This window comes from Tenrec ecaudatus, chromosome 7, assembly GCF_050624435.1.
Source record: "Tenrec ecaudatus isolate mTenEca1 chromosome 7, mTenEca1.hap1, whole genome shotgun sequence".
Taxonomy (NCBI): Eukaryota; Metazoa; Chordata; class Mammalia; order Afrosoricida; family Tenrecidae; genus Tenrec; species Tenrec ecaudatus.
Window position 1 is genome coordinate 124,783,615 of NC_134536.1, and position 125,559 is coordinate 124,909,173.

At 46.0% G+C, this 125,559-nt stretch overlaps 1 protein-coding gene across 2 annotated transcripts; it reads left to right on the forward strand.

The window, feature by feature from the left end:
- The first annotated feature begins 49,100 nt into the window (after positions 1 to 49,100).
- Positions 49,101 to 105,370, forward strand: ADGRF5 (adhesion G protein-coupled receptor F5). Of its 2 annotated transcripts, XM_075554999.1 has the most exons (21): positions 49,101 to 49,355; positions 49,507 to 49,567; positions 61,128 to 61,298; positions 66,940 to 67,116; positions 67,251 to 67,360; positions 69,207 to 69,265; positions 72,714 to 72,856; positions 75,829 to 76,050; positions 77,851 to 78,054; positions 82,008 to 82,178; positions 84,854 to 85,063; positions 88,342 to 88,554; positions 90,183 to 90,338; positions 92,342 to 92,550; positions 95,208 to 95,387; positions 96,789 to 98,183; positions 99,019 to 99,060; positions 99,147 to 99,206; positions 100,652 to 100,736; positions 102,613 to 102,677; positions 103,302 to 105,370. In XM_075554999.1, the coding sequence occupies exons 1-20, from the start codon at positions 49,350 to 49,352 to the stop codon at positions 102,636 to 102,638; spliced, it is 3,900 nt and encodes a 1,299-aa protein (XP_075411114.1). In that variant the 5' UTR covers positions 49,101 to 49,349; the 3' UTR covers positions 102,639 to 102,677; positions 103,302 to 105,370. The 2 variants fall into 2 exon arrangements, with proteins under 2 accessions (XP_075411114.1, XP_075411113.1); XM_075554998.1 differs by lacking the exon at positions 102,613 to 102,677.
- Positions 105,371 to 125,559: the final 20,189 nt, after the last annotated feature.

A 125,559-nucleotide genomic window follows, 5' to 3' on the forward strand; every position in this document is an offset into this window, starting at 1 on the left:
GGGTGAGGGAGCCCATCAACCGGAGGCCTTCATGCTGTCCCAAGGTTTCACAGCCATGTGGCTAAATTATTCAGCATGGAAATCCAGAGAAATTGGTCAAAAAATAAGGATTGGCAATAGAGCCATTGACCATTGGTGGGACTGTGGAAGCAGGGACGGGGCCATGAGGAGGCTCTGTCCAGGCAGAAAAGCTCACAGGATTCGTTTGGGGGCTTCTGACCATCTTGCTCAGGCAATGACCCTTGGCCATTACAACTCTAATGCCCCAATTGGCATCACGAGCCTTTCCAGGCAAGGTTCTGATGGCAAGTCATGGAAACCCAAAGGAAATATGCTGCTCTGTCCCATGGGGTCACCATGAGTCAGAATCGACTCAATGGCTATCAGTTTGGTTGTTGTTATACCCTCTCTCCTTATAAAACCAAAGTCCCCTGTGTGCAGTGGGCTGATGTGCGTATGTGTGCATGCGTGTGTATATGGCACAGATGCCCACATGCCTGTGCATGTATATGCATGAGTGGGTTCAGGGACCCAGTTTTCTCCTTAAATCATAGCTTCATTTCTAGAAAGAATGTATTTTCTCAAGCATACAAGTATATTTAAGTATTGCTTTTGTCAGTATAATCTCAGAAACCATATGTAGGGTTCCCATGAGTCAGCACTGCCCCCAAAGCAGTGGGTTTGGTTTGGTGGGTTTGCTGGTACACGTGAAAAGTACACAATGCTTCCCTTGTGCCTAGCAGTCACTTGATGTCTAAGGTTGTGTCCGTCTGGGTAGACTAGAGAAACAAATCCAGGGACACACATAGGTGTATAAGAAAGAGATTTCTATACAAGAGCAACTGAACATTGAGAAAACATACCAACCCAGTCCAGTCTAAGTCCATAAGTCAGATATTAGCCCATATGTCCGATACCAATCTAGAAAGTCCTCTTCAGACTCACGAAACACATGCAATGGAGACAAAGGCAGGATGATTCCAAGTCAGTGGGTAGAAAGTCTTTGGGTCCAGTGGCATTGTAAGCAACTCAGTGCTGGCAGGGGTCTCTCTGTGGCTTCTCCTGCTTCCAAGGAGCTTGTCTTCTGCAATGTCTTCCAGGGAGTAGCAGAGAGAGAGAGAGATATCTTCTGCCTCCAAGGAAGAAGTAGCAGATTTCTCAGGAGAAGGCCATACCCACACAGAAGTCTCCTTGGCTATCTCCAGATATAGACTCCACCCCTACACTCTTAATCCTTAAACTGACACCAGATTAGGTGACTAATACAAAGGTGTATGTGGAATTTAAGAAAGGGCAATATGGGAGCATTTCTAGTTCACAAAAGTAACTGAGTGCTCATATTTAGAAGAATATGAAATCTTCAAAAATACCAACCCTTGCTATTGAGTTGATTGTAATTCCATTGGGGAGAGCAGAGATACCCCCATAGGGTTTCTAAGATGGTAAATCTCTACAGATGCACATCGCCACATATTTCTCCCCCAGAGGAGCTGGTGGGTTTGAACCACCAATTTTCGGGTTAGCAACTGAACAGTTAACCACTGTGCTACCTGGGTCCCCTCCAGGAGAGTGCAGTAGGTTCAAATTGAGGGCTCCAAATAAATGTATCTCCTAAGTGTGAACACACACTGCAGTGAAAACACAAATGCTAGATCTTAACTGCCCTGAATAAAATGCAAACAGGAATAGCATTTAAGGAATTCAGGAAAAAGACTAAAAATATATGTGGTTTCCCCTCTCTTAATGTTCCAGGTCAGATGAGGCAACATGCAGAGGCGTGGGCCTGGAATTGCCATGTAATTGCTATGATACATAGCTATTCTTTGTGTGCTGTTATTAGGTCCCAAAATAACTGAGTGGTCCCGAGAGACAGACTCTGGTGAATGAGAAGCAATGTCACTAGGAGAGCTTTTGAACTTTGAGATTGGACCCTTGGCTGTATCGATAGGTGATTAGCTCTGTGGAGGGTCTGAACCACTTCCACAAGACAAGGTGACAGCTTGCTCAGGCCTTGGGCATTTTGAGGGAGACTGGCAACCATCGTGAACATCTTTCTCCTTCATATTTTTTCTTTTTTTTTTACATTTTATTAGGGGCTCATACAACTCTTATCACAACCCATACATATACATACATCAATTGTATAAAGCACATCCATACATTCTTTGCCCTCATCATTTTCAAAGCATTTGCTCTCCACTTAAGCCCTTTGCATCAGGTCCTCCTTTTTTCCCCCTCCCTCCCCGCTCCCCCCTCCCTCATGAGCCCTTGATAATCCACAGATTGTTATTTTATCATATCTAGCCCTATCCGGAGTCTCCCTTGCCCCCCTTCTCTGCAGTCTGTCTCCCAGGGAGGAGGTCACATGTGGGTCCTTGTAATCAGTTCCCCCTTTCCAACCCACTTACCCTCTTCTCTCCCAGTATCACCCCTCACACTCCTGGTCCTGAAGGTATCATCCACCCTGGATTCCCTGTGCCTCCAGCTCCTATCTGTACCCGTGTACAACCTCTGCTCTATCCAGTCTTGCAAGGTAGAATTCGGATCATGGTAGTTGGGGGGAGGAAGCGTCCAGGATCAGGGGGAAGGCTGTGTTCTTCATCGGTGCTACATCGCACCCTGACTGACTCATCTCCACCCCTAGACCCCTCTGTGAGGGGATCTCCAGTGGCCGACAAATGGTCTTTGGGTCTCCACTCTGCACTTCCCCTTTCATTCACTATGGTATATATATATATTTTTTTGGGGGGGGGTGACGCCTTATACCTGGTCCCTTTGGCACCTCATGTGCTTCTTCCATGTGGGCTCTCCTTCATATTTTACCACATCATCTTAGTTATCCAGTGCTTCTGTAACAGAAATGTCAACAGGGAATGCCTTTAACAAATCAACGTATTCTTTCATAGTTTCCATCAACCCACTGACATCATGTTGATTCTAACCCATGGCTATCCTAGAGACTGCAAATCTTTCTGTAAGCAGACAGCCTCATCTTTCTCCCACAGATCAGCTGCTGAGTTTGAACCTGTGACTTTGCAGTTAGTAGTCCAATGTTTACCACAAGGCAATTAGGGTTCCTTCTCTCACAGTTCAACAGGCTAGCCATTTGAATTTGGGGTTCCATCTCTAGAGGAAGACTTTCCTTTCTGTGTCAGTTTTGGGGGAAGGTGCTTGTCTCCTGTGAACCCACCCTTCCTGGGAGATCTCGATGGGTGGAGGAGATTCTTGGGGCACAGACTCTAAGTAAAAGGATGCGCTCCACTCTTGCCTCTTCATTCATGGTGGTAATAGCCCCATATCCTTTGCCTGCTTCTCTCTAGAATGTGATGTGTTTTATAACAAGATCTTCCGAATGATGGACTATGACTTTTCCCCAGCTCTCGGCTGCACACTGTAATTTTTATTCATTCATGGGTTGGTTTGTTTTTTTTGGCTTTCCACATCTCTACGCTTTTAAAAGACATATCCTTCCTTCTCCCTGAGGAGTTGAACTTTTTAGAGATTCTTAGGAATTTTCATCTATGCTTCATTTTCCATTCTCACTACTCCAGCCTCCAGATCTGTGCTTCTGCTCAAGCAGCTTATCTGAGATGTCTTTTCCTAGGGGAGTTTCAGAGCCATTGTTTTTCTGCATAGACACAGGCATCAGCCAGGTGTTTTCCAATTTCTTCCTGGAGCAAATAGTGTCATGGTGCCTGAAATATTCTATATTATTGAAAGGATAGCTTTGAAAGAATACATCATTCTTTCCAGGACTCAGGAGTAGTGTTGGGCAAATAAAGTGGAGGTGGGGGTGGGTGGGAGGGGAGGGCAGCATGACAGATGTCTCTGAAGGTGGGTGGGACACTGATTTGGGGAGAGCAGCCTTCTTTGGTGGTCCAGAAAGTCTTCTTGACCTTGTCATATCATCAACAGATTGTGAGTCCTGGGAAATGTACTGAGCATCTCTTCTGTGCTCACAATCCCCAGCCCTTACTCAGAAATTGCTTCCATGCTCCGATGAGGAACCACCAAAGCATCTATCCATTTGCAGGACTGTGAAGGCATGTGGCTTGCTATGTTGCTGGCTGTCACGTCACCAGGATTGTAAATGCACCGGGGGGATATGCTACTGTGGAGCTTCTGGACTGAGATGGACTAGGCAGAAAGGCTAGGCGATCTCCGACTAGAAACACGATGCCACAGCAGAATGCTGTTTGAGAGTGCTGGCAGCTGAGTCCTTTCGGTTGGGTTGAAAGTCACTCAAATATACAGTGGCTGCAACAACGTGCTTAGGGAGCGTGTACCAAGCATGGTCAAGACAGTGTCGGCATGAACAGCATGTGCTATGTTGGGCAGGAGCCCTCCATAATTCAAAGCCAAGTTGAAAGCAACAAACCAATTCATTAGCTGCCTAAGATGGGCAGCCGCTCCCTTTTTAAAAATGAACAAACCAAACTCCCAACCACAGAGTTGATGCCGACTCATAGCAACCTTTTAGGGTGGGCAGAATTGCCCCTGTGAGTTTCTCAGACTGTGATGTGCATGGGAGTAACAGTCCCATCTGCTGAGGAAGGGCGCTGGTTTAGAACTGCAGACCTTGTGGGCTGCAGGCCAACTGGCGACCACGACACCACCAGGGTTCATCTGCACCTCTGCGCACTGTTAACAAACATAAGGGCTCTTGGAAATAGTGCACAGGACAGCTCGGGCTTGAGCAAGGTGTATCAGCAGCCCAAACCCTTGCTGGGGTGTCTTTTGGAAGTACTGACTCCACTGGTGTTATGTTGCCAGGGAGCTGGCACAGAGATGAGAGGCATGACAAAGACTCTCCTTGAGTTATTCAGTCCCTCAAAAAGAACACCCCTCCCCCCTTTCACGGTTACATACTATTTTAGTTCATATTTTCTTTTAGAAGCCCACCTCAGAACGAGTCACGGTATATGAGCCATCAATTCCTGAAGGTTGAAATCCATCCTTCTTAAGTATATATTTAACCTACAGTTCATGGACCCCGCTTAGACAAAATGCAGGCGAGACATGAACCTGCTTGGGGAGAAAAAACTCAACTTGTATTTTCACTGGCTTGTGACTGAAAATGAGCATTTCTTTGCTTTAGAAACCTAGGTAACCAACCACAACACAGTCACAGTACCTATCCTTTGTCGTGCATATACATCACAGATATTTATAACTCATACTACTTCATTGAAAATCTTTTAAAATCTTTCTGGTTTATGCTCATCATCACTCAAAAATGTGACTGTAACCAAGCCTGCCTCCCTAAATTGTCTAATTGAATAGATGAATAATGAAATAGACTACTGAATTACATTTTAATATTTCGATAACTGCCTTTCAGTATACTGACATCCCCACTTTTTGAGCTTGCTTTTATGAAAGACCAATACCAGTTAATGCCTGTTTTGTTAACCAAAGGAACCAGGAACATGATTTTCACTTTACCAAAAAAAAAAGGCAAAAAGCAACATTAGCATATTCCACGTTTATTTGGCAGGGAGCTGATGAAGGGGCAGTGGGCACCCTCAGGGACTGTGGGGTCCCCAGCTCCTTCTATGGGAAGTGCACTCAGCCTGTCAGCAGCCAGCCGCCATGGCTTTGAACTGTTAATGAGCCCTCTGTGTCTGCACTCTCTTAGGTTCTGTGTGTTACTTGGTATGATTTGGTAGGTTATTTTGGGGGTCTAGGAACGCTCGTTTTTTTCTCATGTAAATTAACAGTGTCTGCTTCTTCATTGTACACCATGACAGCTTACGAAGGAGTTCATAGGACTAATCTACTTGCAAGTAGTAGGGGAATCCTGCAATTGTTTCTTCTTTCATAATCCTATAAATTTAATGCATTTAAAAACATTTTGCGATAGAATACAGGTTTCACCACACATCTGAAGAGGTCATGGCAGATTTTTTTTTAACCCTCAAAACCCCAAACTCTTTGATAGATTTCTTTTCATCCAGATTCAGTGAGATACAAATCCTTTGGTCTTTAAATATTTTAAAAGTTCTCTATTTTTCCCTTATCCATAAATGTTATTTCAAGTATGGAATCCTGTGAGGTCACACCAGAAAAAACAAACAAACAAAAATTCCACATGTGTGATTCCTAGGACCTAGCCTGGGCACACCAACCTTTGGAGGTCAGGCAGAGGAAGAATGGCTCGCAAGGAGACTGAGGAGGAGGGATTGGTGGAGAGAAGGGACATCAGGGAAGTAGATGTGACAGAAGCCACAGAAAGTGGGTGTTTAAGTGGCCAGGTTTGCCAAAAGGTACGTCAGGCTCAAGAAAGACAACAGCAAATGAACCATTGACACGGCCGTACACAGATCTCTGTAGCCATAACAAGAAGAGTTTTGCTGGCGTATGATGGTCTCAACAGACTTTGGGGCCAGTGAATCATGGTAGAGTAGTTAAGAAGTAAAGACAAAACTCTACTACTTCATCTTTTGGGTGCTGTACAAGGGAGCAAGAATATGCCATAGTCAATGAGGGGAGAGAGACATAAGGCAAAGCAAGGTTTTTAAAGAGAGACTTTGGAGTGTGTGTGTGTGTGCTGACAGGCTGATTCGGTGCTGGCAAAGAGAGCGGGTGGAACCCAGAGCCAAGTTGGGGAAGGGGCAGTATCAGGAGGGCCGGCAGCATGTCATCCTTGCCAACTGGAGGAAAGGCCCAGGAAAGGTGTTGCACAGGTACAAGAGCTTCAGGACCTTGGATGTAGGGAGATGGGCATTCCCATGAACCCATTTCTTTTTGTCAATGCAGGGGGAGAGAAAACCGCTTCTTAGAGTGAAGAGGGCAGAGAAAGTGTGGAATGGTTATTTTGAAGAGTGAGCCATGAATTTCAGGATCGTCAGGCTATGTGGCTGGACCAATTCCGCCAACAATTGCCAGGCTCGTTCCATGTAGGAGAAGCATGCCTGGACTCGTTCGACGTGCTCCATGAACGACCTCCTCCCAGTGCGTCTCATCCTTCTCTCTTGCTCTCTTCCACATTAGAGCTTCTTTACCAACCAACTTAGACAACCACAGTCACACCAATACATGCACAACTCACTGCCAGCAGACAAACATCAATCTTTCAAGAATACTTGAATCAAATTCGAGGACTTCTCATCACATAAGGCAATGTACCTTTGAAAGTGTGATTTGGGGAATTCAGGGTAGGTGAAGGTAGTTTTACTAGTGGCTCTCAACACCTGTCACGAGAGTGATGGCATAGAACACCCCCACCCCCCCGATAACTCCCAGCATATTTCAGACCATCATGAGTGCATCCCAGTATGTATCCACAAAAGAATTTATGTGTTGAGAAAATGGTGTTAATTTATTAGAACTTCATTTCCGGAAAGGTCATCTATGGATGAGGGCAAAACTCTAAAGTTTGAATCAAGCATCATCAACAAAAGATGATAGTTTTGTATTGTTTCTTTCTTTACTCAGAAATCACTATTCCATCTTACATGTTATGTAAAAAGATGGCCACTCTACCTATTTCTGTGGAAATGTCCCAAATTAGAGGTTAAAGGGAAGGATACCCTAACAGTCTTCCTCGGAAAAATACCTGGGTAAGTACCAAAATAGCAAAGGAGGCCCAGAGGCCCCTGGGAAGAAAGTCGAGTCTCTAGTGCATGTGGCCATGAACAGCATGTGTTCTCTGCCCTCATCGAGGGAGCTGGAGAATCCAGAAATTAGCATGGACTTCCAGAAGAATAAACAAGTCTTTTAAGGAAGAATTATGGCCAGAATGTCCCTTAGAAGCAAGGAGGACAAAACTTTGTCTCGCCTACTTTGGACATGTTATCAAGAAGAACCTGTCCCCGGCACAGGACACCGACCGTGCTTGCAGGTTAGGGAGTCACCCGCAAAGAGGAAGCGCCTTGATGAGATGGGTTGGCACAGCAGCTGGAGCCATGGGCTCTAACGTAACCATTGTGAAGACTGGGAAGTGTTTCTTTCCATCGTACTTAGGGTCCCAAGGAGCCCGGACCCACTTGATGGTTGATGGTCTCTAACAGCAACAAGGACATCAAAGCAGACACTGATGAGAGCAGAATGGAGATGAAGGGCAGAAGGGGATAAAGAAGCCAACAGGATAGAGAAAGCCGGGTGCCAGAGAGCATGGGTGTGTTAGGCTGGTTTCCTAGAGAAACAAATCCAGTGAAATGCATCTATGAATGTGCTTTCTATCAAGAAGGAATTGTGCATCAAGAAAGCATCTCAGTTCAGCCCTACTCAAGCCCCTAAGTCTCTCTTCAGGCTCTCACAGCCACAGCAGTGATGCAAAAGGCAGGAAGATCATAGGCTGGTAGGTGCAGAGTCATGTGGATCCAACATCGCTGGAGGCACGGCAAGGCTCAAGCAGGTCTCAGAGTGGCCAGCAAGCAGGAAAGGGGAAGGGGAGGAAAGAGGAAGAGGGCCCTTCTTTCTTCCAGGTGCCTCTTTATGAGAAGGCCACACCCCCAAGGAAGTCCCTGATTGACAGCTCTGACTTCACCCCTAGCCAGGAGTGTCTATTTGACATAAAATCAGATAGCTACCACGTGGGGCTCTGTGGAAAACCAACAGTGGTGGCGTGGCCAAAGCCCCTTCAGGGGGTGGCACCTGCTGTTTTACTTTACCTGAGTGTGAAACATGTCTTCGGTCACCATCTGTAACCCCAAATCTTCTATAAATTCTATTCTCTTCACAAGTGTATCAGATAAAGGGCTTTCAGTCCATACTCATGAGCTACTGCCCCCATAGGGCTTGTACTGCCCACAGTGTGTAGTATCTTCATGTTCTTCCAGTAGGGGGAAAGTAGGCGCCCTGTGCGTGGAGAAGTCATGAGAATGAAAGCATCCTTAGGGATTTATAGGCAGTTCTGAAAGGGCTCTGACTTTTCCGTGCTGGGGTGATTTAATTGTATTTCCGTCTCTAAGATACAGGGCTGCACAGCCAGCGTTCAGACCCCACGTGATCCTGGAACCCAATCTAGCTTGCCTCCGGTCTTCTCTACCCTTGCTTGTTTCAGTAGCAGTCCCCCGTTTTCAACATCTCCACAGTTAGTCTTCTTGAACTGTTTTAGGCAAAGTGTGGCCTCCGCCTTTATCCAGGTAGATTAAACAAAATCAACAATAAAAACAAAAGCAAGCAAAACACCAAAAATGAACTGCTATGTGTTCTGAGGAGAGCGTACCCCTCTCCAAGGTAGCTGCCGTGTGAAAGAACTTCAGGAATGAAACCTGCTTGTTGACCAGATGATGAACATTGATTTCTAGGCATGTCTGAGAAGGACATTCTAGGGTTTTATCACCCATTAGGGTGCTGCTCCAAGGATTCGATTAAACCTGGGACAAGAGCAGGCAGGTGGGAGTGCAGGGTTGTAACTGGAAGTGAGGCTGGTGCTGGCCTGCCTCGGGGACTAGGATGTTCACATAGGCATTCTGCTACTTGCATGTATAGAAAGCGTTCTCTGTATTTAATGAAGAGCGGTTACGTGTTGGCAGGTATCTCTTTAGCACACAGACCTGTAACTGGACTCAGTTTCTGAGGGCCATGACACTACTTAGATCAGCGGTTTCTTCTGCCATGGAAAGTGAGGTTTGGAGTAGGGAGACTCACCAGGGCCTACAATTAAGTGCATGTCTGCAAGGACAAGAGATCTGATGTTTAAATGGTGGTCTGTTATATTAGGTGTTGCGACCTTGGCTGGCTTTCCTCTAATAAGTGTTAGTTGAAAGGAATGATCACCAGCACTCTCCTACACTCCCCATTAGCTAATTAAAAAATTTTTGGTTTTTGACATGCATGACTCAGCTCAAATGAGTCCAATGCTTTTGTCCTCAGTGCTTGATGTCCTCACACATCCTGCTCATCTGCATGGTACTGGAGGGTGCGGCCGGGGACAAGTGAGGGGAAGTAACAGCAAGCAGAGTCTATCTAAATGCCATCAACACTGTGAAATCATGGCTGAAGCATGCGGCAGGCATCCAGGAAGCACATTTTACCACATAGATGGCATGCTCTGTGTATGAACTGAAGGTGGAGTCTGAAGGCCGGGACTCGGCTTCAAGGCCAACGGTGGTTGAATTTCCCTATTAAGAGGTCAATAAGGGCCAGAAAAGGGGTGTTGGTGACCTCTGTGAAGCTGTGCTTCAAATCTACCTCCATTTCCTCTCTCTGCAGTCTCTCCCTCTCCCAGGGCTGGAACTAGAATCCAAAGCAAGACTTCATTGGCATGTGCTTTGCATTTCTGGGAGTCACACTAGGGGCCTAAGAAGGGAGATGGAATGGGACTGCCACCTGTATCCACTTGCTTCAAAAGACAGAACCTCTGGCTTCTTCCATGGGGAGATCATGGACGTGTCTGAAAGAGATGCACACAGAGAAGTGTATCGCAGAGGAATGGCCTCATTAACAGCAAGTGCAAATAAAACCTGAGAGGTTGAACCCGAGCACAAGTAGGGCCAATGGCAATTAGCGGAGACTCTGCCAAGATATACACAACACCGATAAGAATAAGACCGTTTGTATACTATAAAACTGCTGAATTATTTTCTGGTTCCTTCCTTGCATAAGGACAGGTCAGGGTCAGAGGAGAATGTTCCTGGCCTCAATATATAAATGCCAGAAAGGCATGGACTCTGGGTCACATTGGATCAAAGGAGTTATCAACATCTAGTTGTGGATTTTAAAAAGCAGAGCTTCCTTTACCAACTCATGTTAGTGGGACTCCTCTGCACGTTGAATTGTTACATGTCTCTTTGCCCCAACTTTAGAGCCGTTGCATCAATAGTTTGGTGTGCGTGTTATAATTTCCAATATTCTTCTCTGGTAGATGACTGTGGAAATAATTCTAGAACATTCTATCCATGAAGGCTTTTCCTGGTTAGCCTCAAATCCACTATTCATGTTTGCAAGAGATTGTTTTTCATTGCATAGCTACTAAATGTTGGGGTTACAATGGAGACCCACACAAGCATAAATCTCTCCCTCGAGGGAGCATATATTATAGTGGGGTGGGGGATGACAATCAATAAACAAAGTAAATAGTTCGAGTGTATTAAAAGTGATAAATGATGGGGGAAAAACACAGCAGCTCAGGGGACTTGGGGGCGCTGAAATGTTACCTCTGGTGATCAGTGAAGGCCTCCCCAAGAAACCAAGGTTAAGGTAAAGGCATGGACGGGATGAGCACATGAGTCATGGGTTATCAGGCAGAGAACACTCCAGGCAGAGGGAACAGGGAGTGGAAAGACTCTCTGATTGGCACGTGCCTGATGTGCAAGGAGCCCGATGTGTCTGGAGCAGCATGAGGGAGGGGGAGGGAAATCGGAGAATCCAGGGAGAAGAGTGTGAGGAAGCTCGGATGCAGATGGCGTGGGGCTGCGAGACCACTGCTCGTGCCTGAGCTTTGACTGTGTGAGATGGGAGCCACTGGGTGGTTTTAGCAAAAATGGACATTACTTAATGTCTGCTTTATGAGGATTCCTCTGCAGCTTTGAGAATAGACTATAAGGGGGAAATAGAACGAAGCACAAAACCCAATTAAAAACAAGTCTAAGAAGTTGAATTAAGCTCCTGGAGAATCCCCTCTGATCATGGACCAGGGATGGGCATAGCCTTGCTAACGAGCAGGAGGCATTGGAAAGTGGATTGTTGCAGATTCAGTTAGGTTAAAATGTAACACGGAATCATTTGAACCGCTTATGGTCCATTTAAATTTGTTCTAGTTGTAATATTTCCTGCTTTCTTTCCAATTGAGGTTTTATAGCTTTTCAATTTTGTTTTTCTTATTTAATGTGTTAGTCTGGGTAGACTAGGGGAAAATTCATAAACATGCATATGTGTATAAGAAAGAACTTTATATGTAAGAGCAATTGAATATTGAGAAAATGTCCCAGTTCAGATCAAGTCCTTATGTCTGATAGTAGCCTATATGTCCAATACCAATTTATAAAGTCCTCTTCGGTCTCATGAAACACATGCAATGATGCAGAATGCAGGAAGATCACAGGTCAGTGGGTCGAAGGTCTTGTGGATCCAGTGGAATTGTAAGCATCTCAGCACTGGCAGGGTCTCCACGTGGCTCCTCAGGCTCCATCAGGCTCATTGTCCATAATGTCTCACAAGGAGTCTGCCTTGTCAGTAGAGTCTCCAAGGGAGTAAACTGAGAGAGAGTCTGTTTCCTGCCTCCAGGAAGGAATTAACAGAGTTCCCAGAATCCTCAGGAGAAGGCCATGCCCACACAGAGGCCTCATTGGCTATGTAATGATTGACAGGCTGGATTCCACCCCTAAACTCTTAATCCTCAAACTGACACCAGATTATATAACTACCACAAGTTTTTGTTGTGTGTGTGTTTTTAATGCTTTTCTGTGTATGAAATCCAAGTTAGGCAAATCTATAGAGACAGCAAGTGGATTATGGTTGCTTGGAGGTATGGCAGGGGAGGTGAGGGGCAAACGGGGAGCTAATAACCAGTGTACAAATGAAAAAACAGTTCCAAAACTGATTGTGGTGATGACTGTATAACCTTCCTTAATGTGGTTGAACTATTGCATTCTATCTATGTGAATTCCATGGCAATAAACTGTCGGCGGATGGGGGGGGGGGGGATCCCAGCTCTAATCATTCAATCCAGAGATAAAGATAACTTGGATGAGAATGGTAGTGGAAAGGGATAAGAATTGACAATATCATGCCTAATTTGAAGATAAGGCTAACAGGGTTTGGTGGATTATGAAACTTGTCCTCTAATTGGTCTTTTTGCTTCTACCTATGCCCCCATGAAGCCTGTTCTCGGGACTGCTGGGTAGGCCTTATAAAGAGAAGATGAGGCCCCTTCTTAGAGTGCCGACTCGGGTGACATGGGCAGCTGGTGTCAGTGTTTACTAGAATAGGGAAGACTATTAGAATAGCAAATTTGGGAGAAAAACTCAAAATGTCATTTTGGACACGCTAAGTTTGAGATACCAGCAAGCACCCAAGTAGAGTTGTCAAGTTGTCCATTGGCTAAATGGGACAGAAGCTCAGGTGACAGATCTGCAATGAAGATCTAAATGGGGAAGCCGTCCACACAAATATTCAAATCATACGATGACTTGGAGAACAGAGGTTACCTAGAGAGTAGGTGCGGATAGACAAAAGTTGGTAGGTCTCACCTGTGGGGCCCCAGTTGGTATCAGCTGTGGAAATTGAGAGGAACTGGTTTAGGCTGATTGATTTTTATTGACCCCTACTATTGTAGGCTGGTTGATTTTTATTGACCCCTACTATTGTAGGCTGGTTGATTTTTATTGATGCCCTACTTCGTGCCAGGAATTGGACCTACACTAAATCAGACTCACTCCTGTCCCCAAAGTGCTGTCAGGCTGGAGGAGAAGGCAGGGCATTGAGCTGGTCATTTGAAGGCAGCATGAGACATGTAAGAGGATAGCTATTGGGCAGGGGCTCAGAAGAAAGAACTCCTGTGACTTTAAGAGGACTGCAAGGGAGTTAGGTGAGAAAAAAGGAGGGGCAGAGGGGTGACACAGCAGGGGTCAGGACAGGAAGCACTGTGGATTGCGCTGACACTCCAGGAGAAAGGCGCTCTGCCTTTAGAGAAGCAGTCCCCGAAATGGAGAGACTCCTGAACGGAACAGGACATGGGTCGCACATCGGAGGAATACTGACTCCAGCCACACATCTGAAGCTGGGTTAAGGAAGTTTAGGGTCCTATGTTGCCACCACCCCACCTTGGGAGGGCCTCCCTGGAAGCGTGTTACAACCATAGTTGCGGCCAAACAAGTTCACTCCAGCAGGAGGGGATTCTGTGCTTAGCCGGGTCCATTTCTAAAGGTGCCTTTGTTTTCGTACTTAGTCAAGAGTGCAGCAGGCACAGAGTGTTCCTAGCAACCGACAGGGGACTGGGTGAGAGAGGAATTGTTCCTCAGGGAAGCAGACGGACAGACATCTTGACAACGCCCACCCCAGTTCAGCCTAAGAAGCCAACTGCGCTGAGCAGCCCAAACCTGAGCAGGAGAAATTCCGGAGGAAGCATTTACGCATGAGTTTCCTGCGATGATGGGATGCTTCTTCTGTGCATTGAGCAGAACTAAGTTCAGACTCCTGTTTTAAAGCACACTGGGGAAGAGGATCCCAGGGAGATTCTCAAAAGAGCCTCCTCCAAGCAGCCTAGGAGCGGAGAGTAAGCAATTTAGTCTCTTTGCTTAAGCAGCAAGGCAAACTTAGTTGAGCCCAATGCACAATTTAAAAAGAAAGTACAAAGCCGCGTGGAGACACCTGCCAGCAGTGAGATGCTTACATGCCCATTGAATGGGCTTTCCTCCTGTATTTGGCGTCATTGCATGTGTTTTGTGAAACTGAAGAGGACTTTATAGATTGATGTTGGCTATAAAGGCTAATGTTGGACTTAGGGGCTTGGACTGGACTGGGTTGGGATGCTTAATGTATCCCTTTATATAAAATTCTCTCTTATAAAATATGCATGTTTATGAATTTTGTTTCTCTAGTCTACTTAGACTAACACAGGTGTCAAGGACTGTGGGAAGCTTCTCGGAGTGGTGGCAAAGTTTCCCTTGACCTGGAGTGAGCTAACCCTGCCCCTGAGCATTTAGGTCTACCTTGTGATTACTCTCCGAAGCCATTTGTCCCCAAAGTCCTTCACCAGCAGTTGCAGTGAGGTGCAGTCTGAGTCATGGCAACCCCCTGTGGGCTAGAGTAGCACTGTTTCCAAGGATGTTTGCAATGGCTGAAGTATTGGAAATAGATTGCCAGACCTTTATTCCAAGGTACCTCAGGGTAGACTTGAACCATCAACCTTTCAGATAATAGCAAAGCATATTTATTGTTTCTCACACCCATCCTTTAAATCATTCTTAATGTGCATTTTTCTCCTATCAATTTTCATTTCTTCCCAACAAAATTAGCATCCTTTACCCACCTTTACACTACCCAATCAAGCTATCCCCAAAGGGACCAAATCTCATGGCAGAGATCAAGATATCTTTGGGGGACATCCCCAATGTACTAATCTATGCTGAGCCCAAGGCAAAGCTGGCAGAAAGACAAATCCATGCATGTAGCTATTATTCCACCAAAAATCTCTCACTGCAAAAAAACAATCAAACCCTGTGTGCCAAGCACTTTTCTAAGTATTGTATGAGTTCAGTTAATACTCAAAACAACTCTGTTATTGAGGTTGTGAAATGCCCTTGAGTTGGTTATGACTCATAGTACCCTCTGCACAATAGAACCAAACACCGCCCATGCCTGCACCATCCTCACAATTGTTCCTATGTTTGATCCCATTGCTGCAGCCAAGGTGTCAATCCATCTTGTCCAGGGTCTCCCTCTTTTCCACCGGCCCTCTATCAATTACGATGTCCTTTTCCAGGGGCTAGTCTTTCCTAACAACATGCCCAAAGTGCATGAGCTATATTATCCTGACTTTGTAGATGAGGAAACTGAGGCACAGGAAGGTTAAATAACCTGTCAAGGACCACAGAATTAATTTTTGGCAGATCTGGAGTACCTACTCTTAACCCCCAAACTCTTTTGGATTTTTAGACCCCATTCCTTATATTTAATATAATCTTTAGTTTAAAAAAATAAAAAATTAATCTTGATCATTTATAACCATTTCCTAGATAAATCATCACCACAAATGCTGGTATTAGAAGGTAATTTGGAATATTTAGCTCAACCTAAGATTTGAGACCTGGTGTTGGAGTGGCAAGGAGTTGCAATATCAGCAGTTTGAAACCACCAACTTCTCCTTGGGAGAAAGACAAGGCTTTGTACTCTTGTAAAGAGTTATAATCCCCGAAACCCACAGGGGCAGTTCTATCCTGTCCTACAGCGTTGCTATGAGTTGGAATGGGTGGCAGTGGGTTTTTTTTTAATGGGTTTTAATATTCTTCATAAATTTTTGAGGCCAGGGGTAGTAAATAATAATTATTATTGTGGTAAATAGGCACTCAACAAAACATCTGCCAATGTAACAATTTTTACGTTTATTATTCAGTGGCATTGATTACATTTATCATGCTGTCATAGCATTTACTCTTAAGTAGAATGCAAAGATGATTACTCATCAAATAACTTATCCTTTTACTAGAGTAGCTTTTAGCTATAATGAACAGAGAATCCAATCAAGAAGCGGATGAAACAATAAGGTCCTTTACTGTGCCCTGGACAGTAACTCCAGAGGTACAGTGCCTCCAAAATTAGTCATATGTTTAAGCACGAGTCTATTTCCAGCAAGGGAAATGAGATCACCAATCATGATCCACCCTCCGGGACCACAGAGTTCCTGGCCATCCCTGAGCCCACGGCCTTGCTGCAGGTGAGCTCGCCAACCAGACTTGTGCTGCTGCCCACAAAGGCACGGGAAGGATCAGCTGATGTGGCAACCAGGCCTGTGGCCCAGTCACCACCTGGATTGGGCTGCAGACTGCCCTTGAGATACCTGAACCTACAAGATGAAAAGGAGGCAGTGTAGAAGGGGTGGGGGGGTGGGAGGTGGGCTGTAGTCTGAGCCCGGGATGTCCAGATAGCAACTGTTAGTAACATCACTAGAGTTGGGGTCACCCAGTGTGGAAACTCATGGTGTCACTCCCCTCCCCAACTTCCTTTGACCTCCTCACCCACCAGGTCAGGAATCCTTAGTAATGTTTATTATAAATTTTAATCATAAAGTAGTAGGTGGTAAATATAGTTGTAAATTGCTTGAACATAAGACTTCTTAGCTTATACAATACAATACCATTGTTTTGTAAAAATCTTTTTACGTTGAATTTCAACATCATTAATTACAACGGTCTCAGTAACTGAGTGGAAGATCTTTAAAACATTGTTTGTCTTTAGTTTCCTTTAATTCTCAGGAGCCCTGGTGGTGGCATCATGGGTTATTCTTTGGGTTGTTAATCACAAGGTCAGCAACTCAAAACCATCAACTTCTCCTTGGGGAAAGATGAGGCTTACCTCTCCTGTAAAGAGTTATAATCTCAGAAACCCACAGGGGGAATTCTGCCCTCTCCTACAGGGTTGCTATGAGTTGGAATAGGTGGCAGTGAGTTTGTTTTTCCCCTTAATGACAATTTTATTCTCAAAAGACTTATTCCTCTGGGTTCACAAATGCTACTTACCTCCATACTGTAGCTAAAACCCTGGACAATTTGACAAAACCAGCAGCTATAAAAACACCAAAACATCCAAAATAATAGAGAGTGCTAATAGAGTGCTTATTGCTGTGCAGAGGTGAAACCTCATGACTGGAAAGGTCATTATAATTGGGTGATAATAACATCTCCGACTAGAGCACATTAAAAGTTTCATAAAGTAAACTTAGCATAGTTTTCGCCTTGATGCATTTAAGCTGGGCTTGCAAGAAAATGTTTTCATTGCTATTACTAACTACAGATGGCTTTCTAAGACATCACCAAATTCTTCGGAAACACACACTGCCCAGACATTTCTCTTGGAGAGCCACTGGGGTGTCACCCATTTGGCAGTGTCACCTGTGCGGTCTGGAGTCTCCCAGGGAAGTCACTGCTAACACCGTGGAGCCTTCTCACTATATCCAATGATCAATCGCTCAACTGCTAACTGAAAGGTTGGCAATTCGAACCCACTCCATGACTCTTGCAATTATTCGAGCCTGGAGTACATAATGGAGGTGTTGCTATGCCATCACATGGGGTCACTATGAAGTGACATAGCAGCAACACTTAAATTCCAGGCTTTTCACCTGAACCTGGGATCACAGCCATGCTATGACTGCATCTTCACAGTGTTAAAACTGAGTCTCCATGGGGTTAAGAAATATGTATCAACCCAATCCCCAAACCTACTCTTTTAGCGCTGATACCAACTCATGGCCACACCGTTTGGTTTCTGAGATGGTAAATCTTCACAGAAACAGATAGCCTCAACGTTCTCCCACAGAGCAGCTGGTGGGTTTGAACCCTGGCTTTTTAGTTGGCAGTCCAGCCCTTACCAGACCGTCTCACCAGGACTCCTAAGAAATAGGTACAAGGCTCAATGAATAGCAACTGGTGGGACACTCACTCTGGAGCACCTGCTCCGCCTTTGACTGGTTTTCTCTGGGCATAGTCCTGGCATGGGTTACCTGTGTCAGGTTCACGTGGGCAAGTCACTGTTTCCCCGTCTACTCTGTTTCCTCACTTGTAAAGTAAGGATCCCTTCCAAGCCCAAGAAGCCGATGATGCTAATTCAACACAGTGGACTGGCTGTAACCAGTGCTGCCCTTTGCTCATATACTTTCTTCTCTTGATATATCAGTGTCATAGAGATGGCCATTTAAGGACCACAGTTTATAATTTGATGGACAATTATTTATCGTTTGCCTGAAACCCAGGGACGCCATCCCTACCCTCAGTGTGGTGTGCCTGAAGTACAGCCATCTTTAACGAGTTGCTGGGTGACACAAAGTGTCCCCTACTGAACTTCTGGCCCCAAAGTTGACCGGTTCCATGTTCAGATCCTAACCAACAGATTGATGGTCAGTACCACGCACAGGCTCAGGACAAGTGTGTGGAAACAGCGTGTGGGAACAGCGTGTGAAAGCTCACAGCCTGAACAATACCGTGAGCCGTTCGATTCCATGTACACAGAATCGCCCAGCGTCAGATAGACTAAGCCGGGAACTAAAGGCCACAGGCCCAACTTACAGATGTCTTCAGGAGCCCTTGGGCCCTTCTTCGATATGTCACTCAGTGGATTTCTTACAGAGGTTTAAACCATGTCTCCTACCTGCTAGCAGGGGTTCTCAACCGTCCTCACGCTGGTACCCTTTAATAAACTTCCTCATGTGGTGAGCCCCCCCCCCAACCATAAAATGATTTTCATGGCTACTTCTTCACTGTCATTTTGCTCCCGTTATAAATCAGGCCATCCCCATGAAAGGGTCATTCGACAGACCCCCCAAGGGGTCGCGACCCATAGGTTGAGAACCGCTTAGCGTCTAAGCCACTTGGGTTTGTTTGCCCTGGTATATGTTGCCACCCCCATCTTCCCCCCACCCCCCGAATTTATTCGTAATAAAAAGGAAAGCAAGAACCAGGGGCATTGGCCAAACGAGTCCGTCCACTTGGTGGAGAAGTTTCCAGATAACACGGATCTGAAGGACTTCCCATGGGCGGAGGGAAGTTGCACACACCATCCGGGGAAGGGGACCAGGAAATCGCTTCTTGTTTTTCAAAGGGCAGCCGGGCTCTCCTCCGGGATAGCTCGATGCGAGCAGGGAGCAGAGCTGCCAGTGGGCCGCGCCTCTCAATGTGTCCTGCGCGGGGACAAATGGCCCCGTAGTGGGAACTGGGGAGCCTCCGGAGGTTGGATCAGAGCCGGAGCTGGCCTGGGGACGGTGCTGGGCAGGTAATGGACATTTCTCCTTCCATGGTCTGTCCCCCCTTGTATCAAGAATTCGTCATTTTGACACACCCTTTAAATGGCATCTTTGGTTATGCCCCTCCGACAGAGCTTTGCTTGGTTGTCTTTGTTGAGTGCTTTTGTGTTAAGAACCTGCTACAGGTCTTTTTGCCCCGAAATGTCCAGCCCGTGGGTCAGGTTGAGGGGATCGAGTGTCCAAAACTACAACCCAGCTGCTGTCAAGTTAATTCCACCTCTTGGGGAACCCCATAGTTGGGTCGAACTGCCCCCATAGTGTTTCCGTGGCTGTGAGTATACAGAAGCAGGCTGCCTCGTGTTCCTCCCGCTGAGAGGCTGGTGGTTCAAACCGGTAGCCAAGCGTCTAGCACTGTGCCAACAAGACCAACGTGGGGAGGCTGAATATCACACAATTAGCTGGGCGACTTTTAAGGGTTTTCTCTATAATAAAGATAACTGCTATGTAAATGAAGTTTCTTGTATGTGAACTAGCAAAGACTATGACAGTGGAAGCAGCCGTGCGCTGGCATGGCTGCACCGGTGAGAGCCTTTCCAGGGCCGGATCGCTGGGTTGCCGTTCTGCAGAGCAAGGAAGCAGGGGCCAGGTCCTTAGTCTGGGCTGGGAGGTGCTTCTCAGACACTGTGGCACGGGTGACCTCTGAAATGCTTCACCCCTCTCCGAAGATTACAGAGAACCAGGCTTGTAATTAGCCCCAGGACTGAGGTCAAGCTAAGCTCTGGGCAGACTTGCCCTGAGCTTTCTGCTGTGGCTGTTGGCTGTCTCTGAGATTCCCCTTCAGAGGGCCCCGGTGACAGAAGACTGCCCCATTGTTACCCTTAGGGAAGCAAGTGTCATGATCTTTTTCCCTAAGAGGGCCGGCTTAGATTAGTTACTAACTTTCAGTTACTAGCATTCTCAGAGGGAGGGAAAGGTCCCACAGGCATGCCTTGCTTAAACCGTAGTTTCTGATGCCTGATAGAAACCCCTGACAGACATCATTCCACACCGCTTCACTCCCTCTCCGATTTTCTCTTGCCTATAATAACCATTTTGGTCTTTTATTTTTGAATTAAAAAAACAAACAAACAAAAACCCACTGCACAAATATGTCCTTGATGTCAGAAACTTTCTCTAACAGTTTGCCAAATACCCCAGGCCCCTATCAGTTTGAACTCATTAGCCCCTTCTTGGGAATAGGACTTGTCTTTCTCTACTCGACTCCTATAGAGTGACAGTCTCAGAAACCCACAGGTGCGGTTCCACCCTGTCCCATAAGGTTGCTCTGAATCAGAATTGACTCCGTGATGGCTAGTTTAGTTGGGTTTTTTTTTATCATTGTTGTTCTGGTTGTTCATTTGTTTTTGATAGTATAATTACCTTGCCCCATAGGGTTGCCATGAGTCAGAATTGACTTGATGACAGTGAGTTTGCTTTTTTCAAAAAACAGTAATACAATAATATAATTACTATTGCACTACTATAATACCTTTTCACCGGAACTAAAGATAAGCATTCAACAGATAAGCACACTTTCAGTCTCAACCTTTTAGCCTTTTGCATAAAGGCAACTTTCCCCAACATATCATCAGAAGGCAAGTGAATTAGGGGAGAAATCACTATGAAGAAACATCAACCTCCACACTAATTACAGAACACTTTCAGTTTCTATTTGATATTTTCTTGCGGTTTTTCTCAGGATTTTCCACCTCTAACTAGAGGGCCACTTGGCCCTGCTGACTGTGGACATTCTATAGTGCTTCCTGAAAGACCAACTGCATTTGCTAACTATGTCTCCCTTGGTCCCACTCCCCTGCCCAGGATGAATTTGATTAACCATCTCACACTACTGTATGGATATCACTGGCCTCACAACAAAGATTTCCACTGATGCCCTTATAGATTATAGCAACACTTAACACTTCCCTAGTTGTGCAGTGGGCCACGCGTGGCTGTTCAAACCCACCAACTGCTCTGTGGGAGAAAGATGAGTCTGTCTGCTCTGTAAAATTTAGTTTCAGAAACTCTAAGATTTATTTTAAACCACCCGACAGGTCGCTATGAGCTGGAATCGATTCCATCTTGATAGCCGTGTGTTAGATGACTCCAGGTAGCTGGTGGAGCCCATCAGCTTCCTCTAAGCATTAGAAACTCCATCTCTTAAATGCATCTCTTTGGTTTTCAAAAGACTGTTGTACCTCTTCTTTTACCATGGCACAGACCAGGCAGGTACTTTATTCCCATTTTATGGAATATGAAAAGGAGAGGCCCTGAGCGTTCTTTGCCCAGGATGCCATCGAGAATCCTTTGGGGGCCATGGGACGAGAATAAACCCAGATCAACAGCTTTCCATCCCAGTGCCTTTTAGTCTAGCAGGGATGAAACACCAAGTGGAGCACAAGATGGATGTGCTTGCCTAGATTCTGTCCACGTTGTAGCAACATCATAGACCCTTTGCTGGGCAGCTGTAGCTACACCAAGTATCGCCTGCTTTGGAGTTTTAGACAATTGCTCTCAACTCGATGCCAACCCATGGCAAGCCCACAGAGCCAAACTGTGCTCCGCAGGGATCTCAGTGGCCAATTCTTCCAATGTAAATGGCCAGGCCTTTCTTTGGAGACTCTTCAGGGTAGACCCTTAACTTTTGACCTGTTGGTGAGCAACAAGAAAGCATTAACCGTTTGTCCCAGTCAGTGGGGAAATTATGCAGTTGTTGTTGTTGTTAGGTGCTGTCAACTTGCTTCCAACCAACTCAGAGCAACCAACCCTAAAGACACTGCCAAGTCTAGATCTCAGTCTAGGCAAACATCTTCTGTTAGGATCACCGTAGGAGCTTCATTAAAAACAAACAACCCACAAACAAACAAAAACAGTTCTCAGACCTCACCCCAGATGAATTCGATGAGAATGCCAGGGGAAGGGACCTGAACATGGTGATTTCAATTTCTCTGTAAACGCCGAAGTGATACCATTATGCAGTTGGAGTTGAGAAACACTGTGCCCTGCCTGTGATGGATGCACACAGGAGCAGAAGCAGTATTGACGGATGAAGGGAGGCGGTGGGGCCAGCAGGGGCGGCTGCCATGAGTGCCTTGACTGGAGACGGCTTGGCTGCATGTGAGGATGCAGAGTTTTCCAGCCTCGTGGTCCTGCCTGTTGGATTTAAATTAGAATAACCCATTAACTTTGCTGTGGATTTGTTTGGCTCCGTGCTACTTGTGGGTCTGACAAAATCAGATCCAATGTTCTAGGTAAACAGGATGTGCTCTCCTAGTGCCAAAGGATTCTGGAGGTCCTAAATGTAACTCGGGTCACCTTTAACATGCTTGCCCCACTCCCAAGGAAATTGAAGATAGAAAAAGCAGAATCAGTTGTAATGTGCATGATCTGACACTTTCTATGTTGGTCTCATTGTGGATCAGCAATCAGTCAGGGTTTTCCTTTGATCTGTCATGAAATGTGCTTTGAGAGCCTTCTGCTTTATCTATATTGTTCCAGTTCATTGTCGGTCAGCTGTGCTGCCCATCTCCTTTATGGAGGGGGGGGAGCTCAGGAGGCAGGGACTTTGGTAGTTGTCTGTTCCCATAGTTGCCTCCACATTCTGCAGGTAGTGGGGTCTCCTGTAAAGGTTTTTGAGTTAAGTATCTGCATTGGCTGTGAGCACATTGCGTGACCTCACAAGTTTATTACTAGCTTAGCATGGGCAGTTCATAACATATGACTTTGGTCTTGATCAGTAGAATGACTGGAATCTTCCCTTTTACCTGTTTCCAAAAAGATAACCAGGAACTTGAAGCCTTGAAACCTCGGCTGAGTGGGAGCACCTACAGTGGAGTGGCTTGGGATTGCTAAGGGCTATGGAATAGCAACTGCACAGCGTCCTTCCCTAAGCCAGGACCGGGGAACCTGGTGTCTGCCAAGATCCATTGGGATATTTATAACATCATTCTTGGGCCATTCTGGTCAAACATTTAATTAACTGGCCCCTAATGTGATTGCTGGGGCTGCTTCTGTTCAGCGAGGTGTGCAATATTAGCTGGTATTGATGATATCACGGGCCTCAGAAGTGGTTCCTTGTTAGTATAGTGGTGAGGAACCCTGCCTTTCACTATGGAGGACAGAGTTCGAGTCTCTGTATAGGGAGCCAAGGAGCACTGATGGTGTAGTGGTTATGTATTTGGCTGGGATCCTCATGGTTGGTAGTTCATAAACCAACAGCAGTTCCTTGGGAGAAAGATTGGGCTTCCTACTCAGCGGAAATAGTCTCGGAAACCCACAGGGAGTCAGCATGGAGTTATGGCAGTGAGTTTTCAATTATTTTTTTTTAATTTTTTTTAACAATTTATTGGGGCTCATACAATTCTTATCACAGTTCATACATATACATACATCAATTGTATAAAGCACATCTGTACAGTCTTTGCCCTAATCATTTTTTTCTCCTCTTTTCTTTTTTTACATTTTATTAGGGACTCATACAACTCTTATCACCATCCATACATATACATACATCAATTGTATAAAGCACATCCATACATTCCCTGCCCCAATCATTCTCAAGGCATTTGCTCTCCACTTAAGCCCCTTGCATCAGGTCCTCTTTTTTTTTTTCCCTCCCTCCCCTTTCCCCCCTCCCTCATGTGCCCTTGGTAATTTATACATCGTTATTTTGTCATATCTTGCCCTATCCGGAGTCTCCCTTCCCCCCTTCTCTGCTGTCCCTCTCCCAGGGAAGAGGTCACATGTGGATCCTTGTAATCAGTTCCCCCTTTCCAACCCACTCACCCTCCACTCTCCCAGCACCGTCCCTCACACCCTTGGTCCCTCCACCCTGGATTCCCTGTACCTCCAGCCCTCATATGTACCAGTGTACAGCCTCTGTCCTATCCAGCCCTGCAAGGTAGAATTCGGATCATGGTAGTTGGGGGGAGGAAGCATCCAGGATCTGGGGGAAAGCTGTGTTCTTCATCGGTACTGCATTGCACCCTAATAAACCCATCTCCTCTCCTAAACCCCTCTATGAGGGGATCTCCATTGGCCGACACTTGGGCCTTGGGTCTCCACGCTGCACTTCCCCCTTCATTTAATATGGTATATATGTACATATACATATGCACATATATACACATACCTGGTCCCTTGGCACCTCGTGATTGCACTGACCGGTGTGCTTCTTCCATGTGGGCTTTTTTGCTTCTGAGCTAGATGGCCGCTTGTTCACCTTCAAGCCTTTAAGACCCCAGACACTATCTCTTTTGATAGCTGGGCACCATCAATTTTCTTCACCACATTTACTTTTTCACCCACTTTGGCTTCAGCCGTTGTGTCGGGAGAGTGAGCATTAAACTACGTGTTTGCATAGACTTTACATCTTGGGCTGCTAACCTCACAGTCCGCAGTTTGAAAATGCAGTTACTCCACATGAAAAAGATGAGGCTTTCTTTTCCTATAAATAGTTCACTCTTGGTCCACGGGGGCAGCCCTACCCTGTAATATAACATTCTACCTCCAGGGTCGCATTGAGTCAGAACCAACTCAAAGGCAGTGAGTGAGTGAGTGAGTGAGTGAGTGAGTGAGTGAGTGAGTGAGTGAGTTCCATGGCCCAAGAGCTAGGCACTCCCTACACAATACACAATGTGTATTCTTTATGGGAGGCAATATATCCACATTAAAAAAAATCTTAATTATAAGAAGTCTGGGTGTTTATGATGTGTCAGGCGCAATATTCAGTGCTACCCCAAGATTATCCATCTATTTAAGAAGAAAGCGATAATTAAAAAAAAAAATTGCTGTCACGTCTTTTCCAACCCATGGCAATGCCCATGTGTGCCGAGTAGAGCTGCATCCACACGGCTTTCCATCAGGCTGTGGTCTTTAGGATGGACACCACCAGACCTTGTCTCCCAAGGCACCTCTGGGTGGAGCTGAACCCTCAGCCTTTTGGCTACTGGTCTATCTCTTCACTGACTACACCGTCCAGGGATGCCACTCAGTCATTGCCACAGCCTAGTGCTGCAGCTGCTGTTGCAGTGCCTGTGGCATGGATGAGGGAACAAACAAAGTACCCGGGCACAGAACTAGCAAGTAGTGAAGTTGGGGTTCCCGCTGCAGCAGTGGCGCTGGGACTCGAGTCGAAGCAGTACGACTGCCAGGGTTCGTTTCCCTAGGTTCCCTTGCTGCGCTCGAAAGCCACAACGGCATTGCAGAATGCTCGGCTGGACAGTGCCACGGAGGCTTTGGGAAGGGAGATGCGATGCATTAGGAGGAAAAGATAGAACTCTGAAGAAGAAAAGCATTCAGACTTTGGGAGCCAACTTGGCTACTTATCTGTAGTGTGACGTGCAGGAACTGACTTAACTTACTCAGACTCTGTTTCTTCAGCTGTAAAATGGAGCTAAGGATGGCGGGGACAGTACAGGATTGGACTGATTAAATGAACCCGTGCAGATGCTCAGCCTGAAGCTCTGCATATAGAAAGGGTGTGATCAATGATGCTCACCCGCTTCCAGCTAGCTGATTCTGACTCCTAGCAGGGCTGTGGGGTTTCCAAGGCTGTGGGTCTTTAAGGGAGCAGGTAACCTCCACTTTCTCCTGGTTGGCTGGTGGGTTTGAACCACACAGGCCTTGAAGTGAGCAGTCCCTACTTAGCCAACTGCACCGCCAGCCTCTGGTTATGCTTGTCAGTTGCTACATGAATGAACCAGGCCTGACATGATGAGTTAACATCAGAAAGGGGGAACAGAGCTTTCCCCCTGTGCCAAGAATCACATAAGAAAAAGGCATGAGCCAATATGTATTAATATGTACATCACATTTTAAGAAGCCCTAGTAGTGAAAGGTTGGATGTTCCAACCCACTAGCCTCTCTTTTGGAGAAAGAAGTGGCAATTTGTTCCCATAGAGATTACACCCTTGTAAATTTTACAGAACGAGTTTTGTTTGATCCTGTAGGGTTGACATGAGTCTGAATGAACTCAAGGTCACACAACAATAACATGACATTTTTTGCAAAATAAATGATAAAGGCTTGTTATGAACACTGTAACAAGCCTCATGATATTCTATACTAATTGTTATGGAAAATAACTTTGTCAGTACTGGGGCTGACATTAGATTGTGGTGATCAGGATCACTGGTGAATTAGCTTAAATGGTCTGGGGATTTGAGAATGCTTAAAGAAGTGGTTCGCAACCTTCCGAATGCCATGACCCTTTCCTACAGTGCCTCATGTTGTGGTGACCCCCAACCATAAAATTATTTCTGTTGCTACTTCATAACTGTCATTTTGCTACTGTTATGAATCCTAAAATAAATATCTGATATACAGGATATATTTTCATTGTTACAAATTGAACATCATTAAAGTATAGTGATTAAAGCATTACTTAAAGCATTTACCCAGTAACTGTAGTTCCTGAAGTGTTGTTTTACCTCCAATACTGCTGCTTTCAACACAGCAGCTGCTTTCTACACAGTACACATGTGTGACTGGTCTGCATAAGTACATTATGGCACCAACCCTGTCACGTGCACCTGTATTTGTACGGGGTGTATGTGATGGGGTTGGCTCAATGATGTCATCACTCCGGATACTCGTATGTGGGTGTATCTGCATGGGGGCGGACCTGCCTGGAGATGGATAGAGGAGTGTTGTCTCAGTTCCTAAGACCATCAGAAATATGTGTTTTCCAGTGGTCTTAGGTGACCCTGTGAAAGGATCATTTGACCCCCCAAAGGGGTCGTGACCCATAGGTTGAGAACCACTGGTTGAAAGTATTTGAATATGCTATCTTGCCACTCCATGGGATTAATGGCTGACGTGTTTGATCATTGGATGAGAAAGAAGGAAGAAAGGTAGGAGATACATTCATCCAGGTGTGAGATGCTCAATCTGGGAAGAGATGGAATGAAAGGCAACAGTGAGGGAAAAGGCCAATTCAGTTCAGAGCAGCTGAAGTCGAACCCAAGTGGAACCAGTGCTTGAGAGAGCTGATCCTCATGGTTGGCAAACATGTCGTGGTGGAACTAACACTAGGACTACATTGGTAACCAAACCTGTAAACTTGGCGAGCTCCCTAAGAGAAGGGGATACAGAGAGAAAGTCACCAAGGAGATAAGGTATTGGGCAGGGGCCACACAATGAGGAAGTCGTTTGGGAAGACAAGGAAAAGTCGAGGAAGGGACAGGGACTGAGGTGGTGGTGACAGAGGTCTAAACAGGGAAAGAATCCCCCAAAACAAACCAGAGCAGATGCCAGTGAGTTGACTCCGACCCCTGGTGAGCCCGTGGGGGTCAGCAGAGCTGGGCTACATGAAGTTGTGAATGGCCGAGCTTTCAGACATAAATCGCTTTCTCCAGAAGAGCCTCAGAGGAACTTGTGCCAGGGAGAGAGGGTCATAAAAAAGAGCCATTCCTGGTGTCCGATCCCACCAAGAAGCCAAGAAGAATGAGGACTGGTGAGCATCATGAGTCTTGTCACTTATGCCCTCGGTGATGATATTTATGAGATACTTTTTGGATAAAGTACGGGCTTGAATCCAGATGATCCAGGTTAAGGAAATCTTTGCAATGCAATGACTTCTAGGGTACCGTATCCTTGAAGAGAAGAAAACACAGCTGTTACCTCACCTTTGGAGGAGCACACACCCAGTATTTTTAAGGGCTAAATCTCAATCTCTCTCTGACTTTCTCTCTTCTCTCATATGTTATATAAGGGGGCTTCGAAGAGTCGATGGGAAAATGAAATTTCAAAGTAATAGAATATTTCCACACCATGCTTGAAGCCCCCTCATATGCTATGATTTTGCTGAGCGAGAAAGGAAAGCTTATAGGAATGAAACAATTGGCCAAGGACAGCCCAGTGTCAGGGAATTGGAGCAGAAGAGGATGACGAGAGGAGGAAGTGAGCAAGAGCCAAGGTGGTCCTGCCAATTACTAGAATGTTGGAATATTTTAAACCCACATGGTACACTCCTGCTGAGTCCCCTGAGCACCCCAAGTGCCCTCCCACCTCTGCCTTCGTCACCCAGCCCCTTCTCTGGGGCTCCTTTCCTGGCCCTTCCACTGTCCAACGAGACCGCCAAGGTCAAGTCCAGTGGGAGAATCCTAGGTTCCTGAACCTTAAGAGTAGCCAGGATCAGTTCAGATCAGTGAGTTATTATTAAAACACTCCACTATTATTACCTTGACTGAACTTTACTTTTGAGCAGTTTTAGGTTTCTAGAAAAATGATGAAAAGCCTAGTTTCCATATATATACTCATCATCCCCCCCCATCGCTCCCCTGAACAGTTTCTCTTGGTGTTAATAGCTAGCATTCATGTGGTGCATTTTTACAATGAATAAATCGATACCGACACCATAGTAGTCTATAATTCACAGAAAAATTTACTCTTTGCATGGTACAGTTTTATGGGTTTTTTTGGGTTTAAAAAAAGATATCATACCATATATCTCCCACTATAGTGTCCTGCAGAATCATCTCCTTGTCCTAAAAATGTCCGGGGCTCCACATTCCAGTATTATTCTGACACTCACAAAATAAGCCAAGAACGGTGGAGCTTGGAACTCAAGCCAGGCCCTGTCGTATACTCACTGGCAGGGCTACCCTGGGCCCCGATTGGCAGGCATCCCTGGCTTTGTTTTCTCAGAGCTCAGGGAAACCCTCCGTATGGTAAATTAAACTCTAAACTCTGCAGATGGACTAGATAAGAGCAGGCTGAGGGACTCAATGTTTTCATAGAGATGGCAATCTTTTGCTTAAAGGTTAAGCCCGGCAGTGATTTACAACAAGGAATGAAGGATAAAAGGTTATCAACTCAGCACACATGGGCAGTGTGTTTTGGAAAACTTGACCCCATTGTGTACAAACAAATGTCTCTGTAATCTGATAGTCCTGAGCTGCTGATCCTGCTCTGACACAATGCTGCCCAGGGTCCTTTATTTCCAGGCAAAGGGAAATTAATAGAAAAAAAAGCACTTTTTTTCCCAAGACAATTCTTTAATTGGTATTGTGTTTTGTGTTCACTCTAAGTAAATATTTAGCTTAGAGTTCTGCCTGTGCAAGAGGAGAATCATCTAATTAAATAAGGTCGGCAAAGATAAGTCTTATCACTTCTGCCATTAAAAATACAGATATATGAAGCCAAGCTCGCTCGTATAGTTACATATAAGGGGTCTTGTTGTTGGGGGTAGCTGGGGATAGGGATAATGTGATGGACAGCATCTTTTTCCTACTACCACACCACGTGTCCTGGAGATGAACGCAGAGTCACCCAAAGAGAAAGATGCGCAATGACAGCACACCAGGTGCTAGCTCCCGTGGAGGTGAATCCAAGTCATAGCAACCCATGTTTTCCCGATGTTTGGTAGCAACACTCAGCATTCACCATCAGGGGAATTCAACTTCCAAGTATTCTCTAGTGGAAGGGGACACTTATTTTTAACCTTTCGTTTAGTTTCTATTTTGATTGGGAGTACTCACATAAAAAGTAGTTGTGTGAGTATGTCGTCAGTAACCCAGACCTTGGGTTTGCCCTAGACTTTTTTTAGAAGAATACAATTACATGTCCAGTTCATTGTCCACAGGCCACTGATTTGCAGGTGGTCTTAGCCTTGCTTGATAAGCCAACATGCAATTCAGCGATTGCTTCTGTGAAAAGGGAAGCTACACACACACAACAGCATCCACTGCCCATGACACACTGAGCCAAGCTGCTTAGATATGGGACCGTGTCGTCATCTGGGCTCCCGCCTCCCTCCGGAGCTTGCTTTGTCAGCCTGGTGTACTTCTCTCTAGAATGACTATCTAAGAAGCTCACCGTCCTCCAACCTCCAACACCCTCAGCTTGAGTCGCATTCTCACAGGAGGATTGCTTCCAAATGCGGAGAGAAAGAAGCCCTCCTCCGATGGGAGCTGTCTGAGTGACTCACCATACGACTGCATCCTGTTCTCCTTCCCTCCTCTCACATGGGTGACCCCACTCACCTTTCATCGGAGAAGGGTTCCTTCCAAGGACTCCGCCCCCATCACTTCTCTACCATCTCAAGGACCTGACCTTATCAACCAGCAATTTACAACCTTAAGCTCTTCCTCCCCTTTCTCCAATCCCTCCTTCAGCTCCTTCCTCCCCCCTTCACCTCTTCCTTCCTCCCCCTCCCCCCTTAGCCAAGCCTAACTCATGCACTAGGGTTTAGCTCAGTTAAATACTTCCCCAGGGACACCGTCCATAGACACCCAAGACTAGATAGTGTTCCTCCGTTATAGGCTTTGTTAGGCAGTTCTGCACAGTAATTTACAAATAGGTTCTAAATTTAGGCTTTCCGGATTCAATTCTGGCTTACCCGGTTTGAGATCTTGGGCAACTGATTCCATCATTCTTTGGCTCAGGTAATTAATTATATTCCATATTGGAGTCGGTTGGTTGATTGGTTGGATTGAGGATTAAATGATCTAATACCGGACACATGGCACTTCAGTGCCTGTCACAGCGAGTTCTCAACAGTATCCATATGAAGGTTATTCGATTCTTTACCACTTTTATAGTCATAATTAAGCAATGGATTGAGGAATCAATTTCTTAATGATGTTAGTCACTGACTCTAAACTCTGTGAAGACAGAGACCATACTTTCTTATTATTACTTCATCCCATTAGTAGATTAGCATAAAGGAAAGAAAAACAGAAAACACAGGTTGACTCTGACTTACATAGCAACCATGAAGACCAAAGTAGAACTACCCCATACCATAGGGTTTCCAGGACTGTGATAGTTGCATAAGGAGATTGCAATGTCTTTTCCAGAGGAGCGGCTGGTGCGTTTGAACCACTAACCCTTTGGTGAGCACTTTAATCACTGTGCCACCAGGTTCCTTGGTGCATAATAAGACTTAGTGCATGTCTGTCCAGTGAATTAATATATGAATGAATAAAGCACTGCGGGAACAAATACATTGCCTCGTGTAGTACTTCTCAAAGCTTACTGTCATCAGATCAATTGTGACTCAGTGATCCCACAGGACCGATTAGAATGGCCCCTGTGAGTGTCTGAGACTGTACCTCTTTCTATGTTGTGCTGCCATCCAAATGGGCAGCAGTTTAAGCCACCAGGAGCTCTGAGAGAACGACTGGGCTTTCTGCTCTCAGGAAACAGTTACAGCCTCAGAAACCCGCAGCGGGTTGCTATGAGTCAGCACTGACTGGATGACAGTGAGAATTCTTTACAGGAGTACAAAGCCTCGTCTTTCTCCTGCACAGCAGTTGGTGGTTGCAAACTGCCAACTTTAGAGTTTGCAGCCAGTTTAACACAAGTATGAAGACTAGGTGCCTAGATGACGTATGGCGATTCAGAGAGCCTGCCATACTGATAGATGGTAGAATTTGAGTAAGCAGTGGTTGGTCTCGGGATAGAGGGAAGTTTAACAAACCAAGTACGTGGCTGAATTATCTTTGATTTTGCCGAACACTGAAGAAGCAGTTTGACTACCTCCTTGCCTCAGGATTCATTCTCAATGAGCAGTTTTTGTTTGGGTACTTTGGCATGAATGCTGCAAAATCTCTTGCCACATTTCAGCTCGCTTCTGTAGTGGATCATGATTGTTGTTGGTGGTTGTCATCAAATTTACCCCGAATCATGGCAATCCCATGCATGTGTCGAAATCTGCTTCACAGAGTGTCTTTTATGAGTAAACTCCAGGTCAGAGAGGGCCGTGGGTCTTGGTGAAAACAGCCATCTCTGTCCTGGAAAGAGTGGGGAGTAGGTCAGGGAGTGGTACTCCAGGGAGTATATCCATCTAGATGATGAGGAGAAAACTGGAAGTCTTGGTGCAGGTGAGGGACAGTGAAGGGATGAACTGAACAAATGCCACAGAGAGCCCAGTGTCTGTAGTAAGTGATAACTAAATATTAGTATTATTAACCTTGACCTTTGTCCTAATTCTGACTGAGTCTGTTAGTTCTGGTGACTTACTGGGAAAGGTGTTGGGCAGCTAACTGCCGGGCTAGAAGTCTGTACCTCCCAGCCATGCTGCAGGAGAAAGCTGAGCTCTTCTGCCCCAGTAATGATTTACGGCCCTGAGAACCTAGGACTCAACCCTACTCTGCCCTATTAAAACCACTGCCCTTGAGTCGATCTGACTCTTAGTGACCACACAGGACAGGGTAGAACTGCCCCTGTGGGTTTCCATGACTTGCTTTACAGGAATACTCAGCCCTATCAGGTCACTATAAGTTGGAATTGCTCAGTGACAGTGGGTTGAGTTTAGTTCTGATGTGTGTTTGGTCTATTCAGATGTAAAGGTAGAAATCTCTATTGTAAAGGAGGTAATGCTCTGTCCAGAACAAAGACTATCACTATCATTGGTACTCAATGCCCTCTATGACCTGGATTCTATTTATAAAAGACAATGTATTAAGAAGATTTCCACATGTGGGGTTGCCATGTTTCAGCGTGGGATCGATGACAAGTGACAACAACAGCCATGTTCCACTGTGGAAGTGATCTGAAATACACAAAGAAAAACTTTTTTAAAATGTTCTTTTACTAGTTATTTTCAAGTTTGGCAAAAACATATCCAAAGTAAACAGTGAGTATTTGAACAACAGATCAGATCACTCTTTTTAAATGCTAAAACTAAAGGAGGTACCATTTATTATTGAATTCCAACCAACACCAGTCCCGTTTGTACATTGTAGACTAGTCCCTGACCTTGATATCCTGCAGGTGCCATCGGCTTCATGACCCAAAGTGGAGAAGTGAGGCTCAGTAGGGTCAAGTGTCCTGGCCATAGTTTGTAAGTGGTTGTTTAGTCTGGGTTGGCTAGAGAAACAAATCCAGAGAGGCCCATCTGTGTGTAAGAGAGAACTTCATGTCAAAGAGCAATCGTACATTAAGAACATCCCAGCCCAGTCCAGATCAAGTCCATAAATCTGATATTAGCCCATATGTCCATTACCAGTCTATAAATTCTTCTTCAGATTCATACAACACATGCAATGATGCCAAATGCAGGAAGAAAGATCATAATCCAGCCTTCCACAGGTGAAAAGCCTTGTGGATCCAGTGGTTGTGGAAGCATCTCAGTGCTGGCAGGGGTCTCCACGTGGTTCCTCCAGCTCCAGGTCTCTGGCTCTATCAGCGTAGCTCCATGTGACTTGTCAGCAGGATGATGAAACAGAGAGAGTCTGTGTCCTGCCTCCAGCAAGCTATTTATCTCCTTAGTGCCTCCAAATGAGGTCACCAAGCTGTGACTCTTAATAGTCTCAAGTTGACACCAGATTATGTAGCTACCACAGTGGTAAAGCTTGGAACAAGAATGCAAGCCTGATCCTATTCAAAATTGTGATCTTTTTAACACATTCTCTACCATAAGGAGGTTAGAGATCACCTGAGCCCTAAGGACAACACATTCATTCTCCTTCCAATCAGGGCTAAAATGAGTGACTTCTTTGGTGATGCTCAGAATATGAATACAATTGTCTTCCTGACTGGTCCTCAAGATGCTCAGAAGAATAAAGGCCTCCCCAGCACCAACTATGTCTAAGACTACCTTAATTTTTTTTCCAAATCATCCAAGGAAATCGCTAAGCATCCCTCCCTTACACTACCTCCCTTTAAAGTAGCAATGAATACCTGTATTTGCTATTCCTCTTTTCCAGAAAGGTCTCCTTTCTTTCCCCATGACCACTGAAACACCACCCATCCTTCAGGGTCTGGCCAGGCACTTTGTCCTTGTTAAACCTTGCTCTGGTCCCTCTAGAGTTTGTCCATCCTGGTCCTCCACTTTTCTCATCTGGTTTCACTTACCTTTTGCACCTGTGGCTCACGTTGGAGAAATGTCAACTGGTGGTCAGATGTCACCACTTAATTGCTTACTTGTGGAAGGTCTTTCACCTCTTTAGGCTGCATTTCCTCATTGATCAATTGAAAATAAACTATCTACATTATGGGCTTATTATAAGAGGTAGCCTAAATGGAATAATATTTAGTACATTAGCTCTGTGCAGGTACCTAGTAGACCTTTAGCAAAACCTTGATGCCCCTGATATTGAGTAGATTCGACTGACAGTGACTTCATAAGTGCAAAGTAGAACTGCCCTGCAGGATTTCAGAGGCCATCAGTTTTTACAGATGCACATAATCCATCTTGCTCCTTTAGAGTGGCTGGTTGGTTTGAACTGCTGACCTTGTGGTCATCAGCCCAGCATTTTATTTCCAGGAACCTGCAGTGCTCCTTGGTTGGTAAATGTTAATTTTGTGTTTTGCTTTCCTTGCTTTGTGTGTTTCATATCTGCCTAACCAGATGGAAAACGTCTTGAGGCCCAGGACTATGACTCATTTCAATAAAGGAATACATATCATGATGTTTGGCCTACTTCTGTTGGTCGGAAAGTGTGAGGCACACCTGATTCTGTGCGAGATACACAACAGAGTCTCCAATAGCCTAGGCTAGTGAGCTGCATCAAGCAACATGGGGCAGGTCACGTCTGAGTCCATACTTCCCTTAGCCATGCATTCACCGAAGGTTGATTGGCTCCCAATGACTGTTTCATTATGACTCTGTTTCTACTTCGACTCTTTCATAGAACGAACGCTATCAGTTGCTGATGGAAGATGCCAGTAGTGGGGAGGGGAGTGTGGAGAGATCACAGCAATGATGACAATAGACACTGGAGACCTCAGACCTCCCTGTGCCTTGGGAGCTGCTTAGATAGGTAGGGACATGTAGTCAATATCCCTAGAGGTTGATATTCAATTGATCTGAGTGGTATTCATTTTTTTAATTAAAACAAAAAATTGTCCCCGGATGATTGTTTTAATAGGTAGGAAAGAATAAGAACCACAGAAACAGATGCTGCAGAAATATCCCTGGAGACTTCTCCCAGTGTCATCACCTCTGGAGATGCTAAGGAGAAAGGCTATGCCAGGCTGAAGCCAGGAACAGAACCGTGCCGTGGGGGAAAGAGGAGGGTCCTGGACAGGGGCTGCTGGAGCCTGGGCTGCCCTCATGCTCACGTCTGACCTTCTTCCTCTCCAGGAAGACCCAAGGGGGATAGCTAGGGCTGGGCTCCCCAATGGAGAGAGGGACTGAGGACCCCAGAGAGTGCAGGAAAACAGCTAAATCATTCCCACAAAGAATTCCACTGTTGCTGTATTTGGAGAGAACGCGGAGTCACAATTTGATGATGACACTGGGTCATGGAACCTCACAGATATAGTCATTTCATGAACATGCTTTGGACCTCACAGGCCACACAGGCCCCTTCACTTCACTCTCGCCCATCCCTCCAGAAAACCTTGGCAGGACAAGGCCAATGGAGTGTTTCCAAGAGAGGGGTAGATTTTAAGCACCAGGTGTTTCTCAATTTAGGAAGCACAGCTCCAGGGTCTGTTTACAACAATAGCTTCTGGTGCCTAATCACTCTGAAAAACAATCATTTATTGACTGCTCCAGGGACCACGGGTCTTTCAACCTCCAGTCTGGAGGCTGCGTGAGTCACCCCAATGGCTCACTGCTGTTGTGATGTCAGGGTTTCCTCTCTCTCCCTTTCTTCCGACTCAGTGTAAAGGAGAGCACAGCCAGAGCAGGCAAGCAAGTTGCTCAATCCCACTGGGTTAATACTGAGGGTGAGGTCAGATTTCCCAGTTATTTCTAAGACTACAGTCACTACACATTGGTGAGTTTTAGGAAGAAATGCTCAGGAGCTTACTTGAAATAGGGAAAGAAATTGAGAATGGTGTCCGATGGTTTTCTTTCTGTCTGCCTCGGCTCATCTCTGTCTGTCTTTGCCTAGCTTGTGATGCAGGAACTGTAAAATGAATGTGAACTTCGAAGCCTCACGGAGATGGATTGACACAGTGACGGCAGCCACAGGGTAATGCATAACAACCACTGTGAGGGTGACGCAGGACTGGGCAGGGTTCTGTTCTAAGGCACCTGAATTTGGGACGAATCAGAACTGACTTTAGGGCACGTAACTAATAGCCACAACAGGGATTTACAATGAAAGGGATCCTACCAAAGGCACGGCAACCCTGGGCGGTGCAGAGGTTTGGAGGCCAAGTGAAAGATTGGAGCTTCGAGTCCAGCCAAAGCGCCTTACCAAAAAAAGCCTGGCAATTAACTTCGGCAAAACGAGCCACCATTCTACTGTGGTGTAGGTGGGGTCACGATGAGGTGCGTGCACTCAATGGCAGTAGACTGGGACCGAAGACACATTTCCTTAATGTGGGGCACTGCTCCATGCTTTCCACAAAATAGATATGGCTTCTTTCTTACCCATAGCCAAGTCAACAACCTCCGCTGGTGAGTGGTCCTTACAGTGCTGGGCTGCTAAGTCAAAGATGGGCAGTTCAAATCCACTAGCTGCTCTGCAGGAGAAAGGTTTATGATTTTGGAAACCCTATGGGACAACTCTGCTCTCTCTCTCATTAAATTTAATTTTATTGTTTCTTAATAAGTTTTATTGGCACATAATACACACATCATACAATTCAATAGTTCCATCCTATCAAGAAACATTTTAGAACATTGTCCTCTCTCTTCTTCTCATCCGTAATAGCTTCCCACAACGTCCCCTGGTCTACCCCAGGAGATTATGGATCCACTTACTGTGTCTCTATATTTACATATCCTGAATTGAATAAATGGAAAAACACACCGAAAGAGAATAAACCAACAACAATAACAAAGTAACACAGAGGGGAAACCTCCATTGAAAAGAAAGCAGAAAAAAAAACTAATAGGTCAAAAGGGAGAGCCAAGGAAAGGTGTTAGACATTAACCTAGCAGTAGCTGCAATAATCCAGTTGGCGATGCCTTCTACACCGCGTGATTCACATCCCTAGTGTATGGTCAGAGGGTATCCCTGTGGATTTCCCCTTGGCTTTTGTTACACTGAAACCACTTTAAACTGAGTCAAAAGGGAGGTCAAATGATAAGACATTGCACTTTAACCTAAGTGTGTCTACCATAATCTACTCTATCATAGAAGATTGCTACCAGTCGGAATGGATTTGGCAGCAGTTGGCTTGGTTCAGGTTGGTCCCCCCATAGGTGAAAGGACCTTCGTGACAGAAGGTTTGTGTAGCTACGAGAATGTTTTCTCAGAGTCTCCTCCCAGATGCAGTGGCAACGCCAAAATGGCTGATGCTCAGCTCGTACTACAGTCATGAGTTCCTTTCAGGGAGTCAGGCACTTAGGGAGGCTCCTTGACCTTTCCTTCAGTTACTAAGCCTCATCCTTTGACCAGTCACCTCAACAGGGACTGCTAGTCTGATGCCCTGCGTAGGGACCGGAAAGATTAAGCTGCCTCTTAAATATTTGGGATTCATCCCAAGAACAGCTGCCATCACAAGGTTAAATCAGCCTATCTAGTACTCATAACACCCTTTCAACAAGGGCAGAAAAACTTCCAAAAGAACATTCCTCAGTAAATTGCTATCATTTCCCTATAAGCAGTCACACCTGGTGACAAATATCTACTCCTGTAACCTAAGATGCCAAGCATTTTTCAAAATCACTGGATTGCAGACATTTTTTAAAAATGCATTTGCTTGCCAAAATTGCAAATTGGCTCCATTTTCCGAGACCCAGGGCATCCATCCCTCTTTCCTAAGAGGAAAGAGGAAAAGGAGGCAGGCAGCAGCTGGGGATTGAAATGCAGTTCCTCTTGGCATGTAAACCTTGGCTGCGTGGGTGGGTTACTCCAGCCAGGCTCTCTGAGGCTCCCGACCACGTGGCCATGGCCTGTTCTTCCTAATGGCTGTGCTCTGCAGCCTGCTGACCGTCACGGTGATCATCTCGGCACCCTACATCTGGGCAGCTCTTCCTGGCTTCTAAGGCAGTTTCACCTATAGCATCTCATTGGCACTTTAGCAAACTGTGAGAGAATGAGGCTGGGCATACTTATCCCCATGTTCCAGATAAGAAAATCTTGGATCCAAAGAAGTTCAATGGTTTCCTCAAGGGTGCACAGTTGACTTATAATCATCCTGTATCCTAACCCGTGTCTTCTGCCTCTTACTCGGGAAGGAGTAGAACTCTGCAGAAAGTAGTTGGTCTTGCTTGTCAGCCCAACGGATTTGGGGCTTATTCCCAGTGATAGTCTGTTTTAACTGCAATCATGGTTAGTTGGGTCCCACATTATACACAAAATCAGCTATTTTCATGACCAGCCCTACCAAGAGGTTATTATAAAACACCAGCCTGTGCATGATGTGATATATCATGCATTCTGTAGTTTGTGCTATAAGAGCTCAGGAGGAGCAGTGGTTAAGCCCCCCGCTGCTAACTGGAAGGTCAATGGTTCAAAACTACCAGCCCCTCTGCAGGAGAGGGATGCAGCAGTCTGCTTCCATAAACCTTAGAAATCCTATGGGGGAAGTTCTACTCTCTCCTGTAGGGTCACTACAGGTCAGAATTGGGATTTTATCATATCAAACCATAGCACATCATATTATCAAAGAGTACCTATCTAAGAGTACATATTTGAATTATTTTGTCCAATATTTTTCATACTAATGGCCTGTAGGAAGTCAATTTGGCTCATGAAATCAATGTAATGTTTGTTTCTAGTGATGAAAAGTAGTAAGCTAGGTTAGGTTAGAATTGAAAATATCTTGTTAAATCTTGTTTTCTGAATCCTTGTGTACATATGAGTCTGTGTGTGCTGGATCACAATGCTGAAGGCATTTCTTTCTCCCACCTCCTCTTTTTATGAGGTTCTGTTTTGTCTTTGTATTCATTTGTTTCTTGTTATTCATCATAACCTTTCATTATTCATATACATCATAATTGTACAACTGCTACTACAATCAACTTCAAAACATTTTCTTTCTTCTTGAACTCTTTGATATCAGCTCCCCTTATCAAAGGGAACCATCCCCCCTGGAACCTTTGTTGTTATTGTTATATATTATTGTTATTATTCTTTTATATATATGTGTGTGTGTGTGTGTTAGCTGTACCTTACCCCAGCTAATATATCCATTCTCCTATACTTCTCTTATTCACTCCCCTTGAGGAGGATTATACAGTCATCATTGCTGTCAGCTCCCCTTCCCCCTTTTCCCCTCCCCGCTGTATTTCTGTATCCTCAAGGAATCATTACTCCTGTTATTGTTTCTGAAGGGTCATCCATTCTGGCATTCCTGTATCGAATGCATATGAACATATGTACATCTAACAGTATTAATGAGGTGAAACATAATCCTTAATAGTATGGGAATGGAATATTAAAGAAGCAGAGGATAGTTATGTGTTTCATCAGTGCTATACCACAGCCTGATTTCCTCATCACTGCTCTGCCCCCTCCATGGCCACTCTGTGAGTACCTGTCCAATCATCTTGCAGGTGGGTTGTGGGTCTCCACTTTGTCCAAGTCCTTTTACATCAATTTGAATGCTTGTTTTTGAACTTCTGATATCTAGTCCTGACAACACCTCATGATCACACAGGCTGGTGGGCTTCTTCCATGTGGACTTTGTTGATTAAGACCCTAGACGCTATATATCTTAATAGGCTTGCACCATCAGCTTTCTTCACCACATTTGCTTGTGCTCCCACTTTGTCTTCAGCTATCGCGTTGGAATCATACAGTGCCATATTATTAGAAAACATCGTTTTTGTACTTAGGTGAGATTTTAGTAGAGGCCCAAAGTCCATCTGCTTCCTTATTGTATTTACATACATGTACATGTATAGACAAATACACCTATCTGTATATAATTATATATTTACATATTTATATATCTATATTTATACCTATATATAAATTTTTGTTGAAAGTATTTCTTGCTGAAAGTCTTTGCTGTTTCCTTGTTCTCTCTCACTCCTCTTTCCACCTCGGTTTTTCTCCTCTCCCACCTTCTCCTCTAGGTATATGTGACATGCACCCACACACACACTACCATCACCATCAGTCCCTGTCAAGTCGATTCCAACTTATGACACCCCAAACCTGTTAGAGTAGACTTGTGCTCCATTGGGGTTTCAGTGGTTGTGATCTTTTGACAATATATCACCAATCAACCAGTACCTTTGTCCTATTATAAAGTACCATCCTTACTCCCCATGCTGATCCCCTCCACTGCCAGCAAGTGTCATTTTCTCACCCAGTGGTCCTTCCACTTCCCTCTTTTTCGAAGAGGTCCTTTAGTGGGGTTGTCTCCTGCACAGAGCCCTCTAGTTCTTTCCACGCTTCATGAATCCAGGCCTCTAACCCACTGCATTTCCATTCCAGATACGGCAGCTCAAGTCTGAAGCAATGAAGTCACCAGGGAACAGCACTCTGTACTTCATGCTTATTGTGGTCTATTCTTTCCAAGCTACGCTGAACTTGACTTTAGATGTTCCTCCTTTGGTGAGTAAATCCACATCTTCTGTATTTCCCCCTGTCATATTTCTCTGGCCTGGGAATGTCACGCACAAAATAAATCCACGGCATTCTTTCCTAGGGCCTTTGAGGAAATAACACAATTGGTGATGGCAGGAGAAGGATGAACCTCAGGGGATTGTCTTATACTTATTGGGCTATAGGTTGCCAAGCTTTGAAATCCGTGGCACCAAAAGAAGGTGAAAGAAACTTCCAGAGACATTTCTCCAAGGTTCCTCCCTCACCTACATTGCAATCTCTGAGCCCGGAGAACCCACTTGGAGACTCTGCAAACCACAATCAGGATAAAGCATATTTTCAATTCCTTCCGACCTTAAAATGTCTTGGGGCAGTTCTCTTTTAGATATGGTGCAGAAACACCCCAAATTACGTCACTTTGGCTTACCTCTTTTCTATCATGTTGATGGGTTATACAAGACACGTTGGGGTCATTCTGATGCTTTTATTTCTTTGAAAGGAATTTTGTTTGTTCCTGGAATAACTGAATCTTTTCTTGTTGAAATCAGAGCTTTTATCAGAACAGTCATAGACTGTTCATTTGATCTGTCTGCAGTAAACTTTTTCCAGTGCTGAATCTAGTCCTCACAGCTTACATCAGTTTGTCTTATTCTTTAGCCATGAGTTTTGCTCTGACCTTTGTTTTTTAATTAAAAAATTTTTTTCCAACAGTTTTATTGGCATGTCATTCACATATCACACATTTCAATAATTTAATCCCATCAAGAAGAGTTATATAATTATCACTCACCACAATCAATTTTAGAACATTTTCCTCAATCTTGTACTCATTGTTATTAGCTCCCTACTTCCCCCCAACCTCCCCTGCCGTAACCCCAAGGAACTATTAATCCAGTTTTTTATCGATAGCTTTACCTATCCTGGATTTTATATACAGAAAAACATTTTAAAAACTAGCAAGAATAACAAAATAAAAATATTTTAAAACCTTAATTGAAAACAAAGCAAACAATAATAAAAATAGAACAGAGTTAAATGGAGCGTGAGAGAGATCAAATGATAGGGCGCTAAGTTTTAACCTAATTGCCTCTTCAACAATCCACTTTCCGATACATCGTGCATGTTAGCAAGGCTCCTCACCCCCCTGGTCCATGGTCAGGGGGATTCACCAGGGCCACAATCACCTGTATTTCCCCGTCACTTTAACAGAAAACTGAAATAGTTCCAAAATGGGTCAAAAGGGAGATCAAATGATGAGGCATTACACTTTAACCTATCTGCAGTAATCAGTTGTACAATGTTCCCTGTCTGATAACTGGGCTGCTCACCTGTGATCACGGGGGATTCTCCAGAGGCGTCATCTATGTGTTGTTCTTATTCTTTTGTTTTGCCTTAGATTTCTCTTATATCTTGGTTCCATATTTCACATCTCCCATGAGTTATTTTATAGTTCAGAAGATTTCAATTTAGCCATTCTATCTATGCTTTTCCTCTGAATGCTGAGAGGATAATTTGGGGTATGGGGGGCCTTCTCTGTATCCACCACATTGGTAGGCACCATTACCTGCCTCCACCACACCTCCCAATTCTGTAATCTTGTGTTTGGTTCTCATGCATTGCTTCCTGATACCAGAGAGTTTCCTCTAGGTAAACAGCTACCTCTGACTTCAGGAATAATGAAATGCTTCCCTGTAACAGAAATCTCTTAAAAATCCTAGCCCCTCCCACTCTTTTTTTTTTAACCAGGCCAGCCATGGGGGTGGGGTTGAAATTTACAAGAAATAGATCTCATAGTGTTTACCAAAAGTTATTTAAGTCATAGGAAGAGCTGAGGTGGATTTTCCAGAGATTGGTACAGTTTCTTATCTAAATCTTTCAGACCAAAAAAAAAAAATCCTGGTAATACATGAGAAAATGAAGAAAAAGCCCTACACACACACACACACACACACACACACACACAAGCACACCCTTGGATACAGCCTTTTGCCAGGACTTGTGCCTTCTTAAACCCACCTCACCCCCACACATCTATCTCTTCTCCCAGACTCCCCAGCACGGGTACAACCTGTACCTTCACATGCCACAGCCTGTTCATGTACATAGAGAAGGGAAATATTTACATTTCCTGTGACGTCACTTGGCTAGCGTGGAGCTCTGAGTATCTAAGAATTGGGATTGAGAGCCAGAGCTGAGGTAAACTCAGCATCTGGGTATCTGCATCAAGCAGTTTCTTCCAGGGTGAGGCTCCCTCACTACCATGCTATCATGCCAACCCTGCCTGGGTGGAAGCCCTGGGAGACACTCTTCATCTGATGGCGCAGACTCATCAGAGGAGAAGGCTTTCGGGGTTGCTGGTGGAATGTGGGAAACTCTCACTCTTCCCTCCCAGATCGGCCTTCAAGCTATGATATGGTCAGGCAGGGCCGTCACCCAGGGCCCCGTTGGAAAGATGAACACACAAGCCTGCCTTCTTTTGTAATGCCCTGAGCTGCCATGTTCAGTGCAACACAGGATAATAATGAGCCTTTGAGGTGTGAAGATGGGCTCGGGGCTCCTCAGCCTTCAGTGGGAACAGCTTTCAATTCATTCTGTCAGGAGTGCGACCTGGGATGTTGTCCTCTGACGCTCTGGATCCTCTTCAGATGGCAAAGCTGCAGACCCTCACCCAGACTTCCTGTGGCATCGGGCCTGGGTTAAGCCCCTTTCCCAACTGGTGCTGACTTTGAAATTGTTACGACGTGCTGACCTGAATAACCTGGCTTTCACAAAAGTTTGAGAGATGGCAGAGGGGTCAAGACAGTTTTCACACCAAAAACTGTCCTCCAGGGCAAACTATCTCAGAGAGCACTAGCAGCCAGATGCCACTAGTGCCCCAGAAGCAGAGTGGGCACCAGACAGTAGATTTGGGCCTCTGGCATTGGACCTGTCAGGTACTTACTGACTGAGCCCTAGAGACCAGATGTCTTGAGAAAATGTAAACCCCCCCCCCCCCAAAGTTTATTGGGTATTGACATTGTCAACAGTTGACTGTTCATGACCCACAAAACCTGGAATTTCATATGATCTTTCCCTAAAAATGCTCAGGCAGTATCAACTGAATGAAGAAACTCCTTCATCAATGGCAGTCCCCCCCCCCTTTTTTTGACATTTTGATTCATTTTAGAATGGTCTGCACCTATAGTCTTAGCCCTCGCATGATTCCCATATACCATCTTTCGGCAGGTAGGTTTCTGATTGGCTTTGGTTGTTGCCGTGTGTGTGTGTGTGTGTGTGTGTGTGTGTGTGTGTGTGTGTGTGTGTGTGTTTTGGGAAGAGCATAAAAGGGAGCTGATGTCAAGGAGTTCAAGAAGGCAAAGAATGTTTTGAAAGTGATTGTGGCAGCAGTTGTACAATCCTGCTCGATGTGACTGAACTGTGGAATGATGTGATATCTGTATTAACTCCCAATAAAATGGCTTTGAAAAAAAGTGGGGGGAGGTGACAATCCTCCTTGATTAAATGTTCACCTCCTGAAAGGAGTCTGTTTTCGGTACCTAAAATGATAATTGTCCCTATGTTGTTGGTTTATTGTGAGGATGAAAGGCTCGCTTCTATACCAGCCTTCATAGAGCGACAAGGACAGAGTCAGCCCCTCGTCATTGGCAGTTATTCTTTATGTTGTAGTTGGTGTGGTGGTTACACGTTGGGCTGCAACCCACATGGTCGGCAGTTCAAAACCACCAGCAGCTCCATGAGAGAAAGACTGGGTGTTCTATTCCCATAAACAATTATCACCTCGAAAACCCACGGGGGAGTCACTTTGAGTCAGCATTGACTCGATGGCAGTGCATTTGTGAGTGTAAATAAATGCTTATGTCAGGAGCCATTGTAATAGGACCCTTGGGGAACCAAGGATCGATTATGGAGGTAGAGGTGTGGCATAAAAGGGGATTCCAGGGGAAGAAAAGGAGGAACAGATTTGGCAAGAACCGGACCCTTGGTGACTGCTTCCAAGTCACCTCATTCCTGAATGGCTGTCCCCACCCTGAGTTTAGGCCACCCTCCCCCTCCCCCTAAGAGATGATTGGAAAGTCATCATGTGCAACAGGCGGGGCCTTTCCTGGAATTGATGACCTTGTCTCTTCCGAAGGCTGCTCAGCCATCAGGAAATCCCCTCCGGAGCCAGCCATTGTCACTTTGATATTTCAATGGGTGCCTGTAAATGGGGCAAGCAGAGGGAGGTTTGCTGGAGGTCTGTTCTCTTGTCTGGAGTAGAATTGCAGCTCTGAGTGTTTGGAGCCACTGGCAGGGATGATGTCCCCTGGCGTGTCTTGCCCAGTACCCAGCATGGATGGACAAAGGTGAAAGCCCCAGCTTCACAGTGCCCAAAGCTGGGGGAAACATGAGCACTAAGAGGGTGAGCCTGGCCCATGGAGGGCTCCAGGTGCAGCTGGACACCTTGACATTGTATTGTCGCTGCTGCAAGCTGCCCTGCCTCACAGCAACCCCACGTCCAAGAGGAGGCTATGCTGCCCAGACCCACACCATCGTTATGGCACTTGTGCATTGAACTGTTGGGACCCATAGGGTAGTCAATGGCTGATTTTTGGAAGTAAATTGTTGAGCTTTTTTTTCTAGTCCATCTGAATCTGGAAGCTCTTCTAAAACCTGCTCAGCATCATAGCAGCATGCATGCCTCCCCTGATGGATGGGTGGTGGCTGCGCGGGAGATACATGGGCCAAGGCATAGGACTTTTCTTACTTAACAAACTGAGGCTTAGAATGAGTGAGTGACCCGTCTCTCTGAAGGAGCTCCAGTGGTGAGATTCTGTGCCTGCGGTGACTCCAGCATTCTCTGTCTTCAGATACAGTGCCCCTGACCTCACTGCTTAGCTCTTCATACCTTCTCTTCAGCCCACCTTGATCCCAGCACCAACCTCAACTCCCCAGAGACTTTCTGGCTGCTAGTTTGCTCAGTTCTCTGTTTTTCTCCAATGTTTCCCACCCTTCAATTGAACAATAGGTATTCTCACACACACGCTCAGCATGAAGCCTCACTGGGCAGCTGAGAGGCTATAGGGAACAAGAACGGAGAAGAAGGTGGCGGCAGGGTTGTGGAGGCAGAGCTTCCAAAAGGTGCCCCTTGCACGTTCCGGAGGGTCACCCTCAGGATTCAGGAATGCAACAAAGCTGTGTTTCTCAGGATGATGGGCGGATGTGCTGGTTACCAAGGCAGGTGTCTGCAGTCCACCCGGAACCTACTGCATCCGCTGGAGGAATAGAGGGAGGAATGGTGGCAACTATTTCTTCTGTTCCCAAAGATTCGAAATACTGTGCAAGATGGAACTAAATCACACCTTGACTCCCACCTTCAGCTTAAAGCAGCGTGCCTTTGTCCCCTGGGAAATGCAGAGACTAACATCCTGCCCAGTAGGTGATCCTCAGTGACAAAGTTCTCCCGGGCTTTCTGACTTCCCCCATCACAGCCCCTCATCAGAGAAAGTCTCTCCAGCACTGGCTGCCCTGGGAGAAGGGGAGGCAGGACCGCAGTGGAAGATCCTTTCCTCCCAACTTCCCAACCGCCTGTCTGGGCACAGAGCCAGAGGCAGCCCCAGCGGAAACTGGGCAGGAACCAGACATATACATTGCCTTTGCTTCCTCTCAGTCCCTGCACATTTATGTGGCTTTAAAATAACTTCCTTCGGAGTGAAGCAACAGCTGGAGGTTTGACATTCCAATCGTCAACCGTCATTTCTCTATTGTCCTCATCCACCACCACCACCCCCCAAAATGTATGAGCCATCAAGTACCCAGGGCATCCCCTCTTCCTAAACAAAAGTCAAAGCCTGTTGCTGTCTGGCCAAGTCCTACTTGTGGAGATCTTCTGTACAGCAGAAGAGAACGGAACGCCATAGGATTTGGGAAGCATGAATTTTTTTAGAAGTAGATCTCCAGGCCTTTCTTCCGAGGTGCCTCTGAGTGGACTCAAACCTTCAACCTTCCAGTTAGCAACAAAGGTCGCTACCCTTTGCACCACACAGACACATCCATAGCTTACTTCTGAGCTTTTCCTAACATTGTAATTTAGTAGTGGATAGGAGGCGCCAAGCCATGGGAGCTACTTTAGTTATTGAAAAGGAGGAAGGAGACAGAGTGAGCGAGCAAGCGAGAGAGAGAGAGAGAGAGAGAGAGAGAGAGAGAGAGAGAGAGAGAGAGAGAGAGAGCAGGCTAGATAGAGAGCCTCACTCACCATGGCAAACTCACAGGTCTCGCCTGACATGATGATGGCAGTGCCTCTGTGAACAAGTGCAGAATTTGGAGCCAGAGTAGATGGCTCTACCATCTACCATGGCTCTACCATCTACTATGGTTCTACCATGGCTCTACCATCTACCATGGCTCTACCATAGCTCTACCATCTACCATGACTCTACCATGGCTCTACCATCTAAAGCCTGTGTGACTTGAGGCAAGTTACTTGACCTCTCTGTGCCTCTGTTGTGCCACAAGTGAAATGTGATTAATGGTCCTCCTTCTGAAATTCTTGTGACTATTCAGTAAGGAATTGCACATGGAAGTAGTGAAACTAGCCTGACACAGACTGTTGAATACATCTTCTCTCAACTCTCTCTCTCTTACTGCCATTGAGTTGATTCTGACTCACAGTCACCCTCTAAGATGGAATAGAACTGCTCCTGTGGGTTTCTGAGGATGTAAATCTTTGTGGGAGTAGAAAACCATATCATTCTCTCTCAGAGGAGCCGGTGGGTTAGAACTGCTGACTTTGAGGCTAACATCCCAACACATAACCCCCTACTTTACCAGAGCTCCTGACTGTTCATTTTAGTTGTTGTTATTAAATGAAATAGCTAGCAAATGGTGGTAGACAGACATATATGCCAGAACGAACTTTACCTGGAGGGCATGTGAAGTTCATTAGAAAGAATAGAGGTTCTCTGGGAAGACTTCAAGGGAGGGCTTCTTGCATCGTGGCCTTGAAAGGGGCTTGGGTTGGAAAGTGCATCCCAGGAAAAGCCCACTTGGAGGCAGAGAGGAGTGAGGAATTGTGGTCAGGGCTTAAGGGGAGGCTTGGATACCAACGGTGGAGTGAGTAGAGAAGAAATCCTACCAGGTGAAATCTGATCCTTGCCAGTTCTTAAACAGAAAGGTTAGGCAGTGAAAGGAGGTGAAGTCCACAAAGGTAATCCAGTGTGCAGACTGCGTGTTCTGTGAGTGCGACCTCGGGTCAGAATGATAGCCCTCCCTCAATAGCACCCGCTGTTAAGCACAATACTCAGCGCCTTCTTTCCTTATTCAGTTGATGCTTACAACGGCCTCCCAATTTTAGCTCAGGTGGAAGCAGGCTCAGAGAGGGTGAGTACCTTAAACAACGTCACACAGCCACATTATGGCATTGTTGGAATTTGAACTTAATCACTGCAGTGTCCTTGCTCTTAACCACGGGATGATAATGACGAAGGCTATTAAGACCTTGTTGTTGTTGTTGTTTAGTGCTGTTGCATTGGTTCTGACTCACAGTGACGGAAACCCTGCCCAGTCCTGTGCCATCCGTACAGTTGTTGTTACGTTGTAGCTCCTGTTGCTGCCACTGTGTTGATCCATCTGGTTGAGGATTCTTTTTCACTGACCTTCCACTTGACCAAACTTGGTGTCCTTCTCCAGGAACAGTCTCTTCTGATAACGTGCTCAATGTACGTGAGATGAAATCTTGCCACGTTCGCTTCTCAGGAACATTAAGGGACATTCTGGCTGTACTTCTTCCAAGACAGATTTGTTTACTCTTCCGGAAGCCCGTGGACATATTCAACATTCTTCACCAGCGTGCTCATTATGAAAGGAGCTGGACTTACTACTAGAGCTTCCTAGAAGCTTTTAGGTTGCTTACCTGATTCTCACAACCATCCTGGGAGACTGGATGGGTATTAGTAGTCCCATGTTACAGAGGAGATGATTGAGACCCCTAGCTAATAAATCTCACGGCCTTGCTCCCTGGGCAGCCTGACTATAGACTTGGCTGTACCAGAGAAAGCAACCATAGAACTAGCTAAGGGAGAAAAAAAATCCAGAGGAAGAGAAAATGATACCTAAGAATGTACAGTGGTTACACAGCCAGAGTGTTACTGAGATGTTGACCTGGGGCCATTTCAGTGCTGAGAAGAGGTCGTGAGACATATCTACAAGGTTATTGAAGTGACTCATGGTTCAAGTCTTAGGCAGAGAACTTAGGGTTCAAGCATAGGCAAGTTTAGAACATCATGGTTTATCTTTCTTGACAGGACTTAAACCACAGGAATTCTGAGAAATGTAGATATAGCCAGTTCTTCTACTCTTGGATCCAGAGACTGGTTTATTAAAGAGTGGATTATCAGATCACATTTCAGAGGCAACTTCAATCCCCACCCCCGCTCCCACCCCCACATCTTTCAGTTCAAGGGGCTCTGGCAGCATCGTGGTTACACACTGGGCTGCTAACTGCCAGGTAGTTTGAAACCACCCGCTGCTCCCAGGAGAAAGATGGGAACGATTTGATTCCCATCAAGAGTTACAGCCTCAGAAACTCGCATAGGCGGTGCTGCCCTTTCCTAGGGTCAATCTGAAGCAGCATCAACTCTATGACAGTGAGTTTGTTTGTTTGGCTAGCATGCACTGGCTGCTTGCCTGACATCCAATGGGCACTCAGCTGCTAACCCCAAAACAATAGCTCAAAGTTCAGCGCTAACATGTCCTGGACTGATAACTAATGAACAATTCTTTAAAATATTCTTTCAGGGGCTCCGCAGGCCAGAACTACCAGACGATGAGGACGGGCCACTACGAGAGAGACGAGCAGGTATGTGAGCTGGTTCTTTGCCAATCTCCTCCAATAATTCCCATCAAGTGGCATTTGCTGTGACTTCTTTCAACCCTGTGACCTACCGTGTGCAGTATCCAAGCAGCATGCAGGTCAAGTAGTAGAATCCAAATGCAGAAAGTAAAAAACAAAATTGCAGTACACTCAATTCCAACTCCCGACAGTCCATGTATGTTCGCACAGAACTGTATTCCAGAGCTTTCCGGGGCTGATTTCTCAGATGTAGACTGCTGGCCTTGTCTTTTGAGGCACCTCGGGGTAGACTCAAATGTACAACCCTTTGATTTGCAGCCAAATGTTTCACCATCTGAACCACGAGCGACTCCAGCAGCACGTCCCAATCTCCCTTTTCTCTGTGTCACCATGCCCCATTTCATGAAGATGTCCAGGAGGCTCTCTTCCCAGTTGCCCTCCTCCACCATCACAAAGCCTGCTTCTTGAGCCTCAAACCATCACGGAGGGGAGAAGGGGCTAGGGGGCATGCAATAGGGACAATTTTTTTAAAAAGCTAATTCAGAAAAGGACTGAGAAAGGAGAGAGTAGAAAAGGGAGGGAGAGAGGAAAAGAGAGAAAAAGGAGAGGAAAAAAGAAACAATGTGTTAGCTTGTGCTTGAAAGCCTCCCTCTCAGCCGTGTCATGTTGCTTCTTTGTTTCATGCCTCAGCTTCACCTGTAGTTTTCCACCCTTGTTCGCTCACGGAACTCCAGAGAAGCAGTCTGAAATACCTTGGACGCTTCCCTTTGTGAAGGAACCCCGGTGGCATAGTGGGCAGAGTTGAACTGCTGTCTACAAGGTCAACAGTTCGAAACCATCCATTGCTCCTCGGGAGAAAGACAAGGCTTTCCACTCCCATAAGAGGTCCGGTCTTAGGAGTCCACGGGAGCAGTTTTACCTTGTGCCATACGGGTCGCTGTGAGTCAGAATGAGCTCGATGGCAGTGAGCTTGGTTGGGGGGTTTCGTCTTTGTGGGGTTGGGTGCAGCTGGAGAGCTGTGAACATTTGTCTGGTCTTCATTGGTGTCTCAGCCCAAATGTGGAGCTTGGGTGGCATAATGGGTTATACATGGAGTTGCTGACAACAAGACCAGTGGTTCGAACGCACCAGCCCCTCTGTGGGAGAACAAGGAGGCTGTCTACACCTGCAAACATTTAAAGTGTCAGGAACCCAAAGGGGCAGATCTACTCTGACCTGTAGCGTCGCTATGAATTGGAATCTACTTCATGGCCATGAATTTTATACAGTTGTTAGTATCTGAGATGGCTTCTAAAGGTCACGAGAAAAATGGAATTTTTTCCACAAACTTTTTGAAACCCTTCTTATGGCTATGGGCTGAATTTTCCCATGATCTCTTTCTCCTATTCCACCATCTTCTGAAAAGGATCTTGCAAAAGCATAGATCTGATCCCCTCAAAAATCTTTTCTTTCCTTAAAATCATGGCCCTTAGGTAATTCCTTTCCTTGATCTTTGCTTTTCCTCTTCCTTTCCCTCCCCTCACCTTTCTCCTGTCTCCACTCTGGCCTTTTCTCATTTGCTTTATTAATTTTGTCCTGATGAAGAGCTCTCGGGCGCCTCTCCCCCTCTCCTGGGACACCTCATAGCCCAGACAGGGCAGTCTGAGCTTTAAAGCAAGCATGGCCATCTCCTTTCCGTCCCTGTCAACACCCCCCAAGCCCTCCTGCACCCCATGACAGGAACAGGGCTGGAGATGTGCCCACTGGTGTTTTGAAAGACCTTTGTCTTTTGACATCAAACTATTTGAGATGAGTTCCAGTCAGGTTTCTGCCAAGTCCTTGGGGCCAGGCTGCCAGCTGCCGTGGAGCAGTCGTTGACCCCACAGCTGTAAAAGAGACGTCTTCTTCCTACGCTTCCTGGCCCCGCTGTCCATGGCCAATGGAGATGTTTGGGGAGGGGGTGGCGCTTGGAGAGGAAACTGCCACTAGGCCTAGGGAGCAGACATTCCAGGAGTTTCCAAGGATAATGAAAAACAACCTTGGTGGGGATAAATCCCCAGGAAAGCATGTGTCTCATTGATTTCACATGGTCTTCTGTGCTCTTGGGCCTCCGGAGTCTCCCACTTGGGCGTGTTAATGAGTTCATCCATCATCATTTGCAGAAGTTGGATTAGCCTCGGTGATTTTACTAAACCATTGATATTAGATGTGGTCCCATGGGCCCAGGCTCTGGGTCCTCGAGTCCCAGCAGGTAAGCTGTAGTTGAGAGGATCCCTCCCCAGTCGGTGAAGAACAGCGAGGGGTGTGATGTTTGGTTCAGCATCTTCCCACACTTGGGCATCTGCTGTGGTGACTGAGGGTCTGCACGGGGCTCTGGCTTTCAGGTCGGGACTGGGTTGGCTTCCTCTCACAGGCACAGGCATAGGAGTCTTCACGAGAGGAAGAAGGCAAGCAGAGATGCCAAGTTAAAGACAAATAGGTCCTTTGAGGCGCTGGGCCCAAATTGTTAGTCCTCTTTAAGAATAGGATCGATACTTATTGTTCATTACTTATGTGTAAGCCCAATCCACCAAGGACTTCCTACGTGGTCTCAGTTACTTACCTTCCCTGGGACGTTTGAAAAGACGACTTTCACACTTACAGGATAACGGAAGGGATTCAATCATTGTGGTTTGAAGTGAACTTGTCCGTCTCAAAAGGTTCCAAGTTCACTTCAGTTCTATGTCCCTCCTTTTTTAGCCACTCTGACAGAGGTTTAGATCCAAGGGGCAAGGGGCCTGGATGGTTTTTTGTTTTTGTTTTTTTGCCATCATCATTTTCTTTTTATTTTTTAAACATTTTATTAGGGACTCATACAACTCTTATCACAATCCATACATATATCAATTGCGTAAAGCACATCTGTACATTCTTTGCCCTCATCAATTTCAATGTATTTGCTCTCCACGTAAGCCCTTTGCATCAGGTCCACTTTTTCCCCCTCCCTCCCCACTCCCTCATGAGCCCTTGATAATTCATAAATTATTATTTTGTCATATCTTTCCCTGTCCGACGTCTCCCTTCACTCCCTTTTCTGTTGTCTGTCCCCCCAGGGAGGAGGTCACATGTAGATCCTTGTAATCGGTTCCCTCTTTCCAACCCCCTCCCTCTACCCTCCCAGTATCGCCACTCACACAGCTGATCCTGAAGGGATCATCCACCCTGGATTCCCTGTGCCCCCAGCTCCTATCTGCACCATTGTACATCCTCTGCTCTATCCAGACTTGCAAGGTAGAATTTGGATCATGATAGTTGGCGGGGGGGGGGGGGGGGGGCGGGGGAGGGCGGGGGGAGAAAGCATTTAGGAACTGGAGGAAAGCTGTAGTCTTCATTAGGACTACATCGCATCCTGACTGACTCATCTCCTCCCCTAGACTAAGGCTTTGAACCTCCTCTCTCTCTCTCTTTCTTGTTTTTACCATTACTTATTGATTTACATGGGTGTTTAAAGGAAAATATATTCTACGTGGTTGCTCATCTCATCAAATCAAATCAGTAATGGTATCCCATGACACCCTCCATCCATGTGTTTTTCCCTTCTCCCTCCCATCTTTTCTTCCGCCATAATTTCCTATCCTTCCCCTCCCCCCACCTCTTTCCCCATCCTTGGCCTCCATGTAGTCTTCAAAATCTTATCCTTTGGTGTGAAAAACCACTTCCCCTTTCTGGGATTAAATAGTAGTATGCACATATTACTTTAAAAATATTTATCTGTGTGTGCTTTTTAAAAATGTGTTTCTATACTTAAAAGAAAAAAATTCATTTTCTTAAAAAAAATACATTGCATCGAAAGGTTCCGATATGTTCCTAAGCATTTCCGTGGAGCTCTGGTTAAGGCACTGTGAATCTAACGGTTGGAACTCACCAGCTGCTCTGAGGGTTGAAGATATGGCATCTTCCCCCATAAAGAAAGCCAGCCTTGGAAATCCCAGGAGCCAGCTCTGTTCTGCTATGTAGGGTCTCTACGAGTTGAAACCAACTTGCACACAGTGGTGGGGTGGGATATTCTGTACACCTTTTGCCTATGCATTTTTGAAGGCAAGGAGGAGGACCACGTTATAGGAGCTAGCATTTTGAGACAGAGGTTTGAGACCACCCAGAGACATCTTGGGAGAAAAACTTGGCAATCTACTTTTGAAAAATTATCTATTGAAAGCTGTGCAGAGCACGGTTCTACTCTGACATGCTTGTGCTCCCCGTGACTCAAGGGCAGAACTGACTCGAAGGGCAGCCGGTTCCTGTTATTTCAACGCACTCACGAAGGTGAGAGATCTGTCCAAAGGCACAGAGACAGAAATGACTGTGGTTTTGCCTGTTAGAGCTGAGGTTAACTTTGGAGAAGGCGAAGCAAATAAGAAGAGCCCAAGGCAGGTAGAATTATGTGCTAATTATGGAGTGTTCTGGATGCCAGGAAGTGGCCACTAGACCAGCTGAGGGCCTGGTGCAGATAACAGAACTGATAGAAGTCACCTTCATGGAAAATTATGGCGTAACAGTTATGGCTGAATGGATTCTGTAATAGAAAGATCAGTGCACCTGAGGGAGCCCTGCTAGGAGGCTTGGCAGTCTGGACTCAGGCCTGGCCCTGGCAGTCGCTTGAAAAGGAGCAGAAGGCATGCCTGTCAGAGACATATAAAGAAGTGGACCCAAAGCTTCAGGAAATGGTTTGGACATGGGAATGATGGGACAACAGTGGTGCAGGTAACCCTGCAGGAGTGCGCACACCTGGGGGACATTGTGACTAGAGAGACCTCAGGTTGACAGTGGAATTGGAAGCAGACAGACACTGATAGCTGAAGTTCACAGATAAGTTGAAAATCTCATCTTAGAAGAGTCTTCAAAGTGAGCTGAAAGTAGAAGTTTCTTCCTGGTGAGAAGTGACAGAAACATGTCTTCCGTGTCAACATTCTCCCTTCCAAGTCTCTGAGCCTTATGGTTCCCAAGAGTCCCATTGGCTTTTCTTTGACTTTACAGAGGATGTTTGGTGGGAGACAAAAGGGCAAGAAAGGGCACCAAGGGGCCATAACACTGGACACTCTGACAGGTTAGCAGTCTGTTGTCAGAACAAGATTCTTACCAGATTGTGTTGTCTGGCTGCCAGTTCAGCAATCCTCCCAGCCAGCATACAGGTTCCTCCTGAGCTGGCTGCAAGAAGCATGGTGTATTTTCCAGGCTGAGAGGGAGGGAGGGAGAGACTATGGGAAGTTCATGGCTATGTTCTTCCTTGCGATTCCAGGTAGCACTTACTGCTGAGTGAATGGGTAGCTGGTGGTAGTGTGAGGTTGAGAGACTTGGTGTTCTCCCACTGATGGGTGGGCTTGGTTTTAAGCTTGCTCTTTATGTTTGAGTGGTTTTTTAAAATCTCTTACCATAGAATACAGATGAGCGTTTAAATATATATACATATATATATCTTGTTTGCTAGCTTACTTAATGACCATGCATATTTCCAAGCAGAGTATCATTGTTATTTTTATTATATTCAGCGTGTCTATTTCTAACTACTATTTCAGAATGGCTTCTATGTGCCAGACACTTGGCTAGGGTCCACTCACACTATCCCAGCTCTGACACAACAATCCTGCAGAGAAAACGTCACCCCTCGTGCACTGACGAGTGAAGTGTGGCTCAGAGAGATTTAGTGACTTGCCCAGGTAAGAAGGCATGCCATGCCAGGCCTGTCTGCCTCTGAAGCCCGTGTTCAGAGTTGAGTGTTCTAGACCAGCTTGTTCTTTGGCTCCTGCCCATGGGATCCCGTATGGAGACTCTGGGAACAGCCTTGTAGAGTAGGAAGCCTGGCTTCACTGCCTTCATTTGCTGTTTAAGGGGCCCCCTGGTGGTGCCTTACTTAACTGCACTTGGCTGCTAACTTTAAGGCAGTATTTTGAACCCCTCAGCTGCCCCATGGATAGAAGTTGAAGCACTCTTTTTTGCTTTCATGGGATGAAAGTTTGGGAAATCCTATGGGGCACTTGTGCTACCTTCTATAGAGCCATGATAAGTTAGAGGTGATTTGACGGAGCAGGTTTCTGTGGCTAGCCAGGAGGTGGCTCAGTGGATTATGTGTTGGGCTGCTAACAGCAAAGTCAGCAGTTCGAAATCACTCGCTGCACTGCAGGAGAAAGATGAGGCTCTCTAGAGACTCCTATAAATAGTGACAGTCTCAGACACCCACAGGGAGCAGTTCTATTCTGTCCTCCCGGGTCTCACTATTCTGTCCTCCAGGGTCTGACTATTCTGCCCTCCCAGGTCTGACGATTCTGTCCTCCGGGTCGCTGTGAGTCAGAGTTGACACGATGGCAATGAATGAGAATGAGACTTCCTAGAGAAGGATATATTGTTATATGCCATTGCCCCGCCATCCAGCTACACCTGCCAGGTAAATTGTAGCCTGGGGGTCTGGCAGTTTCCCTCGGCTGATAAATCTGTTTCAAAACCAAAAGAGAGAAAGCGGGATCCTCGGACTGTACTGGTTGTACCAAACAACCGTGAGACAGAGATGATGTGAGAGCATCATCGCCTAGATTAGCGGTTCTCAACATGTGGGTCGTGACCCTTTTACCCCCACCCCCTCATTTCCCTCGGACGATGTCAGCAGCTTTGTTCTTTTCCATGTGGGAGACTTGGACGTAGGCCCCTGACTCCAAGAAGTCAGCACTCCCGTGAGAGTTGCCAGGCAAAAATAGAACCGTTCACTAGTGCAACGATGACTCGGATCCAGAGCAGCTTGCCCGCCCATGTGGCCAACTTTCCAGAAATAGGTCTGTAAGATCAGCGCTGTGTGACAGGCAGGGGGTTATGGGGACGCAGAAGGGAAATCTGGCTTGCTTGTGCCTCCGTTCTCTGCGGACAGGCCTCTGTTTGTAACACCCATGACACCTTGAATGTGTTACCTTCTACCCAGGGCATATGTGAGTCAGAGAGAAGCAGACTAAACAACACCAGGGGACAGGAACCTGAGGGGGGACCATGCCCTCCTTGGGATGGTCCAGAGGCTACAGAGGGCCCTGGAAGGGAGATTAAAGCACAAGCTCACACACCAAGGGGGCCTTGCCCTCTGACCCCAGCATCCTTCTTTGTCTGGAAGACGACAGGAAATAACCCTTTCCCGGAAGACCTCAGGTCTGAGGCTTGAAGTTCCTCTACCCCTCCAATGGTGGGCTGGTTAGGCTGTTCACTGAGTAGATGGACAAACCAAGTCCCTTGCCGTCGTGTTAGCCCCTCTCCTGACTACTGTCGAGTGTAGAGAAGAGCTGTCTGTGCTCTGTGTGGGTTCCAGGGTCTGCTTTTTTCACACCTCTCTTCTGAAGGACATCTGGGTGGCCTTGAACCTCCAACTCTTAGCTTAGTATCTTGTCTTCTTCCCTTCAGCTCAGATGCTTGGGTTGGGATGTTTCAGAAAAGAGGCTCTGCTGAGTTTCTGTGGTCAGCTCAAAAGACCATAAAACTATTCTAAGCTCCCTGCGAGACCAGATGTCTGAAACCAAGAGTGGCATCTTTTTATTACCGGAACCATACAAGAAGTTTGTTCTAAATCTGGGGTTTTTCATCCATTCTCTCTTCCTAGGGATGATCTCTAGTGTCTGTGCGGATCATTCATCTCCTCGGTGCCCTAGTGGTCCCGCTCACATTTACCTTTTCAGAAACGTTTTTCCTAGCCATTCTACAAGGAGCGTTGGTGGCTGTGTTAGTCTGGGTGGACTAGAGAAACAAACTCGTAGACACTCATATCTGTATAAGAAAGAGATTTAGATCAAAGGGTAATTGTATATTAAGAAACCATCCCAGCCTGGTTAAGCTCAAGTCCATAAATTTGATATCAGCCCGATACCAGTCTATAAATTCCTCTTCAGACTCCCACAACAGATGCAATGACGTGGAATGCAGGAAGATCGCAGGCCAGGGGGTGGAAAGTTTTGTGGACCCAGTGGTGATAGAAGCATCTCAGCACTGGTGTGGGTCTCCATGTGACTCCTCCAGCTCCAGGGCTCCGGCTGCATCAGCATAGCTCCATGTGGCTTGTTAACAGGAATGTCTGGCAGGGAGAGAGTCTGTCTCACCTCTCTGCAGGGAGGAAGACAGGAGTTCCCAGAATCCTCAGGAGAAGACCATGCCACACAGAGGCTTCATGGGCTAAGACCTGATTGACAGGCCAGCCTTTTCCTCTTCCTCTAGTTGACAGGAGACTATGATGTAACTGCCACAGTGGTGCACTGGGTGAAGAGGTGCACTGCTCATTGCAAGGTGAGCAGTTCAAATTCACCATGTGCTCCTTGGAGAAAAATGGCATTTTCTGCTTCTATTACTATTAAAAGCCTTGGAAACCCACAAGGGCAGGTCTAGACTGTCCTCCAGGATCTACAGGGTCACTATGAGTTGGAATCACCTCAACGGCAGTGAGTTTTTTAAATTATTATCTTGCTTGTTTTTAACCATTCTACAAAAGATAATAGCATTCCCTGTGGCTGCCACTGTCTCATTGCCCCACCTTCCATGTCCCCATGCCCTCTAAGCTGCCTGACATTCGAGCTTACTGTTTACCTCTGGTGCAAGGATGGGGGCCTCTGTCTGAGCCTTGGGTTTGTAGCATCCAGCTCTGTGCTGACAAACAGGCACTTATAGGTGGTTACTTATAAGTCAGTAGACAAAGACACAAACCAAAGACCCTCGTGACACTTGGTGTCAAAACCCATGACTATCAATGAGGCCAGGTTCACCCTGCACTTCCCTGAGTGTCGATTTCTCAGGCATTGTGCTAAGTAGAATTGAGCACAGTTTTGCACAATTCTCTTATTAACTATCACTAATTTGCCTTTAACTTTGATTTTTTTTTAAATCTACTTTGAGAATTATGCACGAAATTCTCAAAAAACAAAGCTCTCTGCCATCAAGTCCATACTGACCCATAGTGACCCTATAGGACAGGGTAGAGCTGCTGGGACCAGACCCCAGGAGGCAAGGATGCAGGTGATTGTCATAGATGACCCCAGACCTGCTACCTAACTGCGCCCATCGCAAAAGCAGCCAATGCCCAGGAAATCCGGTTTCCATCCGTGGGTGGAGAGTAAACCGACTGCCAAGAGGATTGTGAAGCTAGTAATCCTCTCTGGAGGACATAAGCACGGCTGACTTACTTTTCAGGAAAGGCTATGCTCCGGGCAGACCTTGTGAACTCTCCTGGTAAATGTCCCCAGCGGGGAGCATCATCTGCTGTAGAGTCGGATGACACAAATTCTGATGAATTGTTCTTCCAGGAAGCTTGTCTTCGGCACTGGATGATTTGAGGTTCAGAAAGAAAACAGGAAATTTGACCTAATGCCCTAGCATCGTGTCAGACTGAGATGCCACGTTAGGCTATAAAATGTACCGACTGTGTCAATATTTAGGAAATTTACCCTAAAATGTAGCCATCATATTCGGAGATTCTGCTCGGGCCGTTTTGTACAGTTTGAATTGAGTAGAATAAGGCGAATGCTGCCAAAATTTAAAAAAAAGAATTACCACCAACAAGGTGAATGTGTAAAACCAGCCTCCAGAGATAAATAGTATTTAGGAGACCAAGTAAACCATTTACTTTTCCGCAGTAATTTTAACAAATAGCATTTTCCACAAGTGCCCCGTTCCCTTCCTTAAGTTTTATAGTCGTTAGAACATGTAACAACCAGTATTTTACTATTGTGGTGAAAATATACACCCTTTGAGAAAAGGGACAAAGAATTTTAATCTTATCACTAAGTATTTGTCACGTTTCCAGAGTTGGCGGTAGCACTTTTTCAAATGTTCATTGATCTTTTGTCTCATTCAACTGGCAAGATAAAATAAGTCATGGTCGGTCTTCCCAAGGCACTTCTTAAAAACAAACCAAAAACTTGTATTCTTTTGTGATTCTTCATTGACTACTAAGTGATCCCAGGACTTCTGCTTCAGTTATGCATTCCAGTCAAGAAGGAGTCAAAGATTATGGTGGCAGCAGAGAGTTGAGTCTGTTACTTAATTCAGAAAGTCCCACACTTACTTAGAATTGATGAGACATGTGCATATTGTGTGGCAAGCCCCATACCTGTAGATGAGCTGGTATGCATGATCATGCTTGATCCACAAGGTCAGCAGTTTGAAATCACCAGTCACTCCATGGGCGACAACCATAGGTAAAGACTTACAGGCTTGGCAACTCGCAGGGGCCGTTGTGCCCTGTCCTATAGGGTTGCCATGAGTTGGCATCAACTGGATGACAGTGAGTGTAGCTTAGTTCTTTTATATATGGTCCAAATCTGGAGAAACTGAAATTTGGGGACAGGAGAATGATGCTTGTAGGCAGAGTCGATCTGAGAGGAAGACGCAGAAGAGGTGAGTCACATGGTCCACCTTAGGAAGTAAAACTGCTGTTTAGGCCTTGACACTGTAATGCCAGAGCTTCACCATAAGACTAACTAAATGAACAGTCAGTTATCTCATCCGGATAGTCAGTCTTCCTTGTCTGTTGGCTGGGATTGTGAAGTGGGGATCACGTAAAAGAGCATTTTCAATGTGCTGTGTAAGCACAAAGATGCCATCGTGGAGATGGAGATGGAGATGGAGAGGATGATGATGATGAGGGATATAAGCTTGGTCTGAAGTCCAGGCTGTCAGGTAGGTCAGAGGTGACCTGGGGAAAGACTGAGCAGGTTAGAGGGAGCCTGTTGTGAGCTGTGATGTAAGGAAAAAACCATACCTAAGCACAGGGTGGAGGAAATTGGCCTGCCTGCAGTGGCAGCGTGTTCGGGCCCAGAGGCCACAAAGGGGCGGCAAGTTGGGAGAGGGTTTGGAAGTCCAGCCTGTCAGCACCATTGTGGAGGAGCAAGGAAGACCTGGAGATCTTTTCTATTTTATTGAGCTGGATGTAGGAGACATTGAGTCAGAACAAAGAAGTCATTGAATCAGAACAAAGAAGGTCACACCTCGGTAAGAGTCAGGAGACTGAACTGGATGACTTTTCCAGGAGATGTTCAAGCCAGGTATGGACACAGCTCTCAGCCTCTAGGCATGCTGGTCTCGAGTGCTGGGGACACACGGACTCAATCCTGTCAAGCTGGCATTTTGGAACTTAAGCCAGGTGATGGTATTTATTGTCAGCCCTATTTTTGGACCTCCCTGCTGGGGTTCCCTGCTCCCCTTTTGCCCTCTTACTATCCATGCTCCACACAATTGCCCCCTGGCTCCGGGGCACCAAGGGAGTGTGGTGGGCATGAGCAGAAATGGACAAATCCTGTGTCAGCCCGCAGAACGTTCAAGCGGCCAGCAGCCTTTGTAGTGGGACCAGACAGAGCCACTTCGTTTCTTCTTTCCACAGTAAAATTGCAGAGAACAAGTACCTCAAAGAGATGGGTGAGCGGTGGAGAGTGAACACCCTTCTTTTTTGCTTCAAGGGCTCCCTAGAAACTCTCCAGAGCCGAAAGTCTTGAGGCCAGCCTCCACATGTAGCTGCCATTAATTCTAACTGCTGATATGCTCCTCTCTCCCTCTGTCCCCAACTGGACACTTTCACAGCCACCCTGTGCTTCCTTTTCAGTCGCCACAAGTGGCCCTGCCCCTGAGGAGTACACTGTGGACATTGAGATCAGTGTGGAGAATGCATCCTTCCTGGACCCCATCAAAGCTTACCTGAACAACCTCACTCTTTCAGCTTTAAAGAACAGCGCAGACCCAGCCGCCCACATTTTGAGCATCGCACTGACCACAGGTGAGTAGAAACCTCTTGCTTTAGACCTGAAGGTGGGGAACCTCGGAAGAAGCTGTCTGAACTCTTGACAATTAGAGCCAAGGATCCCTGGTAGTGAAGTGTTCCAAAGGGTCTGATGGATGTGTGGTTTCCGGACTTGACCTTTCCAGGACAAAGACTGCCCATCACCATTTCAAATGGTGACAGGTTTGTGTGGCTCAGGGTGAATATACAGTAGGAGGGAGAGTGGCAAAAACTGATGGAGGCAAGAGAACACACTGACAGGAGCACAAGAGGCAAAGGCTACCGGGGCAAATACCATTTATACACAATCCTGCAATAATAGGGGTCTACTAGGGGGTACGGGATAGACGTGAAGGCTGAATGGTATGGGAAGGAGAATGGACATACAAATAAATATCAATTGAAATAGATGCAAACTATAAGTCTATATTTATAGTTGTATATATATAATTATTTATAGTTATAGTCCCCTATAATATCCCCTTGCCAGAGGATATCCATACATGGGTATTGACTTTGCTACACATATGTCCATGATCATGGTGATGGAGCATATAGGGAGCTAAGTTATTGAAAGCTTCTTAGACAACCAAACACCTCAAGGGAATGAATATTGGACCTGGAGGAACCAGGACTATGGCCTTGGGAGGACACTGAGGTCAATTGGCATAACAATCCACTAAGACATGTTCTACGTCCTATTTTGGTGAGTAGCAACTGGGTGTTTGAAGCTCATGGGTGCAGCTATTGGTCTGGCCCTGTCTAGAGGCAAAAATGATGATGAAACTGGAAGATACATGGCAATAATTAGTCTGATGGACAATTAGCCTATATGAACATGAGTCTCCAAAACCCTGAGACCATAAGAACGAGATGGCGCCGGTTTCCACTACCATCTGCTCTGAAAGGGATCCCGTTAGAAGGTCCTGATTAAGTAAGAGAACAATGTGGGACATCACTCCAACTAATTTTTAAAAGCAGGTGTAATGAATGGATAGTGATTGATGAAACTCTGAACACGGTGGTCCTTTCAGTCAAACAACAGACAGGTCAATGAGCGGAACACTAGCGCTGGGGAAGTAATCAACCCTTTGAGATCAAACGGTAAGCATTTCCTCAGGACAGAGTTCAGACGGGCTGCAGAGAAGGCAGTGGGGAAACAGGAAACCAAGGGGAGAAGAGGGGCCAGTGGTGTTTCACTGAGGGGGTTGCAAGTCATGAGAGGAAACAAAATGTGCGTGTATTATTGAATGGAAAACGGATCTGCTCTGCAAATCTCCACCCAACTCACAATAACAAGTTTCAAAAGTAACTCTTCAAAAAGACATAGCCAGGTCCTACCTGACAAACGACGGCACCTCTCTCCCTTGAGAAACAGATGGCTGCAGCACGATGTTTTAGTCTGGGTTGACGAGAGAAACAAATTCGTAGACATTCATGTATATAAGAAAGAGCTTTCTATACAAGAGCAATTAAATATTTGAGAAAATACCCAAGCCCAGATCAAGTCCATAAGTCTGATATTAGCCCTTATGTCTGATATCAGTCTATAAATTCTTCAAACTCACGCAACACCTGCGATGATGCCAAATGCAGGAAGATCACAGGTCATTGGGTGAAAAGTCTTGTGGATCCAGTGGCAGTGGAAGCATCTCAGCAATGGCAGAGATCTCCATGTTGCTCCTTCAGCTCCATGTGGCTCTAGCATAGCTCCATGTGTCTTCTCAACAGGAATGTCTCCCAGGGAATGTATGTGTGAGCTATTTATCTCCTTTGTGCCTCTAAATGAGGTCATCAAGCTGCAACTTGATTGACAGGCTAACCTCCACCCCTTTACTCTCAAGTCTCAAATTAAGGATAGATTATGTAACTACCACACAAGGATTTGTTTCTGGTATTAAAGAGCAGCAACCTCCTTCTGTTTGCATCATAGATGAAGAAATAGAAACCAAAGGCATGCCTGGATTAGAAGCAAGGAATGAAGCAGAGCCTTCCAGGCTATGGGATTGGAATTTCTGATCACCTTCTTCCCTTCAAAGTCATGTAGCTCCCTTGTATCTCAGAGACCTGGTCAGGCCCATCACCTGGGCACATAGTATTCACAGAAGCTGGGAGACAGGACTGCTCCTTTGTCCTGCATGGTGGCAGTTAAAAGGGTCGCTGCTTTGTAAATTAGCAAGCACTGACAGATGCTAAAGTGGCGTGATAGCTAAGTACTTGGCTGCTTAGCAAAGGCCGGCAATCTAAACTCATCAGTTACATGGGAGAAAACACTTGGTAATCTTCTCCCATAAATGTCTGCAGCCTAGAAAACCCTGTGAGACTTCGGCACTGCCCTGTAGGGTCATGAGGAGTCAGAATCAAAACAGGAGCATGAAACAGATCCCAGATTTTATTATTTTGTAATGGAAACCAGAAAGAATGTTATTTTTCAATACTGTTAGTTAGTCTATGTAGCCTATTGGGGGATTCTGGTAGATGCAGCTTGCACCTAGATTGCTCCCTTGTGGTTGTACAACTTCCCACAAAATTCTACAATTAGCAATCATGTCTTTGAGTTGGTGGCTTTCCAATCTGATGCCGGTGTGCCTGGGGGATAATCCAGCTGGGGACATTTATGCTACGCATCCCAAATGTTTTTTACTACAGAGCTTCTTTTCCACTGGGTATCTCACAAAACGAGAGTACTTCAGCATGTGCATGGAAACAGCCCTCTATATTCTCACCGGCCCAAGTCTTCTGCCTTTATAATGATTTCCCTTAATTAAGGTAAATAGATTTAATTGGTTAATATATTTTTATTTGGCTCTGTTTTGCTTCCGATTTTCATCTGGACACTGATAGTGTCAGCTTGGATTCTAGAAAGCAAATCTAGTTAGCAGAGCACACCAATAACTACTACATAAGTAAGTCATCTGTGTTAGTTGAATAGTTGGTAATTATGGGCACTTGAGCATATAGCTGTGAGCTTTTATAACATAGATTCACTATGCTTCCTGCTTTATTGTGTTATAGGGGCAACATGACTTCAAATCTTTACAACTGCATTTGAGAAACTTGGGATAATAGCAAGGGTCTCTTTGGAAACGTGAATGAAGTTGGAAAATTCATCCTATGAGAAAGTTTGGTCCCTGATACATTGAGGGGTAAATCCTTCCTTGGGAGTAACTTAGAGAGAGGTGTAGAAAAAGGGAGGCTTCATGTGTTAAAAATAACCCGAGGTTCATGGACCCTAGGACCAACAGTTAGTGCCTAGAAAGAGCTAGCCTCCAAGAAGTGGTTGGTAGGATGGATGGGTGATAAAAGTAGACTTGCTATGTTCCCCCAAAACCAAACCTACTGCCAGTGAATCATTTCTGATCCAAAGCCAGTGACCTTACAGACAGAGCACAACTGCGCTATTGAGTTTCCAAGGATGTAAATCTCTTGGGAAGCAGATTACTACGTTTGTCCTAAGGAGGAAGTAGGGGTTCTGAATACTGACCTTTTAGGTTAGCAGCTGAGCATTTAACCCCTACAACACCAAGCTTCCTATTGACCGTGATCTTAATGCCTGGTGTGTGTGTTGACCATGATCTTCACACTTGGTCACCCCAAGGGTTCTCCATACTTCTTTGCTCGTGGTCTCCTCCTCATTGCTTTAAGCAAATCCCATAAAACATGCAGGGCCTCCAACAGTCTTTGTAATGCTTAGGTTTTATTCACTGCAATCAATAATTTACATGGATATAGGGATAAAGGTCAAAACATAAACCCTTCGTTCCCTCTGCACACAAGTTCTTAGTGTGAAGCAGAAGGGGCTGGTCCGCTAGGCTCACAGAGGAAGAGAATCACACCTTCAAATCTCATAAGTAATAAAGCAAATATTGAGCAAGAGCGTCAAGGTTACCATGTGTGTCTCGCGAGGAAGGCTGTGGGCTGTAGGACCAGATGTCATATCACTTCCTCCAGTGAGGGAGCTGGGACACTATGCCTCTTGGCCCTGGGAACTCAAGGTCCATCGGGTGCTGGGAAAAGCAAGCACGATGATGATGGCTTATCATCTCGCTTTGCTGCTTATAAATCTATGTTATCAGTACATCCACTCTCCCATGTATGTCTGAGTTTACTGATATGTTTGAGCATTTCCACGGTGCCTTAAGGGAGCGTCTGCTGCTCCTGGGTGGTGACGTCTATCTGCCCCTTTCGGGTTCATGGCTGGTAAAGTCTGACTTTCCATTTTTGCTCATGGCACCCATGCTCCTCCAACAACATACCTTATGGTCCTTGGGAAATAGCTGTTTAGTCAGAATATTTCGGTTATAGATTGCCTTAGGGCTACAGGCTATAGCCGCCCCCCCCCCAACATTTTCTGTCTCACACGGGTTCTGAAGATCAGAAATCTGAGAGGGGGCTGCACTATGTCCCCCCTGAGGTGATAATTGGGCTGTCAGCCAGAGTTGCAGTCATCTGAAAGCTCAGTGGGTGCTGAGACTCACTTTCCAACTCACTCCCATGGTAGTAGCAGGCTTCAGGCTTTCACTACATGCTGCAGACCTCAGTTTCTCGCCCTGTGGGCGTCTTATCGAGTGCCAGAATGTCCTGATGGCACTGGCCTTCCCAGAGCCGGTGACCTGAGAGAGGAAGACGCACAATTAAGAGGGACGCTCCCATGTCTTTGATAACTTAAGCTCAGAAATCACATACCACTTGCTCCGCCATACTGTATTGGTCCTATGGACCAACTCTGGGACAGTAGGAGAGGGAACCACCAAAGGACGCCCTGATGGCAGGTGGCATCTTGGAAACCAACTACAATGTACTTATCATCACCAGTCTCTGGTAGGAGGGTTGTGGCAGTTATCTTTAGCCAGTGATGCCCAATAGCATGGCGACACGTATGGCATTACATGTATTTATTGAACATGTCAGAAGGGTGACATTGACGTAGAGTTAGAATTTCCTACAAATGAAAACAAAAACAAGACCACTGCTGTTGAAGCAATTCCACCTCATAGCAACCCTGTGCAGGCTTTCTGAGATTGGAAACCTTTACAGGTGTGGACAACCTCATCTTCCTCCCGCTGAGTGGTTATTGAATTTGAACTACCAACCTTGAGGATAGCAGTCCAACGCCTAACTCATAGGGCCACCTAAGCTTCTTAGGATTTCTTATAGGTCTAGCTCAACTGAGCCCTGGGGGTTAAACATTGGGCTGCTAACTGCAAAGCCGGCAGTCTGAGACTCCCAGGCATGTCACAGGAGAAAAACAACTTTCTACTCCTGCAAAGAATGACAGTCTCGGAAAACCACAGAGGCAGTTCAACCCTGTCCTGATAGGGTCACCACGAGCCACTACGGACCGGATGGTAGTGTGTGTGTGCGTTATAAATCATTTAAACCATTGCTATTGAGTGGATTCTGATTCATGGTGAGCCCAGGTGTGTCAGAGTAGAGTCATAGGGTTTTCAGGGATAGACTGCCAAGACTCTTCCGCGCTGACTCTGAGTGGACTGAAGGTGCCAACCCTTGGTTAGCAGCTGAGGACTTAGTTGGTGGCACCCCTCAAGGACCCTACAGGTATGAATCCATGTACCAATACAGAGAGAGTTACCAACATTTCCCCCCCGCCCCCCGCCCCAATTCTGTTTGACATCAGTATGCAGACCTGCTGCAAAGGAAGTGTGGTGCTCCTGTGAAGCAGGCTATGCGTGGCCTCCGGAAAAGTGCCTCCCAAGTCTCACTTGTCCAGGGCCCAGCAGCGCCCTCCCAGGACACCATTGCAATTGCCTCAAACACCTGCCTCCCAAGGGACCTTTTTGCCAGCTGCGTGGAGGTAAGCACCGCTCACTCAATGCTTGGGGGGTTGAGTGGCTATGTGTCTTCAGCTCAAGCAAATGTGCCTCTGTACCCGGTGTACTCCGACTCTCGTACCAGGCTTGTAAATACTGCCCTGTGCTTTGTTTCCAGAAGGTGTTACGCTGAGGATGTCAGTCAGGCTCAATGTGGCCTTTCCGGAAGACCTCAAGAACTCCTCCTCAGCCCTCTATCGGTCCTACAAGACTGACCTGGAACTAGCAGTAGGTTTTGGCCGTGGGAGCCTCTTCCCCTGCAAACCCTTCTGGCAGAGCGAGGGTATTGCTTTCGGACGGACTGTTGGCAGACGCGTTGCCTTCAGCTGTCAGGGTGTAGGAAGGCAGATGTGGACATTATTCCAAGACAGCTGGGAATGTCAAGTAGGAAAAGCTGAAATGTGAGAGCATTTCCATGGGCAGTACCTTGACCCACACAGGGCCCTTGTTCCCCAGGGAGAATTGGTTCAGATAAGATTTGGTAGCACCAATGGCCTGGAACCTATGGTGAGGCCTGAGGACCTCGTTTGGAATAAGCATGTTACAGGAAGAGATCTGCAGCATCTTTCATGCAGAGCAGCCCAAGGTTGAGCACAGAGGACACCAACCCATTCGATGCTGCAGCTCCCTCATCATTTGCACTTAGCTCCCCGCTTAGCCGGCTGCCCTCCAATCAGGGGATCCCACATCTGTTAGCGTAGAGCTATCTCCATAAGGCTTTCAATGACTTCGATTTGGAGAAGCAAATGCCCAAGCCTTTGGGAGCTGGCACTTCTGGGGGCACTCAAATGCCCACCATTTTGATGAGCGCCCATCTGCTGTCACTGTTTACCTCACTCGGGGACTCCGTGCCTGCTTAAGACAGATTTAAATGTATTCCTGTAAAACCGACGACACTCTCGGAGTACAGCCTGTGCGACTGACAGATGAATGCATTTAAGCTTCAGCGTTTTGCCTGAACGAACTTAGTTGGCATAGAGCCGCCAAAGTGGTGTGACACATATTAGTACCAAACTGTACACAAAGCAAAACTGACTGCGATCAAATCAATTCTGAGCACAGCAGCCGGGTTTCTGAGACTAAACTCTGTATGGGAATTGCTCATGGACCACTCTTAGATTTCAGCCCTCTCTCTCAAGGCAAGGAAGAGCAAGTGGGCTGAAGTAATAACTTCTTTTAATGCCCTCTCCCGTTTCCCTGGGTTCCGGAATGAAGTTTAATTCCTAAGAGCTCTTGGGCATCTCATTTGCATCTGGCATATAAGAGCTCTACATTGCATGGGAACAATCCCAGCTCATGGTGCACGAGTGCACACACAAACACAAACACACACACACAGAGTTGCATGCTTTAGGAGAAACAGAAGGTTCCACCTGCCCAGGTACCTGACATGGTGCTTTGCCTGTTATAACTAGATAGTAAATGTGATTTGAATCAATTAAAACTTGCCAGTGAGGATGGTACTCAGAGAAACAAAACAGAGTAAAAGAGCAATATAAAAAAGAGACTGACCCAGGCAGAGCCGCCATGTGGCCAAGGAGGGGTTGTGCGGCAGCCAAGAGGATGCTCCTCCCAGATGCTCCTACGGAAATCCAGGTCAGGGTCTCCTGCTCTCCACAGATGAGTGAACAGCAGTCAGGTTCATGCCTACCCCACCTGGACTTTCTTTGAGGATCTTGCTGAACCTTTGTGGCTTCTGTGTAGGATGCTGTTAGCCAACCTTCTTTCCCTGCTTCTGAGCGCAGCACCTGGTGACTCTCCTGCTTTCCCTGTCTCCCTTCCTTTTCTTTCTTTCTTTCTTTCTTTCTTTGGTTCTTTGGTTCTTTCTGTCTTTCTTTCTGTGTTCCTAGTCTACCTAACCTGACTAAATGTTTTTCAAATTTAATCTTATGTCAGCTTCTCACAGGATGCAGACCAAAAACTGGTAGTTAGGAATTACTTCTCCAAAGGTCTGCTGATGCCAGATTTATCTGAATAGGGTGGTAAAGAAGAGCTTCGAACTCTGTTCCAAAACTTTCAGCATTTCTCTCACGCCATTTTTGATACGCAACGCTCGTCTTATTTTATTTTCCAGTTCCAGAAGGGTTACAGCATTTTGTCAGGCTTCAAGTCAGTGACTGTGACAGGCTTCAGGTAAGATGGGTCTCATTTGGTCATTTCTATTGGACGGTGGGGGCACCCAGCACATTCATGAAGGAGAGCAGGGCATCGCCTGGGATGGCTTGTTTGCTAACAGTGAAGACCAAGGCCAAGGCCAGATGGCAGAGGCTTCACACCATTGTGTGTCTTGTAGAGACCCCAGAGAACAGAGGCGGGGTCTGCAAGTCTGTGATCTTCATTGTAGACACCTGCTGTGTCTTTCTCCCAAAGATCAACTGGTGGATTCAAACCACCAACCTTTCAGTTAGCAGCTGAGCACTTACCCACTGTGCCACGAGGGTCCCCAAACGAAGAAAATACTGAGAACAGTAGCCAACTATTTCAAAACGAGGGGTCGGGGGGCTGGTTTCTTCAAATGCAGGCATTGTTTTATGTATGTTGTGCAGACTTGGCAGCGTTGTGTTTTAGGGAGTTCGGAATACCGAAGTGCAGGATTAGAACGGCCAGGATGCCTTCATCCAAAAGTTTCCGAGCCGGTCTGGACCTCAGAGTTGTGCGTTAGGGGTCCTTTGGAGCTGAGCAACCTGACGGCCCTCCTGCGTGGGGCTTCACAGTGTTTCTAGTAAATTAGCTCTCAATCTCAAAAAGCAGGACTGTTTCCAGGGACACCCAGGTTTCTGGGGCTCCCTTACATTCAGTACATCGGGTGACAGCAGTCCGTCTGCTCTGTGTTGTGGCTGCTGCTGATTCAGTTTATGAATCCTCATCCAACTACTTGACAACTTTGTGTGTGCACGTTACCTGGCTGCAGACAGCATCGATGCAAGCCAGGCCCTGAACCATCAACTGAAAGTACATTGATTGCAGTGAGAAGAATAGTGCTCCTGGTTCTATTTGTCCTCTGCTTCCTTGTCTAAGAAATTTGGCCCCCAATTTTATTTATTTCGTTGTTGTTGAGAGTGCAGACAGTAAAGTCAAGTACCAACTCCACAGTCTCCATCTCAGTCTTTGAGTTATGCATCATTCTCACCATACCCCCCACCCCACCCGCCTTTCCAGGGTTGTGGCTCCCTCATTAACCCAAACTCACTGCCCCGCCCCAAGGCTTCCATTGACTCTTTCCCATTGCTGTTGCCAATTGGTTCCCATATAGATCATTCTAAAAAGAGCATCATGCTGAAGGTAGACCATTGTTTCACTAGTTAAGCTGAAGTATTTGGGGATTTATTATGACTTGAGACATTTTTGATGTAAGGTGTAAAGGTTATCTCAGAGCACTTTTTTTTCAGAGGTTCATCTACCCTTCATGGCTTCTAGAAGTCTAGAGTCTACAAAAGTTTAAAACTCTGTTATGCTTCCCCCCCCCCCTTTTGATCAGGATTCTTGGATGGACGCTTTCTTCAAAATGTCTAGTACTGATAGCCCAGAACCATCTAGTGCTTTATTATCTCATGACTAAGTTGTCCCTGGAGGCAATGAGTCACATATTCTAGACCCTCTGTCTAGTCCTAGTCCTGATTCTCCTTTGTTCCCCTGTTGTTCCAGGTGAATAGAGACCTGTGGCCAGCTACTGGCAAGCTTTTAAGATCCCAGACACAACACAATAAGCTAGGAGAGAACGGAAACACAAAAGACATTGTTAGGCCAATGAAACGTCATGTCGTATGAAGCCATGACCCTAACACTACAAGCCAAGCAACCAAATCCTATGAAATGTTTGGTTGTACTTGAGAAGCCTGAACAGCTACTTTTGTGTACATTGTTGTAAATATATCTATTGTGTTAGTCTGGGGAGCCTAGAGAAACAAATTCATACACACTCGTGTATAAGGAAGAGCTTTATATACAAGAACAGTTGAATTTTGAGAAAACAACCCAGCCCAGTCCAGATCAAGTCCCTAAGTCTGATATTAGCCCATATGTCAAGTACCAAACTATAAATTCCTCGTCAGACTCACAAAACACATGCAATGATGGCAAATACAGGACAATCACAGGCCAGTGGGTGGAAAGTCTTGTGGATCCCGTGGTGGTGTAAGCATCTCAGTGCTGACAGGGGTCTCCACATGGCTTCTCCAGCTCTGAGGCTCTGGCTTCCATCAGCCTGTCTCCATGTGGCTTGTCAACAAGAATGTCTAGCAGGGATTGAGCACGTGTCCTGCCTCCATCGAGCTATTTATCTCCTTAGCGCCTCCAAATGAACTCATCAAGCTACACCCTGATTGACAGGCTAGACGCCACCCCCACCCTCTTAATCTGCTCAAATTGACAACAGATTATGCAACTACCACATCTATCAAACAACTTTTGCCAATGCACCTTTTTTTTACAGATGTGAGACTTTTTGACAACAATGACAAAAATCACTCAAGTATTTCTAAACCTAATTAAATACATTTTATCACCATTAACCCTCCTCTATACTTGATAACCAATAATAAAGGTTGTTCTCTATACATTTGCCTGTTTTTGTCTTTTAACGTAAGTGAGGCCATAGAGTATTTGTTTTTGGTGATCGCTTAGTCTTCAAACGCCATCTACACTGAAGCATATTCACTTCATCCCTTTGCTGTCTAGCTAGTAGCCCACTGTACAAGTTTGTACTACATTTTGATTCCCATGCATCTGTTGATGGGCATAGTCTCTCTGATGGCATAGTGGATTATGAGTTGTAAGATAAGAAGTTCAAACCCACCAGCTGTTCTGCAGTGAATAATGGGGCCTTTGGTGCCCATACAAATTTATAATCTCAGACACTGACAGGGCTTGTTCTACTCTGCCCTATAGGGTTGATATGAGTCAGAATTGACTCAATGGCAGTGAATTTGCTTTGGGTTGGTCGATGGACATTTCGGTTAATTCCATCCTTGGCTATTGTGAGTAGTGCTATAATGAGCATGGATATTCAAATTTCCTTTTGATTTTCTTTCAAGTCTTCTGGGTGGAAGTCCAAGGCTAGGAGTGAAAATACTGGGTCAAATATTTCCTTTTATGGGGAACCACTACACTGTTTTCCACAACAGCATTCCCACCAGAAAGGGATAATAGTTCTATCTTCACCACATCCTCACCTGAAGTGTGTTCCTTGGGGTCTTAGCCATGACATGGGCTCTCACTGAGGATTCAGCAAGCATCTTTCAGGTGGCTAATGACACGGAGCATCCTTGCTTGCTCTTCTGAGAATTTTATGGTTTTGTTTTGCATAAGTAGGTCCTTGATCCATTGAGTTTGGTTATGTGTATGGTGTGAGGCACAGATCCTGTTCCTTGCATGTGGAACTATTATTTTCCCAGCACCGTTTATTGAAAAGACTCGCCTTTTCCCATCCAATGGAACTTAGCACCCTTGACTGTAGATGTGTGTTTATTCCGGTCCTCACAGCCTTTCCCTGATAGTTTGTTTATCCATGTGAACAATCTATTAGGATCTCAACTCTTCCAAGTGGGTAAATACTTTACTGAACTAAATGGTCTGTCTTTAGGCCTGGAAGTGTGATTGTGAATTATGAACTCAAGGCCACAACGCTATCGCCTGACGTGATACATAAAGCCAATGAACAAGTAATGCAGAGCCTCAATCAAACCTACAAGATGGACTACAATTCTTTCCAAGCAGTTACGACTAGTAAGTGGAACTTTACTACGTAATTTTTCTGTAGAGAGTCTATTTGCTGTTGGTGGTGTTAGTGGCCGTAGCGTGGACTCTGACTTCATGGAAACCTTTATATAGCAGAATGAAACAATGTTTTTGATCCTGCAAAAAATTTCATGATTGTAGCATCCAAAATATTTTTTAGAAATCAAACTGGCATTGGGGTGGGGATTGTGATAGCCTTGATAGGAGAGTGCTGATATTAAATTGGGGCTCATGACTGCTTGTAGAGCAGTGTTTCTGAGCATCAGCACCACCTGAGAGATGCTTAGCAATGTCCATTGGTGGCCTGCCCTCAGCCCTCCAGAGCAAACGTGTGATTTAATGAGCCTGCTAGGTGGTTCTAATGCACAAGGAACGTTGAGAACCAAAACAGTGGTGACAAAGAGGAGGACGGAGGGATCACTTGTAAAGTGGGGTACAGAGCTGGCTTCTGCTGTTAGTAGGTGGGTGAACCAAATACTACCCGGGAGATAGTAAGGGAGGAAGCCAGTTGGCGGGTGAGGACCTGGAGGGCTTCTACCCGGGCTTCTGCAGTGAAGGAGATTCCTCTTTGGAAGCAATGGGATATCCTGGTGGAGAAGAAGCTGGAAGGCTACAATAAGGGCTTACATTTCCTGCCAATGTTTTTAGATATTAGGCCAATTTTTTAAATACTTAAAGTGATAAAACTATCTAAGAAAACCTGAGGTATAAAATGGCAAGAGAGAGCTGCCGGGGGAAAAAATGGCAGAATAAAAATCCAGATGGGGCAGGAACCAATCAGGAAAACTAGAACACTAAATGCAAGGGAATAAGTGGCTTAAAAATTCAGGTTCACACCAGAGGAAGCCTAGCAATCCCTCCCCCTTCTCTGCCCCTAAAGCGACCAGGCCATCCAACAGATGCACCTTCTTCGCCCGGACAGATTGGTGTTCCTATGGCCCTTAAGCTGAAGGAGAAGACTGCAGTATAGTCAACCTATAGCGAGCACCATTCATCTGCACCAGAAATTCCAGTCGTGCACAGGAGAGCCAATGGCCAAGGGCACCGATGGGGAAATGGCAAAAGTGCTTGATTAGCTGTGACTTGTTTGTCCACAGAGCAAGGAAAGTGGTTGGAAAGAGCATTCTGCACATCCTTCTGTAGAGGGCTTGCCTCCATCCTGAGCCTCCCTTCCAAGACTAGAATGGGATTCTGTAAGATTCACAGCCTGACACCATGAAACAGCTGGAACCCCCAGCCCTTTGGGTTAGCAGCCAAGTGCCGTTAACTGTCCTCCCCACCCAGGGACTCTGGGAGAAGTTGCATTTATTTTTGTAAGGCATTAATCCTCTGGTAATGCCGGATCAATCAGAAATGGGGCCACCTTCTGGAACTACTCTCAGTCCATTTGCTTTCAATTCCATGTAACACTGGCATTAATTACGGCCATTAGTAACTATAGTGATGAAAACAGTGATCCCGTTAGTGAATTTTTCTCATGCTCAGTTCAATGTATTACATTTATTTCACTGCCGTGGACCCTGTGAGGTAGGTGAGGTAGGTGTTATTATCTACCTTTTACAGGTGAGAGTAAATGATTTTCTCAAATGTACATAGCAACACAAGGCTGTGTGGCTTAAAGCCAGCTCCCTCTATTAGATATTCACAGATAGCCTTGTTTTCTAATAGCTGAATGTGATTTTTTTTTAATGTTGTGTTAATCAAGGATCTAAGAAAAGCACTACGAAACATTTCAATGCTTTGGGATCTTAACTTGAGCAACATACTACCTAAAATTAATTTCGTGGTGTTTTTCTTCTCACGTGTGTAATACCTAATGAGTCCTGCCTGAGCCTACAGCTCCATAAAAAGAGGCAGCATAGATTCTCCTGAGCCCAGGTTCTCTGATTTCCTCTCTACGTAGTACAAGATTCACAGTGCAAGACACACAGCTGAGAGGGGGAAATTGCACCTCAGGTAGCAAGGGGTGTCCATCAGAACATATAACAACCAGCCAATGCTGCGTCTTTATTTTTATCCACGAAAGGACAGTATATATAGTCATTCCAAGAATGCTACTGTCAGAATAATAACCATAGCTACCACCCACCCACCCCACTCCAGAATCATCTCCCAAGGGAGTTCTCAAGGCTCATGTTTCCCAGATGAGGGCACGAAGCTCAGTAAGCTCCCAGGGTCACATGGCTGCTTGTGGTTCTGCACTGGGATTTAAATCTTATGTCTGTAAAGCTCCCATTCTTTGAGGGCACATGAAGGGTTGGCTTTGAAGTAATAAATGTTTACTTCAAGCAGACTTTGCTATCAATAACTCATTCATTTCCCCATTCCTACTTCATAAAAAATACCAGCATAGATTCTTTAGGCAGCATAAGGTGTCCGCATGGTTAGAAGCAGTCAATGGCAAAGAAACTTGATGGCCAAGTTCACCTATGTGATCTTTTTCATGAGTCAACTACATTCCCTCCCAGGGCTTGTGAAATCCTCTTAATAGCTTGTTGTGATTATCATTGTTAGTAGCCAGTGAGTTGATTCCAACTCATGGTGTCTACATGTGTGCAAAGTGAATCTTCTCTGTGGGGGGTTGGAGATGCAGACTCCTTAGAAGCCAATCGCCAGCCATGTCTTCCAAGGTACCTGAGTGACTTGGAGCCATTCAGTTGGAGGTCCAGTGCTCGGTCATTTTAGCCACCCAGAGACTCCTTGAAAATAGCTTCCGGATCCCTATTATCACTGCTCCAGACAGTCCAGCAGTCAAAAACCTCACACTGCAACCGATGTCCCTCCTATGAGTCAGGTGGTAACTGCGGGCCTGTAGTTTTTCACACTGGAGAACATGGTGGCTTGTTATATAATCTCAAGGCACCACCGAGGCTGTGGCGACATCCTTGGACGCCAAAAGGTGGGGGCTGTGGTGCCTGCCTTTGTTTGGGGATGCTAACACCATTTCTTTGCATTTCTAGATGAGACCAAGTTTTTTGTCACACCAGAAGTCACCTTTGAAGGGGACACAGTCACTCTGATGTGTGAAAATGAAGTTTTATCTTCCAATGTGTCTTGGTATCATGTCGAAAGGCGCACCGAAATCCAGAACACCAGCAGATTCTCTGTGTACACCACCGTGCTCAACAACATGACTTCGGTGTCCCGTCTCATCATTTTGAATACCACGCAGCGTGACTCGGGTAGGTGTGTGTTCGCGAGCTTGTACGAGAGATTGCCGCCTGCTTTTGTTTCATCGGGCTGCCGTGACAAAGTACCACAACGTGCGTGGCTCTAAAGAACAGACACGGATCTTCTTGCTGTTTGGAAGCACCACATCTGAATTCAGGACGTGGGCTTCAGGGCACACTCTTCTATGTGTTTTTCAGCTTTTCAGTAGCTGCTGGTAATCCTGGTCCCTTCTGAGCTTGTAAATTCATCTGCCTGCATTGTAACATATTGCCGGTCTTCCATCTTTGTGTGTGTGTGTGTGTGTGTGTGTGTGTGTCCCTATATCTAATCTGGTCTTTGTGTAAGACACCATTCCGAAGTGATTAGGTTTAGGACCCCTCTTCTCCAGTTTCAGGAACTCCAGCAGCATAGAGGCTTACTAAGTGAGCTGTTAACCGAAAGGTCCCCAGTTCAATACTAGCAGCCTCTTCTGAGGAGCAAGAGGAGGCTTTCTGTTCCTATAAAGATTTACAGCCTCAGAAACCCAGAGGGGCAGTTCCACTCTGCCCTGTAGGGTCACTGTGCGTCTGAATAGACTGAATGGCAGTGGGTATTTTGATGTCTCCAGGATGAGCACAGTTAACCAAACCAAACCAACTGGCATCATCAATCCAAACTCAAATCAACCACAGTGAGCGAATAGCCACAACAAAAGCTCTAATTCTAGACAGAGACATGTCTACAGGCCTAGAGGTCAGCACTTTGAGGTGTTTTTTTAAGAGCAGGTTTCGGCTGACAGAAACATGTCACCAAGCACAGAGCGCTCCCAGCTACACCCCGCTCTTTCCCTTTCATTAACTCCTTGCATTAATGCGGGACATTAGTTACCACTGATGAGTCAATATTGACACACCATTACTAACCAGAGTCTATTAGGGCTTACTCTTTGTGTGGTACACTTCTATGGGTTTTGATAAATGCCGTGAGCCTACCAAGATAGCATCATGCACAACAGGCTCGGTGCCGCCTTAATGCATTCTCTCTCTTGTGCTATCTGAGTCAGGAAGCATTATTTTTGAAACACAAACACAGTTTCCCACATTGACCAAGCTTTACAAGTTATCCCTGGAAACAAAGAAGCAGCCTTTGGTTTTTGCTTTGTTCGTTAGGCCTCGAACAGTTGAGACCCTGTGAACTGTACGTATGGGAAGTGTGCAGTTCGGAATATTTTGGAACATGTATGTACCGGTGAAACCACCACCAGCCCAAAGGCACTGAACAGATCTGACCTCCAAGACTGCTCGTGTGCTCCTTTGGAATCTCTCCTTCCCGCCTCTCCTGCGCCCCACCCTGAGCTCCCAACAACAGAGACACACATCTGATCTGAGCCTGGCGATGAACCTGACCTTTTAGAAAATAATAGCCCAGATGTTGACAAGGGCGTCTTTCTTTCTGAGCAGGAGGAGGTGGGCTGCAGACACACAGACACATCTTGGGGGATCCTGCTTTTGTCACAGAGCAAGCCGTGTGCACCATCGTCTATTTCCCCGGTGTTTCCCAGTTCCCCTTCCTAGTCTTCCATTCCGATACCTTTGTCTTACTAGCAAAGTCCCCGAGACTTCTGCTTTCTCCTTCAACTAAACAAAAGGTCTCTGCTCTGGTCCATTTGGCCCAGAAATATCAAGTATCGACTGGCTGCCCTTCCTGACGGTCCCCTGAGCGTTGCTGAGACCAGGTGTTGCCTGCTTTTGAAGAGCGTTCACGAAGCTGTCGTTTGTTTTAGAACATACATCTGCGTAGTAGTAATAAGTGGTTTCGTGTGTTCTATGCAGGTGAATATATTTGCAAACTGACATTAGATATTTTTGAATACGAGTCCAGGAAAAAAATAGATGTTAACCCCCTCCAAATTTCGACAAATGAAGACATGAAGGTGATGTGTGACAACCAATCCGTGCTTTTGAAGTGCTGTAGTGAGAAGAACGCCAACTGGAGTGACATCGGATGGAAACAGGAGGGGAAAATACACATTCCAGGTGAGCATCTGGCATCAGAGGCCCTTTGGCAAATGGATTTTTTAGCTCTGGGCCAAGAAGCCTGGGAGGTAGTCGAGGGGAGTGCGGGGCCTGGGAGGAGGAAATGACGGGTTGTTTCTGGGCTGCAGACTGTGAAAACACACGGAGCTTGACAGCAGCTCCAGCTTAGCCACTCTAGAGCAGAAAGCATGTGAATGTAGATGCCAGTGCTTGGGTTGTGTGGAAGACCCAAGAGGGTGTGGTTCCGATGACCTAAGCCTCTTGGCCTCTCCCGCCTGCTGAATAGTTTGCCGCCACCTTTTCCTTTCCTTTTCAGCAGCGAGCAAAGTCTGAGGTCATTCACTTTGCATTGAAGCCCGACCTGGAGCTTCTAATATCTGTGCCTCTTCTCTTGGTAACTGGTCTTCTAGCTCCTCTGCCTGTACATCAGTGTTATCTCTCTGTGGATTGTCTCTAGATTGATCTCTCTCTCTCTCTCTCTCTCTCTCTCTCTCTCTCTCTCTCTCTCTCTTTCTCATTTGTTTGTTTCTCAATGGTTGTTTGTCAATTTCTGATCTTGTTGCTTTTGTTTTAGATTTGAGACCTTATCTGAAATTCTTCATCCTCCAAGGTTTTCATTAATAGTAGCCCTGGAGGTTCAGTGAGCAAGCCCTAGCTGCTACCTGAAAAAGCTGGCAGCTGGACCCCATAGGAGAAAAGTCCTGGCGATCAGCTGGGGTCAAGATCACAGCCTCAGATGCTAAGAATCTCTTCCACAAGAATTGGCTTGGATGTGCTGGGCCGTGGGGGTGAGCAGACACAGACCAAGCAAGTGTCGCTGAGTAAAATCACACCAGCCTTGCCCTTGCCAATCATTTGACCGACTTCCAACCCCTGGTCTTTCCGCAGCCAGTGCCATCCCTTGAGTTGACAGCACCTGGCTATTAATTACAATGACAGGGATAAGAAATGAAATGAATACGTCAAGACTGGCCCTGTGTGGGTAATCATTTCTGGTTGACCAACCTTGGGAAGCAAGGTTATCTCCTTTGGTCACATTTAAATTTGAACATGTCTCAGCGAAACTGGTATTTTCCAAACGAGGGAATCGAGGTGGAAATTAAATGACGTATCTATGGCTCTCATGAGAAGCAGAGAAAAAAAGAGAACTGAGACTCATCTTGGATCCTGTTTCAAGACCACTATTTGTCTGGGCCACGTTGTTTTGTCCACGCCTGGTAAACCCACCCTGGGTCAAGGCGATCTGGCAGAGTGTGGGCCAAAGTAGAAAACCATTTCTCCCTGGAATCCAGTGTAATAAGATCCTGCTTTTCACTTACAGAGTAACAGTACTATGTGGATGTATTTAAAGGAGCGACTTCCTCTAAAGGAAAATGTGCTTGCACACATGGGATGCATTCACAGGCTGAGCCTTTATTTCACAAAGCCTTGACTTTTGGACTACCTTAAGTGGTTTTTTGGTCGTTGTTGCTTTTTTTCAAGTCATTAAATAACAATCAATCTCCATGGGACTTTTCCCTAGCACATCTCTTTGAGAAGCCCATCCCAGAGATTGCATGGAACTTCAAAGCACTCAGAGTGGGGAAGGCAGCTGGTAGTTGCTGAAATCAAGGTTGACACCTGAGCCACTTCCTTGATTCAGAAGGAAAAGGAGTTACAGGCATCTGGAAGCAGCTGCCAGATGGGAGAAAGTTCCTTACAATTGGCTTCGACTTGAAAAATCTCACCCTCTGCCAAATGAACCCGGACGTCTGTGTGCAGATGCTAAGGGACCTCTCTGGGGCCACCCCTTCTGCAGACAGCCCAGTGCCCACTGTCAGCTGGAGTGGCTGAAGAACAATAGGCTTCCTGTCCCAGGGCTGTCACCCTGGGATCCGCCCAGGCGGGTCTCTGCTGTACTTACCTTTGGGCTTAACACCCTGCCCCTTCTTCCTCCTCCTTCCCTGGCTGCCCCCTGCCTGCAGCTCTCATGCTCCAAATTCCCAGTTCTCCTCAGAAGAGTAAATGCTAAGGTGGTGTAGCAGGTAGCTTCAAGAGGCGAATGGCTGATAATGGAGACTCGGGTGCAATCCTCTGCAGCTGTCCAGATAGCAGGCAAACTCTGCTGAGGGTTGCCCGAGGGAACGGCCATGGGTTGAAGTAAACCCACGTTTCAGAGACAGAATTGTAGCCCTATTTGAGCGTTTGAAGGACACCTTACAAGTGTATGGTAGCGGAGGAGGTGGGAAGAAAGCAAGTGTGAAGGATCCAGAGCTGGAAATATTACAGAAAGATCGTGGAGAACCGTAGGCAACGGGTAAAACACCTCAAACAGCAGGGCTTTCCTGGCATCAGAAAGTATGGCATGTGTGTGATCATGAGGTTGTTGGCGGGATCAGGTATCAAAAGATCCCCAACAAATAATTATATAGATGTGAAAAAAGGTGGGGTGGAGTGGAGACCCAAAGCCTATCTGTGAACAATTGGCCCTCCCCGCTCAGAGGGGTTACAAGGAAGGGCCGATTTAACCAGGACGCAGTGTAACACCAGGATGCAGTGTAACACCAGGATGCAGTGTAACACCAGGACGCAGTGTAACACCAGGACGCAGTGTAACACCAGGATGCAGTGTAACGCCGACCGATGAAGCACACATCAGTCTTCTAGTTCCTGAATCCTCCTCCGTGCGCCTCCCCCAACCAGGACTCGGGACCACCTTACAAATACAGCTACACTGGAGTACGCACATTCGCACAGATAGGAGCTCTCGACACATGGAATTCAGGAAGATAAATCCTTCAGGAATAGTAGTGAGAATAGCAATATCATGAGAGTAGGAGGAGGGTGGAGGCAGGTGGGTGGGAAGGAGGAGAACCGGGGAACCCATCACAAGGTTGGATCTATAGTTCCCCCTTCAAAGGGACGAATAACAGAAAGGTGGGTGAAGGGAGACAATGGACAGTGTAAGACACAAAATAACAATAATAATATATAATTAAGGTTTCATGAAGGAGAGGGTGGGGAGGGAGGGGGAAAAAGAGGAGCTGATACCAAGGGCTCAATTAGAAAGAGATTGTTTTGGAAGGTGCTGATGGCAACATATGATCAAGTATGCTCAATACCATTAAGTGATGGATTGTTACAAGATTTGTAAGAGCCCCCCCCCAAATAAAATGATTTTTTTTTAAGTAAGGTAAGGAAGAGGAGCTGCTTTGAAGGGGAAACCTGAAAAAGCATGAAGTTGAAGCTTCGCAAAACAAATAAAGATTCAAGAAGAGTTGACAAGTTACGAAAATCCTCCTCTAGGGGCGTGCTGCGGTCTTGTTCTTGCCCCCCTTAACAGAGTAGCAGGCCTCCTGGACCCGAGTCACCCCCACAACTGTTGTGTTTGAGCCCCTTGTTGCCGTCACCACCCTCTACGTTACCAACCATGTGTCCTTTTCCAGGCACCTGTCTTTCCTGATAACTGTCCAAAGTAGGTTATCATGGCTTTGGGCTGTACTTTTTCCAAGACAGAGGTTTGGTCTTCCAGAAATCCATGGTCCTTGCAGTATTTTTTGCTAGTGCCATAATTCAAATGCATCGATTCTCCTTTGACCTTCCTTATTTTGTGTCCAACTTCCACCAAGGAAGGCCATGGACAATATCACGGACTGCGTCAGGCACATCTCATTTCTCAGAGTGACACCTGGCTCTTGGACACATTAAAGAGGTCTCCCCAGCAGATTTCCCCAGCGCAATATCTGTGCCAGTCGCTACTTATCCCTGCCTTCCAATTGAAGAAGTGGAGGCACACAGTAAGTGATGGAGTTTGAGATCTGAAGCCAGGCAGCCTGGCCCCAGGGTGTGTCAAGTTCTCAAAAGAGAAGAAGTTCCGTTCAATAAAAACCCTTCTCCACTAGTGTTGCTTCTTAGTCACTTGGCTGGCGAGTCAGCTAACCGTGACAACAAAAGACTCGCTCATGTCATTGCAGGAATCCAACAAACAGACTGGGAGTTTGGCTGCAGCAAATACACCATTAAGGCCAATGGAACGCAGTGCCCAAGTGGGTCATCTGGAACCAAAGTTGTCTACACGTGTGAGTTCACCAGCTTTCACGGGGCCAGAGGCAGTAAGAACATAGAAGTGACTTTCACCTCTGTGGGTAAGGACTCTTTTACTAGATTTTTTTAAGTCATAAACATGCTGTATCCTTAAGCAAAATCTGCCAAATAACTGGAAATATCTGTGAGCCAAATGAATTGGAGTCTTTTCTACGATTTGAAGAGTCAGGGACGGTACCCTGGCACAGTGGGTAACCATGTGGCCAGTAACCAAACAGTTTGACCCCACCAGCCCCACTAAGAGAGAACGACGTGGTAGTCTGCTTTGGTAAACGCCACAGCCTTGGAGACCCCATGGGGCAGTTCCACTCTATTCTGTGGGGCTCTGTGATTTGCAATTGACTTGATGGAGAGGGATTGCCTTAGTTTGGGTTCAAGAGCAGGAGTGGGGAGAAATGGCTGCAGGAAGCAGCACCTGCCTCCTATTCATCTGGCCGACGTGGACCGGTTGGCAGAGTTTCACACTCACAGTAGTCCTAGCTCTGATTGAATTTATTGTTCATTTAAAGGAATCCCTTTAACGTCCTCCTTTTCTCCTCCCATTATCCCTTTCTTCCTCGCTTGTGTTCCAACTGCCTGGTTTGCTCTTCCATAGACCTCACCTCTACCCATGATCTCTTATCTCTCACTTCAACTATTCTACACAAAACCCTGTAGGAAGGCTCCCTGGTTTTGATACATGGTGGTTATTTTACATATGGAACAAGGGTTTTTCTTATCTTTCCATTAATTCAAATGTTTGCACTGCCATCAAGGTCACTTTGACTTGCATTGACCCTTTGGTCAGAGTCAAACCGACCCTTTGGTTTCCAAGACTGGAAATCTTGACAGGGGCAAGAGCCTCATCTTTCTCCTGCAGAAGCGTGACGGCTGGGGTCCAAAAGCTGCCCGTCAGTCAACGGCTCAATGCTCCACTCCCAGAGCTCCTAATTCAGTGCAGACCCTTTAGCTCATAAAGCATTATACATTCACTTCTCTCTGCAAAAATGGGAGAGTCAAACTTGCTTTTCCACCCACCTGTAAAAAGGAAATATGTAGATAAACTATTAGACCCCATTTATACAAGTTCGACAAAGGACTTTTATAAGAAATGTTTGCTTCTCTTCTTCATATTTTCTGTTATTGTTTGTATTCTTAGTAAACATCAAATTGGGTTTATCTGGAAACACGATTGTCTGGGAAAACATGATTGCCCATGGGTATTTTGAGCAGTTTGCAATTTTGCATAGCGAAAGCAGTTTTATTCCCTTCCACCTTGAACCCTGGGAGCTGTGTTGAGCAAGTGGGCTTGGAGGCATATTGAATCTTTGCTGAAAGCCACTGCTTTGCGTTGGGACCTCAGTGGAGAATCATGAGAACCAGATTAGGGTTCCACGAGCCTAATTGTGCCCCCAGCTAACCTTGGGAGAACCCAGCTCTCCAGATTCCTCAGCCAGAGAGAGCACTGAGAGGAGCCCAGGTGACCGTGCTGACATGACTTTCGGCTGGGTCCGAGCCTTTGAATCCCAATTTCTAAAGGAAATTGTAGAAATCGTGATTTCTTTTTATATCGATTAAATTTACTATTGATTTATATGAAGAATAAGATTTTACAGTGATTGGGGAAGGCAGGCTTAAGAAACCATTTATCTCTAGAGGACAGAAGTGAATGGCATTTTGAAATGTCAGTTCTGTAAAAAGATTTGATCTAAGCGAAGAGGAAGCTAGACCCACACCAAAAATGAATGGCATTTATATAAGTGTTGGTATTTCTGAGGGTCTCTGTTAAGATTTTCGATGAATAATTCCTCAAGAACCAATGTGAAGATGAACTTCTGAGAGGCGCAGATAGAGAGTGATTTGTCCATAGAATGCCTATGCACCCCAATTCTCCTTGACCTGGGTCTAATTCTTTGGGCAGTAAGCTATTTGATCCCTCTCCATAAAGAAGATCCCCAGAAATCACCCATTTGCTCATTAAAACTCACTCACTGTCATGGAGTCCATGCTGACTCATAGCGACCCCCTGTGGGTTTCTGAGACTGTAACTGTTTACTGGAGTAGAAAGCCCAGTGTTTCTCCCGCTGCGAGGCGAGTGGCTTCAAACTGCTGATCGTGCAGATCACAGCCCTACATGTAACCCCCGTACCACCAGGGCTCCGTGTGTTGCTCGTGAGGAAGTCATTATTAAACACTGATTGTGTACTAGATCCAAGCACACAGAAACCAAGAAGATAGCAGTACCAGCCCTTCAGGCCACCCATTTCTATGGAAGATACAGAACTAGTGAAAACATAACAGGGTGTGGTATTACTACGAAAGAAGATCTGTGACGAGTTGACAATGACGTTGCTCTGAGATCTGAACCGTTTATTCTGCCTTGAGGTGTCACAGAGAAGTTGGAGGGGAACTTGGGTTAAGTCAACCTCCCTAAGTTTGCAACCTTTTGCCCTACTGACCATCAGGAGATAATTCGAGCCACACAAGGGAAGTGCACGAGTCCCTAAGGCATGTGATGGACATGAGTACAGTTCAGAGCACCACCGGGAACAGCCTAGAAACAAGTAAAGCCCAGGAGCGTCAAGGTACCAATCCCATGTTGACAGAAGTCGAGTCAGGATGGCCAATTGTGTCTGTCTCTGTCTTAAAGGTCATTCCTCTGTTGAGATCACCAGAAAGATTAAGCATCGGACTGGTTGCCAGTTTTGTTTTGTCTGTTTTGTTTGCATTCTTTCAGCCAACCTAACAATAACCCCGGACCCAATTTCTGTTTCTGAGGGACAAAACTTTTCGATAAAATGCTCCAGTGATGTGAGTAACTATGATGAGGTATACTGGAACACTTCTGCTGGAATTAAAATATATAAAAGGTTTTATACCACGTGGAGGCATTCTGATGGAGCAGAATCCATACTGACAGTCAAGACTTCAACCAGGGAATGGAATGGTGAGTGGACCACCTGGAAACACAGACTACAGTTCCTATTCAGGAAGGGCCTACGCTGGGACACTTCACCAGCTATAACTGATGTCGGCACATTGAATCCAACAATTATTTGAGAGAAGGAACTGAGGGTCAGAAACAATAAGCAATATGCCCAGACTTGTTGTTGCTAGGTGTTGTAGAATAGGTTCTGACTCATAGTCACCCCCAGATAGGCACAACGCTAAAGGGAAACACTACCCAGTCTTGCCTCACAATCTTTGCTTTACTTGAGCCCATTGTAGCAGCCACCGTGTCAATCCATCTCATTGGAGGTCTTCCTGTTTTTTCCTGACTCTCCACTTTACCAAGCATGATATCCTTTTCCAGGGACTGCTTTGAAATATCTCCCCCAGGTACATGAGGTGAAAGCAAGCTTGTCATCCTGCCTTATGAGGACAGTTACAATGATAATTTTACAAAACAGAGTTGCTTGTTCTTCTGGAAGTCCATGGCATATTTAGTATTCTTTACCAATCCCGTAATTCAACGGCAGATATTTTCTTTCAGTATTCCTTCTTTGTCCACAAATATGCATCTCTTCCAGTCCGTTGGCCAGAACATCCAAATATTTTCCAAGTGCCTTGCCTTTCGTGGGTAAACACATCCAGTGGTATGTCTATTAGGATGTCTCAAGTGGTATTCTAAAGCTGTCTGGGGTTTTTGTTCGTCATTAATGTTTTCAGTACAACTTGAACTTATTCAAACCCATCAGCATTCGCATACACTAGCTCCTGGGATGGTTGAATATTGATCATCACATAATGACTGTATGTTCCTTCCCGTTGGATTTGCTGTTTTCTGTGTCATCTACTCTTTTGCCCCTAGAGTCATTCAGTCTCACAACGTGAGGCTGGGTTTGTCCTTCAGTTTTCTGCGTGATAAACCCCAAGGGTATTATTTTCTTGCGGTTTTCTAAGTCCAATTCCTTGCACAACTCCTTCTAATACGTTACCTTCTCAAGCCGCCCTTTGAACTCATCTGTGCAGCTCTTTTACTTCATTGTTCCTTCCATTTGCATCAATTATCTGTGTTCAAGAGCAAGCTCCAGAGTTCCTTCTGACATCCACTGTGGTCTTTTCTTTCTTCCTGTCTCTTTAATGACCTTGTGATTGTTTCATGTATGATACCCCGATGTCCTCCCACAACGAGTCTGATATTGGGTCATTAGTGTTTAACGCGACCCATCTATTCAGGAGGCAATCTCTGAATTAAGGTTGGTCCACTCGTGGTTGTCCTTTGGCTCTTGTGCACTTATTTTCATTTTCTCCAGCTTGAACCTGAACTTGTTCATGGGCAATTGATGCCCAATTCTTCAGTCAGGCACTGGTCTTGTACAAATTGATGGCATAGTGAACTACATCATCATCTCTTTCCAGATGTGTGGTAGTCAATTTGATGCCTGTGTTTTCCATCGGTGGAGTCCATATATATAGTTTGAATTTATATTGTATTTGAGTGTTAGTCCAGGTAGACTAAAGAAACAAATTCATAGACACATATGTGTGTAGGAAAGAGTTTTATGTATAAGAGCAAGTGAACATTAAGAAAACATCCCAGCCACGTCCAGATCAAGTCCATAAGTCTGATATTAGCCCATATGCCCAATACTAATCAATAAAGCCTTCTTCAGACTCATGAAACACATGCAATGACGTCAAAGGCAGGACGATCACAGGCCAGTGGGTGGAAAGTGTTGTGGATCCAGTGGCAGTGTAAGCATCTCAGCACTGGCAAGGGTTCTCCACATGGCTTCTCCAGGTCAGGGGACTAGTGTAGTTCCATGTGCAATGTCAGCTGCAATGTCTCCCAGGGAGTGAGCTGAAACACACACACACACACAGAGAGAGAGAGAGAGAGAGAGAGAGAGAGAGAGAGAGAGAGAGAGAGAGAGAGAGAGAGAGAGAGAGAGAGAGAGAAAGAGAGAGTCAGAGTCTCCCTCCTCCAAGGAGGAATACAGGAGTTCCCAGAATCTTCAGAAGAAGGACATGCCCACACAGCGGCCTCATTGACTATGACCTGATTGACAGGCTAGACTCCACCCCTTCACTCTTAATCCTACCACAATTTACAATAAAAGGTATTTAATGAAGAAGTTGCTGATATTGCACAACTCTATAATGTGATCTCCACCATTTTTTCTATCACCAAAGCCATATTTTCTGACTACTGTAGTTTCTGCTTTGTTTCCAACTTTAGAGTTGCCATCACTAGTAATTACCAATGCATCTCAATTGCATTTTTGATCAATTTCAGACTGAAGAAGCCAGTAAAAATCCTTACTGTCTTCATTTTTGGAATTTTTGAATGGTGCACAATTTGAATAAGAGAAAAATGCTATAATAACTGGTCTTCCTCATAGACATATGGATTATATTGTCATCGACAGTGTTCTACTTTAGGATAGATCTTGGATTTCTTTGCTCGTGACAAACATGGTGCTATTCCAAATCCATTTGTTACTCATGGCAGAGGAGACCATAAGATTGTCGGGTTCAAAATGACCAACATCAATCCTTTCAACTCTCCAATGACTAGGATGTGGATCTCCATGCATTTCATTTCATTCCTAGATTCACACTTCTTATATTCCACATTTTGGTGACTAATGGGTGGCTGCAGTGTTTCTTCTCCTGTAGACTCATGCCACAATCAGCACAGGAAGGTCCTCGGTGCTTCACTCCATCCACGTCACTATGTGTGATTCTACTTTAGAAGACAATTTTTCTCCAGTCATATGTTGAGGGCCTTCTGATCTGAGAGGTTCATCTTCTGACTCTCTATCTAGCAAGGTCTTCCTGATCTCACATGGTTTCCACCATTGTTTTGGCTGTTGTTTTTAAGAAGTGGATCCTCAGGTCCAGTTACACAACATTCTATCAGAGCAACAACTCTCTTCAAAGAAATTCCAATCACAACACATACCAGATTACCATTTATGCCCTGGATTGGTGACAGTCTTGGCTTAGGTTGCGGAACCTGGTTTGCAACTCAGTTCCAGCCCTAACAAGCTGTTCGGTGGTCTTTGTTCACCGTTGACATCTCGGTGGCCATGGACTAATTTTTCAAACAGAGAATTCAGGTGAAGAGCTGATCCAACATTTTCTCCGGTAATTTTCAGGACGTTGTATTTTCCCTTGAACTAACTTGGCAGGGAGCTTTTCCTCTGCGTAGGCTTCTCAGCAAGTACTTTGGCTGGGTGGTTATTTCATTGCATCTTGTGTTTGCTTCCTTCCACTCAGGAACCTATCACTGTATATTTAGGTATAAAAATTCATACAGTATTGCCACCCAGGATGTCATTGTTCACCCACTGCCTCTTCAGCCAAACATCATGATTGATCCTTTGGAAGTTGCTATTTCGTGCCAAGATCCCTACACCTTCAAGTGCTGCATAAAAGGGTATGAAGACTACAAAGTGACTTTCCAGAGGGATTCCTTTTTCTTTCCTGCTGGTAAGAAGACAACTCTTGATTTGTCTGGGTACTATTATTTCACATAGGTGGGATCTAAAAGTTCACCTTAAAATAGAGAGGTGAAATACAAAGGGGGCACAGAGCAGTATCAGAAACAGAATGCAAATGAGCAGAATCCCATTAGCCTTTTTCTGTACCAGCTTACGGATTCATTTCGGAAGCTGTGGGAGCTTTGAAGGCAGTATTGAAACACCTTTACAAAATTCCCACTTTCCTAATATGGAAAACCAGATATAGCCTCATCGTCCCATCCCTCAGGAAACAACTAGACAACCTAGAAAATTAGCATTTAAATCCATAGCTGAGTAGACAAGAAAGTAAGAGAAATAACCAAGAGCCAAAAAGATTAAGGGAAGGAAAATATAGACACATGAGCTCTGTCTGCTGATGGGACCTCTGACTGTCATATTAGAGGTGCTAATGGTCCTCACCTAAGCAGCCCGCTCACTCCAGGATGCACGATGTCAGGGTCTTTGCCAGGTGTCACACTCACGGAGAAAGTAGCTCAGGAAAGCAGTCTACTGTGGGGAGTTAGGTCATGGTCTCCTCTCTAGATGGGAAAATGTTTCCTTGGGAATCCCAACTGCCCTGCCCTCACCAAAGCATCAGGATTCAATTTAGCCTTCCTACATGATTCAGGAGACTCCAAACTGAGATAGTACTGTGACGTGGGCCGTGGGTAACAACTGGGAAAAATAACTTCTAATCCTCACTGATAAGTGGTACCTGTAACCTGGATTGCTCATAATTCCCACAAAGGTTGACCAACGATAAGCCATAACCCCAAATCTCAAAACCCACAACACCCTCATAGAGGTTTTAAATCTTGCCTATTCTCTCAATAGCTATTCATTGAGGGACTTCTTCATGCAACGCAGCATATTAGACAATGGAAAGGGAGGGAAAACAAACCTGGGCACATATGTTACTGTCCATATGGGTCCATGTCATCAAAGACTATGCATGTACAATTAAATATCCCAAATGGATCATGTAGAAAGTAATAAAAAGGAGAATTTAGGAAAACAGGGACCCAATGAAAATTAGGGTATTCAAAGAAGGCCGAATGATCCAGGGAGATGCAATCAAGCTGGGTGTTGAAGAACTAAAACATTTCAATACTCGGTACGTAGTATGCGGACACCCAGTGCTTTCCACATGTCAGTCTCTGAGCTAGACCCTGGACGGCACAATGACAAATAAGATCAGTGACTTGCTCTTCTGGTGCACAAGGTCTAGTCGAGAAGGCAACCCATATGTAGCTATTAGGCAAGGAGGAAGGCAGGATAGGAGAAATGAGATTTGAGGAGCAAAATGGATACTGAGAAAACATTCTGCTTGTCAAAAATGCACGGACGCAGGTTTGGAGTCAAGAAAAGTAGAGGCAAAGTTTTGGTTAGCACACATGTCATTATGGGCTTGTTCATATCTAAGACCCAGAGGCAAAACACAAATCAACAAAATCACATTAAAAATGAATGTGGTGCGTTCCGGAACTCATGTGGAGACTCACGTCGGGCAGATTTATCCATATCATACGAACTAACAAAACGTGTGTTTTTGATTCTCTTCTTCTGACTTAATTCTTCCTGTAACTTTATCTTTAGCAAAAGAAGTTCATGGGAAGCAAGTGTGTTACAGCTACAGCTTCCTGGCAAGCCCAAAGGCCAGGTGTCCAAAAACCATTGAGATGTTCTGTCACTTTACAAATGCTGCCAATAATTCCGTTCGGAGTCAGCCTATGAAGCTCAAGCTGGTTCCTGGTAAGAGTGTTTCAAGTCACTTCTAAATGTTATGGTCAAGGACAGAAATCCATTTATATCCATTCGCACTCCCATGCCTTCATTCCGCACAGATCTGCTGAGCATCCTCAGTGTGGCAGGCCTTGGGCTGCCAGGGGCATTTAAAACACACATGCTATGCTCCCCATCTCAATGCTAAAAAAGATGGACTGATAAAAAACAGTATCAGATATGATGGGATGCTTACCAAACTTGCAGTGTTTGGGCAGCCGGTAGAGGAGGGTGTCACTCTGCTGGTGACAGGTGGGGTGAGATGAAAGTAGTTAAGAAATCCTTGCAGGTAAATCATGGTTTTGCTGAGTCTGGGAAGCTCAGCAGTGCACTGGAGTGTAAGTGTGGACAGTACCTTTGTTCCGCAGAGACACTCCCTGGAAGTTGCGGCAGAGGGAGACTGTCTCCATTACCACCGCAGGCCTGAGACAGAGTTGCAGGGAAAGCACGTATCTATAAGGAACTGGCACCTGTTTCCCCATCCTCGGTCATCACTTAGCCAATACGCCCTCATAAAATGTTTCCAGGGTAGAAGGTCATGATGTATGCAGCCGCTCTGTAAGAACTCATGCCGAAGGCTCCTCCCCGGTATCAGTAGGGGAGCAAGTGGACATGTGCTGACCCCGCACTTCTGCCGCTAGTACCCCCTCCAGAAGTCTTCCCACTAAAGAACCCCTGTTCTCGGGGGGCTCCCATGGCCTGTCACCCAGCTTGAGTGTCCTGTGTAATTTGTGGCCGTTCTCACGGGCTTAGCAGCTGGGCCCTGGACATCACAGCAGGAAGCAGCTTAGAGTCCCGGGACCTCTCTCTGAGTCACTGAACCCTATGCAAGGGCTGGCCAGGTCACCTCCTCAGTCTCCCTCCCTATCAGTCCAGACGTTGACATGTTTCATTCACTTGCTCTGTGTGCTTCTCCGCTTTCTTGATCCCAAGTCCAGTGTGGCTTCTTCCTCTTCCCAGGAAAGCATACTCACTCATTTTAGAATGTGTACACGATGGCCAAGATTCTAAATAAATAAATGTGAAGTTAAAAACTAGGCAAGTTAAAAACTCCATTCCTCAGAGGGTCAGGGCTCCCTGGGAATCCAGACATTGTAACAAATGTCACTTCCCATTCATCATCGTCAAGGGAAACTTCAAGAGATTGCCTGGAATATTTGGACCATTACAAAGAACAATGATTACCCAAATCTATTGTCACTGAGTAATTTCGGACTCATAGCAACCCTGTTGGGGGGGGGCGGGGAGTAGAACTGCCCCCATAGTGTTTGCAAGGTTACAATCTTGACAAGAGCAAGTTGTCAAATCTTTCTCCCTGGTGGGTCCAAGCCCCTGGGCTTTGGGTTGAGCAGTAACCATGGTGCCACCAGGGCTCCTTCATGCGGCCTGGAATTCCTACAACCAATGAAGTCTTTGAGTAAAGACGATGCTCCTGGACTTTGGCCGCACATGGGCATCATCGAGAGATCCTGAAAAAGAGCTGGTGGCTGGATCCGACCGCTAGAAATTCTGACCTGTTTGGGCTGTCATGAGCTTAGACACCAAGGCCGCAGAGGTGGGGAGGAGGGCGCTCAAAGGCTTCTCGGGTGACTCTAATATCCCAGAGCTGAGGCGCGTTAAATGTCCTTCCTATCCAGGTGGGCACATAACAAACTTGTCATTTTCCATGGGTTTGCTTTTCCACAAAAGAGGAGATTCCTGGGAACTAGGTGGGATGAGGCGTGGGGAAAATATATTCTTTTAGGAAAAGCATGTGCAGATTAAGAAGTCGAGTCTATGTGGGAAGCAATGAGGGGCTTTGGAAAATCAAGGGTATCATGCAATTTGGGACCCTCAGAAAAAGGTCCTTGAAATTAAAGAGAAATAAATGGCTTCTAAAATCAAATGTCAAAATTCTACCAATACCAGACCGTATGTCCACCGGGTTTCCTATGCTTTTTCATTGTTGCTTTATTTCCACGTTTCCATTGTAGCGGAAAACGTCACATGCCAAGATCCCAAAATAGGTGCTGGAGGACCTGGAAAAGTCATCCAGAAGCTGTGCCAGTTCTCAGATGTTCCCGGAAACCATGGCAATCCCGTGGGTGGGATCATCACTTACAAATGCGAAGGGTCCCGGTGGAGGGTTAAGAGGAATGACTGCATCTCGGCCTCAATATATAGTCTGCTCCACTTGGCCAAGGTGAGCCTTTGACCTTGACTGGGGCTATCTGTCTGGGTTACCATATTCTCGGCTTTTAGGAAAAGGGGGCGTCAGTATGTTGATATTGCTCTGAAAGCTTCTCTTACGTATTAATCTCCAAGAAAGCGCCTAAGAATGCTGTCACATGCTTACATAGCAATATGGCGGCCACAAAGCATGTGTTTGCCTCTCGGATCTTGACTGGAACTTCTCAGCGCTTTGTTTCCAGTATCTCCAAGGGTAGACGGTATTATCCTTGCCCTTGACGGTCTTTGAATTATTTTGAGATCCAGCCATAACTCTAGCCTTTTTAGCCAGAGGAGCAATATATAAAATAAGCTTTGTCAATGAAAAAAGGAAAAGGTTGGGCTTTATAATCTCAGAGGTGTGAGAGTTCTTCAGGTCTTAGAATGAACCAATAGTTCCATAAAAGGAAACGCCTAAAACTCACCTGGAATAGATGTTACTGCTATTTGGCACAAGAACATTCCTTCATTTCAACAAAAAATAATTCCATGTCATATCACGCTTCATTTGTTGTCAGTTAGGAACTCATAAAATGCCATGAACTGCAGTAAATAGGTGCTGACCACCAGATGGATCACAGTAATGATGGGGTCCTGAGATAACTAGGACCAAATATCTCACCAATGGGAGATGATTGAAGAAAAGAAAGATGACTAATTTACATTTTATCTAATTATCTTCTGTCTCTTCTCTGGTCACCTACTGAAGTCACTAAAATGCCCACTATGTATAAAGCATTTTTATTGGTGCTGAAACTCAAGCAGTAAATCAGAACTTGACCTCTGATTGCTTAAAGAATATAATCCAGTTGAGTAATTTACACATTAAATTTTGGCTAGGATAATCAGGAAGTTTTAATTTTGATGTCTTTTGGGGGGATTTGAACCTGGGAGATATGAATTATTTTATTATACAGAAATTATCTTTTGAATTCAAAATTGACCCAATTCTAGATACCTAACACATGTTCAATGAAATGTGAGTGTGCTAATCTATTTCCCTTATTTGACTTATCCATTCAACATCCATTTATTAAACATGTACTATATGTCAGATGAACTGACTTGCTCTCTGTTACTTTCTGTAGTATAAAGTAACTTATGTATATATATGTGTGTGTGTGTGTGTGTGTGTGTGTGTGTGTGCGCACACAGATGTATGGAGAAAGACAGAGAGACCAGGACCAATCCTGAACCATGTTGTTAAGGAAGCTATAATTTAATTGGAAAGATATTGAGATTAAAGCACAAGATTTTCATTTCATTAGAGATGTCAATATGTAGAGAATATTAAATAAAACAAGTACTTGCGCATTCAGAGGAAGGAATGTCTCAGAGTTGGAATATTCACCAAGATGCTTTGTGGAGAAGCTACAACATGCTCTCATTCACTTATTATAAGTAGGAAGTAAATAGAGCCCCGGGTGGTGCCAATGGTTCATGTAATCAGCTGCTAGCGAGAGATTGGAGGTTCAAGTTCACTAAGAAGTGCCTTGGAAGAAAGGCCCGATGATCTCCTGAAAAGCCAGCCACTGAAGACCCAATGGAACACAGTTCTACGTGCTACACATGAGATAGCCAAGCATCTGAATTGACTCAATGGCAACCAGGAAAGGAATGAGCTGATTAGAAGTACGCTCTTCATAGATAGGGTGACTAATTTATCATCCAAAGCAGACCACTTTGGATAATGAAAGCGGCATTTGTAATGATTACACTTCTGCAGCAGATATAAACTACAACTGTTGAAGTTATAGTGGGGTGGACAGTTACCTTAATCACTAGCAACTAAGTGGCATAAAAAGAAGAATTAAAAACGTGACAAACGTGCCTGCATTAGACGGACCGCGTGACAATTTTGCTGCACTTCAATCCAGTTCTCTAGCAATAGCATCGGCTTGCACATTGGTCATCAAGTTGACCTAGGCCTTACTGCTCCCCTTCTATGTGTGGCATCATAGGTAGTAGCTCCCTGCAGAAGAACAGACGCACATAAGCTAAGCAAGTTATTCCAACAGAACTGCGAGAGGAAACTGCAAGCACTTGCCCAATGGGACAGAAGGAGCAATAGGGTCTGATGAGAGGATGGGCCACCCAGATTTTAACGTTGAAAGAATTCCAAGGGAAGGAGCGCTTCGGAATGACTAGACAAGTAGAATACAGAAAGGCGAGGGAAGGAGTATTCTGGATAATGGAGTGCATGGATTAAAACCTAGAGGTAACCAAGGGCCAACTGTGTTCTGAGTTCTGAGGACACTTGGTAGACTAGTTAGGGTGGGGAAGAAGCTGCAGAGAGGAGAGGGGTCAGAAGAGATGATCATTTGAAAGTGAAGCTTCTCTTCATCAAGAACCGTTCTCTGATGGCCACCTCTGCACCGAGGACCAATTGTGTACGAGGTTTCAGGAGAGTCAGATGAGTGAAATGCATGCGAAATGGTGTTAACCTTCCCCGGTGAGCATAAGTAAATTTCTGGACACCAGAGGCGTAGCATAGTAAAATGATTATGTCATGAACATCACTCTGGTGGACTAGATGAGAGAGAGACTGTATTTGAGGTGTCAGGGACAGACCCAGAGAACCCGAGGCCTGTACTGATGGGTTTATACTTCTTTTGATTTTTCTTCTACTAGGTTTTGACCACAAGCCCGTCTCAGGATGAGAAGTTCCCGACATATCTGCGTAATCTCTCTGCTAGCACAGGCAAGGTGGAACAAGAAATCAGCGCATCCCCTGGTAATCTAGGAGCAATTATTAGCATCCTTGATTTGCTCTCGACAGTTCCAACCCAAATGAATTCCGAGATGATGACGGTGAGTTTATCCTTGCAAGCGTTTGGGTCTTGCCATGTCACCCCACAGTACTTAAGGTCAAGAAGCAGAAGTCATCAGCAATGCTGTTCCTTCTCTCCCTCTCCCAGTGTCATGCAGTGCTCCGCAGGGGTAGCTGACTCGCATGATCACATAACCTGCTCTCCCAGGGATGGCTGTAGGATAGCAGAGCATGTTTCCAAGATTCCTTTTGAGATTTGTTGAGTGACTCTCTGCTTTGCTTTCTTCATTAAAATAAAATGAATTTTATCTGTCTCACAGCAGAGCTGGGGATTAAAAAAAGAGGTTTTGAAATATGGATAAGGTCATATTTTCAAAGGTCTCAAAGAAAAATATGAGCTTTGAAGCAGTCAGATCCAGGGAGGAAAGAGACTCTACCTGCAGCTATTTGGAGAAAGAAGGTTTGGATGGGTGATACGGAAGAGATACTCCCAGATGTGAACTGGCACGGAAGAACAAACAAGGGGTGTTGAGGCATCCAGAGACCAGACAGTTATGGGAAAGAGCTGCTACAGCCAAGTGAGAACTTCAGTTTTAGAGTATGGACCGCTGACCCAGAGCTGTGTGAGGGGCCTTCAAAAAACACTGTGGACAAATGGAATGAAAGATAATGGAATGTCCCCCACATACTCTCTAAAGCCCTCTGGTAGTCTTGGCAGAGCAGCTCTTGCCACAGATGCAGTGAGGAGGCTGGGGATGGGGGTGGGTTGTGGGAAAATCTATTCCAATGAGTCTCTTCTCCCACACTATCTTATCCTGCCAGGCCTCTCATGGGGAGGACTGAACTAGAGGCCAACTGGTATGCTGACTGGACAACCAAGCCTAAAGCGCCCCTCCTTACAGAGGACAGAACAAGGAAATGAGGGAAAGAGCACAAAGGGGAAGTGATGAGCCCATGTTTGTAGGAGAAAGAGTCTAATTATTTGGCTGAAAAGAAAGATGCCTTTGATACCACTTGCATGGCTCATTTGATGCTCAAGGTCATTTGAGATGACCCCACCCCCACAGGGAAAATCACATTTCCCCCCAAAAAGCCTTTAGAGGTTATAAACAATCATCATCATAAAGCTATCAGTAAATATACCTTCCAATCTGCTCAATTGCCCTTCATGTGTGGTAGGTAGTGGTTTCCATGACAGCTATTGCTTAACCGTTTAAAGCATCATAGATTCAGGGATCCATCTGCCAATTTTCTGCCATAAGAGGACAGGTCTCAGATCCCCCGCTTGTCCGCAGTGCCCCAGCCTTCTATCTCCTCTCACCTGGGCCTCCTCAACCCACTTCCTGGGAGTGTTATGATCATCGTCATCCTGATAGTGCGACTTGCTTTCCTCTGTTGTGTTGGATGTGTGTCGGTCTGACCCTCTGCTCTCTCTACTGTAGCACATTCTCTCCACGGTGAACGTCATTCTCGGCACGCCCACCCTGAGTACCTGGAAGACGTTACAGCAGCAACAGACCAATGAGAGTTCACGGCTACTGGATTCAGTGGAGAGGTTTTCTCGGGCTTTACAGTCAGGGGATAACGTCATTTTGCCCATCTGCCAGACCAATGTGCAGATGAGAGGCATGGTGATCAAAAAGGGCCACTCACAAAACTACAAGCAGAGCTTTGTCTTCTCAGACTCAGATCTCTGGGGCAACGTGGTCATCGATGAGTCCCAGCTGGAAGGCCTGCAGCCAGATGTGTCTATTGTCACCGTGGCCTTCCCAACTCTCAAAACCATTCTTGCTCAGGACATCCAGGCAAACAGTTTGTCAAAGAGCTTAGTGATGACCACCACCGTCAGCCACCATGTCACCACGCCATTCAGGATTTCCATGACTTTTAAGAACAATGATCGTTCGAGTGGAGTGCCACGCTGTGTCTTCTGGAACTTCAAACTCGCCAATTACACGGGGGGATGGGACAGTGATGGGTGCTATGTCAAAGAAGTAGATAGGGACACTGTCTCCTGTACCTGCGACCACCTAACATCATTCTCCATCCTTATGTCCCCTGACTCCCCAGACCCTGGGTCTCTCCTGAAAATACTACTGGATATCATATCTTACATCGGGCTGGGCTTTTCCATTCTGAGCTTAGCCGCCTGTCTGGTGGTGGAAGCCATGGTGTGGAAATCGGTGACCAAGAACCGGACTTCCTATATGCGCCACATCTGTATCGTGAACATTGCCGCCTCACTTCTCGTGGCAGACACCTGGTTCATCGTGGCAGCTGCCATCCACGACCATCACTATCCCCTCAACGAAACCGCCTGTGTGGCCGCCACCTTCTTTATTCACTTCTTCTACCTGAGTGTCTTCTTCTGGATGCTGACGCTGGGCCTCATGCTTTTCTACCGGCTGGTTTTCATCCTGCATGACACAAGCAAGTCCATCCAGAAGGCCATTGCTTTCTCTCTGGGCTATGGCTGCCCCCTTGTCATCTCAGTCATCACAGTGGGAGCCACCCAGCCGCGGGAAGTCTACACGAGGAAGAATGCCTGTTGGCTCAACTGGGAGGACACCAAGGCCCTGCTGGCTTTCATCATCCCCGCGCTGATCATTGTGGTGGTGAACGTGACCATCACAGCTGTGGTCATCAGCAAGATTCTGAGGCCTTCCATTGGAGACAAGCCAAGTAAGCAGGAGAAGAGCAGCCTGTTTCAGATCAGCAAGAGCATTGGGGTCCTAACGCCACTCTTGGGGCTCACCTGGGGCTTTGGTCTCGCCACCGTGTTCCAGGGCAGCAATGCTGTGTTCCACATCGTGTTTACGCTCCTCAATGCCTTCCAGGTAAGTCCTTAGTGCCTGGATTTCAGGAAGTATCTACTCAGGACAAATGACAGTAGCAATGCAAACAGGAGTCGGAATGAGGAAGGATTTCAGTCCCCAGGAGGCGCCCGCCCTAAAGTGCAATCGAGATAAGAAGGACACGTTCCTAGGCTCCCATGGAAGTCCGTGCCCTTTTATCGGCAGCAGTACAACTTAGTTTTATCTGCAGCTTGCTTCTAAATGTCCGGAAGGTTCCTGATAATACAAGCTGGAGGAATGTCTCTTCCCTACCCTGAATTTTGCTCTTTATCCCACATTATCTTAAAGCAGTTTATCCCCTAAATAATAATGCCGCTGTTAAAACAAGTAACAAGTGAAACAAATAAGGCTCATATCTTATAACCTTCACAATATCGTTTGATTGATTGGAAGAGACTAATAATTCCATCCCAGTTCCCATCATAACCTTATGAGTGACGCTGTAGAGGTCAGTGTGGTTAGAACCATAACCAACAGGATTTCTAGTTCAGGGTGGGGTGGGGAAGATAGAGGAAATAGCTTTATGATATTATAGCATTTAAAGTCTCTTAGCAGGGACTTACTCCATCCTCGTTTAACATTATCATATATGAGACTTTGTCTGCAAATTCAGAGGAAAAAGGTAATAACAATGGAATGTCAAGTTAATTAAGCTGCTTATTTTCTTAATAATGTTGTCTCCATATATACCATTTGGACAATAGTATATATAATAAACATCTATTTATTATATATCTCACTGCTGTTGAGTCAATTCTCTCAGTGTGTATATTACATAATGTCATTAAAACACTTCTCTTCCTAATTCTTTACCCAGGGATTATTCATTTTACTGTTTGGATGTCTCTGGGATCAGAAGGTAAGAGCAACAGCAATTTCATGCTTGTAGAAATTGATGGCACTCGGGTGAGTGGAATTGACAATTTGTTCTTTTGAATAATGTAGGTCCAGGAAGCTTTGTTGAACAAGTTTTCACTGTCAAGATGGTCTTCACAACACTCAAAGGTAAACTTAGGCTCTCTGGTGAGTGCCTGTTTCAGGTCCCAAGGTAATCCACTAAAACTGTGACATCAAGCCCAAACCAAGCCCACTGCCATCAAGGCAATTCTTATTCCTAGGACCCTGTGGAACAGAGCAGAGCTGCTTCCTAAGGTTTCCAAGATCTTTGTGGGAACAGACAGCCTCGTCTTCCTTCTGCAGAGTGGCCAGTGGGTTTGACATGCCAACCTCATGGTTAGCAGCCCAATACTTAAGCCACTGCACCACAGGGACTGCTGAATATGGCAGAGTAACTCACTGCCATCAGGTTCATTCTGATTCACGGCAACCCTACAGGACAGGGTAGACATGCCCCTGTGACTTTTGTAAGACCGAAACTCTTTACAGGAGTAGACAGTCTGATCTTGTTACTAAAGAGTGGATGGTGGTTTCGAACTTCTGATCTTGCAGTTAGCAGCCCACTGTGTTATCTTTGGATTTGGGTCATTGATGTTCAATTCATTGTACCCACAAATCTCCTTTCTTCCACCACAACTTTCAGCCTAGATTATTTCATTATCTTGGCTTCTGCTACCCTAATGAATTTAAATGGGAATTTCCATAGCTCAGTTGACATTAACTGAAGGCTAAATGCAAACTTCCAGGAGAATCCCAAGAGGGAATTGATGCCATTAAAAATAAAAAATCTGAGGGATAATGACGTGTAGGATTTTTCAATAATTCATTTAGAAAAGTAACTTGTCTTTCCTTACAAGTTGACATGAGTCATCCTGATTCATGGCAGATCCATATGTGTCAGGTCACACGTGTGCTCCCTGGGATTTTCAATGGCTGGCTTTTGGGAAGCAGACTACCAAGTCTTTCTTCCTAGGGACTTCTGGGTAGATTTACACCTCTAACTTGTTGGTTAGCAACCAAGCGCATTAACCATTTGCACCACCCGGGGATCCCAGAACGTGAACATCAAACTTGAAAAGATATTGAATGTGGATTGCCTATCAGATGTCACAGGTGCTAGAAACTTGTAAACCAGGAAAGCATCTGTTTTAAAGTTACTTGCCTAATATTTGTGGTGACATTTGAGCCACTCCAGGTGGTTCTCCTGCTTGATTTGTTTACAGTAGAAGTTCCATTCATCTTGGTCAACTGAGGGAGCAGAATCAGAAATCAGGTATTGACTATTAAACTGAAACCAAACGCATTAACCCCAGTCAATCCCAACTCAGAAAACTCCAATATAGGGTCTCTGAGACGATCGATCTGTCTCAGGGCAGACAGCCTCATCTTTTCCCAGCGAAGTGGCTAGCGGGTATGAACCACTGGCCTTGCCTTTGGCGGTCCAGCCCTGACCCGAGAGTGCCGCCAGGACGAGCCAACAGCAAGTGATCCCTGCTCTTCGGTCAACAAATTGCTCTTTGTAATGATTGTCTTTTTCTCTCTCTTGCGTCTAGTCAACTTCCCTCGGCTCATCCACACCTGTATTTTCTATGAGTTCTCCGATATCAAGAAGATTTAACAACTTGTTTGGTAAAACAGGTAAGTGGAGTCGCCTGTGTGCCCCTTGGCTGACCAGCACAAGCTTGTTCTGATGCCCGGGGTCCTTCACTTCCCACCCCACCTCCATTGTACATGTATCCCTCCTGCCATTGACTTGCAGTGACCTCATTGGAGAGGAGGTTAAAGTACAGGAACTTGCTCAACTCTCCTACATCACTAGTAGGCTGGTCCAGAGGGCAGCTCCATGCTGTGGGCAACCACTATCTCCTGAAAAATACGATCTGGAGGATCTATACATACCTTTCAAGAGCTTCCTTTCAAGAAACACCATCCATCCAGAAATGAGAGCCTACCATTGATGGCCTTATCCAGCACAGGTCAGGTGAAAGTGGAACAGATAGACCACCTCCAGGTCCTGGTGCAGCAAAGAACTGCTTTAGAAGATCCCACTCCAGGATCCCGTGATGGGGCGGTCCTGTTCCTGTTGGGAGTTGTGGTTGTTCACATGGAGACTTCCAAAACTGTGCATGCACCTATGAAGGAGCAGGCTAGATCACTTTTCTTCGAGAAACATGCGCCATTAAAATGCCCACCTCAGAAGCTGAAGATAAGTAGTATCATCGACCTCGGACAATGGGTACCAACTGTGCTGGCAGATTGAGACGTCCATCCCACGTCAACATCTCCCCAGAAAAATAAGCACCCGCATCCTTTCCAGCTTCTTGAAACCAAGCTGATCTCACAAATGCAGGGTCTAGAAATGTGTCAATCATCCAGGCTGAGACCTTTCCCTGGAGAATTGGCTAGGAGAAGAGCTATGGCTTTCTAAAACTCCAGAGACCCTGTTCTTTTCCAGTCATTCAGTAAATGATTCATGCATGTGGGGTGAGGGGATCCCCACACTGCAACAGGTCCTTAGGAGGGACTTGGCGATTATGGAACATAATAAAGACACAGACAAAGCAGGGAACGGAGGCTCCTTGTCCTTTGTTCAGGACCAAGAGAGTCAATGTCTCTTCCAGTGGGTATATATCACGGGGCTTGCAGACCTTTCATAAAGCATGCACGTTGTATAGCAAACGGATTACATAGTAATATCATAAGTGGGTGACATAACAAGCAAGCAGCGAGATGAAGCATCATCTTGACCTAGTGCTAGATGACTTCCAATGCCCCTGAGCCCTCCCCGGGGAGAAATCTATCAGAAGAGTTTGCTGCGGTTTACAGTGGGTTGGCCTACGGAACCTGATTGTACTTATCTACAGATAACTTCCAGGCACGGGGACTAGCAGCCGCAGGAATGATGCATTTTATATGGTAGCTCCTTTATGACTGCTCCTTTCTGGGGGGTTATTGGAGGCACTGTGTTCAGTCATGGAGTGCATATTGAGATTTATTTATCTCGCATAACCGTGAGGGTCTTCCCCACCAGAGTCGGCTTTCCAGAGCTGTAGTTGCGAGCACAGGGGACTGAAGCTGTAGCACGTTCTCAAACAGGCCCGCAGTTGACCACAAGTGAAGCTGCCAGACCTTCCTCACATCTCATTTGGAAAGTCACCATTCTACCTGTTGTCCAAGACTTAGGTAGTCAGGATGTGGCAAGACCACCTTACCCTTCGGCAGCTCACACACACCATTGGCATTCAGATGAGGAAAGCAAGAACTCTATGGAATCCTTAAATTGGATCTGAACCAGGCGGTGCGGAAGGCTCCATCCACACATGCGCCGCTGGCTTGTGTGTCAGCCAGATAGCTGCTGGAGCGGGGCTGTTTCTGGAATCAGCTGGGTGTCGGAGTCTGAGATACCTGGTCATCGTCACTTGCCATCACCTTTCGAGGGTCACTGATGCAGTCGCGACTCCGGTCCGTTGGAGGGGCCTGCAGTCACTGTAACTCTGGTTTATGTTGTTGGCAGCCCCAAAGACTCCTCCCAGGCACTGACGGAAACCTTGTTAGCTGTGGCAGTTCCCGAATCTGATGGTAGGGTAGGCACTGTGTCTCTCTCCTTCTCCATCACCCCCACATGCACCCTCTTCCCTCCCGACACTCAGCACCCTGACACCCTTGCCATGGAGCTGACATCTTTCTCCGACGTGGTCCAGAGCCTGCCCTCCCTGCTGCACTGGCTCCCAGCACTTTGGATGGTGTCTCTTGATTTCTGCTTCTTTTCTGGACCTACTGTTTCTTCCCCTGTGATATTTTTTTCCCTTCACTCGATGCCTCTTCACAACCTTTCAGCTTGGCTTCCAGAGCCCTTCCAAGAGCTTTCCCAAGTCACTCCTCCCAAGGAGACCGGGAGGTCCTAGCCCCTGCATGCGGTGGTGTGTGGAGCAGCTGGTCACGTGAAGCTCTTTCTTCCTTCGTAGGCATCTGGCTGCTGGTCTGACGGGAAGTAGCTAGTGCTTGCCGGCTGCGGTGCTGCTGCCTTGTTTGCTCCCTGGCACTCTGGGTCCTGGGAGGCGGGCCGGCATGAGTAGATTCCCAGGTTTGGCCGAGCTTACCCGACTCCTACACCAGAACTCCACGTTAGACCATGAGATGCTGTTCACACTCCGGGGTCACCCAGGTGTGTCTCTAAGGCTGGGCCGCTGCTCTGTTTTGCAGGAACATACAACGTGTCCACCCCAGAAACGACCAGTTCATCCATGGAAAACTCATCCAGTGCTTACTCCTTGCTCAACTAGGAACAGGAGAATCCAACCCGTGTGACCTCTCGGACACAGTGGCTGTGCTCAGAAAGAAGCGACCATGTCACAGCGAGGGGTAAACTGCGCTCGGCAGCCTTCGGGAAGCAGATCCCGCAAAGACTTTGCCCACGAAGGGCGGGCGAGGCTTCGTTTTGTAAAGACAGACTAAATGCTGGATGTTTATTTTTGCTTCCCTCCCTCTCCCATGATGCCAAATGTGTGTATAGTATTTAAGTCGAAGTCGCGTCCCCACCCCCCACCCCGAGGCCCAGCTTCTCTGTCTATATTGTAAAATAGGATTCTGAAGAGGTGTTTTCACGTTTCACACATTGAGCATAAAGATAAGTATTGATTCATGGAATCAGTCAAAAGGTAATGCCTGCGATACTCCAATGAATTCTTTTTGGGGAGGAAAAAAGACAGAAGGGAGGGAGGGGGAGGGGGAGAGATGTCAGGGCTTCGAGAAGGAAGGGAGGAAGGAAGGAAGAAGCAAGGGATGAACGGAATATGGGAAAACAAAGAAAAGCTTACGGATAAACAGCACTCACAGCCAGATGTTGATTTCCTTGTGAATAATCTCATAAGAGCTGCTCAGATGCTGTGACGTTGGGAAGAGAAAACAGCTCAAAATGGAAACGGGAAGGCCTAGGGTGTGGAAATGGGTGTTTTCAGTCAAAGAGAAAAAATAAAATAAAAGGCAGTGGAGCAAATTAAAAGGACATCCCCCGATCAGGGTGCTTCCCATGGTTAATAATGTTGACAGCCATACGTGGAAGGAAAAGGGAGTCCCTTGAGGTTGAACATATGCAGTCCGTCGGCTGTTACATGCGAGCTGAGTGGAAGGAATCTGCAGAGAAATATCATGTCGAGAGACTGTATTAGACCCAAGTAGACACATACTGCTGATTACCTTTCCAATAACCTGTCAGCCATTTGCCGCTAAATTGGCTCCCAACTCATGGCGACCCATGTGGGTCAGAGTGGAATGCCCCTGCCTCCCCCCCACCCCCGCCCACTCTCCTGTATTTAACGGCTTTAACCAGGTACTTCTCTGTGCATCGTAGAATAGATTTTAATCATCTGACAGCACTGTGTATTGTTGATGTTCCTGTTATGGTTACTGTGGACTGCAGGCTCCTTGGCATGTTATATAGCTCAACTCTGTATCACTTCTTCCCGTCCTTAAGTGCCAGGCCAATATACAGTAAGATTTTTGTACAGTCTCATTTGTGTTTATTCCAACCACTTAGAATGCTCCCAGAGAGAAGTAGTAGGGCTGGTGATTCTCTGTGCCAAGTGGCTCTGGGACTTCTGAACAGATAATGGATCTTCCCCCAAGGAGTTGGTTGTTTCTGGGTTGTGTGTGTGCATGGCTCTGAATACTACAATTATTTATTATCATGGCAGCCATAAGGCTAACCCCAGCATGAAAGATACAGCCACTGTCCATTCCCAAGCAAAGTCTCATCTCAATAGGACACTGAGACAAGACAAACTGTGGGTCTAGGTGGGGGCCATCGGGGATGGGTGGTGGTCATGAGCACTGAGAACCCAAAAGGGGCCCGCCTGCAAGGAGATGGGGCCAAAGATGTGACATTTCACAAGCACATATTGAGGTTCGAAGAATTTTCCTTTAATAGATGAATTTTTAAAAACTGTCTCCCTTGTAATTTTTCATTTGACATTATATTTCTTCTTCTTTATCCCCAGGGGAAAGGGATGGGGTGTCGTGTGGGCTAGGAACCCTAACAATGGCTACCGTAGATGAACTCCTTACTTCTACACATTTGTAAAATAAAGGACTTAGACGTTTATTCCAAATCTAAGAATTGTCCCATTATTTTCCCAGTTGAATGGTTCCTTATGGAAAGCATCTCAAGGAAATAGCCATTGGTCTATGAATGCAGACCAAGGTCACCAGGGGATGGTCAACTTTGGTCAGAAGTTCAATGTCAAGAAAACAGGGCAAGAGGGTCAGTTAGGAGACAGCCAAACTAGAATTCGATTTTAGAGAAAGGTGACTGCTTGATGTGGAATTGAATTTGGTTTCTGGAGTCCATCAAGGAGAAGCGAGCCAGTGTTCTAAAGCAGTGTTTTAGAACAGTGTGCATCTGGCAATTTTGACCAAATTAGTCACGGAGGACCTGAGAGGAGGAAGTGGGTCTATATTGACTAACAAAGGAACAAGACCTGCTAAGCTGCCTCTGACCCCACTCCCTTGGGGATCATTGTGCTTACTGTTGGAAATGGGAGTTCCCGCCAAGTGAAAATTCCATAGGCTGTAGACCTGGATCTCTGCCCACATTCGTTCACCAAGGCACGTCGGCTATCCAGACCACATGTTTGCATGCGTGCGCTCGTGCGAGCACACACACACACACACACACACAAGCATATGACACAATCTGGGAAGCCACCACATTGCATCCAATTACAAAAAACCCTGAAAACAAAAAAACCAAAAAATTGAAGAAATACTTGCTGATTTTTCTACCCAAATGCAAGATGCTATTAAAATAGGTAGTAGAATTCAAAAAAATTTTTTTAGAAAAGAGCAATAGTGCTGGTTCTAGAAATTAGGTGAGCAGAAGTCTCACTTGGGCCCAGGGACAGCAGTTCTCAGTCAGCGATGTTTGCAAGGCTGTTTGTTAGCAGCATCTCTCTGAGTGAAGGCAGAAGGGCTGGTTCTGATGGGAGTGTCAAGTGAGACCTGATGACTTCTCTCTGTGAGTCCCAGCGCTCTTGACTTATCTCAGTGAGGGAAGCCGGGTCCATGTGCCCAAACTTTCTCCCAGGAAGAGAAATTCCATTAAATCAGGCTCTGTCAAGGGGAACCTGTACTAATGCCCCACTGTTGTGAGACCAGAGACTTCCCATTCACATTCAAATGGGCAAGCGTAACAACAGCAGAGACAGTCCCTGTAAAGAGTAGAAATCCGAGGTAGCACACCTAAGTCTGTCATCTCTGGAATGAAATCATGTCTCTGCCACGCTCATACGCTTCTCTTATAGGTCATATGGGCAAAGGGGTACATCAATGTCTGTGGGGTTTTCAGAATATAAGCTAGAAGGTGACCTTCCCTTGTTCGTCTAGCAGGGGTCCTCCACTACGGCCCACGGGCCACATGCGGCCCCCCAGGAAATTTATCTAGCCCACCGGGTGTTTTGCCGCCGCTGCCTGTCCTGCTTAGCAGCCGACTCGACTCATCCAGTGTGCATAGGAATTTGTTCATAGTTTTTTATTAAACTATAGTCCAGCCCTCCAACGGTCTGAAGGACAGTGAACTGGCCCCCTGTTTAAAAAGTTTGAGGACCCCTGGTCTAGAGAATGTCAGCGAAGTCAGTGTTGGTAAGTTTCAGGGGCAGAAAAGGTGACAGGGAGATGGGAAAGAGCTGGGCGACCTCTAAGTGCAGACAGGAGTGGGAGTGGTTATTCTGAGGCCGTGGGAGTAGAAAGTCATGGTCATTAGCGAAGGTCAAAGGAAATAAGAATTGTCTGAGAAATGTGGTGTGGGAGGAAGGCACTTTATTTGTGGCCTGTGATGCGAATGCCAAATAGGGGCTCTGTGTCCGTCCCTAAGAGGAAGCCTGGTGACCCGGGCCCACGGAAGTCCGATTCCCAGGGCACAAAACAAAAACGGGGAGTGGAGAGGTCGTTCTTAGGTTTTTGTTTGTTTGTTGTAAAGGCAACAGGAACTAGTTTCTGACTGCTATTTCAAAGAAGATATTAACTTTGCAATTAGGTGCTATCACTTTCTACAATGAGGGCTTGGGGGGTTTCGTTCCCCTGCCTACAGCCCTGTTGCCTTCCCCTGCTCACGACAGTAAACAATCCAGTGCATCCTGTGACATTCCCTTTGGAGAAACAGCACGAGCTTTGGCAGTGTGTGCTTGCTGATGGGCCAGGCTTCCCCGAATCAGCCAGGATGTAGCTCCAGTCTCCAACCAGTGAATGATCCCTTCCATTTTCCAGCTGGAGGGCCCGCCAGAAGTTGGTTCAGCTGACTGACAGGACTGCTGCCTTCCTTCCTACAAGCCCCACTCCCACTCCGGCTGTGGTGATTCACGGGTTGGCAGAGGGTTTAAACAATGGTCCTTGATGTGAAGCTGTCTGCACCAACCTCTCTGTGAAACAAAATAAGCGAAGTTTGGGTCTGACATCGGTGCACGGCTTGGTTGGAAAGTGTGTTGACAGCCGTAGAAAAAGTCTCGGGGGCACCAACCTCAATGAATGACACATAACCACACACCCCCATCCAGGGGGAAAAAAAACCCAACAGAGACCAGAGGGGAAGGGAGATGACGGTCGGAGTGAGATTTGAAAATAATTAACAATCTACAATCTATCAGGGGGCTGTAAGAGTTGGGGGTGGGGGGGGAGAAAAAGGAGGAACTGATCCCAAGGGCTCAATGGAAAGTTAATGTCTAGAAATGAACAATGGATTATATGTACAAATATGTCAGATACAATTGATATATGGTTTGTAACAACAGTTGTAAGAGCCCCTAATAAAATGATTAAAAAGTCTCGTGGATTCTTTTTTTTGGTCTAACACAATGGTTAACATTTCTTTTTTTTTTACTTATAAAATGTTGTTATGTATTTATTTTGCTCTTCCTTTCCCAGCTTCTTTTTTTTTTTAAAAAACATTTTATTAGGGCCTCATACAACTCTTATCACAATCCATACATACATCAATTGTAGAAAGCACATCAGTACATTCTTTGCCCTCATCATTTTCAAAGCATTTGCTCTCCACTTAAGCCCTTTGCATCAGGTCCTCTTTTTTCCCTCTCCCTCCCCGCTCCCCCTCCCTCATGAGCCCTTGATAATTTATAAATTATTATTTTGTCATATTTTGCCCTGTCTGACATCCCCCTTCACCCACTTTTCTGTTGTCCATCCCCCAGGGAGGAGGTCACATGTAGAACCTTGTAATCGGTTCCCTCTTTCCAACGCACCCTCCCTCTACCCTCCCAGTATCACCCCTCACACCCCTGGTCCTGAAGGTACCATCCACCCTGGATTCCCTGTGCCTCCAGCTCCTATCTGCACCAGTGCACAACCTCTGCTCTATCCAGACTTGCAAGGTAGAATTCGGATCATGGTAGTAGGGGGGGGAGGGGCGGGGGAAGAAGCATTTAGGAACTGGAGGATTCTTTTAGTAGCAGGTACTCTGTGTCTGCACCATGGCCCTGTAATTACTCGTATTACTTTTCTATGGCTCTGTGCCAAAAAGTTTCAAATCTATAGCCTGACACAACACTCCTTTGCTATCCCACAATTCCTGAAGGTCACATGTCTGGGTACGGCTGACCAAGAAAACCAAGCCTCTCGCCATCGACTTGACTCCAATGTACAGCCACATGATAGGAGAGCGTAGGACTGCCCCGTGGGCTCTTCGAGGCTGGACACCTTACGAAAGCACACTGTCACATCGTTCTCCTGCAGAGTGGCTGCTGGGTTGGAACCCCACGTTCTGGTACACAGCTGAGCACTTAAACATTGTGCCACTCCCTAGGCACAGCTAGCTGGGTTCGATGCCTGCATCTGAGGATTTGAGTCATCTTCCAAGATCAGTAATTCTTGGCAGAATCCTGTTCTTTGTCTTTGCAGGACTGAGGCTTGTGGCTCGTAGAGACAGCCTGCCATGCCAAGCATGACACCCTTTCGGAAAAATGGCGATTTGCGTTGCTGTCTCGAGGCCAATAGCATCCCTGCTGCTGCTCTGGATCTCTCACACTCACACTCGGACTCTGATCCTGACCCCTCGGCCCTCCTCTGAAAGGCTTGCCTCCTAAGACCTGGACCACGCCAGAGATGCTCCCTTATGATTAAATTAATGTGAATGGATTGGAGATTTTGATGACAGCACCAATGATATTTTTTCAACATTTGCCAGATGATGTAACCTCACCAAGGTGGAGGTGCCCCAACATATTCATTGGTCCATAGAAATGAAGGCAGCGAGACTTCATCTCTTGTACTTTGGACTTGTGGTCAAGGGAGACCAGTCCCCGGAGAAAGACATCGTGCTTAGTCAAGTGGAGGGTCAGGGAAGAAGAGAAAGATCCGTGACAAGATGCATTAGCACACTGGCTACCACGGGGGCTTACACAGAACTCGGATTGTGAAGACGGCCCCGGGCCACGTAGCGTTTCATCCTCTTGTACATGGGGTCGCTGTGAGATGGGACCGGCTCTATGGATGGCAGCCAACAACAATCTGCTCTCAAAGAGAGAGGAAGAGTGTGGCGATTTATTAAATTATTTTTATAAATAAATGAGCAAAATAGCATGAGGTAAGGACCCAACGCTGCTCCACCGAATCTGCAGGAGGTGTTAGCTGTGGCTGTGGGAAAATCCACGTTTCCCAAGATGGCTTCCAGCTGTGTTGAAATTCAGGGATAGGACGCTGTGTGGAAAATCTTGTGAAGAGACAACTCCGTCAGAAGCTGATAGTGCGTCCATGCTTGGGGTGTGTCTAACGGATCCAGTAAGGGGCACGCGAGGCCTGAGCAGACAGGCGACATCAAGGCCTCTAGGCTTTTGTACCAGTCCTTACAAATAAAATCCTAATGTTGCATCCTGGGTACATATCATCCTTCCACCTTCCCCAGAACATGCTTCCACCTGGTTATCAAGTCTTATCCTGGAAACATCTGCTTCTTTCAACTGACTCGGGGACATCTGAGGTCACCCTCTGCCGCCATATGTTTGCCTCTGTTACAGCGGCTCATCTGCTGTCGGCAGCTAATTTTGGCTGGCTTTGCGTTAGTAATGTATGCACCACTCAAAAGGAAGATGCTTGTTTTTGTGTTTGGAAAACTCCCTCCCTGTCCTATTTTTGTGAAATGGATATTTTATCACGTCGGTAAGAAGAGAAACATGCCCCTTAGGAATAAAAAAAGGGAAAACCAAACTCAAGGCTACCGAGTTGATTCTGAATGATGGCAACCCTATGGGGAAGAGGAGAACTGCTCCTTGGGGTTTTCCAAACAGTCGATCTTTACCGGAGCAGACACGTTTTTCTCCTACAGAGCAGCAGGTGTGCTTGAACTGCAGACCTTATGGTTATCAGGCTGTGTTAGACCGGGATGACCAATGACCAGAGAAACAAATCCAGGGACACTCATATATATATATATATATATATATGTAAGAGAGCACTTTATATCAAAGCACAGTTGTATACTTCAGCCTAGTCCAGATCAAGTCCATACGTCTGATATTAGCCCATATGTCTAATACTAGTCCATAAATTCCTCTTCAGACTCACGTAGCACATGCCATGATGCTGAATGCAAGAAGATCACAGGCCGGTGGATGAAAAGTCTTACGGATCCAGTGGCAGTGGAGGCATCTCAGTGCTGGTGCTGGAGCGAGTCTCCACATGGCTCCTCCAGCTGAGTGTCTCAAGACAATAAGTGAAGCAGAGAGAGAGCATGGCCTGCCTCCAGGGAAAAAGAGAGGATGTCCCCAGAATCCTCATGAGAAGGCCAGGCCCACAGGGAGGCATCATCAGGCTGTGAACTGATTGACAGGCTACACTCCACCCCCTTACTCTTAATACCCTCAAGTTTACACGAGATTATGTAACTGCCACACAGCCCAGCTCCTACCCCTGAGCCCCCAGAGCTTCTCCTACCTATGAGTGCTTTGGGTAAAGCTGTGTGTAGCTTTCTTTGAACTGCCCTGGACACCTTTTGAGCCATTGTCCATTAATATAAGCCACCCAAGACTCCAGACAGCAAGTCAAGTCACACCACCCTATAGGTTTCTGAGATTGTGACTTTTGACAGGAGTAGAAAGCCTCATCTCTCCCCTTTGGAGCAGCTGCTGGTTTCTAACTGCTGACTTCCCAAGGAGTAACCATTAAGCCAGACTCACTCACTCACTCACTCACTCACTCACTCACTCACTCACTGCCATTGAGCCAATTCTGACTCATAGCAACCTAATAAAACAGGATAGAACTGCCTTTGTGAGTTTCTAAGACTGAAACCATTTATGGGAGTAGAAAGCCTCATCTTTTTCCCTCGGAGTGGTTGGTGGTTTTGAACTGCTGATCTGGCCATTAACAGCCCAACAAGTAACCACTATGCTCCATTAATATAAGCCACACGTGTTTTTAATTTGCTCACACAAAAAAGTGAGTGAAATACATTTCCAAAAACTGTATTTTATATGTTATCATTTCAACATATGAGCTACTTAAGAATTTTTGAACATCTCATTGCAAATTGGATCGAGGTGTACCGAGCAGATCACGAGCAATTCATAAATATGTTGTCCCATATTGCTGATTGCAGTCTCCACAATGTGACATCATTTATCTCACTTCCTCTTTCTTCTAATCTCCCTTTTTTCTAACCCTTCTGAACTTTGACCTTGGGTGAATGCTGCATTGGATATCCATGTCTGATTATTCTCAGGAGTGAAAATCTCCTTAGTGGGTTTGTTCTCCTTGTAAAACTCCCTGCTGTCGAGTTGACTCTAACTCATTGTGGCCCGTCAGGTCCAGAGAGAACTGCCCCTGTGAGTTTCCAAGTCTGTAACTCTTTATAGGAGTAGAAAGCCTCGTCTTTCCCCCTCAGAGCGGCTAGTGGTTTTGAACTGCTAACCTTGTGGCTAGCAGCCAATCTTGTAACATTATGCCACCAGGACTGGAGAAGCCCACCTTATAGACCTGTCTATAAGGTGGCAATTAAGCACCGTCCCAGACCTGACTAGGAGCTGTTGTCTTTGGGGTTCCACCAGTCTTTATCCAGCCAGTAAGCCTGATCTCTTGAAGCAGCATCCCATATTAATGAGGCATTTTGTCTTTGTACTAAGTGTTTGAAAGACATTGGCTGTGTAGTACCCACGGCACATTTCACTTAAAAAAAGCCACACACTTTGAGTGCTCAGGAATCATGTGGATAATACAAGTCAGGTAAAATTCTTTCTGCTTAACCCCTGTTGCCTTCTGTCCATTGACAGCACTGTGGGAAAAGAAATTTAAAGCAAAGCATGCTCCGTAGGATCTACACGGTCCTACAGAGGCTTTACTTGTGTCTGGAGGTGGGGTGGGTCACAGAACTGCTCTGCCCCCAATACTTCTGGTGCATAGTCCACCTCCCTGCCAACCTGGCTTCCTTACATCAAAGGGACACTGATCACGCCTTCCCTCTTCCCCAGCAGAGGGCGAGTCCCCCAGCTTTCATTCTTAGAGAATGAGCTCGTTGTCTCTGTGTGACTTATCAGAAAGGACACAGCTTCCGGAACAGATAGACGGCTTTCCTTCCTGCCCTCCGCTGTTCATTACACCTCGCTGGCGCTTGATCAAGGAGCCTGGTGGCGCGGCGGATCACGTGCCTGGCTGCTGACCTCAAGCTTGCTGGTTCAAACTCACCCACTGTTCACTGGGAGGAAGATGCTTCTGTACAGATTTACAACCTGGGGGACCCTTTGGGCACTTCTGCTCTGTCCTCTCAGGCGGCTGCTGTGCGTAGAAATCAGCGGGTCAGCAGCAGGCTGGTGAGTACTTGGTCACGCCATCCCCTCTCAAGACTGCTGTCTGATTCACGGCACATAGTTGATAGGAGCATGTCCTATAAACTCATGGAAATAAGAAATGGCCCGTGAGTTGAGTTCGCTAGACTGCCTGAATAGGCAGAGGGAGACTAATCCAGGGCCAGGGCCTTCATGCGTGATCAGAGAGCAGGTGGTCTGGAGATTCCCAGCGGAGTTCTACACCTTGGAGATCCAGGGTATGTTAGAAAGACCAGGAAGGGCAGGGTGTGGTTCATCAGACACCCATCAGGAGGTGTATATGCAGCCTAGAAAACAATGCGTGCTTTGAAGCATTCCCTCTAGCTAACCCCGTCTGTGACCAGATGACGTTTCTTATAAGCCCCCAAAGCACACATGCAGACCAGATGACTTTTAACACTTGCCTTCAAACTGACCATCCATGATTCCCAGGAAAGGCCACTCATCTTCCCTTTATTAAAAACACTTGGTCGGCCTTGACTCAGCACCCTAGTCATCAGACATGACTCAGCACCCTCACGGCGGGCCCAGATGGGACCCCGATTGCCCAGTGGCTTAGCAATGGCCCTCAAAGTCCCAGGCCTGTCCTACAACTCCCTGTGCCTTCGGGAGCTCTCTGAACACACGCGCCCCACAAGAGACGGGTTCTGATGGAACAATAAAGAACTTTTCAAGTCAGACCCGAAAAGAATTGATCCCAGAGGAAGACGGGGAGGAAGAAAGCTTCGAGGTGGCGGGTTCCCGGGTATAAACCTGATCTGAGAAATGCATCCTCAGAATCAAAGAGATCCACGCGACAGACTCTGCGGTGCCCTTGCCCTCCAGACAAGGCCAGCGGCAGCACAACCTGCAACCAACCAGCAACGCTGGAGGCTCCCATGAAATTCTCCCTCATCCTCAAGGGAGAGACCAAGCACCAATCCAAAACATGGGCCAGGCCCATGGCTTCTCCAGCCCCGCTCTCGGTTCCTTTCACTGCTGCTGGTGCTCAACGCCCCTCGACTCTTCCCATTTGCCAATGTGAGGCGGTCAGGGGTCTAGCCATACTGCACTTTCCCCAAGTCCTGTTCCCTGGCAGGTGTTCTGTGAGGAGGGAGCTCGGGCTGTGTACGTGTTGATTACGTGTTGAGCCTCGATCCACATGGTCAGCAGTTTGAAACCCCCAGCAGCTCTGCGGGAGAGTTACAGTAGAGAGTTACAGTACGGTTGCTATGAGCCAGCATCAACTCGATGGCAGTGAGTTTGATTGGGGTTTTTTGTGCTGGTTTTTTTTGGTGTTTGGCCCTGTGAAGAAGTACCGTATGTACTTGAGTATAAGCCGACCCAAATATCAGGCGAGCCACCTAATTTCACCACAAAAACTGCATTAAAAATGTGCTGGAAAAAATCGGCTTATACAGGAGTATATACGGTATATCTGTATTGATCCTAAAGCACATTCTAGGAAGGAAACAAGTTTCACAGGCCTTTCACTCTCATGAATATGGAAAGGGAGAGATGATCGAAGAGGGAAAACCCCAAATCCACTCTCATCAAATTGATTCTAGCTCCTAGAGACCCCCCCAGGAGAGAGTAGAATGGAGGCTCCCTAGGGATTCTGAGGCTGTGCCCTGTTACAAGGAGTAGGCTGGTGGGTTCTGAGGGCAGGGCTTCCTTCACCCACTGTGCGACCAGGGGTCCTTGAGAAGAGGCAAGATGACCACAGTTACCCCTGTTGTTTATCTCCAAGATCACTGTTGTGTGCTGGGTGGGCGTCAGTCCAGGGGCCTCGGCCACCATGTCCTATGCTGGAAGTACATTCTGTGTGTTTTATGAGAAAAACTATTCCTTCTCTGGTCCCTGCCCATTTTGAGATGGGAGAGTGGCAGCAGCGCCCGTGCCGCATCTCTGTGCACGAATAGAAGACGGGCAGGGGGCACCTGAGCCCCTTTACACACCAGGGTGAGGCGTTGTCACTGCTGAGCCCAGTACAGAGATCTCCTGGTGATAAAGATCCACCGATCAGAGCAAATTCCACAAGGCAGAGGAAAGGCTTGCCCTTGGCAGAAGAAGAAGCAGGAACTGGCTGGGCACATCACAGGGAGGTGGCTGTCCTGGCTCTGGAATGACCCAGGGACTCGCCTTTGGGGAGGAAAGTTTTCACTGCTATCCCCTGCTCTCCTGCATCCTACCAGCTGCCACATACTGGCAGGGAAACACATTTGAATTTGATGGACGAAAGACAATGGCCCAGGCATTGACTGTTTACGTGGGACGCGGAACATGTTCCCCTGTCCAGGGAACATCCTGGGAGCCCTCTGGCAGCTGTCAGAGGCAACCCTGGCAGAAATGTCCCTCTGAGCTAATGAGTGACAGCTGGTCTCCAGCAACCTTTCATGCCAACCCTGGTTCCTTCTCCTGGGGCTCCGTCGCCACCTGGTGGCCACCAAAGGCCTTCTCCAGAACCCACCCACCCTGTGGTATACCATCCAAAGCAAGGTTGTTACAGGGTAGAACTGCATTGCATATGCTTGTTGGGGGGGTGGTGGGGGTGGGAGTGGTGTGTGTGTGTGTGTGTGTGTGTGTGTGTGTGTGTGTTTTAGGAGAAGTTAACCAGGCCTTTATCCCCAGGCACTTCTCAGTGCACTTGAACTTCCAATCTTTTGGTTAGCTTCTTTTTATTTTTTCACTGTGCCATACAGGACATCAAAAGCATAATCAAACTCACTGCTGATTCTGATTCATAGCAACCCTATAGGACAGGGTAGAACTGCCCCGGTGAGTTTCTGGGATGCTGACTCTATGGGAGTAGAACGCCCCATCCTTTCCCTGCAGAGAGGCTGGTGTCTTGAACAGCTGACCTTGCATTTAGAAAGCCCAGCAGGTAACCACTACAGCACCAGGGCTCCTGACAGGACATCAGTGAGGGCCAATGTTAGGCTTCTGGAGACTTCCCTGAGAGGAAAATTTGAGAAGCAATTTGGGGCACAAACAGGGCAAAGATGGATCTAAGACCTATAGCATAATGACCAACCCAACCCAAAACCCACACCCATGAAACCAATTCTGACTCATTAAATAACCAACCAACCCCCACCCCCAAACCCAACTGTCATCAAGTCAGCTTCAATTCATAACAAGTCCCTGGACAGAGTGGATCTGCACCTTTGAGTATTCTCTCTGCAGAAGCAGTCTCACCTTTCTCCCAAGGGGACACAGGTGAATTGAATCCGTTGACCTTGTAATTAGCAGCCCAACACATAACCCAGTGTACTATGAGTACTCAGCGACCTTATATAGGGTTCCGGAGGCTATACATCTTTATGGGAGCAGACAGCCTCATATTTCATGCCTGGAGCAGCTAGTGGGTTTGAACCACCAATCTTGTAGTGAGCGATCCAATGCCTATGCAGCACCACCACCATCAAATCAAGACTCCTTCACGGCATGATAGAAATCAGGCAAGAGAGGATCACTCTCACCGCAACCTCCGGATACTTTTAAAATATGATCCTTAAATATGATCATGTCTTCCTTATGGAGCCAGAAACAAAACTGAAAGCAACCCTGGCAAGACCTGGTCTCATTATTCTAGACAAAACTCAGGAATGTCATTTCAGGGAGCCAAAAGGGTTCCTTCCACGCTTCACACAGCTTCTCAGCACAGTGTCTATCTCTGCACTCGCAGAAGGATTACCTAGGGCAATTCCCTTTCTGAATCCATCCATCAAAACCAACCGCTGGGCTGGATTTTCATTCTCAGTCCGTGCAGCTGTCCCTGGGCTGGCTGGCACACACTGAAGAGGATGCTGTGGACTCCGCTTGCCTAGGAGTGGTCATCGAAGACCCAGGAGAAGTAAGCAGGGGCAAACGCCCAGGCCAGCTGGTCCTCAGAGCAGAGGGACAAGTTGGCCTGGCCTGCTGTAGGATGCAGACGATGACAGGCTGTGAGAGAAAGTCCTATGCTTTGGGATGTTGCTCCTACTTCCATCAAATACTTTGGTAGGAATGGAATTAGACCCTCTGGATATGTACTGAGGTCCTGGCCTTCGTAGCTGCGGACGTGACTGAGAAACTAGGAGTTTTCTTGTGTCATATTAAAGAGATCATACCAGGTCATACCAATGAACCTTAAGGCTAATGAATTAGGACTGATGAATCACCACATGTACACACAAACTGGGGGAAAGAAATCCCCTGATAATCTCACTCTGAATTGTGGAACCTGGTGGAATAGTGGTTACACATTGGGCTGCAATCCTCATGGTCAGCAGGTCGAAACCACCAGCAGCTCCTCAGGAGAAAGACAGGGCTTTCTACTCCCATAAACAATTTACAGTCTCAGAAACCCACAGGGGGGGTCACGATGAGTCGGTGAATTTGAGAGTCTTGTAAACAGTGAGAAAAAATGTTCTGTTCCTTAAAACCACCCCCTTGTGATAATCCTCTGAGGAAAGCTCTAAGTAACCCAGATGTCTGACACCATCTCTCTCTGGTTTCACATCGCCTCTTCCTTCTCCCAGGAGTGCCCGATGGTTTTGAACCACCAGCCTCCCAGTTAGCAGCCCAAAGCTTAACAACAGTGCCAGTAAAACTCCTTTGCTTAATGGAACATGGATATCACTGATCCCTAGACTTTGCGACTTGAATGCGCAGAGTATGTTAATTATTTGTGGTGGAGCACGTGAACTTCCTCCAGGTGCCATAGGCAGGGGTCCTCATGTCACAACGGTCTCGGGTTGACCAGCCATTCTCAGGGTGTTGGATGTCATTTGGACACAGAGGAGGAAAATAGACTATTCCGGAAGTGAAGCGCCTGGGTGGAGATTAAGCCTCTCCAAGGGGAGAACTGCCCACCAGATTGGGGCAATTCCTTTTCCTGGAATGAGCGGCAGGCAGATGTGTTGCTTTGAGTCCTTGCTTCCGTCCGAATAGGGAGGCGTCCTGGACTGTTCTTTCACACGATGAGAAAGCTACTTTTGAGAGGGTGTTGCGATGGTTATTGGACGAGTTCTGGAGCCAGACTGAGTGCTCTCTAGTTGTGGATTCAAGACCTTGGGTAAATTAACAATCTTGTAACTCAATTTCCTTAGTATTAGAGGGGTTAATAATGTTCCACTGTTCCACATTCACAGAGCGTTGCAGAGAGCCCATCCTTACAAAGCACCCAGAGAGGTATCCGGCATCTGATCACTGCTGAAGGAAAGCCTGTTCTTATTATTTTGGATCATACATCAGGCGTGTATATGCAAAGAGTCCTGATTTAGAGAAATCTCTACTGAGAACCAAATTATAAACACCTTCCTGCATTCTGACACTTGAAATTCATGGTTAGGAGCCCACGGAAGGAATCCCAAAGTCCAGGGCATCCCAAAGATCAGTAGACCAAGGATTGAGCTTGAACTGTGTCCATCTCAAAGATAGAGGAGTCAACTGAAAAAAGGAGTGAGCCATCAACTTCCCGGTGTGCACCTGAGTCCAGAGGTGGCAATCTTATAGAATATAAAACCTTATTTAAGCCTTAAATGAATACCATGACTTCTGAGCTTTACCCAGGAGCCAACTGTGTGTTATGGAAGGCCCTTTCTGACACAGTAACAGAAACACAACTCAAACTACCTTCTACAAAAACAGGCATCTCTTAGCACCTACACAGTAACTACAAAAGATGCTGGACGGATATACCTTCCGCACGGTGCTGCTCGACTCGGGAGCTCAAAGAGTGCCTTCAGAGCGCTCTCTCTCCCTTTTGTGGTTCTGTTTCCATCTGCGTCTTTGTTTCCTTCCTAGACAGATCAGCCGGGAAAGAAATCATCGAGAGTCCTACAGAGCCCTCAGCTGACATCCAAGAGAGACTCTTTTCTTCCCTTGGGTGTGCCATCATGAGTGGCCCATTTGAGTCACGCGCACCCTCAGAGAAGCGACTGTTTACCAGTTATGATTATGTTTTCTGTGAGTAATGGCGATTCAAAATGCCAGTGGTTTAAAGAAGCGCACACACACACAAATATACCGATAAACCCATCCAATATTGTGCGCGAAGGGTTGGTAGTTCTCTCCCTCTTTGAATTACCAGAGGTTTACTAGCTATTGCTTGGGGCACCTGCCCTCCGTGGGCACATTAGCTCAGGTCAAGGCCCAGAGAGGAAAAAGTCATAGCGGGAGAGATAATGGGTAAAGTAGGTGGAGAAATGTGAGACACTTTCAGACTCCCAAGAGCCCTGGTGGTGTAGTGGTTAGGCTGGGCTGCGAGCTGCATGGTCGGCAGTTCAGATCCAGCAGCGGCTCCATGGAGAGAAAGTCTGGGCTTTCAACTCCTATCAACAGTTAGAATCTGTGTTAGTTTGAGTACTTTAGAAAAACAAATTCACAGAAACTCATGTAAAAGAGAGAGTTTTATTTAAAGGTTAAGTACGCATCAAGAAAACATTCCAACCCAGTGCTGCTCAAGTCCACAAGTCCAACATTAACCCATATGTCCAACATCAATCCACAAAGTCCTCCTCCATCTCACAAAACACAAGCAAAAGATGAGGCTCATTGAGCATTTATCCCTCCGTCCGTCAATTAACCCTACATGTGTTTATCAGCCAGGTTGGCACAATAAACTAACTACCTCACAATCCCAGAAACCCACATGACTGGGCTTTCTACTCCAATCAACATTACAATCTCAGAAACACACAGGGGGGGTCGCTGTGAGTTACCGTGGTCTCAGGTGAGTTTGAGTTTTTTGAAACGAATCTGAGGAATGCTACTCAGTCACTATGAGAGGACTCAACTCTCTAGCAATGACTGTGGTTTGGTTTGGTCAGAGTCAACTACTCTGACTCACTCCCACTGTGGAAGACCAGGGAAGCCAAAGTCCCAATGCAGGGAGGATTGACATCTTGTGTTGCTCCACAAGATGATGCAATGCTTCTTTCTCTACGTCATCCGATCACACTTGCCGTTTCTTCAGCTCCATTCCAATGGTGACGCCTCAAAAGAACGAACTAGCTGAGATCCTCCCTGCAACGATGGAAGGCTTTGATCTCAAAACCAGAACCAGCTGCCAGTAGGTGGTCTTGGGCTAGTGGCAAGCCCCCATGTTGTCACAGTAGATCTGTATTCCACCTTTCTCTGGAAATAGCTAGTCAGACCTTTCTTTGGAAATAGCTAGTCAGCCTTTGAGTGGAATCTAACCTCCAATAGCTTAGCTTAGCAATCAAGTGTGTTAACTGTTTGTGGCCCCCAGGGTTCAACAAACAGCTAGATGCAACACCTGATCTCTGAAGGGCGAACTCGTACTGAGTGAAACAGCAGAGGTGGGTGTCTACTAGGAGCTAGGTATAGAAGAGGGAGATTTCAAAGTGTTTCATTCTCAGTCTGGCACCTCCTTTCTTATCCTGATTTTGATCTGGACGTTTCAATGTATCATTGTTGTTGTTGTTGTTGGGTACCCTCAAGCTGGCTCTGACTCATAGCAACCCTGGGTGCAACTGAATGAAAGGCTGCCCAGTCCCCCACCATCCTCACAGTCGTAGTTATGCGTGAGCCCCGTGTTGCACCCATGCTTGTCAATCCATCACATTGTGGGTCTTCCTCTTTTCTACATTGCCAAGCGTGATATCCTTCTCCGGAGATTGGTCCCTCAGGAAGGGACCTCAAGAATGTGAGGTGAAGTCTCTCCATCCTCACACCAAACCAAATTAAATTAAATCCACTACCATGGAGTTGATTTCAAAATATAGAGTAGAACTGACGCCCTTATGGTTTCCAAGGGTGTAAGTATTTTAATAGTTTTACTGACATGTAACTCATATATCATACACTTACATAGTTCAGTAAATTAAAGAGTTGTATAATCATCACTACAATCAATTCTAGGACATGTTTTTCTTTCTTATATTCCTTATTAGCTCCCCATTCCCCTTTAACTTCCCCTCCCATACACCCATTAAGGCATTAATCCAGTTACTATCTTTAAAGACTTACCTCTCATGAATTTTGCATTGTGGAAAACATGCCCCTCCCCAAAATCAGCAAGACATAAAATTAAATTAAAAAGATAAAATAAGCCAGAGGGGCGGGGGGGGGGGTAACAATCAGGAAATACTATAAACTAGAACACATTTGAAATGGGTCCAAAGGGAGATCAAAAGTTCAGGTATTACATTTTAACCTAATTACATCTGCCATGATAATGTTTACAACACTCTCTGTCTGATGGCAAGGTTACTCACACCCCTTGGCTCTAATCAGGGAGGATTCACCAGGTGCTCAATCCATGTAGGGACCCTGAAAGTGCTTTTTGGACTCCTGCTGTCATCCATAGCCTTCTGAAAACCAGGTGTTCATATTTGAACTCTGGTGCCATTCCCTCCTTTGAGTTTGGATTTTATTGTCTACCATCCTTGAATCACACAGGCTGGTGGACTTTTTCCATGTGGACTTACTTGACATGCTTCACTTCAATGACTGCTTGTTTGAATATAAGTCTTTAAGGTTCCAGACACTATTCTTTCTGATAGCCGGGCACCATCTATTTTCTTCACCATGCTTTGCTGTAGCACCTTCAGTGATCTCTTCATGAGGGTAAGCATCAAGCAGGGCCATGTCATAAGAGCTAATTGTTTATATATTGGTGCTGGAATTAAGTGTGATCCCCAAATCCATTCATATTTCTATAGTTTATATATATCTCTGGTCTACTTTAGAGACCTTATTAACATTTTATGACAGAGCACACTAATAATCATCCCCCTGGGGCATGAGGCAATTCTATTGAAAATGTCATTCATTTATCAAGTGATATAGAATTTAAGACACTGTTGAGATAAGGAAGCTATACAAGTATTGAATGACTCTAAATTTCATTCATGAATTATTCATTTACAAAAATTAAATGCTTAAACAATTGAACGCTATGTACATTGACAATGGGGGTTGGTGATAGGGTAGAATTTCCAAAGACATTCATTCACAAAAGCAGAAGCATTCCTATCAGATTAATACATGGCGTAGTAAAGCAAAGAGGGCATTAAGATGGTAAATATAATACTCATGCCTTCATTGACCACCCAAAGGTGTCACTCTTGACAGAAGCAGACTGCCACCTCTTCCTCCCACAGTGTAGCTGCTGGGTGCTGATCATTAGCCTGTTCGTTTACTGCTGAATGTTCAGCCACTACCCCACCAAGTTTCCTTCTCCCAACAAGTGGTGGTTACTTTCTGGTACTAGAGCAAAGGTCTAGGTAACTTGAACATTGGGGTACTGCCAGAAGCAGACTCCTTGAGGGAACGAACCCTGGTGTTACACATTGGTGTGTGATCCACAAGGTTCAAAGTTCAAAACCACCAGCCGCTCCTCTGGATAAAGACAGTGCTTTCTATTTCCCTAAAGAGTTACAGTCTTGAAAACTCACAGGGCAGCTCTACCTTATCCTGTAGGGTTGTTATGAGTCAGTACTGATTCTATGGCAGTGTGTTAGTCTGGGTAGACTAGAGAAACAAATCCAAGGAAACTCATATGTGTATAAGAAAGAGCTTTAAATACAAGAGCAGTTGAATATGGAGAAAACATCCCAGCCCAGTCCAGATCAAGTCCATAAGCCCAATATTAGCCTATACGCCTGATACCAATATATAAAGTCCTCTTCAGACTGACGAAACACATGCAATGACGCTGAATGCAGAAAGATCACAGGCAAGTGGGTGGGAAGTCTTGTGGATCCAATGGCATTGTAAGCATCTCATTGCTGGCAGGGGTCTCCACGTGGCTTCTCCAGATCCCAGGGCACAGGGTCTATCAGCTTAGTGCCATGTGTCTTGTCAGTAGACTGTCTCTCAGGGAGTGAGTCAGAGAGAGCATGTCTCCCACCTCCAAGGAGGAAAATATTGGCGTTCCCAGAATCCTCAGGAGAAGTCCATGCCCCCACAGAGACCTCATTGACTAAATCCCGATGAACAGGCTAGACTCCACCCCTTCACTCTTAATCCTCAAATGGACACAGGTAGTGAGGGAGTCTGGTTTTGCTAGGTAGCTAACTATCGGGACAGGGGGTTATCCCTCCCATGCTTGCAAAAGCCCCCATAGAGGATGTTGGGAAGAAATCAGGTGACCATTAGATGCCTATGATGACCCCCAAACTGAGCATGCTCCAATTCAAGCCCTCAGCCAGGTGGGAGGTATACCTGGGTGGTCCAAACTAGGCCCAGGTTTGTGACATCACACAGGTGGGCTTGACCCAGCCAATGGGGTCCACCAATACTTTCAACCACACCTCCCCCAGCCGGGGTGGGGCCAGGATAAAGGCAAGGAACATGCCATGGCTCACACTCTCGTTCCTCGCTCTCTCTGGCCCCAGTCCTCTCGCCCTTTCTCTCTGGACCCCTCCATCCCTGGACTCCCTCCCCCAGTTCCGCACGTGTGAGGGAGCTGTGTCTGGAGGTTGCTCGTGCCCAGTTGTGAGCCCCAGCGCCGCTTCCTGAAGGCTCGGCACGCTTCCCTGAAAGAGCCCGTCCTGTTCTGAGACTGTAAAGCTTGAACCTTCTCCGGACCTTCATAAAATCCCACTTGGATTACAAAACACAGACATTCTTTCATCGTGGGAAGCCAAGAACCTCACTCGAGAAACCGTATAGCTTCTTTCAGAAGTAACCCCAAAATGTTGCCCTTATTATGGGAAAGGGCTTCTAGCTCTCCGCTGGGCCAGTTCTCCACTAGGCTTGACCTCAAGTGCACTTCCTTTCAAACAATGAAAAGGGAAATAACCACTCCCAATACCACGCCTGGATCACACTGGGCGGCAAATCCAGGAGGAAGAGACTGGTGAAGGAAGACCCTTCTTCAGACTCTAAGGTGGAGTCACTTGTGGGTTTGCAGAACTGTGGAGCACATGCGGAAACTAAGACATATTTTATATCTAATGTGGACAGGAGAATGGACGGGGGGCTACCCGTCCAGTCTGGAAATTTAGCAGCAATAGCTACGTACACAAAACATTATCCAGTCGTATGCCCAATATCCCATGAGATTACACCTGTAGATGGTAAGGTGGGCATTTGACAGATGTCTGGTTCAAGTGAGCTTAAGTGATTAGATTCTAATTACACAGCTAATTAGAAGATCCTTTCAAACCTGAAGCCAGGACACCTCCTTGCCAGGGGTGTTCAGAGAGTGATCCCTTAAATAGCAGCATCCCCCTCCTCTGGGAGCTGGTTAAAAATACAAAACCTTAAACATGCACCCCCATCACCCTCCCCCTTAATGGGGGATCTGGCGCTGATGTCCACTCAAGTTTGGGAGTCACTGCCCTGCCCGGAGTGTTTTCATCTGCTTCAAACTTCTCACAACTGGCTAGCAGCCAAACGCTTAACCACTGTGCCACCAATGCTCCTGCTTCGTCCGTGATGGTTGTTTCCATATCCTTGGGCCCCTCAGAATGGCTAAACAGTATATCTTTAGGAGGAATCCCTGGAGGAAGCAAGTCATTAGCATGTTCAGCTCCTCATCAAAAAGTTCTTGGAGGTTGGAGCCCACCCGGTGGGCTGGCCATGAGTCATAACCAACACAATATTTTTAAATATTTAAGAAGTCTAATCATTTAAAGCTAGGCTACTTCGCCTCCTGGGAAGATTCTCTCCTTGGAAACTTCACAAGATGGCCCTTGACTAGAGCCTATGCTTTCTCCCTTCATCTGTTTTGGGACGTTCTCTCCCCAGCTACTTTTTCAACCCTTAAAGATTGTGTGGTGCCCATTGGTCCATTAAGCATCTTTTAAAAAAAGCATCTTTGAAATAAAATTCTGTTCTACCTTGATACCCTCAGTATGTTGCTATACTGGTATATACACGAATGAAATGGAAAATGTACCCACATCTCCATCCCCACCCCCTGCCCCATACACACACATGCCTAATGCCAGAGCTGCTTTTCCTTAGAATCAGAGGGCGGGAGAAAGCAATGCTATGGAGCCCTGTGGGTTGAAAGACACTTTGCCTGAAGTCTCCTTACACAAAAGATATCAAATGAGTGATAATATCATTGTACTTCAGAAAGAAAGGGGTATTTGCTAATAATACAAAAAACACTTCGATTTTATTGTGTATCTGAGACTAAGCCAATGAGTGTCATACAAACCCATGGGCATTGTTATTAAATGAAAAATCAAAATAGGAAGCTATTGTTTCTCACCGTAGCCTTCACCTAGTTCCACAAGATTCTGAAGGGGATGTTTCCATCCTTCTAGCCCTTCCCCCAAAGAATTATGAGCTCTTCCATTTCCACCAGACAAAAATGACAGTTTGTGCATGTTAGAGGACCTCATATCATGTTCCTTTGAAAGTTCTTCGAGTATGGGGAATGGAAATAATTTTGAAGGGGAAAAACCAAGGCTGTGGAATGGAGGAGGTAGGGTTCCCCGATGACGTGCTCATAAGATCGTTTTTGCTATCGTTGAAGAATGAACAGGTATATTTCAGGGATGAAAAAAAAACCATTTTTTTCTCAGTGTAAATTACCTGCACTTTTCCTAACACTACTGTTTTCAATTTTATTAAAATTTCTTCATACAAGACAAATGTGTGCATAAGAAAATGTGGTGAAGAAAGCTGATGGTGCCTGGCTATCAAAAGATATAGCGTCTGCAGTCCTAAAGGCTTGAAGATAAACAAGGATC

Excerpts from the sequence above, each read along its gene's own strand:
- ADGRF5 (XM_075554998.1), top strand. Across the intron at positions 88,555-90,182 it reads TTCCTTTTTCTTTCCTGCTG|CAAAAGAAGTTCATGGGAAG; the intron begins GTAAGAAGACAA and ends CTTTATCTTTAG. Across the intron at positions 100,737-103,301 it reads CAACTTGTTTGGTAAAACAG|GAACATACAACGTGTCCACC; the intron begins GTAAGTGGAGTC and ends TCTGTTTTGCAG.